Source organism: Jaculus jaculus, chromosome 21, assembly GCF_020740685.1.
Source record: "Jaculus jaculus isolate mJacJac1 chromosome 21, mJacJac1.mat.Y.cur, whole genome shotgun sequence".
NCBI classification, from domain to species: domain Eukaryota; kingdom Metazoa; phylum Chordata; class Mammalia; order Rodentia; family Dipodidae; genus Jaculus; species Jaculus jaculus.
The window spans coordinates 10622396-10744291 of NC_059122.1; the positions used below are offsets into that span (position 1 = coordinate 10622396).

Consider the following 121896-nt stretch of genomic DNA (forward strand, 5'->3'; position numbering starts at 1 on the left):
TTCTGAGCGGGGGTTTCTTTGTTTTGTTTTTGGCTTTTCGAGGTAGGGTCTCACTCTAGCCCAGGCTGACCTGGAATTCACTAAGCAGTCTCAGGCTGGCCTCGAACTCATGGTGATCCTCTTACCTTGACCTCTGGGGTGCTGGGATTAATTATAATTATTTTATTTATTTGCGGGGGGGGTAATGAACTCCAGATTCCTGGGCCATCTTAGACATCTGACTTTCATGGGTCCAGGGAATTGAACTTGGATCCTTTGGCTTCTCAGGCAAATGCCTTAACTGCTAAGCCACCGATGATAGCAGGGTGGAGGTCCGCCGAGCCCTGCAGCTAATGCCACCGGAGGACCGTGGCCGTTTGTCTGGAAGGGAGGGCGGGCTGGGCGGAGCGCTGCCCTGGCACGTTGTCCAGGGTCCCGTCGTGGCAACCCCTCAAGTGCGCCTTCCCTTCCTGGCGCTGTGCGTGGCAGACCGTCCATCGCCACAGGGAGACCGCTGCCAGGCTCCCGTCTCTGCACGCTTGGATGGGCACCAGGCAGTTCGCTCTGTGACCGTTCACAGGCTCTTAGCCTTGCTGTGCTGTGACCATATTGAAAACAAGGGCTGCGTGATGAGCCGCTGATGGAGAGGGGGGCAGGCTGGTTCGGCAAGCCGCCTTTGCGCTTTCTAACTCTTCTAACGGTGAGCTTGCACCTCACATATTGCGCCACGTTCCGTTCTGCAATACAATAAATAGTTGCAAAGCGGCAAAGCAGCAGAACAATCCACCCAGAAAATCCCAAAGGAGAGATGTTAATGACAGGGCCCCTCGTGCAGATATGGGGACGGTCGAAGTCACTGGCAAGGGAGGGTGAGGGCATCAAGACGGGCAGGAGCCATGTGCAGAAGGCTGAAGGCATCAAGAGGGAGAAATGCCTCCCCCAGAGCCGGGGAGGGCAGAGGGAGAGGGCTGGCAGCCCCGGGCGCTGCCTGAGACCCACACGACAGCAGGTGACAGGGCCGGCCAGGCGCGCTGGTCTTTCCTCCCTCCCCTCGGGGCCTCTTGCTGGAGTGTGCCGTCCTGCGCGGTGCCCGGCCTCCCTGGGAGTGGCCGTGAGCGGACAGGGCTGAGAGCTCAAGCCCGTCCTGAGAATGGCCGCCGCCTTCCCGCGCGGCTTCCTGGCAAACCCTGGCCGCATGCAGGGCTTTCCTCCTTGGATCTCAGCTTTTCCTTGAGTCCCACCTGACCGCCCCGGCCCTGGAAGTTTGCAATATGCCTGAAGCCCATCCTCCTTCGATGCCCCAGGGTCTTCACTTCCTAGTCCGCAGGGAGAACCTGGGTGCGTCCGTTTGGGCTTCTGTAACCCCAGGACCCACACAGACTGGATGACCTAAACAGTAAGCATGTCTTTCTCAGAGTGCCAGGGTCCAAAGTCAAGGAAGTGGCAGATGGGTGTTGGATGAGGGATCACTTTCTTTTTTTTTCTTTTTTTTTTTAATTTTTATTAACATTTTCCATGATTATAAAATATATCCCATGGTAATTCCCTCCCTTCCCACCCCCACACTTTCCCATTTGAAATTCCATTCTCCATCATATTACCTCCCCACACTTTCTTTTTAATATTTATTTACTTATTTATTTATTTATTTATTTATTTATTTATTTATTTATTTTTATTTGAGAGAGAGGGGAGAAAGAGAGAAGCAGGATAGAGAGAAAGAATGGGCACACCAGGGCCTCCAGCTGCTGCACAGGAACTCCAGAAACGTGTGCCACCTTGTGCATCTGGCTTACGTGGGTCCTGGGGAATCAAACCTAGGTCCTTTGGCTTTGCAGGCCAGGGCCTTAACCACTGAGCCATCTCCCCAGCCCAAGGACTCACAGGTGGCTGTCTTCTCATCGTTCCCACGGACAGGGAGGGGAGTGAGTCGTGCGGGGCTTGCTTCCCAAGCGTGCTGACCGCGTCGCCAGGCTTCCCCGCCTCGTGACCCAGCACCTCTCCGAGCCCATCGCACTGCGCTGTGCGCCTTCACGCACGGAGGTACAGCGGCTGCTCATCCCGTCTGCTACCTGGAGGACGTGGCCAGCTTCACCAGCTCGCGTTGCCCGCTTCCTGCGCCCAGAAGGATCTCGTGGCTGGGCGTGGGCTGGAGTGGGCGTGGAGCCTCATCCCCACGGGGAGCTGGTTCCCTGTCCTCCGGGGCAGCCGTGGCTCGGTCAGCTCAGTGTCCAGGCTCTCTGGAGAACACGGCTCACACCACGGCCTTCTCTTGGAGCCAGGGATTTAGGAAGAGAGCAGCCACGGCCAGTCACTCGTGCCATGGGTCCAACACCAATCCTATCCACCCTGGACTGACAGACTCTGGATTTGTGAAAATACAGAGTCCAGCTCAGTTCAAATGCCTTTATTTATTTACTTTTACTATATTGAAGGAAATGCAAGACTTTGCCAAGAAAGCTGGTGTTGGGCTTGAGAATGCTTAGTGGTTAAGGTGCTTGCCTATGAAGCGTAAGGACCCATGCTCCACTCTCCAGATCCAGTGTAAACCAGACGCACCAAGGTGAGGCACGTGCAAGGTTGCACATGCCCACTAGGTGGCGCCAGTGTCTGGAGTTTGATTGCAGTGGCTGAGGCCCTGGTGCGCCAATTCTCTCTCTCACTCTCTCTATCTCTATCTCTCAGTCTTTCTCTCTGTCTCTCACTCTCTCTAAAATAAGAAAAGTTTATAAAAGGAGAAAGCTGGTGTTTATTGAACTTGGAGGAGAAGCTAGGAACTCACATGCACTGTCTCATCTCACATTGACGTTCATTCTGTGCAGTGGGCCTTACAGATACTGAAGATTTCGGAGGACAATTTACCCAAAGTCTCACTTTAACTGCCTCACCAGGGCCAGGCCCAAGCGATTTTCCTGAAGGCGAGGGCCATGCTTGCCCCGTCACACCACGCGGCTGGCTGCTCAGCACAAGGGCTCTGCTCCCGTCAGTGACTGCAAGGGCAGGAGGGCGTCTTTGAAGACAGTGATTTCATATATTCCAGCAGGGCCTCTTCTGGGCCTCATTATATCACATTCCTATAGCGATGGAAATCATACAAGTGTACTGCCTAAAATTATCCTACACAATGCTCAAGATCCAGTTGTTTGGGCAAGATTATTCTGAGCTGCCTCCCTTGTGCTGTGTGGAAAATAAAGGCTGGTTAGACACCACACGCGTGCACACACACACACACACACACACACACACACACACACCCTCCAGTCTCTGCCTCCCTGCCCCATCTCCAGGCTCATCAAATCCAATGCCTCGGGGCAAGTATCCCACGTCCACCAGGGCCAGAATTCACGTCTTCTGATTTGGGGGGTTAAAGGCAGATTTATACAGGATAACAATTTTTTTTTTTTTTTAGTTGCCTCCAATTTTCCATTGTCTGAATCATAGCCCAGGAACAAACTGAATCTTTTTCTAACATGGAATATATTACTCTTGAAATAGTAGGAAATGTTGATAATTGCCTTTTTATTGGACTCACAAATAATTTATAAGTTGGTCCGTTTTATTTTAGTTATTTATTTATTTTTATTTTTTAGGTCTCATAGTCATTTCTTTGACTTCTTCCTTGAGGCAAAGTGGTCTCTTGGCCGGGCTGCCCAGGCGGAGATGGGCTTAGCTCTCCCCCTGGTGGCGGCCGCGCGTGATTGCAGGACCAGTGAATGCTGAAGCCGGGAGCCGGCCTGAGTCACTTTCTCCCCTAAGCACGCAGAGCAATTTGATTTATTCTCTCTGGTCATATCTGCGTCACAGAGCACTTCTCCTCAGAAAGTCCACGGCGCTTGCAGGATAAGTAAATGACCTATTCCTCATGCATCTTGTCATGTGGTGAACATTTCTCTACCATTGCGATAGGCTCCATTGGTTCACCGGCAGGGAAACCGGGGGTTTCTCCTTGGCATTAAAGAATTCCAAGGAAGGGCTGGAGGGATGGCTTAGCTGTTAAGCGCCTGCAAAGCCAAAGGATCCAGGTTCGATTTCCCAGGACCCATGTAAGCCAGATGCACAAGGGGGTGCATGCATCTGGAGTTGATTTGCAGTGGCTGGAGGCCCTGGCGCTCTGTGTTTCTCTCTCTCTCTCTCTGAAATAAAGACAGAAAGAAAAATAACACCAAGGAAGCCGGGCGTGGTGGCACACAACTATTATCCCAGCACTCTGGAGGCAGAGGTAGGAGGATCGTCATGAGTTCGAGGCCATTCTGAGACTACATAGTGAATTCCAGGACAGCCTGGGCTAGAGTAAGACCCTACCTCAAAAAACGAAACAAACAAAAAGAAAGAAAGAATACCAAGGAAAGGAGCACAAATGCGCTCTCAGTAGGGCCACAGTGGAGATAGGAAGGTGGGTGGCAGGAGGAGTTAGAAGTGGGGAGGGGGTTGTGGAGAAATAAAGGCTGGGGAATGAGGGACTGGGCGTCTTGCATCCAGTACAAGCAGCGGGAGGCAGGACCCGGTGCCCTGGGCCGCGCTGGCAGACACACGCTCGTCACCCCCAGTGCACAGCAGGCCATGTTCCAACTCGTCCCTGCAGCCGGATTGGGACTGTGAGCCTCCCACCAAGAGGAGAGGGCGTTTCGGGGCTCGCCCCTCCAGGGTCCCCTGGCACCCCTCCACGCCCTCCCTCCTTCCGCCCCCGGGGAAGTGAGTGCACAGTGCCAGGATCCCTGTAGGAGTGAGTCACCCAGGGGAGCAAGCAGGCAGGCGCGGGTGCAGACGTTCTGAGGTGTGCAAGCAGCCAGGGCCGGTTCCCCGGACCTTTGAAACAAACGTAGTCGTTCCCTCGCCCTGACCCACAGTGTTCTCATAGACAGCCAGCATCACCATAGGAAAACGCAGTGAAGTGACCATGTGTGGGAGATGTTGCAGGCAGGTTCGCGTTGCTGGTAGAAATCACCCAAACAAGAGCAGCTTGTGGGAGAAAGAGGTTTATTTTGGCTTACAGGCTCCAGGGGAAGCTCCATGGTGGCAGGGGAAGATGATGGCATGAACAGAGGGTGGACATCACCCTCTGGCCAACATAAGGTGGACCATAGCAACAGGAGAGTGTGCCAAACACTGGCAAGGGGACACTGGCTATGACACCCATAAGCCCGCCCCCTGCAATACACTCCCTCCAGGAGGCATTAATTCCCAAATCTCCATCAGCTGGGAACCTAGCATTCAGAACACCTATGTTTATGGGGGACACCTGAATCAAACCACCACAAATAATTTCAAAAAGTTTCACTGTTAGTCTTTTTAGATATGCACAAGTTACAAGTCTGGAAGACAACAAGATATGCACTCTGATGGAGAGCTTAACAGTGTTATGTAACATAAGTCTGCAATTTCACTATGCAACAAATCTAATTTACATTCATGCTAATGAAAGGACCAGAGTTTAGCTTCTCATTCAAAAAGTGGGAAGGCACTATTATACATCAGTTTATATCTACAATGCCTAATTTAAGTATTCATTACGTTGTTTTTAAGACATTTTTTTCAGGTATATTATTCAGCATGTATTTCTTTGATGGGCTTTCCTTTAGTATAGGTTTACTGTGACTATTCTCTTAGATATTAAGCTGCCTTAATTACTTGTTTAAAATTATGTTTCAGAGTAAAGTTTTTCCTCCATCAAAAAGAGATTTTCTTATTGGTTCTTAAAGTCAGAAACTCCATGTACTGGTTAATCCATCCAACTTTCTTTTACCTAGTAAACTTCTTTCTAATTCTGCCCCCTTGATAGAGATCAGCAACTCCTGCTGCTACAAGGTCCTAGCTGTTTTAAGGGCAAAAGAACCGCCCCCCCCCCCCCCCCGCCGCCCACACACACACACACTCCAACGAATTCTATGATCACTCCCTCCCAATGGATGGCTCCGGTGACAAGGTGACCAGGTGATGCGATGGAGAGTATGTGCTGATGAGATGTCAATCAGAACTCACACAGGAAGCCAGCGGTGGGGCCAAATATCCTTAAATCACACAGACTTGGGAAAAAGAATGACGTGTTTCAAACAGAGGAACTTTTTTTTAAAATTTATTTATTTATTTGAGAGCGACAGACACAGAGAGAAAGGCAGATAGAGGGAGAGAAAGAGAATGGGCGCGCCAGGGCTTCCAGCCACTGCAAACGAACTCCAGACGCGTGCGCCCCCTTGTGCATCTGGCTAACGTGGGACCTGGGGAACCGAGCCTCGAACCGGGGTCCTTAGGCTTCACAGGCAAGCGCTTAACCGCTAAGCCATCTCTCCAGCCCCAAACAGAGGAACTTTTTAAAATTGTTTTGTTCTGTTTGGGGTTTGTTTGTTTCTGTTTTCCCTCCCTTCTCTTCTCTTCTTTATTTTTGTAACATTTTATTTATTTATTTGCATTTTATTTATTTATTTATTTATTTGCAAGCAGAGAGATAAGAGGCGAGAGGCAGACAGCGAGGATGTGCGTGCCAGGGCCTCCAGCCGCCGTAAAGGAGCCCCAGACGCATGTGCCACTTTGTGCATCTGGCTGACGTGGGTCCTGGGGAGACAAATCCAGGTCATCAGGCCTTGCAGCCAAGTGCCTTAACCACTGAGCCATCTCTCCAGACCAGGGAAATGTCTGGAAGGGATGATTTTTGAGATGGATGACAGGATGAGAGAGAGAAAGGGGATAGTAAATAAGCTACAAAAATGTCCCCCACAATTGGCATGTGAGCTTGCCTTAAAGCAAGGAACAAGCTGCCCAGGGTGGGGGGCGGGGTGCCAAATGGCCAACATTAGTTTGCAATCACTCAAAATAGCCTTTCAGAAGTCTTTTAGTTGCCAGGATATTGTGGTTGACAACTTCCTATTCTCTGACCACGAGTTGCCTAAAATACCCTCAGGTATCGACTTCCTGAAATATACCCAGATATTGACTTCCTGTCTCTCTTGACAGTGCAGGGTTGTTTTTATTTTTTTGTAAATGTTGCATAAGAATAAATTCTTCCCTCCCACCCCCTTGCCCTCCATTGCTCTGAGATGCCTCTCCCTCTGTGTGCGTTGTCAAAAGCGTAAGGTGCGGTGTATAACAGGATCCTGTTCTTCGTGGCCAGAGTAAATCAAAGGATAATTAGCCAAAGGCAGTTAGAGTGATTCTACCAACGAACTGTTCTAAGCTGCCTCCTAGACAGACAGATACCACCAGAGAATATTTGAGCCCCAGATCAGTTTCTTCTTCTTCTTTTTTTTAACCAATTACACCTTAATTTCAGCCAAAAGAATATAGCAGTTTGATAGAAGACACTATGTTTCTGATCTGCTTTTTTCAAAAATTTAATCTACCTCCCCAAACAAACATTTATCTTTTTAAAAATGTTTATTGATTTAATTTATTTGAGAAAGAGGGATAGAAAGAGACAGAGACTGGAGAGAGAGAATGGACACGCCAGGGCCTCCAGCCACTGCAAACTCCAGATGCATGCGCCACCTTGTGCATCTGGCTTACGTGGGTCCTGGGGAATCGAACCTGGGTCCTTTGGCTTTGCAGGTAAGTGCCTTAACTGCTGAGCCATCTCTCCAGCCCCCATTTGTCTTTTTCATAACATGTCTTAGGATGTGAAGGCCACCGCCTGTAGAGAGTTATATTTGAGGCTGGGCATGGTGGCGCACACCTTTAATCCCAGGACTCGGGAAGCAGAGGTAGGAGGATCGCCGTGAGTTCAAGGCCAGCCTGAGACTACAGAGTGAATTCCAGGTCAGCCTGGGCTAGAGTGAGACCATACTTCGGAAAAACAAAATAAAAAACAAATATTTTGGTCCTGACATGCAGAGTAAATGGTAGCGTGAACACCCAAGAAAGTGCATGGATTTTTTCAGTCCGCTATGGAGTCTTCTTTTGCACACACACACACACACACACAGAGAGAGAGACTGAAGGTCTCTCTGCCCCTGGGGAGGCCAGGCCCTTTCCAGAAGGTGGGATCGGCTCATGATACGGCCACTTTGCAGACCCCTTCCCGGCCGTCGTTGCAGCCTGGGTCACCTGGCGGCTCTCCCCTCCCGGGCTTTCCCGAGCCTTCTACCCCGCAGCAAGGGCGCCGCGCTGCCTCACCCTGCGGGGTTGAAGGTCAGCCCGTGTCCTCTCGCAGGGCCCCTTGTCGCCCGGGCCTGGTCACTCTCACAACCCTCAGTTCTGCTGCCCTCTGTCCCGCAGGACGCCTGACTCCTGCACAGGTCACAGGCTCCTGGGTCCAGGGGGAGGCACTGCCAAGGGACTGGGGGAGGGGAGAAGGGGGAAGGTGGGGTGCTTCTTTTCTCTGTCACCCTCAGACGGGGCACATGCAGCAGCCACGGGGGTCCACCTTCCTCACTGACACCCCTGGGTGCTTCCCTCCCGGCGGTACCGCTGACCTGAGTCTTCTCGCGGCCCCGTGGCGTGACCAGTTCTCCGGATGGAATTCCCTCTGCCCAGTGCAGAGGCACTTTCAGTTCTCCTACGTGGACCCAGATGGACAGAGCAGCTTGCCTCTCCATCCAGCAGGACCTAAGAAAGACTGATTCCATAATAAACCAGTGACTGAGCAAATGACACGTGCGGCGGTTAATTTCTCTCTGATCAACTTGATCAGATCAGGAATCAAGTAAGAGACGTGCCTCTTGGGTGGTTTCTGGGCAGACCCTTCCAGAAAGGACTCAGGAGGGAGGAAGAGCTTCCCCCGCGATGGGCAGCCCTTCTGGTGGCTTAGATGCATGTAGGTTCCAGGAAAGACAGGAGTTCCTTCTGCCTGGCCGTCCTTGCTATTTGCTGGCCGGTGCATCCAGTGATGGACATCAGGACCCGGGGCATCAGCTTCCCGACATGGACGGACCCTCCGGGCCCTCGCTGCCAGATCAGGACTGCGGAGGCATCCGGCCTCGCGGGTTCTCCGGCTCTCCAGCCGGCCACCACTGTTTGACTGTCCAGCCTGTGTCCTCTGAGCCTTTCTCGGTCACCTTTCTTGGTGACGTCCCACTGGAAAATCCCTGATCAACACAACAGTCATGTTTATGCACAGATCAATTTTATATGCCCCACTTTCCAAGACCCTTTATGGCAATTCTAAAAGTAGCTTTTTTTTCTAGAACTCCACCCCTCGTCCAGAGCCTGATGTCCTAGCCTCAGAGCCTCAAGTGAACCCCTGCTGCGTGGCAAGTGCCCCCCTGACAGATGGCGCAGACCCCGGGCAGAGTGGGGTCGCAGGCATGACTGTGCCCAGTGCCCGGGGTGGCGGCGTCTGGCTGGGCCTTAGCGCGGCGGTGAAGGGCTCTGTACCCTTCTGCGCTTGGGGCCTGATATGTGACTTCAGCCAGAATGGGGCCAATTTACAATTGCTCCAGAGCCCAGTGTAATTTGCAGATGAAGAGAAGCTGCAAGTTTGCGGCCAACGTGGCAGATCTGGGCACTGGACCGGCTGCTGAAATGCTCCCTGGTGCATGAGGCGGGCACACGGCCGCATGGTTACCTTGAAGCTGCCCAGAGCGTTATGACAGTTCCACGGTCTTCAGGCCAAGTGAGTCGTAGCCAGCCAGGCCTTGGGAATGGATCTGGGGACGGCTGGCAGGTAGCACTTGGGCCACGTGGAAGGAAGGCAGCAGCCCACCTTGGTGGCCCCCGCGTGGCTCAAATCACGTTGCTCATCCCAAGCCTGGCTGTCAGGGAGGCTGGGCCACGTGTCCAGAGGGAGCGGAGCAAGGACATGCTACTCTCACTTTTGGTAGAGAATCTTCTCTTTTCAGATGGCAGTGACCTTGGGTCACTCAGAGGCATCATGGTGCTGGAAAGAAGTGACTGGAGTGCTCAGCACTGAGACATCTCAATTGCACCTTCCAAGCCTCAGGGTCCATTGCAGAAGAGGTGGCGGAAAGAATGTAAGAGCCAAAGGAAGGGTAGGACCCCTTACAATGCAATCTTCCAGACACAAAATGGCCTGGATATCCATTACCTCACAGTTCCTGGCACTACCTACACAAGACCATCACAATAGGAGGATACAAATGATGACATCAAAATAGGGGAGACAAAAGCTGGGCGTGGTGATGCACGCTTTTAATCCCAGACCTAGGGAGGCAGAGGTAGGGGGATTGCTGTGAGTTTGACGCCACCCTGAGACTACATAGTGAATTCCAGGTCGGCCTGGGCTAGAGCGAGACCCTATCTCAAAACCCCATCCCTTCAAAAAAGGAAAGAAAGAAAGAAAGAAAGAAAGAAAGAAAGAAAGAAAGAAAGAAAGAAAGAAAGAAAGAAAGAAAGAAAGAAGGAAGGAAAAAAGGAAAGGAAAGGAAAGGAAAGGAAAGGAAAGGAAAGGAAAGGAAAGGAAAGGAAAGGAAAGGAAAGGAAAGGAAAGGAAAGGAAAGGAAATCTCATTTCTGAGATGTTGCCAGTATTTCCGAGTCACCGACACTCTGCCTCCCTGAAATCACAATGATGCCACCCGTGTGGGACCAGCACGGTCAACTGTGAGCCACACCGCTGTGGCTGACAACTTGAAGTGACCGTAAACAGATCTGAATTTGATTACACGTCTCGTGGGCCAAGTGTCCCGGGGAGCTCTTCCTGCCTGAACTTTGCTTGTAGAGTGGGATGGAGAGAGCCTGCCCCCCAAAACTGAGACAGCGGCCTGGCAGGTGTGGAGGGGTGGCTCGGCGGTCAAGGTGCTTGCCGGAGAAAGTGACTGGGGTGTGATGGCCACAGATAAATGGTCATTAGACCAGTGCTATTCTCAGGAGTGCAGCTCAATGATTCACTCCACAAGGAGCTGGCTCAACCCATATCAGGAGAATTTTCCTTATCTCCCCACCCAAACCCCCCTCATTCCAAAGTTTTACAATATTTCAGTAATGCAGTCTAAGAAAGCTGGGTCGGTCAGAGAAAGATAAACTCTACCACAGTAATAAATGACTCCCAAATTCTTAGAAACTAAACACAAAAGTTAATTTTCATCACTGTCTGGTGACTTGTGCACAGATGTGTTACCGGCTGTCTTAGAAGTAAGGCCCAAGGATGCAGGCCCGTTGCGTCTGTGACCCTTCTGTCTTAAGCAGATGGTTTATGTAAAATAAAAATAAAAATAAAAAGTAAACGAGAGGAAAGTGGATACTTTCACAGTCACATTTCTTATATATATATATTTTTTTACCACATTTTATTGACAAGAACTTAGTCACATCCTCAGTTCTAATTGCAAGGAAGGTTGGGATTAGTCTTTTCACATACCCAGGACAAGAAAATGAAAACTGGATTTGATGAACACAATGTACATTACCTTCCCTCCACACTTTCCTCCATAGATCAGTCTCCACAGCCCCGACATGGGGGAGGCTGGTGGCGTCTGGGCTCTAACCCTGCCTCCAGAGCCATCGGCACTGGGGACTCACTCCCGGACCAGTCACTGTGGCCACTGAGCCTCAGAGGACACCGACCTCGACGTCCCTTCGTGTCACGCTCCATCCCAAAGACGGACCAAAGGAACTTTCTTTTTTCTCTACGGCAGAGTCGAGGTTGAGATGAAAAAGCTGGGCTGAGGAGATGGCTCAGCGGTTAAAGGCGCTTGCCTGCAAAGCCTCGTGGCCCGGGTTCGATTCCCCAGGACCCACATAAAGCCAGATGCGCAGAGTGGTGCATGCATCTGGAGTTTGTTTGCGGCTAGCAGAAAGTCCCAAGCCAAAAAGAGCTTCTCCAGCCAGGGTGGGAAGGGGAAGAGCTTACCAAAGCAAGGATCAAGAGAGACTGGAGGGATGGAAAGATGGCTCAGCGGTTAAGGCACTTGCCTGCAAAGCCTAAGGACTTGTGTTCGACTCTCCAGATCCCACCTAAGCAAGCTGCACAAAGGTGAGGCAGGCGCAAGGTCACACATGCCCACTAGGTGGCGCAAGCATCTGGAGTTCGATTGTAGTGGCTGAGGCCCTGGCGTTCCAATTCTCTCTCTAAGAAATAAAATAAGGGCTGGAGAGATGGCTTAGCGGTTAAGCGCTTGCCTGTGAAGCCTAAGGACCCCGGCTCGAGGCTCGGTTCCCCAGGTCCCACGTTAGCCAGATGCACAAGGGGGCGCACGCGTCTGGAGTTCGTTTGCAGTGGCTGGAGGCCCTGGTGCGCCCATTCTCTCTCTCTCCCTCTATCTGTCTTTCTCTCTGTCTGTCACTCTCAAATAAATAAATAAAAAATGAACAAAAAATATTTAAAAAAAAAGAAATAAAATAAGATTCTTAAGTCACATACCACTTGAATATTTGTGTTGTCCCCAAATCCCTGTTGACATTCCATCTCCAGTACAAGAGTGCACGGTACGGTTTCAGGAGCACCCGGAACATCGGGCAGGAAGTGTGGCTGGGCCTTTCCGTCCGTCTGTCTCCCGCTGTGTGAGGACCCAGCTGCACCCAGTGCCCTGCGGAGGTGGGGTACACGCTGCTTGAAGGAAAAAGACGTCCGAGACCCCTGCATGTGTCTTCACCTTGGATTTCCCCTCCTCCACTGCTCTGAGCAGTAACGTTACCCCGTTTGCAAATTAGCCAATCTAAGACATTTTGTTATAGCAACACACGTGTGGCTGGAGCTGCGCATCCCCTCCACCAGGAAGAGCGTGTGGGTTTCTACAGAACAAGACCCACCATGCATGCTGTGGGCCTTTTAAATTACAGTCACACGGTGTGGCTAGACCTTGAAGTCTACATGCAAGTAAGCAAGCCCCAAAGGGATATGGGAATTCCCTGCTTGAGGTTTTTTTTTTTTTTTTTTTTTTAAACGAAGGACCCACTTTTCTGGGTGATGGAACGTGGCAGTGATTGATGTTTGTAATGACTTCCCACTCCTAGGCAAGCACCATCTCCTAGCCACAGGGGAATGCTCCTCCTTTGATCTCCACAAGACAAGCATATCAGAAAACATCTCAGTAATTCATCTCAGTGATGCATGCATAATGTAACTGGCATTAGTGGAGGAAGGCTCCTTCTCTGCAAGCACCCAAAGGGACTCATTCCTAGCTCCAAGCAGATCAACTGGTGTAAAGTAGGTCTTAAATGTGCATTAAAAACGCTGGGTGTGATGGCGTACTGCACACCTTTAATCCCAGCGCTTGGGAGACAGAGGTAGGAGGACTGGCGTGAGTTCGAGACCACCCTGAGACTACATAGTAAATTCCAGGTCAGCCTGAGCTAGAGTGAAATCCTACCTTGAAAAAACAAAAAGCAACAACAACAACAAAATGCATTAAAAGGAAAGCAACTTGCCTTGGTCTTGTTTGCTTAGTATTCTTTAAAAAAAAAGCTCTTGGCACTGGAGAGATGGCTTAGTGGTTAAGGCGCTTGCCTGCAAAGCCAAAGGACCCAGGTTTGATTCACCAGGACCCACATAAGCCAAATACACAAGGTGGCACACGTGTCTGGAGTTCATTTGCAGTGGCTGGAGGCCCTGGTGTGCCCCATTCTCTCTCCCTCTATCTGCCCGCCCCCCTCTCTCTCAAATAAATAAAGTTCCTTAAATTTTTTATACTTAAAAAAACTTCTGGGCTGGAGAGATGACTTAGCGGTTAAGCGCTTGCCTGTGAAGCCTAAGGACCCCGGTTCGAGGCTCGGTTCCCCAGGTCCCATGTTAGGCAGATGCACAAGGGGGCGCACGCGTCTGGAGTTCGTTTGCAGAGGCTGGTAGCCCTGGAGTGCCCATTCTCTCTCTCTCCCTCTATCTGTCTTTCTCTCTGTGTCTGTCGCTCTCAAATAAATAAATAAAAAATTAAAAAAAAAAAAACTTCTTGCCAAATTATAAACATTAAAATGTTGACTTAGATGAGAAGAAAACAGAGCTATGTGTGTCCTTCAAAACAAAAGAGAACCATCTGGCTGATACCACTTTCCCAAACGGACAAAAAGCAAGCAAGATGCTTTTTTTGGACCCATGGGTCTCCAGGATAATTATGGGCGTGTGATCTTTAAATGTATTGTATTTAAATGGCCTCATACCTCACCGTAATACATCGTCTGTTTCTATGTTGATTATTTTCCCCTGTCTACTTGCTTTTCATGGTTAGCCATACTATTTTATTTGACTCAAACCCTTCTGGGGCCAACATGGGGTAGAAGGAAAGAGCAGAGAGCGTGGCCCGCCAGGGCGCAACGGGAGAGTCAAGCCAGCGGTACCTGTTCACGCTGGCACCTCCTCTGCCTCGGTGGGACAAACGTGCCTTGCTCACGGCGTGTCCTGAGCAAGAGAATAAAGTAGCCGTGGTGTCACTTGTTACACAATGGACTTTCAATAAACTTATCTTCCTTCCCTCTGCTTCTCTCTCTCTCTGAAAGCAGTCGGGATATAAATTATACATGAGCCGAAGGACGCGTTATGCTGCAAGTCCTCAGAGGTGATTAATGTAACCAATAATGACGCTGATATTAATCGCTGGTTGCTCGGGCAGCAGTCTCCCGACTCCGACAATCAATCTGCGCTTGAGTTTTGTCATCGCGTGACAGACAGTGCTCAAAGTCCACCCCAGGAAGCGGTGACTGCTCACGAGCTCCCGTTCCGCAGTTTTTAAATGCTCCCTTTTTAATCTTCTTCTTCTTTTTTGCATTAGGGTGTTCTGCCATCGACCACTACTTACAGCAGAAGGTGTAAGCCATACATCTGTCAAGAAAGGAAAGGCGATGACATGATCAAAAACACCAAGAAGCTTTAAGCAATTTCTGAGGCTGAAAGTAAGGCTCGTAAACATCAAGACTGTGTTGGAAATACTGACACCTTCTGGGTTAACTTTTTTATTTTATTTTTTTAGTTTTACTTTTAGAAAGACAGAGAGAGAGAGAGAGAGAATTGGCGCACCAGGGCCTCAGCCACTGCAGTTGAACTCCAGACGCTTGCGCCACCTAGTGGTCACTTGAGACCTTGCGTCTTCCTCACCTTTGTGCGTCTGGCTTACGTGGGATCTGGAGAGTGGAACATGGGTCCTTAGGCTTCTCAGGCAAGCGCCTTAACAGCTGAGCCATCTCTCCAGCCCTGAGTTAATTTTGGGGGGAATACACTAGTAGATATTTGTCTACCCCAGATAGGGCACCAAGCACAGAGCACAGAAATGATCTCACCCAAGTCTAGCTTGGTGAGCCAGGGCTTGGGGGCCCTACATATAGGAGCCCCGCTGAAGGGTCCCTGGAGGGAGCATGGCTGATGCCAAGACAACCTCATCACTGGCAAGTCTCAGCCGGCCTGAGTGATGCTGGCGTCTGGCGCGACACGGGTGGAGGGCTGCCTTCCGGCCACCTCTGCCTTAGAGGGCTTCACAGCCCAAGACACCTCGCAGCGGAGATGGAGTTTCATGGCGATGGAAGGAGGCGCTGGCTGGGATCTTAGGTGAGCGTCTGAGCTCTCCTCGCCACCTCCTTCGGTGACGGGACCTCCACAGCTCAATCTTGTGACCACGGGTCACTTGTGAGTCGTCACAGCTGCTCTGATTAAAATGGCGACGGCTGTTTTCTTCAGAGGCCCACAACACTTCCCCTGGGGAATGGACGGCACTTCTGTGGGGTGGCACGTCACCCCCTCTACCAGGAAAACCACCAGAAATAGCCAGACGATTTCAAGCCTAACTTTGCCCTAAGTGCCTGCCAAACTTTCTAACAGCCTATACTTTCAGAAATTAATTGGTGGGGCTGGAGGGATGGCTTAGCGGTTAAGGCGCTTGCCTGCAAAGCCAAAGGGCCCAGGTTCGATTCCCCAAGACCCACATGAGCCAGGTGCACAAGGTGGCACATGCGTCTGGAGTTCATTTGCAGTGGCTGGAGGCCCTGATGCACCCATTCTCTCTCTCAAATAAATAAATACTAAAATTTTTTAAAGAAATTAATTGGTGGGGGGAAGGAGTGCCTCAAAGAAACTTCAAGATCTCAGACCCTGTGAGTTTATTCTTTGGTATTTCTTGGAGATTTAAAGAGAAGCAAACAGACTGGATATGAGGATGGGCTTTGGAGCCAGGCTATCTGGATTAGAAATTCTCCTCCACTTGCTGGTATCCCGAGGAGGTAAGTTAACCTGTACGGGCCTCAGTCTGCTCAGCTAAAAAGAAAGGCTCAATTCCCCAGTGCCCATGGAAAGCCAGATACACAAAGTGGCACATGCATCTGGAATTCACTTACACTGGCAAGAGGCCGTGGTACTCCCATACACTCTCTCTCTCTCTGACTCTTTCTCAAATAAAAGAACAAAAATAAAAAAGAGGGCTAGAGAGGTGGCTTAGTGGTTAAGGTACTTTCATTTGAAGCCTACAGGTTCGATACCCTAGTACCCACGTAAAGTCAGATGCACAAGATGGCACGTATGTCTGGAGTTTGCAGTGCCTGGAGGGCCTGGTACACCATTCTCTCTCTCTCTCTTTCTCTCTCTCTCTCCCTCTCAATCTCAAATAAATAAATAGGGCTGGAGGGATGGCTTAGTGGCTAAGGCATTTGCCTACAAAGCCAAAAGACCCAGGTTCGATTCCCCAGGACCCACATTAGCCAGATGCACAAGGAGGTGCATGTGTCTGGAATTCATTTGCAGTGGCTGGAGGAGCTGGTGCACCATTCTCTCTCTCTCTCCTCCCTGTCAAATAAATAAAATATAAAGGGTTGTCATATGGCCGATAGTCTGTCAGCCGACACTGTCAGCCTTTGGATCTGGCTTCAAATACAAACAAAAGTATCTCAGAAGGACTTGTCGACCCCCAAGGCCAGCAGCTAGGGGTCACCTGAGTTCAGCACCTTCGCGGGGAGATTGCTAACAGGACAGTACGCGCTTCCAAGCCTAATTCTGACGCCTGTTGGAAACGCTGCCCCCACCCTCAGTAGCTGCCGGCCCTGGTGCCTGCTACACGCTGGCACCTCTCGCCTAACTTGTCAACGTCACACCCAGGCCGACCTCCAGGCGCCTGGATCTGCGTCCTTGGGGGCCTTGCAGCCCTGGGTCTCCTCCTCAGCCATTGCTGGGGGGCCCAAGGCCGCTATGGGGAGCCCTGTGTCTGAGCAAGGAGGAGTGGATGGCCCAGCGGCCCCTGGGGTTGGGGCGTAGAGCTTCCTCCCCTCACTTGATTTCAGCCGCTGCAAACAAACTCCAGACGCGTGTGCCGCCTTGTGCGTCTGGCTTACATAGGATCTGGAGAATTGAACCTGGGGTTCTTAGGCTTTACAGGCAAGCACCTTAACTGCTAAGCCATCTCTCCAGCCTTAATAGGTTTTTTTTTTTTCTTAATTAAAACAGGCAGGCTTGGTGGCACATGTCTTTAATCCCAGCACTTGAGAGGCAGAGGTAGGTGGATCACCGTGAGTTCAAGGCCACCCTGAAACTACATAGTGAATTGTAGGTCAGCCTTGTTGTGCCAAGACCTCTGACCAGGAGCCAAGACCCCTGGTCACCCAGGAGTCACCCAGAGAACCGCCACAGAAGCCGAGACACTCGAATGTAAAAGCAGCAGGTTTCTTTATTGCAAGCCTAGGCCTGGGCTCCGTCCCCACAGCCCGGCACAGCAGTAGTGAGGGAGAGAGCCCTGACCCTCAGAGGAAAGGGGTTTGTAAAGGAAAGCTTACATCATATTGTGACTTCTAAAATGATTGGTTCTAAGAGGGTGTGCACGGGAATTTCAGAAGGGTGCATGTGGGAACTCCAGCCTACTTATCTTAGGTAGTAACTTGTTTGCAGAACCTATTGCAAGAGCTGTTTGCAGAACTTATCTTTTGCAAGAGGCTGGAGCCTCCGTGGCTAGGTATCTCTGGAATGTCCTTGAAGTGGAGGCTTCCCAGGAATCGGGGGGTGGGGGGTGGGCTATAGCTAAGCAAGCACGGATACAGAAGCAAAAATAGCACATTAGTCAGCTCGTTCCTCATCTGAGTCACAATGGCTGTCTGATTTTAAATGGCGGCACCACTGTCCAGCACTAAGCGAGGTCACAGAAGCCAGATGCAGCACGTTACTTCTTGGTCTCTCAAGCCTAAGCTAGGCAGAGACCTTACCACAAAAAACTAATACTAAGCCAGGCGTGTTGGCGCACGCCTTTAATCCCAGCACTCAGGAGGCAGAGGTAGGAGGATCGCCATGAGTTCGAGGCCACCCTGAGACTCCTTAGTGAATTCCAGGTCAGCCTGGGCCAGAGTGAGACCCTACCTCAAAAAAAAATAAAACCTAAAAATAAATAAAGTGGAGGAGGGTTTAGACTAAAGAAGAAAGGGATTTTGAACAACTTTGAACACTTGAACAACTTTGAAGTCTACCGAAGGGAGAAGCCAGAAGAGAGTTAGAAAAGCACCAAACGGCCGGGTGTGGTGGCGCACGCTTTTAATCACAGCACTTGGGAGGCAGAGGTAGGAGGATCGCCGTGAGTTCGAGGCCACCCTGAGACTCCCTAGTCAATTCCAGATCAGCCTGGGCTACAGTGAGACCCTACCTCAAAAAACCAAAAACAAAACAACAACAAAGAAAAACAACACACTTGTGTTTTAAAATGGTTAATGCTCTGAGAAAGATATGCTAAGTCAATGAACTGACTCCCATAGGAAAAAACTTTTTTCTTTTTTAATTTATTTTCAGAGAGAGAGAGAGAGAGAATGGGCACACCAGGGCCTTCAGCCGCTATGAAAGAACTCCAGACACGTGCGCCTCCCCCCCCCCGGGCATATGTGTAACATATGTGTAACATTGCCCTCTCACACACTCTGTGTCTGGCTTACATGGGACCTGGAGATTCCTCAGGAAGCACCTTTAACCTCTAAGCCATCTCTTCAGCCCCCCCCCTTTTTTTTTTTTTGTTTGTTTGTTTGTTTGTCAAGGTGGGGTCTCACTATAGCCCAGGCTGACCTGGAATTCACTATGGAGTCTCAGGCTGGCCTCGAACTCACGGTGATCCTCCTACCTCAGCCTCCTGAGTGCTGGGATTAAAGGCCTGCGCCACCACGTCCGGCGAAACTTTTTTTTTTTTTAATCAATCAACCAATCATCTAAATAGAATTTGGCCCGTACAAAGCAAGAGAAGTGAAACGGGATGAGTTCGGAGCAAGTCAGAGAGAGTCCACTGTAGCAAGTGTGAGGCCCAGAAAGTGGAAACGGAAGCTTTGAGGTGGGGTCTCACTCTAGCCCAGGCTGGCCTTGAACTCACAGTAGCCTTTCACCACCATTGCCTCTGCCACCCCTTCTTTTATGCAAACTCCGTGTTTCATTCGAGTGGCCATTCTTAGCCACTGGTTTGGTGTCTTCATGGTGATAACCCTGGGTGGTGTAGGGGACACAGGGCTACATATTAAGATAGAAAACCTAATGGATGGACCTGGAAAGGATTATACTAAGTCAGGTAACCCAGGCCCAGAAAGCCAAGCGCCGCATGTTCTCCCTCCTATGTGGATCCTAGCTACAGATGATTGGGCTTCTGCGTGAGAAGGAAAATACTTAGTAGCAGAGGCCAGTAAGGTAAAAAGGAGATATAAAGGGAAGAGAAAGGAAGGGAGGAGGATACTTAATAAGTTGATATTGTATATATGTAAGTACAATGATTGAGATGGGGAGGTAATATGATGAAGAATGGAATTTCAAAGGGGAAAGTGGGGGGGGGAGGGAATTACCATGGGATATTTTTTTATAATCATGGAAAATGCTAATAAAAATTAAAAAAAAATAAGTAAATAAATAAAATCAAAAGAAAACCTGCACGTGAGGTGGCATCTGTCACTGGCTTGCTACTGCTGTTGGCCCTGAACAAGTCGCTTATCTTCTCTGACTGGGATTTTTCTTTATCTCTGGACATGTGCAATAATGCCTTTGGATTCTGTCTGTAAGGATTACATTGGGTAAAATATCTTATTACGCTACCGAAAGCAAAGGACGGCACTAACACTCATAGGTGCTGACATTGTCAAAACTCCCTGTTCAAGCCGGGCGTGGTGGCGCACGCCTTTAATCCCAGCACTCGGGAGGCAGAGGTAGGAGGATCGCTGTGAGTTCGAGGCCAGCCTGAGACTACAAAGTGAATTCCAGGTCAGCCTGGGCTAGAGTGAGACCCTACCTAACCTCCCCCGCCAAAAAAAGATAGCAAATGAACCTGGGAAACATAAATAATGAGATGAGGTGTCTAAAGCCACCTGGAAGCAGAAATACGTGTGCTTTCTTGGACTGACGAGGGGTAGATGTGGTGGACACTTGGAATAATTGAGTGAGGTTGGAATGTGCTCAGTTCTGAAGCTTTCTCAGAGCATCGACCGGACCCCAGTGGAGAATTCCACACCAGCGCATTTTATTTCATGCACAAAACTATTTAGAATATCAATAAAATTGCTTCCAGGCTATGTGTCTTAAGTAGATATGAGACAAAAGAATATGATATTCAGACATGACTCAGCCCCATTCCCCAACGCAGCACCTTGCATAGATGCAGGTATTCCCAAATCCAAAGAAACCGGAGATCCAAACACATCTGGTGTCATGCATTTTGAACAATGGATGCACAACGTGTGGTTCTTTTCTGATCATAGACCAGGGACCATAAGGCGCTGCTCGGCACAGCTTATACACAGATTCTCAGCAGATATGGTAACCAGCTCTGTGCCCTTACTTCTCCTCCCCCCCACCGCACCCACCATAGTTCTTGGCTGAGTGAGTATTTTATGGAATTAATGTTCTTGCAGGGAAGGAAGGAGGGAGGAAAGGCAGACAGGAAGTTAACATTGGCAGGCCACTTTTAAGTCCTTTCAGGAAGATGCGCCATCTCACCAGAAACCCTTGGGGTTGTTCAATCCTGTTCAGGGTCTCACGGCTTGAGAGCCAGGGAGTCATCAATTGAAGCAGATGATCCAGTTGAGGCTCTGAAATGGTCCCGTTGACCACCACACTGATGTCCGTGTCCATCATCTGGAGAAACAGACTCAGGGGCATTCCCTCGAAAGCTGTGGCTTGAAATTTCGTTTAGAGTGAAACAGTGCGTTAACTCAGATGTAAAGTAGTCATCACTAATTTTCTTGATTCCTCCTTGAGTCCTAACTTCTTTTAAAAATGTCCTTTTCATTTATTTACAAGCAGGAGGATGGGAAGAAATTGGTACGACAGGGCCACTGAAAATGAGCTGCCGATGAATGGACTTTGCGCATCTGGCTTTACGTGGGCACTGGGGAATCAAACCCACGCTATTAGACTTTGCAAGCAAGTGTCTTTCAACACTGGGCCACCTCTCCAGCCCCATGACTTCTCTGTGAGCTGGGATGAAGTCTTGGAAGGTCGGCATTCCAAGTGGCCACTGAAGACTCTGGTTCAGTACATCCTTTAACAAATGAAAATTCTGAAAACTTTGCCAGGATCAGAACTATTTCTTTTGTATTTATTTATTTATTTTTATTTTAGAGAAGACAAGATGGGGGAGAGATAGAGAGAGAGCTGAGCTGGCTTTCTAGGGCCGTAGCCACTGAAATCGAATTCCAGACGCTTGTGCCACCTAGTGGGCATGTGTGACCTTGCACTTGCCTCCCCTTTGAGTGTCTGGCTCACGCGGGATCTGGAGAGTTGAACATGGGTCCTTGGGCTTCACAGGCAAACGCCTTAACCGCTGAGCCAGCTCTCCAGCCCCCAAACTATTTCTTAAAGCTTTTCCTACCTATCTGGATTGGAGTACTTGCCCTAGGGAAGGCATTTCATGTAAATCATTAAAACATTTCTGTAATGAACCCTTCCCTGCCCCGGTGCAGACGGTGCCCATCCTTGGCCGCCTAGGTGGGCACCCGGAGGACCCTTGGGATGATGAGTGCTCGGGGAGTTAGCTGTTGCCGCTGCCGGTGAAGACACTCGCGGTCCCTTAGCACAATCCATGACGCAGTGCGGTAACTCACAGACATACACAGGGTATTGCGCATCATGGAAAAGGAGAACGTGTTCCAAACAGGGCCAGGACATGGAGAGGAGAAGCTGGAGGACAGCATGACAGATCCTAGCGGACACACTGCTCAGAACACTGAAGCGTGGGCTGCAGGCATGGCTTAGCGGTCACAGCGCCTGCCTGCAATGCCAAAGGACCCAGGTCTGATTCCCCAGGCCCCACGTAAGCCAGACGCACAAGGCAGCGCCTGGGTTGCTGCAGTTGGAAGTCCTGGCATGCCCATTTTTTTTCTCTCTCTCTCTCCAATAAATAAATAAAATATTTTTTAAAAAAGAATACTTCAGTGTGGGATGGGGATGGGGGAACAGAGGCAAAACGCTTGCTTAACATATGCAAGGCCCTGGGCTCAGTTCCCAGTACCATGAAAGAGAAGGAGAAAGGGAGGGGGAAGAGTCACTTTTAAGAACATAGACTCAGAGCTGGAGAGATGGCTTAGGGGTTAAGGTGCTTGCCTATGAAGCCTGAGGACCCAAGTTCGATTCCCCAGGACCCACATAAGACAGACACACAAGGTGACGCATGTGTCTGCAATTTGTTTGCAATGGCTGGAGGCCCTGGCGTGCCCATTCTCCCTCTCTCTCTGTTTCTGTCTCTCTCTCTCTAATAAATAAATAAAAATACAAAGAAAAGAAAATGTTTATAAGAACACAGACTCTAAGGCTTAACTAGCTGGGTACAAATCCCATCCTGACTGTGTATTGGAAACATTGCTTCTCTCTCTCTCTCTCTCTCTCTCTCTCTCTCTCTCCTCTCTCTCTCTCTCTCCCCTTCTGTCTGTCTCTCTCTGCTTCAGTTGCTCCATCTGCAAAGTGAAAATAACAATGAGGTTTGTCTCATAGTTTGGTTTCTGTAAGGGATAAATGAGTTTTAGATAAAAAAGAATCTCTTAGCATATTATCTGGCATGTGGCTTCCCTTCGGTGCCAGCTGCTATGATAAAACGCATGTACTCTCTAAATTTTCTGAATCGTGACATAATGGAATCTGTGCGCGTGAAGGGTCTCGGAGGAATGGCTGGAAATGGCATCCTGGCTGTGGGAGGAGGAAGTGGAAATGGGAAGGGAACTTTGTGATGGAAAAGGCCAGAGTGAAGCGGGAAGTCTGGCCCAGTCCCCCCGGCGCGATCAGGCTGCGGGGTGTAGAGGCTGAGCTGCCCGTCTGTCAGACGGAGCTGATAACAGATCGCTTGCCCGCTCGTAGACGGTCGTGAAGAGCGGGAGTTGTCGCGGTGGAAGGACACGGGCGTGAGGAGACGATGGCGTGATAACAGGCACACACATACCTGGGGTGAGACCCAGCTGCCCCTCGGCCCCCTCTGTCACCTGCAGCCTTTGAATCACTGTTTAAGTTGTCATCTGCTGTGGCATTGGCCACATGCTTAAGGACTCGGAGAGATTCGTTTCAAGTCAGTACACCAAGTATATGTCAATTAGAAACACCGAGGGTCATGGGTTTCCACTGGTGAAATCTCTATGCCCCAAATATTACCATCCAATCTGACCACGGGTTGGGAAGACTTTTAAAGGGGGGAGGGCCAATTTAAAAATGTTAGTCCCCCAACTGCTCTTTAATTGGACTGAAGACCCACTCTACGGGAGGGAATACGTGCCTGGGTACTGAAAACCTAATCAAAAGCCTATGGCAGGAGAGGTCATGAGATTTAGGGGTGTAAAGCCTGCTCTTGTCAGGATAAATGCATATGTTACTCTCACCAAATCGCCCTGAAAGCACGACACTTAATGTTCATACTCATATATTAATGCTACTCTCACTTCTGGTTAGAGGAGCTTCCCTTTCCAGATGGCGATGACCACTGGGATGACCCAAAAGGCAACACAGTGCTGAGAAGAAGGGACGGAGGAGTGTCCAGCACTGAAACATGTCACACCCTCCAAGACTCAGGGTCCACTGAGCCATCCCTCCAGCTCGAGTCTACATTACTTTTGTCATCCACAGTAGGCACGGCACAAAAAGCCACGGGTGGGTCTGGGAAAAGAGGGGAGAAGCTGTGTCATTGAGGAGAAGGTGTGGGCGGTGGAGAGCTCCTTCAGAACATCACAGGCCTCCGTGCTGCCGCCCGGGGCAGAGTGGCACGCTTTGGTTTCATGACCCAAGCAAACTTCAGGAAACTCTGCTCCTAGGTTTTGTTTTGGGCTTCTTTTTAATATACGTTTTTTTTTTAATTATTTTGCCAATTTTTTTTAATTTTTTTTTTTTTATTTGAGAGCGGCAGACACAGAGAGAAAGACAGATAGAGGGAGAGAGAGGGAATGGGCGCGCCAGGGCTTCCAGCCTCTGCAAATGAACTCCAGACGCGTGCGCCCCCTTGTGCATCTGGCTAACGTGGGACCTGGGGAACCGAGCCTCGAACCGGGGTCCTTAGGCTTCACAGGCAAGCGCCTAACTACTAAGCCATCTCTCCAGCCCTATTTTGCCAATTTTTAAAAAATTTATTTATTTGTTGGAGACAGAGAAAGGAGGGAGAGAGAGAAAGAGAGTGAGAATGGGCGCACCAGGGCCTCCAGCCACTACAAACGAACTCCAGACACACGCACTGCTATGTGCCTCTGGCTTACGTGGAAACGGGAATTGAACCTGGGTCCTTTTTTTTAGAATGGTTATATTTTTTAATGCCTAATTATAAGAAACTTTTAATAGTTTTTGACAATTTTTTTCTCAATTTTTATTAACATTTTCCATGATTATAAAAAATATCCCATGATAATACCCTCCCTCCCCTCACTTTCCCCTTTGAAATTCCATTCTCCATCATATCCCCTCCCCATCTCAATCAGTCTCTCTTTTATTTTGATGTCATGATCTTTTCCTCCGCTTATGATGATGGTCTTGTGTAGGGAGTGTCAGGCACTATGTGGTCATGGAGATCCAGGCCATTTGATGTCTGGAGGGAGCACATTGTAAGGAGTTGTAACCTTCCTTTGGCTCTTACATTCTTTCTACCACCTCTTCCACATTAGACCCTGAGCCTTGGAAGGTGTGATCAAGATGTTACTCAGTACTCCAGTCACTTCTTTCCAGCACTATGATACCTTCTGAGTCGTCCCAAGGTCACTGCCATCTGAAAAGAGAAGATTCTCTACCCAAAGTGAGAGTAGCATTAATATAAGGGTGTGAATATTAAGAGAAGTGCTTACAGGGCAGTTTGATAAGCATAGTATATACATTTAGCCAGACAGCAGCAGACGTTACACCCCTAGGGCTCATGACTACCCGTATTTAAGTTTTCGGTATCAGGGATGTATTCCCTCCCATGGAGCAGGCCTCCAGTCCAATTGGAGGGCAGTTGGTTTCCACCATGACAGACGTGCCACTATTGCCCCCGTTGGCTCATTTGGGCTGGCTGGCCAATTATAAGGCTTGCAGTGTCCACTGTTGAGTATCTTCACTGGTGGTATCTCTTTCTCCCATTGAACTGCATGTAGAATGGCTTCTTCTAGCTTTCTGTCAGCTGGTCTACATGGGGGAGGTTATCAGCTCAGTTCCAGCAGGATTTCTCAGTGGCTTTGCAGCCCAAGTATATGGAGTCTTCAGCAATAGGGTCTTACATTTTGTTCTTTGGGTTTGCATTTTCAAGTATTTTATTTTATTATTTAATTATTATTTTATTTTGATTTTTCAAGATAAAGTCTTGCTCTAACCCGGGCTGACCTGGAATTCACTATGTATTCTCAGGGTGGCCTCGAACTCATGGCGATCCTCCTACCTCTGCCACCCGAGTGGTGGGATCAAAGGCGTGTGCCACCACACCCGGCTCATTCTCACATATTTTAAATGACATCACATCGGACCCACCCTGCAAATCCAAGCATGGTCACAGTGGCTATGTCATTTATAACCAACTTGACAAATACGCCAGTTGTCTTAGGAACAATGTTTTGCTCGTGTCACGGTAAATAACCCAAACAAAATGCATACCGGTTTTTCTATCATTTTAAATTGTTTCCATAAAGTAGTTATTATATAAATGCTAATGGAAATGTGACATGTACAAAATTGGTTACGAAATTTCTATGTGATAGCAAAAGAATATAAATTGCAGTTTAATTTACAAGGAGGTGTTGAGGCCCGAGCGTCCCACACGCGGGTTTTCAGGCTCACCCAGTCCAGATCACGAGTGCCCAGCTGCTTTCCAAGGTGAGGTTCAGGGCTGTCTTCTGACATGACCGGGGATGATTGCTCTCTGCGGACAGTCTCTGCCTCCAGACAAGTTGGCAGCTCTGCGCAGAGACTGTTCACGCACCATACAAACCCGTCAACTTCTCTAAACATCCATCAAGACTCACTTCTGTGAGGCTCCTGTGGGCCACCCAACCGGAGCTGGGTTCATGGGCAACATGGATACAATGCTGTCCTTGTCACCAATGGGTGCTGGCTGACTTGCACCTTGCCAGAGAGGAATCACTTCTTCCTGAGCCCCTGCAGAGCAGCATGCAGACCCCCAGGCCTTGGCACTGCGGCAGACCACGCTGGACACACACTCGGGCCTGGCCACGTGGAGCCTGCGATCTGACTACAGGGTGGGGCTGTGCCAGGGGCTCAGAGCGGAGGTGGGGATCAATAAACCGGGGTGCGGTGGCCAGCGCTTGCCTCTGCAGCTGACCAGAGGTGTGTCGCTGGCCTGTACACAAGGCGACTGGCCGTGGAGTATTTGGGGAATCTCTGAGGTGGACCACACGAGCCACACGCGGGATGGCTCACGAAACAGTGGCTGTTGTCACCGCGGCATGGAGGACAAGTTCAGCCGGGCCTTGCTCCCCTGGGGCCGGTTCTCGGGCTCCTCTCTCTCCCGGGGGCTCAGGAAGATGTGATGGAGAGAAGCTCTGGCTTCACCCACTTCTGCAGGCGGGCAGGCTCACGGCCGGGGCTGGCGAAGGCTGGCAGAGAGTGAGGCTGGCGTGCCTTTTCCTTGCGTGATGACGGCACCCGGCCACGCAGTGGCGAAGTCGCAGGTGCCTCGCCACCGTCCCCACCGTCAGGCCATCCGCGTTTGGAAGACGTGGCCTCTGGCTTCCGCAGCCGAGCGCTCTGACCCGGGCGGCAGTGCTCGGGACCATCTGTTCACCCATCGGGACTCTCGCCGCTGCCCGCCTCACGCTGCCATCACCCTGGGCCACCTTCCCCCGGTTCTTTCATGGTGGCATTGTCGCCGAGGAGTCACCTCCAGGAAACCACCTTTGTGCCTCTGCCTACAACACGCTCCTTGGTCTCGGTTCCTTGTAGCAGATCCAGCGTCACGTGCGCAGTGATTTCCTACGTTACGCTGCAGAGATCCACAGGTGTCTACCCGCCCCCTCCCCATTTCACAAGCCCTGAAAGGAAGTGCCTTGCTACTTCAGTGCCCAGCAGCCTAGTGGGCAACCATGAGATATTTTAAAGTGATGTGAGTTGACATTTGCCAGTCCAAGAAATTGGGAGACAGATGGCCACTCCAGGCCAAGGGAAAAGCGCATTTGAACATATGCCAAAAAAAGAACATAGGATTGGGGAAATGTAAGCAATGCCATGAGGTGGGAAGAGAGCTGGGCTGGAGAGATGGCCTAGTGGTTAAGGTGCTTGCCTGCGAAGCCTCAGGACCCATATTCAACTCTCCAGGTCCCACGTAAGCCAGACACACAAGGTGACGCAAGCACGCAAGGTCGCACGTGCCCACTAGGTGGCGCCAGCGTCTGGAGTTCGATTGCAGTGGCTGAGCCCTGGTGTGCCGATTCTCTCTCTCCCTTCCTCCCTCCCTCCCTCTCTCTCTCCCTCATAAAACAAGAACAGAGAGAGCCTGATGTGGAGGGTCACAGTAATGTCAGAAAACAAGCAGGGTGGAGATTAAAATGGGTCTTAGGGGGCTGGAGAGATGGCTTAGCGGTTAAGCGCTTGCCTGTGAAACCTAAGGACCCCGGTTCGAGGCTCGGTTCCCCAGGTCCCACGTTAGCCACATGCACAAGGGGGCGCACGCGTCTGGAGTTCGTTTGCAGAGGCTGGAAGCCCTGGCGCGCCCATTCTCTCTCTCTCCCTCTACCTGTCTTTCTCTCTGTGTCTGTCGCTCTCAAATAAATAGTAAAAAAAAAAGTTTTAAAAAAATGGGTCTTAGGTGCTGAGCAAAAGCCTTTGAGCTGATTGGAAAGCTTTGGGCAGCTGAATTGCCGGATTTTAAGCATGTAAGGGATTTAGGAGATGAGATTTGTGTTTTTAACCAGCTTTGTCTAACGGCTCGGTAAGCATAGGATCAGAGGGCTCAGAGTTACAGCGAAGAGGCCATAAAGAAGTCGTTCCAAGCAAAAGCCGAGGCAGGCTTGGAGCCACAGGCGTGAAGAAGGGCCGCTCTCGGGCCTGGGAGCCTGGCTCTCCCACTGCAGGAGCCACACAGCCTGGAGAAGGGTCTTAGCCAGGGGCCCCGCGACCGCCTCCCAGCCCACCGCCGCGCACCTGACCTCGTGCCCTCAACTCTCAGCAGTAAGGAAACCAAAACACATCGCACCTAGTTCCCACATGTGCTGGTTTGAGTCACGTGTCCCCCATACGCTCAGGTGCTCTGAATGCCGGGTTCCCAGCTGATGGAGATTTGGGAAGTAACACCCCCTGGAGGCGGTGTATTGTTGGGGGCGGGCTTATGGGTGTCATAGCCAGTGTCCGCTTGCCAGTGTTTGGCACACTCTCCTGTTGCTGTTGTCCACCTGATGTGGGCCAGGGGGTGATGTCCACCCTCTGCACAGGCCATCACTTTCCCCTGCCATCACGGAGCTTCCCATTGAGTCTGTAAGCCGAAATAAACCCCTTTTTCCAATGTGAACCTGACCGCAACACCACACATACATAGCAAGAAGGAAATGCAGACATTAGTGTTGTAAGGCTTGGAGGAACACCCAGACCCATGACGGAGGACGGAGGATGATTCTAGCACAATCCCTCAGAAAATCAGGGCAACACCAGTCAGCATTGCCCATATACTTAATACTCCTGCATATTCTAAAAAATATTTTTAATTTATATGTATCTATATTTATAAATATCTAAGTAATATATTTATATGTCATATAAATATACAAATATATATATGTATGTGTACATATATATACATATATATATTTGTTTTGTTTTGTTTTGTTTTGTTTTGTTTTTCAAGGTAGGGTCTCAGTCTATCCCAAGCTGACCTGGAATTCACTATGTTGGGTCAGGGTGGCCTCGAACTCATGACAATCCTCCTACCTGTGCCTCCCGAGTGCTGGGATTAAAGGCATGCACCACCATGCCCAGCTCTCAAAATGCTTTTAATTTAAGAATATTTTTTAAAGTATTCTATTCATTTCCAAGCAGAGAGAAAGAGAGAGAAGAGAGTGTATGTGCCAGGGCCTCCAGCATCTGCAAACGAACTCCAGATGAATGCACCACTTTGTGCATCTGGCTTTATGTGTGTACTGGGGAATCGAACCCAGGTCATTAGACTTTACAGGCGAGCACCTTAACCGCTGGGCCATCTCTCCAGCCCTTAAATGGCTATTTTATGTGAAGAGAAGCTTTAGCACTGAGATGTGTATGTGTTATTTTATTTGATCATGAATTGTTACTCCCTCCTGCTTTTCGAGACTAGGTTTCACTATGCAGCCCAGGCTGGCCTTGAACTCTACCCTTTTTGCCTTGGCCACCCAAATAAGTGAGGAAAATAAGGTTCAGAGGGGAGCAGGAGAGAGGTTCCTGAGGAGGCTGACTGGCAAAGGGCTGAGCTGAGGGTCCCACACAGGACCCCTGACTCCATGCCCAGTGCAGGCGTCTGACGTCAGAGGACAGCTGCTGGAACCTGGGCTGCTGACTGAAGGCTGAGAAATGAACTCTTGACAGTAGTGGGTGGAACTACGAATGTGCACCGGGGTGGGAGAGGGAGAAACTCGCCACGGAGAGGATGCCGCCATCCCCCAGACACCTGCCCGGTGCTCCAGTTTCCCTCCCGTCCCAAATCTGCAGAGCACAGGTGTGAGTCAACCACAAACACAGTGATACAAGGTCGCCCCGCAGTCCCTCGGCCGGCAAAATCAAGTCACCGCTAAGGCAGGGGTGTGCGCACGTGAAATAAAAAGTGCAACGTGATCAGGAGAGGGTCGTGGCTCTTACTTTGAAAGGCTCCGCTGGCATTGCCCTAAGCCTGAGAAGGCCCAAGATGGGCTTACAAAGACAAATGGGGGCAGAGGGGCTGGAGAGATGGCTTAGTGGTTAAGGTGTCTGCCTGCAAAGCCGAAGGACTGCAGTTCGATTCCACATTAGCCAGATGCACATGGTGGCGCATGCATCTGGAGTTCGTTTGCAGTGGCTGGAGGCCCTTGTGTGCCTGTTCTCTCTTTCTCTTTTTCTCTCTGTCAAATAAATATTTTTTTAAAACACCAGGCTGTATCCTGGTGTAGTCATGACTTTCTGTGGGTGGAGATAATGTTCCTTCCACTTTCTTTTTCACAAACTGGGACCACATTATGACAAACCTTGTTGCATGCCAAAGTAGTTTATAACTGATGATTTTTAAATTTTTATTTATAAGAGAGCGAGAGGAAGAATTGGCATGCCAGGGCCTCCAGCCACTGCAACGGAACTCTAGATGCGTGTGTCCTCGACCGTGTGTGCACGCGACACCAGTGCGTCTGGCTTATGTGGGTCCTGGGGGAGCCGAACCGGGGTCCTTAGGCTTCACAGGCAAGAGCCTTCCCCGCTCAGCCATCATCTCCCCAGCCCCGGCACTGATTCCTGGAGACAAGCCACCAAGCTTGTATGAGGAGGCTTATGGGCAATCGTTCTGTCTCTGAGTGTCACGCATGGGCGGGAGAACACTGGGCACAGCCAGCGTTTAAAACCGGAGATGCTGGTCTCCTAGCCTCTCAGCCACACCGAGTACCATCCTTGGCTGGCACTGCCCAGCTGGTAGGTGACTGGTCACCACGGCCATCACAGCAGGTCAGCTCATCACGTGGGCTACTTTCTTCGCGTAATAAGGATCCTTTTTCTCCTATCTGCTTTAGGAAGGGGTCAGGAACTTCGAGCCAAGTTTCAAAAGTTCGAGGCACCGCCTCTTCCAGGACCTACTAAGTTCCCAGCTGGTATTTCTCAACAGGGGAGCAGAGAGAGCACACAGTCAGACCACACCCAGCAGGGGAGAGGGGCGAGCACGCAGTCAGCCCGCACCCAGCAGGGGAGAGGGGCGAGCACGCAGTCAGCCCGCACCCAGCAGGGGAGAGGGGCGAGCACGCAGTCAGCCCGCACCCAGCAGGTTAGAGGGGCGAGCACGCAGTCAGCCCGCACCCAGCAGGGGAGCAGGGCGAGCACACAGTCAGCTCACACTCCGGCCAGCAGGAAGCCGCTTCCATCCCACCACCGTAGGCCCCTGTCCTATTGCTTGGGTGGGCAAACCCACCCTCCTGAGCCAGAGAAAGCGAAGTTGGCACACGGCAATGACACGCAGACGGGGTTCAGCCACTCCAGCGCTCAGAGACCCCGTTTGGAGGAAGGAATGGGGGCTCACAGCCTCAGGGACGCGCTCTGGACCCGGGAGGAGGTTTCATCGCAGAGAAGCCCGGGGTGCCCAGCCGCACCCCTGTGGGACTAAAGCCTTCTACGTGCAAGAGCAGAAGAGCGAGGGGTTTGCAGAGGGGGAGCCAGGGAAAGTTCTGGAAGCAGAGGGAGCGCAGGCCCTTCCTCTCCAGAGGCCGTCGATGGCCCAGATCGACACCCAGGACGAACGTCTGCTCCAGTGTCAACCTCTGACCCCCACACGCAGACATAGGCACATGCCCACACGTATGCGAACATGCGTACACACATGCACACGCATCCATACAAAAACATAGACCCACAGGGGTTCCAGTCCTCAAAGAGGTCAAAGTCTGATGCAAGAGCTTGCACCCATGATAACACCAGAAAGTACGGGGGCTTCAGTGCAGGGACAGGCGGTCCCCTGGATGCCAGGGTGACCGAGGGGGGAGTCTGGGGCACAGGTGGGGGGTGCCTTTGCACTTGGTCTCCGGGGGCCGGGTCAAGTCATATACAGCCTCCTCTGTACGTGGGCATCTCCCAGCTCCGCCTTTTCACTCTGTCTCTTCCTCTTACAGCTGCAGTGACGGAAGGCCACCTTCCTCCAGACAGGTGAGTGCACATCCTTTTCCTGTGCAGAAACGGAGAGCTCTTTGTGTCTGGATTTTGCAGAAGGGCTGCGGGAAGAGCAGACTTACACAGCCCAGGGCAGCGGCCTTGTCTGAAAGGAAAGATTAAGTTCACTGCGCTTATCTGCTCCTCTGCCCTCGTCCTCTAGGTCTGTGGAACTGTTTTGAGTTTAAGCTCCTGGGTTGAAACCTCGGCCTCCACATACAAAACCCAAACGCGTGGTTAAAGAATGCCCCTTGGCAGCGTGGTGTTAAGGGGTAGAAATGGGGTGAAGGATGCTCTATGTCCAGTGCCCCCTTTGCAGAGGGACTACCAGCTCATCAGTTCACTCAACCAAATACCCCGGAAGCCCTTGTGACATGTATTGAGCTGGCTAGTTTTTCACAGGGTTTCTGCAAAAATGACTACTGCTGCTCGCTTGTGACGGCTCCAGGTGCTTGGACAATCAAATACTGCATGTGCTGAGCCATGACTCCAACCCAGATACGCAACCAACAATTTTGACTATGCCTCGCTTCCGTCTTGGTAAGGAAAGTTGGGCTGGAGAGATGGCTTAGCTGTTAAGCGCTTTCCTGTGAAGCCTACCGACCCTGGTTCAAGGCTCAACTCCCCAGGACCCACATTAGCCAGATGTACAAGGGGGTGCACGCGTCTGGGGGTCCTTTGCAGTGGCTAGAGGGCCTGGCGTACCCATTCTCTATCTATCTATCGGCCTCTTTCTCTGTCTGTTGCTCTCAAAGAAAGAAAGAAATAAAGAAGAAAGAAAGAAAAGAAAGAAAGTCTAAGTAGACGAATCAAGCTCAAAAACAAAAACAGTATCAAATTGGTCATCAAATGTTCATAGTAGATGAGTGTGTTAAATCTGCAAAGAAAGGGGCTAGGGAGATGGCTCAGTGGTTAAAGGCACTGCTTGAAAAGCCTGCCAGTCCCAGGTTCGATTCCTCAGCACTCACATAAAGCCAGATGCAAAATGTGGTGCTACAAAGTGGCGCATGCATCTGGAGTTGGTTTGCGGTGGCTAGAGGCCCTGACATGTCCATACTCTCTCTCTTTCTCTTTCTCTCTCTCTCTCTCCTTGCAAATAAGCAAATAATTTTTTTTAAGTCTGCAATGAAGAACTGGAGAGATGCCTTAGCAGTTAAGGCGCTTGCCTGCAAAGCCAAAGGACCTAGGTTCGATTCCCCAAGACCCACGTAAATCAGATGCACAAGATGGTGCATGTGTCTGGAGTTTGTTTGCAGTGGCCCTGGTGTGCCCATTCTCCCTCTCTCTCTCTCTCCTTCTCTCTCCTTCTAACTGACTCTCTCAAATAAATAAATACAAATGAAATACTTTTTAAAAACCTGCCGGGAAGGGGGTAACGAGTCAGAGGTTTTGCCAGTGCAGTGGTGGTCCCCGCTCTGAGAGGAACAGGACGTGGGGAGAGAAGCAAGTGGCTGTCCCCCGCTACGCTGACGGAGCAGTCTCGCTGACGTTGGCTGGGCTTGATCACGTGGCTGAGCGTCAGCCTGAGGTTGGCTGACCGGGCACTGGCTCGGGGCTGGGCCATCGGACTCTCTGGCTTCTCACCATTTGCCCCTCATCTTCCAGCAATGAGCATAGGGATGCTGGGAACCTAGCATTCGGAACTCCTGAGTTTATGGGGGACGCCTGAATCAAACCACCACAAGCACCTTAGGCAATTGCAGCTTCGGGTCTTGAAGGGACATGTATCCACTTGAACACTCAACTGCCTTCCTGCCCAAAAGCCTTAGATACAATTTCCATGGAAACTGATGCTTGCTGGGGAAGAACATTCCTGCCGTGTAGGGTCTGAACTTTCAATGCAAATGTTAGACTCAGATATGGAATATGTCCTATCTTGACTGGGGCACAGACCTGGAAGTTATCTTATATAGCCTTGGGTCATGGAGCCTAAAATTGATGAAAAGCCCAGGTTTTGAATCAAGCACAACTGTCTTAAGCTCAAAAACAGAAACATGAGCTGGAGAGATGGCTTAGCGGTTAAGGCGCATGCCAGTGAAGCCTAAGGACCCAGGTTCAATTCTCTAGGTCCCACATAAGCCAGATGCACAATGGGGAGCATGCATCTGAAGTTTACTTGCAGTGGCTAGAGACTCTGGTGTGCCCATTCTCTCTCTCTCTCTAACAAATAATTAAATAAAATCTTAAAAGTAGAAACCGATTTCTAGCTTGGTAAAACAGTAAAATGAAATGGTGATTGTAAAGTGTTCATTGGCATCTAAAGAGTGGCATACTTACCTATTGTATAAATTCCTACCAAGAATACAGAACCCTAGTTTTTGAGTATCTACTGATGGAGAACTCAGTACCTTCAGTCACGTGTTTGTCTTTGTTGAAACAGATTTAGTTCCACACATATCTATTGCATATGCACCATATGCCAAGCACCCTTGTATACAGCAATAATTGATCAAATAGAGAGTATACAAAATTTCTTCCATGCTGGGATGGAGAGATGACTCAGAGATTAATGGCACGCACTTGTGAGGCCTGATGGCCCGGGTTCAATTCCCCAACACCCACATAAAGCCAGATGCACAAAGTGGCGTATGCTTCTGGGTTTTGTTTGCAGTGGCAAGAGACCCTGGCATGCCTAAACCCATTCCCTTTATGCCTCTCTTTCCTGTCTCTCTCAATATGTAAATATTTTAAAATTTTTACATACATCTATATACACACATTTGCTTGCTTATGTCGAAGTTATTCAAGTCGAGCTGTGTGATAATATTGACCTTCCTCCCCCAAAGCCCCCTCCTTTGTCCTGCTCTATGGCACAGCAAACATCATTACCTTTACCCTCCCGCCCCCCACTTTTGCATGACAGTTCTTACAGCATCCAGGGACATGCCCTTCTCTAAGTGAAGTATTTCTGTTCAACCATTAGATACGCAGCCTGTGTTCCAGCTGCACTTGTGGACACGCATCTTTTTAAAATTGATTTTCTTTAATAATGTACCGTAGCTTGCTTTCTTAGCAAAAGCATTTATTTGGGTATAGCATAGTTATTCTTTCTTTTTACGGTAAATGTATCTGGCTTTATTTTTTGCTTTTTTAAATCTTTTATTATTAACAACATATTTCATATGGACACATCATGGGTGGGTACCCTCTTTTCCCTCGTTCCTGTCCCCATTCAGTTGGGGACGCTCCTCGGTGGGGTGTCAGGGATTTCCCCATTGGATTGTGGGTTATGCGTTGTGGGAGCAGCAGTTATTTTTTTTTGGGGGGGGGAGGCAGGGAATGCCTCTGGGCATGATGTCTCCAGCTGTGGCTCTTACAATCTTTCTGCCCCCTCTTCTGCGAAATTCTCTGAGCCGTGGTGGGTGAGTTTTAAGTCTCCTTCAGTGATGAGCTCTTAGGAGCCTCTGGATCTCTGCTTTGGTGGGTGTTGAGTGTCCTCAGGGTCTGTCTCCTTCACCCTGGTGCTGATTGTCAGGCTCAGCACCAGTTCCTATAGTTTCTGCTGTGCCTTGGCTGAAGTGTAGACACACATTTTAATCACGCTCAGGGTGCCCACAGTGGCCATCCTTCACTGGTGGGCTGATTATGCATCAAGACAGAGAGGACGCATTGTGGAATGAAACAAGGATCATTCTGCAGTCAAGATGAGATAAAAGCCCTCCAGCGCCTCTCAGCTGAGTCACTCAACAGTTCACAGCTCTGATGTACGCATCTGGGAAATGGGTACACAGTGATAGCATTCCCTTTGCCGTGCCGTGATGAGGACTCACAACTGTGCTAAGCAGATACAGAGGGCACAGTCCGTGAGAGACGCTCCAGCTTCCTCAGCCCCTGGCCTCTCCGCCCTTGTTGTCTCTGAAATATTACCACCTCATCAGCTTCCCACAGTGACCCCATCCCTCCAGAGGTGACTTCAAGCCATTACTCTTCCACGCGAACCGAGCCGGCTGGCACCCCGCCCTGGGCGCGCAGTGGGTTTGTGTGAACAGAGCAGGCTGGCCCCAGGGCAGCAGCCAATTCCAGGTTCCCTGTCAGTAACTGCGCAGAGTTAGCTCGTTTTTATTCATTCCTATTAAAAAGCCACAGAGTAGTCCTGACTCAGGGAATTTCTGACTGGACTGTAGAGGGAAGGTTGGGGGGCGGGCAGGGTCTGTTTATTTCAGATGTAGAGCAGATGTGGGTACATGGTGCCTCCGAGGAGGTATGCAGGTAGATTTTGTTATTTTTATTTATTTATTAGAGACAGAGAGAGGGAGATGGGTAGAAAGAAGGAGAACGGGCACACCAGGGCCTCCAGCCACTGCAAACCAACTCCAGATGCATGCACCACCATGTGCTTCTGGCTTACGTGGGACCTGGAGAATTGAACCTGGGTCCTTAGGCCTTGCAGGCAAGCGCCTTAACTGCTAAGCCATCTCTCTAGCCCAGAAGTCTACCATTTTCTTACTTATTTAATTTGTTGTTTATGTATCTGCTTGCTTGCTTACTTATTTTGGGAGACAGGGTCTTGCCATGCAGTTCTGGCTGGACTTAAGCTCACACTGACAATGCCTCCACTTCCCAAGAACCAAGACCTTTGCTAACTTTTATTTTTACTTTTATTTTTTAGAGAAAGAGAGAGAATGGGCACTCCAGGGCCTCCAGCCACTGCAAACAAACTCCAGACACACACGTGCAACCTTGTACGTCTGGCTTACGTGAGACCTGGAGACTCAAACCTGGGTAAACCCCATTGGCACATTTTGAAATCCAGACCAGAGGAGATGATGGTAAAGTCCAGTGAGCTAAGGGATGGGGTGGACAATCTTCAGAGTCATGGGATGGATTTGTCGTGTATGCTAAGTACTCTGGGAAGCCAGGAGACTTTGAAGCCAAGGAGCGATGTCAGCTGACATGGACTTTGCAAAGATGACTCACGATGTTGTGTAAATAATACATTTAGTTAGGAAACAAGAGGCTGGCATAGGAAACTCTTGCAGTGATGAAAACGGTAGCATTCCTAGTGTCTTCTAAAGGCTTTAGATTTGTGATCCCACTGGTGACGCTCCCATGAGACATCTGTTATCCCATCTCATACAGGAGGAAACTGAGTCACAGAGGGTTTAAGTAACTTGACCTGCTAGTCGAAACGAGGCAAAAGAAATGAGGTGATGGCTGGAGAAACAGCTTAGCGGTTAAGGCGCTTGCCTGCAAAGCCAAAGGACTCAGGTTCGATTCCCCAGGACCCGCGTAAGCCAGATGTACAACATGGCGCACGTATCTGGAGGTCGTTTGCAGTGGCTGGAAGCCCTGGCAGTGGACGACTGTTTCCTACTTCCCAGTGGAGGAGCTGGCCCGTGGGCCTCTGCACATGTCCAGCCCATTTCTAAGGTCCGCAGGGCCTGCGCCTGAATGTGGCACTCTGGGTAATTACGGTGACTCGTGCTCCGTGGAGAGCAGAGCTGAAGCGAGCTCCCCTCGCCCACCTGTGCAGGGCAGAGGAGGCAGCCCGCCCGCCCGCTGCAGCGTCTGAAGGGAATGGAGGGAGGGAGGTTTTGAAGCCTGCATCCTACAGAGTTTTAGTTCCAGAACATTCAGGCGGCTTCTGCTTAAGCCACTTCAAGAAAAAGTCCTCTTGTCCCTTTTTTTTTTTTTTAATTTTTTATTTATTTATTTGAGAGCAACAGACACAGAGAGAAAGACAGATAGAGGGAGAGAGAGAGAATGGGCGCGCCAGGGCTTCCAGCCTCTGCAAACGAACTCCAGACGCGTGCGCCCCCTTGTGCATCTGGCTAACGTGGGACCTGGGGAACTGAGCCTCGAACCGGGGTCCTTAGGCTTCACAGGCAAGCGCTTAACTGCTAAGCCATCTCTCCAGCCCTCTTGTCCCTTTTTTTAAAAAAATTTTTTGTTCATTTTTATTTATTTATTTGAGAGTGACAGAGAGAAAGAGGCAGATACATATAGAGACAGAGAGAGAGAGAGAGAGAGAGAATGGGCGCGCCAGGGCCTCCAGCCACTGCAAACAAACTTCAGACGCATGTACCCCCTTGGGCATCTGGCCTATGTGGGTCCTGGGGAATTGAACCTGGGTCCTTCGGCTTTGCAGGCAAGTGCCTTAACCACTAAGCCATCTCTCCAGCCTCAGTTGCAGACTTTCAACCTATTGTAGAACATAGGTCTGTTCAGTAAGGTTGACTGGATGCTAATTTTTTTTTCATGAAACTTTTTTCATAGAAGTTGCACTGTTTTATTTTTCCGTTACAAATGTGTAAGGATTTCAGTTTTGCCACATCTAGTCAATACCTTTTATTTTTTTTTTTTGAGGTAGGGTCTCACTGTGGTCCAGGCTGACCTGGAATTAACTATGCAGTCTCAGGGAGGCCTTAAACTCTCAGCGACTGGATGCTAATTTTTAAGGATGGCCACACGCTGGGTGTAGCTATTAGACTCATTTTAGCCCCACGATCGTCTTAGGAAGGTGACACGAATGGTCCCATTTCAGGTGAAAAATGGAAGTCAAGGAAAGAAAACTTAGGTTTCTCTCCCTCTCTTTGCTTACAAAGACCTTACAAAAAAGAGAGGCACACCCAGAACAGAGAAGAGCACATGTCGATGGGATGGGAGGGAAGCCCGGCTGAGAGACAGCGAGGCTCTTACTCAGCCAGCCTTCACTGAGCCTCCGCCGTGCGCAGCGCCCGGCCCCCCATCCGCTCACGTCACGTGGTCTCCGGCTCCCACACACCAGGCGGCTCCCGCCGCTGTGCTTTTGGACCTATGACCCCTCCGGGATGCGTCATCACCAAGGTCCCACCCTCCAGCTCCTGTCTGCTTTATTTTTTCCTCCCAAACATGGATCGTGTGCCATTATCTCTGAGCCTCCCGTAAGCCACTCTCCACACAAAAGCATGGATGGTCTAGAAGGCAATTTATTTTATTTTATTTTATTCTCAATTTTTATTAACATCTTCCATGATTATAAAATGTACCCCATGGTAATACCCTCCTTGCCCCCACTTTCCCCTTTGAAACTCCATTCTCCATCACATCCCCTCCCCATCTCAATCAGTCTCTCTTTTATTTTGATGTCATGATCTTTTCGTCCTCTTATGATGGTCTTGAGTAGGTAGTGTCAGGAGCTGTGAGGTCATGGACATCCAGGTCATTTTATGTCTGAAGGTAGAAGGTAATTTAGACAGTGCCATGGTCCCAAGACCTCCTGTGGTTTCTAAAGAAAAGAGTCATAACAAGACAGCCTTAACCCGCTCAGCCCGTGACTCCATTCCCGCGCACAGCTCCCGCATGCGGCCAGGCCAGTGCCCCCTCACCCTCCAAGCCCCTTGGCAAGGATGCCATGTTCATTCCCGCCAGACACTTAGCACCACTCCTGGGCCTGGAATGCTTTCTATACAGCTGTATCTTCCTTCACGCCAGGTCTCGTATTTGCATGTTCTTTTTCCCCCACGCATGTGCACATGTATGTGCCCTCGCTGTGCCCATACGAACACCTGCTATGAGGTCCCACGCGTGCAGTGGCCTGAATGGAACATTGAACGTCTTGCTCCGTTTCTCTTCAGCCTGGTCTTGTTTTGAGCCAAAGTCTCCCTAGTGCCAAAGACTCTGCTTCCCCACAGCGCTGGGGTTACAGGCACGTGCGGCCAGGCCCGGCTGTTTACTGGAGATCTAGAGATTCGTCCACTGGCAGCCCCGGGCCCTTGTGCTTGGGCAAGAAGCACCCCTCACCTCTGGGTCACCTCTCCAGCCCCCGTCTCCTTTTCTCTTTCTTTCTTCCTTTTTGAGACCGTCTTGTGACATTTTAGGGCCAGGCGGCTTTGAGCTCGGGATCTTACTGCCCCGACCTCCTCAGTGCTGGGACCACAGGCGTGTTCCACCGCCCCCCAGTCACACGTTCTCTCCCAGTAGCTGTCATTAGAGTTCGTTTAGGTGCGATTAGAATGATTCTTGAAATTTGAAGATATAAGGTGCACGTTGTAAAAGAATTAAAAAGCATAGGTTTTGGGAGACAGATAACAGTGCTGAAAAAAAATTGTGTGTCCCTGCGCCTTGCATTTGCTCACATGGAAAATGGGGAGATCACACCCCACTTTGTAGAGTTGTGGGGAGCGGTACGCTAAACATCTATAACCCGAGACGCGGAGTCGCCGGGCCGCGAGCTCGTGGTAGACGGCCGCCGTCTGGCTGCTCTGTAACAGGGTTCGGGTCCCGTCGTGCCACGTGCTCCTCGTGGTGGCCTGTCACAGTGCAGGGGGGACCTCGCCTCCCTCTCCGCCCCCCGTGGGGTTGGATGTCGTGGCAAAGCACAGGGCAGAGGCGCCGACATAGGAAACGCAGCGTTTTCAGGTCTGCTCTGAGGGATCCACACGGGGCTTTGGGCCTTAGTTATAAACGTTTCTCTCTTTGCTGCTCAAGTTGCCATTGGTTTATTAGGAATCGGCCTTGGGGGGCTGGAGAGATGGCTCAGCAGTGAAAGGGGCTTGCAAAGCCTCACAGCCCAGGTTTGTTCCCCCGGTTCCCACATAAGGGTAAATGCACAAAGTGGCGCATGTGTCTGGAGTTCATTTGCAATGGCAGGAGGTCCTGGTGTGCCCATTCTCTCTCTCTTTCTCTCTCTTTGAAATAAAGATTTTTCTTTTTAAATTTTTATTTATTTATTTGAGAGAGACAGACACAGAGAGAAAGACAGATAGAGGGAGGGAGAGAGAATGGGCGCGCCAGGGCTTCCAGCCTCTGCAAATGAACTCCAGACGCGTGCGTCCCCTTGAGCATCTGGCTAATGTGGGACCTGGGGAACCGAGCCTCGAACCGGGGTCCTTAGGCTTCATAGGCAAGCGCTTAACCGCTAAGCCATCTCTCCAGCCCCTTTTTTTTTAAATCTGCTTTGGTGCTGTACTGCCCAGGCAGAAGACAAGAGTGCTTTAAGAAAGTCACTACTGGGCTGGAGAGATGGCTTAGTGGTTAAGCATAAATAAAAATTAAAACAAAAAAGAAAGAGAAAGAAAGAAAGTCACCACTGGTCCCATCTTACTCCAGATGACAGCTTAAATCACTTCATTTTAGAGGTAATAATGTTAGGCGTAGAGGAGAATAATTCCAGCCATCAAACATTCCCTTTACAAATGGCCAATAAAGATTCCGTCTGCCAGGCTGCTGGGTCAGCCGCGGAACGCGTTGAAAATTATCGTCTGAAAACCACTCATCAGCTCCTTGCCCGTCGTCCTCATCCAGTGGTTCGCCGTTTTTGTTTTTCCAACTTTTCTTCCTCTGCCACGAATTGTAGTCCAGAGGACAGATGGATGGGCTGGCACTCAGAAAATCCGGTTTCCCGATCCATACCTGCTGCCTAGTGGCAGAGCTATCTTGGCAAACCCTGACCATCTTCCAGCCTCAGTTCCTTGGTCTGCAGGATGCCTCACAGGGCTACAGACAGGCCCAACTTTAAACAGCACTCAGAGAACCAGCGCTAACGTAGGTGACCCAATACTGACTAAGATCCAGGGGCGGTGGCTGGTGCCTGTGGTCTCAGCTACGCTGGACGCTGAAGTTGGGGGAGGTGACTAAGCTCAGAAAGTCGCGACCAGACTGGGCAACATCTTGTGTTAAAATAGAAAGCGAGGCCGGGTGTGGTGGTGCACGCCTTTAATCCCAGCGCTCGGGAGGCAGAGGTAGGAGGATCGCCATGAGTTCGAGGCCACCCTGAGAATACAGAGTGAATTCCAGGTCAGCTTGTGCTAGAGTGAGACCTTACCTTAAAAAAATTTTTTAAAATCCCTTATCATTGTCTGAAGTCAGACGTGTATTCATTTCTAACACAAGTTGTGCAAGAAATCAATGAGACATCCCCTTTCAATTCCTCCCCAACCTGCTTCTTATTAATAAAGTTAATTTACCCATGGGTCTGATGAAGCCTTTACACCACGGAGCATGAGCTACATGGCTAGACTGTCGTTTAAGAATTCTGACCTTGAACTTCCAATCCTCCTGCCTCTAGTTCCAATGCAGGGGGAGAACAGGCATTCACCACCATGCCTGGCTTATCACTCAATGTTTTAGACCCATCTTTTCTCCAAAATAATTTCTGTACTATTTATTTCTATGTACACCTTTTGGATTTGGCTTGTTCTTGGTTTTCTGAGACCTTAAGACACAGCACTAGGTTATTTGCGCTATTTCTGATATCTCCATTTATGTATTCATAGCTATAAACCTTCCTCTTCAAACTGCCTTAACTGTATCCTGAAAGTTCTCATAAGTTTTGTGGGGTTTTTTTTATTATTTTTTACACATTTATTTATTTGAGAGAGAGAGAGAAAGAGGCAGGGGGGAGGGTAGAGAATGGGTGCACCAGGGTCTCCAGCCACTGCAAGCAAATTCCAGATGCATGCGCCCCCCCCACCTTGTGCATCTGGCTTACATGGGTCCTGGAGAATTGAACTGGGATCCTTTGGCTTTGCAGGCAAATGCCTTAACCACTAAGCCATCTCTCAAGCCCAATTTTTTTTTATTATTTTAATTTGATTTTATGATTTTTTTAAAACTTTCCTCACTCATTTCTTCAGTGAATCCCTGGTTATGTAAGAGTATGTTGTTCACTTCCAAATATTTTTGTAGTTTCTCCTGTTATTGATTTCTAGTTTTTTCCTGCTTTCATGCTTATAAAATGTAAATTATTTTATATTTTTAAGATTTATTTTATGGCCTAAATGTGATTTGTTATTGAGAAGATCACATAGACTGCTGATAAGAATATGTATTCTGCATATATTGAATAGAAAATTCCATATACATTTAAGTTTGTTTGCTCTATGGTGTAGTTTAACTCTGTGGTTTCTTTGCTGAATTTTTTTTGGGGTGATCTATCTAAAGATGAAAATGGGATAATAATGTCACCCAACATTACTGTATTAGGAACTCTCTCACCTTTCATGCCTATTGTGCTTGTTTGATGGAACTGAAATCCTCAACATTCAGTGGAAGTATGCTTTTTATTTTTTTATTTTTATTTTTATTTTTTTTTAATTTTTTTTTTAAGTTATTTACTTGAGAGCGACAGACACAGAGAGAAAGACAGATAGAGGGAGAGAGAGAGAATGGGCGCGCCAGGGCTTCCAGCCTCTGCAAACGAACTCCAGACGCGTGCGCCCCCTTGTGCATCTGGCTAACGTGGGACCTGGGGAACCGAGCCTCGAACCGGGGTCCTTAGGCTTCACAGGCAAGCGCTTAACCGCTAAGCCATCTCTCCAGCCCATATTTTTTGTTTTTTTATTTATTTTTATTTATTTTTTATTTTTTATTTATTTATTTGAGAGTGACAGACACAGAGAGAAAGACAGATAGAGGGAGAGAGAGAGAGAGAGAATGGGCGCGCCAGGGCTTCCAGCCTCTGCAAACGAACTCCAGATGCGTGCGCCCCCTTGTGCATCTGGCTAACGTGGGACCTGGGGAACTGAGCCTCGAACCGGGGTCCTTAGGCTTCACAGGCAGGCGCTTAACCGCTAAGCCATCTCTCCAGCCCCTATTTTTTGTTTTTTTGAGGTAGGGTCTTGCTCTAGCCCAGGCTGACCTGGAATTCACTGTGTCATCTCAGGGTGGCCTCGAACTCACAGCAATCCTCCTACCTCTGCCTCCCAAGTACTGGGATTAACAGCATGTGCCAGCATGCCCAACAGGGAATAATTTATCAAGAAGAGATAAACCAGCCAGGCATGGTGGCGCACACCTTTAATCCCAGCATTTGGGAGGCAGAGGTAGGAGGATCACCGTGAGTTCAAGGCCACCCTGAGAATACACAGTGAATTCCAGGTCAGCCTGGGCTAGAGTGAGACACTACCTTGAAAAACAAAAACTTATGCCCTTATTAACATGTAGTAGCCAATTTTATCTCTTTTGACTAATTTTTCCTCCATTTGCTTGATAAATTGACTTCCATTCTTTTGACTCTTGTCCCGTTGGCATCTTTGCTAGTGAAATGTGTTTCTTGATGACCACAAATAGTTGGGCTGTGTTTTTTAATCCAGTCAACTAGTCATTATTGATTAGTTGCATTTAAAGGTACTATTAATAGCTGTTTACTAATTCCTTTAATATAGTTGGTGGCTTTTCTGGTTGGTTGGCATGTTACTGGTTCTCTCTCCTCTGTTAGACATTTCTCCCCGACATCTGTGATTTGCTGGCTGACTGGGGTGCCGTCTCTCCTGGCTCAGCTTTGTTCTTTACTCTTCTCATGAACTTGTTCTCCCCTGGGTTCTCGTGACCCTCTTCCTTCCTCCTCTGCGTAGGGCACTCTATCAGGCATCTTCTGCAGTGCTGGCTTGGTGATCACAAACTGTCTTGGTTTGGGCTGGTCTTAAAAGGCCCTTGTTTCTCCATAAATTCTGGATACAGTAGTTTTGTTAGCAACTGTTTACTTTCAAGGCTTGAAATCTGTCATCCCGTTCCCCTGTACCCCCACACACGACCCTCAGACCCCATATATTCTTTCCCTCTAGTAGCTTGTCTGGTCTCCCCTCCTCTCCTCCCTCCCTATTTCTGTGTTTTTCCTGGTCTCGTTCTAATTATGCACCTATAATCCTAATGCTCACTCCCATTTTCACTCAATCCTAGCCGATCGAGTTTAGGAGCCACGTATGAGAGAAAACACAGGGTCTGTGTCTTTCTTAGCCTGTGTGCTCTCTCTTAGAATGATTTCTTCCCCCTAAGTCCATCCATTTTCCTGCAAATGTCATTGTTTGTTTTCCTTGCTGCTGAGTGGCATTCCATTGTGCATGCGTGCCACATCTTCACCGGCCATTCATCGGTTGATGGGCATCGGGGCTGAGTCTTAGCTATCGTGAGTGGAGGGGTGATGAACAGCAGGTGTCTCTGAAGTAAAGAGTGGAGTCTTTAGGGTCAACACCAGGAATGGAGTAGCTGGGCAGAGGGAAAGATCTGTTTTCATCGTTTCCAGGGGCATCGACGCTTCCTTCCACAGTGGCTGCTCCCGTTGGCCGTCCCACCAGCAGGGAACACACGTCCCTCTCTCCCCACTTGCTCACCAACACTTGTTTGATTTGTTTGATGATTGGAGTGAGATGGAATCTCAGAGTCATTCTCATTTGCATTGTCCTCATGACTACGGATGGTGAACATCTCTTTAAGCGATTATTGGCCATTTTTATTTCTTCCTTTGAAAAGTCTCTGTTCAGGAAGCCGGGCGTGGTGGCGCACGCCTTTAATCCCAGCACTCGGGAGGCAGAGGTAGGAGGATTGCCATGAGTTTGAGGCCATCCTGAGACTCCATAGTGAATTCCAGGTCAGCCTGGGCTAGAGTGAGACCTTACCTTGAAAAAAAAAAAAAAAAGTCTCTGTTCGGGTCTATGCCGCATTTATTTTGAGACAGCACGCCGACTTCCAACCCACTTTCACATTATTCTTTTTAGTTCCCTGCTAGTTATATCTTCTGGCTATCCTGTGATTGTGCACACCTTTATGTGGTTTTCCACTTTGGACAGTAAGTTTTAAAATATTTTATTTTATTTATTCCTTTATTTATTTGACAGGGAGAGAGAGAGAGAGGGAGGGAGAGAGAGAATGGGTGTGCCAGGGCCTCCAACCACTGCAAATGAACTCCAGACACATGCGCCTCCTTATGCATCAGGATAACATGGGTCCTGGGGAATTGAACCAGGGTCCTTTGGCTTTGCAGTCAAGTGCCTTAACTGCTAAGCCATCCCTCCAGCCCTGGACAGCAAGTTTTAAACAAAAACTGTTTCCTATGGAAACATATATGCTGTGGGATATGGAAGTATTTCTACAGAATTATATCAGATTTACCTTATAAGTGTGTGTGTGTGTGTGTGTGTGTGTGTGTGTGTGTGTGTATTGGTTTGATTCAGGTGTCCCCCATAAACTTAAATGTTCTGAATGCTAGGTCCCCAGCTGACAAAGATTTGGGAACTAACACCTCCAGGGGCAGTGTATTGTTGGCTCCTTCTTGCTAGTGTTTGGCACACTCTCCTGTTCCTGTTGTCCACCTGATAGTGGCCAGGGGATGATGTCTAACCTGGGCTCATGCCATCATTTTCCCCTGATATCATGGCGCTTCCCCTCAAGTCTGTAAGCCAAAATAAACCTTTTTCCCCCACAAGCTGCTCTTGGTTGGGTGATTTCTTCCAGCAATGTGATCCTGACTGCAACAATATGCAATTAAAAATTTATTCATTTATTGGGAAGAGAGAGAGAAAGAGATAGAGAATGAATGAGTGAATGGGTGTGCCAGGGCCTATGGCCCCTGCAAATGAACTCCAGATGTACGTATCACCCTGTGCATCTGGCTTACATGGGTTCTGGGGAATAGAACCTGGGTCCTTTGGCTTTACAGGTAAGCGCCTTAACCACTAAGCCATCTCTCCAAGCCGTCAAATTCCCGTTCTGACGCAGACGTTGACTCCCAGCTGCCCGTTCCCCTCCGTCTGCCTGTCAAGGTCCCGAGAGTGCCTGCAGCCCTCCCCCCGTCTGTCACTGCGGGCTCCTGTCCGTGTGGCACCCGAGGCCTCTGCTTATTGATTACGGGGTGAACCCTGCGGTCTTCAGGCAGCACTGCACTGTGTCGATCCTTCCAGACGCCTGCGGTGTTCAAAGAAAGGGCGCCTGCCCTCCGCATCTGCTTAGGTCACCGGACCGAGCAGATATTATTTCTCTAACGAGGAAAAAAGTACAAAGAGCTTCACAGTGTGTCTAAAGCAATGCGTTGCCGTAAGTGACCTTTCTCTTCTGTGCTCCTCAGTGCTGAATTTGAAGAACCACATAATTATGAGGCGACGATTTCATATCTGAGGCATTCTGGCAGCTCCATTAACCTGTGTGCCACGGAGGAAACTGCTGATGGTAAGTCTGCTAAGTCAATTAATATGTAACCCCGTGAGGAACTTATAAAAAAATGCGTCAAGATGTGATTTTCCCTCCAGCTCACTATAAGTTAAAATCGTCACAGCCGTTCTGCTCAGCCATACCACTTCTTTGTTTCTTTCCTGTGTCGAGTCCAGTTGAGTATGAGTACTCTTTTTTAACTTTTTTTTTTTAATTTATTTGAGAGCGACAGACACAGAGAGAAAGACAGATAGAGGGAGAGAGAGAGAGAGAGAACGGGCGCGCCAGGGCTTCCAGCCTCTGCAAACGAACTCCAGACGCGTGCGCCCCCTTGTGCATCTGGCTAACGTGGGACCTGGGGAGCCGAGCCTCGAACCGGGGTCCTTAGGCTTCACAGGCAAGCGGTTAACTGCTAAGCCATCTCTCCAGCCCTCTTTTTTAACTTTAAAAAAATATTTTAGTTATTTATTTATTTGCAAGCAGAGAGAGAGAGAGAAGATAGACAGGGAGAACGGGCACACAAAGGCCTCCATCCACTGCAAATGAACTCCAATTGCCTGGGCCGCTTTGTGCATCTGGCTTCACATGGGTCCTGGGGAATTGAACAGGGACTGTTAGGCTTTGCAGGTGAGCGTCTTAACCGCCAACCCATCTCTCCAGCCCCGAGTACGACTACTCTTGATGACGCCTGCTGCTTCTTCCTGTCTGTTTCTTTTCTCTTCTCCACACAGCTTAGCTGCTTTGGCTTTTGGAGGTATGTGGGAGGGGAAGCCAGGTATGGCAAGTCCTTTTTCTTCCCTCTCCTCTCACAGACACAAGGTCTCTCTTCCCAGTGTATCTTCTTGCAGTCCCCTGGCTACTCAGTGTGGAAAGGGAGCTAACAGACCATTAGAGTTAGGCCCCACAGCCAATCCAAAATGATGGGAATTCGGGCTGGAGAGATGGCTTAGTGGTTAAGGCACTTGCTTGTGAAGCCTAAGGACCCAGGTTCAATTCTCCAGGTCCCACATAAGCCAGATGCACAAAGTGGCACGTGCATCTGGAGTTCATTTGCAGTGGCTGGAGTGCCCATTCTCTCTCTCCCTCTCTTTGTCTCTAATAAATAAATTTAAAAAAAAATGATGGGAATTCATCTGGTGTCTCTGACCACTGATCCAGATCTAAGTCGTCCAGCCTGTGGTACTAAGGGCCATGCTCAGAATAATTTGTGGAAAAGGAAACCAGGTGAAGTAGAGAGATGGAAGATAGGAAGACCATGTGAGGTGGAAAGATGTAGAGACAGCGAGACCATGTGAGATGGGGAGATGGAGAGACAGGGAGGTGATATGAGATGGGGAGATGGAGTGACAGGGAGATCATGAGAGATGGAGAGACAGGGAGACCATGAGAGAGAGAGAGATGGAGAGACAGGGAGACCATGTGAGATGGAGAGATGGAGAGACAGGGAGAGCATGTGAGATGGAGAGGTGGAGAAGAGGAGAGCATGTGAGATGGAGAACAGAACCTTATCACTTACCTGAAGGTTCTGCCACCCTTGTTCTGTCTGCAGATTGGCCCAGTGAACTGCAGATGCCACCACTAGCTTCCTGTAGTAAGTACTGGCATATCTCAAGCCTGTAGAATGACGACAATTCTGTGTCAGGTCCCGTGTACTGCACCTGCTGACTGAACGGTTATCGCCATCTGAGCGACAGCAGACTAAGATGGAGACGTTGAGCTGGCCAAGTCCTACATGTGAGAAAGGGCACAGCAGTGACGTGAAACAGGCTCAGCCTGTCTCAACCCTCCACGCTCTTCCCGACTTCTATGTTGCTTCTCAGGGAAATTTAGCTTCCCTGCAAGAAGTTTCCGAGGGAGGGAGATCCACTGGCCAATCTGTTTGTCAAGAAGTTCAAAGTTCTAGTCAAGAAAGTCATTTTCCTGGGAATGTGTACTTAGCAAGGTTTTTTGTTCATTTATTTGTTTGTTTGTTGTTGTTTTTCCCAAGGTAGGGTCTCACTCTAGCTCAGGCTGACCTGGAATTCACTATGTAGTCTCAGGGTGGCCTCGAACTCACGGCGATCCTCCTACCTCTGCCTCCCAAGTGCTGGGATTAAAGGCGTGTGCCACCACGCCCAGCCTTAGCAAGTTTTGTAAGAATGAGGATCCATTGATATGTTGTTCCCCTGTCCCAGAAAATAAAAGAACTGCTAGAAAACGCATCCTTTTTTGTTTTTAAAGAACTGAGCTAGTTTTTTGTAGTTTATTTATTCATTTTATTTATTTGAGAGAGGAGATAAAGAGTCAAATAGAGAGATGCGTTGAGAAAGGCAGAGACAGAGACAGACAGAATGGGTGCACCAGGTCCTCCAGCTGCTGCAAACAAACTCCAGACACATGTGCTACCTTGTGCATCTGGCTTGTGTGGTTCCTGGGGAATCGAACCTGGGTCCTTCAGGTTTGCAGGCAAATGCCTTAACTGCTAAACCGTCTCTCCAGCCTAGAATACTCACCTTTCTATTGGAAAAAGGTCTTGATGGGACTGGAGCGATGGCTTAGCAGTTAAGGTGTTTGCCTGTGAAGCCAAAGGACCCAGGTTCAATTCCCGAGGACCCATGTAAGCCCAATGCACAAGGGGGCGCACGCATCTGAAGTTCGTTTGCAGTGGCTGGAGGCCACGGCGCACCCATTCTCTCTCTCTTGCTCTGCCTCTTTCTCTCTTTGTCTGTTACTCTCAAATAAATAAAAATAAACAAAAGAATTTTTTAAAACATGGGAAACAAGGAAATAAAAGTATGTGAGATTGAAAAGGAAGACATAGCTGCCTTTATTTGCAAGTGTGATTGTCTGGGTCAAAATTCCTCAGAATTTTCAAACTCAATCTCTCTCTCTCTCTCTTTCTCCCCCCCCCCCCACACACACACCCTTCCAGATAAATAGGTTAGGCGAGGTCACAAGACACAATTGTATTTTTGCACATTAGCACTGATCACACTGATGCTAAAATTAAAAAGCACAACATCTTTTAAAAATTTCCCCCCAAAAGATAAATATGTAGACTTAAATCTATCACAGCATGTGTAAGACTTAAATTCTTAAAAGTATAAAATTAAGATTAAATAAATTGAAGAAAATCAAAATGAATGAGGAGCCATACTGTGTTTATGGATTAAAGATAAGATACAGTAAAATTGACAGGAAAAAAATCTCAATTCTCCCCAAGTGGGCTACAGGCTTAAGGCAGCTTCTATAAAAATCCTAGCAAGATGCTTCATAGCTAAAGTCAGATTATTCTAAAATGCGTGTGGAAAAGCACAGGAACTTAAAATAGCTATGAACAACTTTGAGAAAGGGGGAGTGGGAAAGATCAGCCACCCAGATCCAAGATCTGCAGCTCCAGTAATCAAGACTTGAAGAATAAGTATCTTCATTTAAAAAACAATCAGTGAAAGCTGGAGAGGTGGCTCAGTGGTTTGAGGCACTTGCTTGCAAAGCATAACATCTAGGTTCAATTCCCCAGTACCCACATAAAACCAGATGTACAAAGTGGCGCATGCATCTGGAGTTTGTTTGCAGTGGCTAGAGACCTAGGTGTACCCATTCTTTTCTCTCTTTCTCTCTCTCCCTCTCTGCTTAAAAATAAGTAAAATATAAAAAGTTAATAAAAATCAGGCTGGAGAGATGGCTTAGCAATTAAGATGCTTGCCTGCAAAGCCAAAAGGATCCCAGTTCAATTCTCCAGGATCCACATGAGCCAGATGCACAAGTGGGTGCATGCATCTGGAGTTTGTTTGTAGTAGCTGGATGCCCTGGTGCACCCATTCTCTCTCTCTCTCTCTCTCTCTCTCTCTCTCTCTCCCTCTCTCTCTCTTTCTCCCTCCCTCTCTCTCTCTCTCTCTAATAGATAAATAAAAAATATTTTAAAAAAAGAAAAGAAAAAAATTAATACAAAAAAACAGTGAAAATGCCAGAGAAATGAATGGTTCATAGGTTACGGTGCTTGCTTGCAAAGCCTGATGACCTGGGTTCAACTCCCCAGGATCCACATAAAGCCAGATGCACAAAGTGATGCATGTGTGTGGAGCTCATGTGCAGTGACAGGAGGCCCAGAAAGGCCATACTCTCTCATTTTCCTTGCAAATAAATAAAAATATATTTTTTAATTAGTGAAAATAAAAGGATAGTTATTCAAGTTGAAAGAGGCATTATTAATTGTGTACAAAGAATCTTAGCTCCAGAAAACCTAAATTTTAGGAAAACCTAGGAATTTCATTTATTTTATCAATGCAGTATATGTTTACAATAGTAAAAGTAGAGAAATTTAAAATATGGTTTGGGGCTGCAGAGATGGCTTAGCCTGCAAAGCCAAAGGACCCAGGTTTAATTCCCCAGGACCCATGTAAAACCAGATCCACAAGGTAGCACATGTGTCTGGAGTTCATTTGCAATGACTAGAGGCCCTGGCGTGCCCATTTTTTTTCTATCTGCCCCCCTCTGTCTCAAAATATGGTTTGATCAGTTTTCTAAACAGAATCTTCAGGACTCTGACAGAGAAAGGAAAGAGAAGACTTCTGCTTGTTACACATATTCATTAGCAGTAGAAAACTTTTTTAGATATCTGCTAAGCAAAAAAAAAAAAAAAACCCAAGCTGGGTGTGGTGGCGCCTTGAATCCCATAATTTGGGAGGCAGAGGTAGGAGGATCACCATGGGTTCAAGGCCACCCTGAAACTATACAGTTAATTTCATGTCAGCCTGGACCAGAGTGAGACCCTGCCTCAAAAAACAAAACAAAACAATCCAATAAGCAATTATATATAGTATCACTTTTTATACAATGGCCAGTGCTTCGTAAATGACATTTTTAACATCTACCAGGCAGGTGCCAGTGGGGACCCATTTCCCAGATAAATAGACGAAGGCTCACAGAAATGATAGAATTTGACCGAATCCCCCAGGGGAAAAGCGGCAGGACTGGCATTTAAACTCAGATTCTTGCCACTACCAGAATTTGTTAATGACTAAGGAAGTGATGATGTCATTGGATACAGTCCACAGCACAGCAGCAGATGTTGACCTCTGATTTCCTCCTTCAGCCCGTGTTTAGGAAACAAACCCCTTGGGGCAGAATCCAGGGTTGCTGTTTGCCAGGTGCATTGAGGCTTTCCTTTGAAAGCACGCGTCACCAAGTTGTTTGCTGTTGAGGGGCCAGTGTGTCTCTATCCACTAAACCAGGAAACTTCCAGATAGTTCCAAATGCTCCCGTTGACTGTTAACTCTACCCTGGAAATCCCCACAGAAGCAGACAGAGCCCTGGGTGGCCAGCGCCCTTGGGTGCTCGGATGCGCACGTGGCCCGCCCCCTTTGGCAAAGTCAGTCAGGAAAGGCTAGCAGGTCCAGGTCCTTCATGTCGCCATCACTAGCTTTGTTCCTCACCTTCTTTCTTCGACCTACAGAAATGAGACCCCTCCTGGTCTCATTTGTTTACCCTTCTCTATTGAATTTGTCCCCCCGACCCCCAGCACAGCAATGGAAGGGGAGTGTTCTGCTGAAATGGTCTCTGTGCATCTGTCTTGGACCTAGCAGGGACCCCGCCCGCAAATATAACCACCTCTAACGTGCCAGTCTTTGGGACACAAGGGACAGGACCCTGGGCGCTCTTCGGTTTGCCCCCCACGGCCACGTCTCTTCCGTGGACACTCAGCAGTCTGCGGTTTCCTACTGCAAGCAACGTGCGTCTCTGGAGACAGTTCTTTCACTAATACACCCACAAAGTCTCGCAGGCATAGAGCCGTGGTTTGTATAAGGGTCCTGTAAAATAATTTGCCAAGCTCACTGCCGACACTGAGGTGGAGTTATAGTATTCTCTAAAGTTCTTTCCGGGTATAGAGTGTCGGGATTTTGTTTGTTGGGGCCAGATCTTCCACAAGATCCAACAGATCATGGGGTTTGGATACTGTACCCCTGCCTACAGCAGGAGAGACATGCTTATCTTGGTCTCTTTTGCTAAGCCACTTCAGGACAGAAACTGTCCCCAGTCATTTTTTTTTTAATATTTTTTGTTCAATTTTTATTTATTTATTTGAGAGTGACAGACAGAGAGAAAGACAGATAGAGGGAGAGAGAGAGAGAATGGGCGCGCCAGGGCCTCCAGCCTCTGCAAACGAACTCCAGACGCGTGCGCCCCCTTGTGCATCTGGCTAACGTGGGACCTGGGGAACCGAGCCTAGAACCGGGGTCCTTAGGCTTCACAGGCAAGCGCTTAACCGCTAAGCCATCTCTCCAGCCCAACACCTAGGTTTTTATTTTTCTTTTTCCCATCACATCCACACTTCTTTCCACGTAATCCCCCTAGCGGTGAGAAGTGAAGGCCACCAATCTTTCCAGACCACATGTCGTCTCTCACCTAGCAAGTTGCCATCTTACATTTCCGCCTGGTCCTACCTCTCTCTGTATGTCCTCCGTTGGCAAAACACAAACAGGGGTCAGTGTCTGCAGAGTGTCCCCGTGACTCCGTCTGAACACTATTCCATCTCACCAACACTTATGCACATGCAATACGTCTGACCAGTTTCTTTAACCATTAGCAGACAAGGGCCGGAGAGATGGCTTAGCGGTTAAGGTGTTTTCCTGTGAAGCCAAAGGACCCTGGTTTGATTCCCCAGGACCCACGTAAGCCAGATGCACAAGGGGGATGCATGCATCTGGAGTTCATTTGCAGTTGCTGGAGGCCCTAGCACGCCCATTCTCTGTCTGTCTCCTCTCTCTCTCTCTCCCTCTCTCCCTCCCTCTCTCTCCTTACAAATAAATAAATAAGTCTTTGGGGGGAAAACGTTAGCAGAGAAGGTAGGGTTCTGTGTGTATGCAGAGGGCGGGCAGCCCGCGGTTGTCTGTTAGGAGGTAAGCAGGCATTCATCAATTGTCTTGAGTAGGCAGTGAGATTCAGAAGAGAGCTGTGGGAGGTTTGCGTCGTGCCCTGACTGGGTGGCACCCTCCTGCTTAGAACAGCCCTCATCGGTGTGTACTTGGGAAGCGTCTGGTGATCTCTGCACAGGGCTCTGTCCTTGACTGTGTTGTCTCTTCTCTCAATCAGCAATGGATTTTCCACGTCTCTGCCTGACTTAGGTAAGCGCCATTCGTTTATTGCGGACCAAAGCTACTGGTACATTCAGGACTGGTATGTCCAGGACGGGGCTATGGGGGGGGTGGCGGGGAGAAGGGGCGACAGGAGAAGGAAGTGCTGGGATAATCCCCTCCCCCCCGGCTTTTCCACATTCCATGAAAAAATGGGCCCATCTGAATCAAGGCATTTTACACGAAGGCAGTTCTTGCTTTGAGAAAGCTGAGGGGCATTTTCCTGACACTACCCACACCACAGCCTTGGGTCAATGCTTTGCTCTTAAAGTTCCAGTGTGCCAGACATCACACACACACACACACACACACACGGAGGCTCTCATACCCACTTTTATACTTTGGTGAGCTGGGATTTTGTACCCAAGACCTCAGATGATGAAGTTGGGGCATGTTGCATCATACCACACACGTGTGATGGATTTGACGGCATGTGGTTTGATGTGCGCACAGTGAGTTGAGTATGACGGTGTCACAGGATGGGTCACTGGAATATTGTCTGTGTCGCTGAGGAAGCAGCAGGGCACGAGTCATCAGCAGTGCCAGCCATGTAGAACACACAGAACGTGCCCCGTACTCTGGTCATGTCACTAAAAGGGCTGGCGCCGTGTTATTCTTTGGATTTCTTGTTTAGCGGCTGTAGACCTGTGGCTACTTTAAGTCTGACACAGAAATTCAAATGCATGATACACTTCAGAAATTTAAGTTTGCTAAAGGATAAAGATTATGTATACCCAATAAAATTATAGCTCCCTCAACCTGTCCTCATTTTAAAAAGGAAGAGCCCTTAGAGTAAGAATGCATTCTAGGGAGCTGGAGGGATGGCTTAGCAGTTAAGGCGTTTGCCTACAAAGCCAAAGGACCCAGGTTCGATTTGTCAGGACCCACATAAGCCAAATGCACAAGGGGGTACACGCATCTGGAGTTTGTTTGCAGTGGCTGGAGCCCTAGTGTGCCCATTCTCTCTCTCTCTCTCTCTCTCTCTCTCTCTCTCTCTCTCTCTCTCTCTCTCTCTCTCCGTCTTTCTCTCTGTCAAACAAATAAATGAAAATAAAATATTTTTTTTAAAAAAGAATGCCCTCTGAGATTGAGCATTCCCTAATCCAGATACCTACAATTGACCATGTTCCGTTATCTGAGTGGAATAAGTGGGAAATTCCACTCCTAATCTAGAATGATGGGCTGTAGTCAAAACACAGGAACACAGGCTGGAGAGATGCCTTAGCAGTTAAGGCACTTGCCTGCCAAGCCCAAGGACCCATGTTGGACTCTCCAGATCCCACATAAGCCAGATACACAAAGGTGCAGCAAGTGCAATGTTGCACATGACCACTAGGTGGCAGGAATTCAATTTCAGTGGCTCAGGCCCTGTTATGCCAATTCTCTCTCTATCTCTCAATTTCTCTTGCTCTCTCTCTCTCTTTCTAAAAAATAAAAAAATGCAGGAACACTGGAAGTATTGTATAAAATTGCCTTTAGAACATGTGTATGAAGTGTACATTAAACCTAAATTTCAAGTTTTGAGTTCCTTCTCCAAGATAACTAATCTCCAATATATCTCATTATGTATATCCAAATATTCTAAACTTTAAAAAGCTTTGATACCTAAAATTTCTGTTCTAAGGCATTTAAAATAAGGGAGATGAAACCCATATCCCCACCCAACTTCAAATGAATTGAATAAAACTATTAAAGTAATGAATAATTTTGAATCGTGGGACCTGGATTATGAATAATTATCAAAGAGGGTCTCAAACTTCTTCAACTAATGACTTGCCTGAAAACCATGGAATTCTATGAAATGTGCCAGAGAATGTAAATTCTATGCACTGAAAGTGTCTAATTCTAATAATGTGCTAAGTCAGATTCAATTCAATGCAAGGTATTTATATAGGAACATTTGCCAACAGTGAAACAAAGGGAGGGATTTTTTATGGTAAAAAAGTCAATATGAATAATCTAAATTTGTTTCTTTTTCTTCCATTGGGTGTTAAGAAATGCTCTCTCAGAATTCTAGCACTATATAAATCTTTTCCAGTGCCAGAAAATGGGAATATAGTTAATAAATGATGCTTCTAAGCAATTCATATTTTATGAATTCTGCAGGAAATCAAATTGATAACCGTGCATATATTTTTGAGATACCAGAATATTTAGAATTTTTTAATCTCTCAGCTGGATTTCCTTCTGAAAGAGAAGCTTTTTGTTCTAACAATCAGGTTGGGATACACAGGCTTGAGGGTGTGTCTGGATAACTGTGTGTAAGTGGAAAGGTCAGGGGCTGTAGATTGCAAACCTAATTTTGCCTTTTTTGACAGGGCTAGGACTGAGGTCTCGGGAACTTACAGTCTATGACGATGTTGGCCTCAGTGGAAAAGAGTGGAAGTATAAGTGAGTAACTTTACTGGTGACCCCTCCTGACATGTGACCCACTGCCCAGTGCTTTGCTCGATATGGCCCGAGAGCCCTCTCTCCAGATTCTGCACGCGTGGACAGGAGTCCCCTTTGTTTCGAAAGGGAGATGGTCAACACATTCGTACACGACCCCACAGGGTAGCGATGCAAAGGCCAGGGAGCTTGGGACCTGGTTTTCTTTCCCATCGTCAAATGTGGGTACTGAGACTCGGTTTCAATACGTTGCTTGGTGAACCCTCGCACGCATGGCAGAGTGGCTGGCGGCGTCTGTCTAGGCTCGGGACGTCCGTACTTGTGCAAGGCGGCGATCCTTCCCAGCCAGCCCACCTTCTTGTCTTCTGCCTCTCCATTAGCGATGGCTTCAGTCCACACAGCTGCGTTTCTCTTCTTCTCACGCCCAGTCCTCCCCCAGTTGTCCCCCAGTGTCCTTCAAACCATCTTATCCTCCTTCCCACCAACCCCCGCCAGCCCCAAGTCAGCCGCTTCCTGCTTCTCGGCCGTTCCCGCAGCCAGTCCCCGCGGACGCTTTCCCTCCCTGGTCACCCACCCTGCAGAGTGGCTAAGGGGCAGTGTGGTCGTGCCAAGACACCCACCGCCTTCCTGCTTCCAGTGGCCACCCACCCTCAGAAAGAAGCCCACACTGGTCGGCAAGAGATAAGTGTATCAGGATGCGCTCCTGGCAACTCTGAGGCTCACTTGCACACCCCACCCGTGCCCACCACCCCAATGCTCCATCCACACCACACTCCTGGAATTCCCGAAGTCCAAAGCCACCCATCCTTGCCAGACCTTCACATGGGGTCCAATACTACAGTGAATCACCCAGCCAACACTACTGAGCACGTGCTCTGTGCCGGATACAGGATACGAATCAGCACACACACACACACACACACGCACACACACACTTCTTTTTTTAATATATTTTACTTATTTATTTGAGAGAGATAGAGACAGAGAGAGAGAATGGGCGCACCAGGGCCTCCAGCCACTGCAAACGAACTCCAGGCGCATGTGTCCCCTTGTGCATCTGGCTTATGTGGGTCCTGGGGAATCGAACTGGTATTCTTTGGCTTTGCAGGCAAACGCCTTAACCACTAAGCCATCTTCTCCAGCCATCCACACACTTCTTGTGTCTGATAGAGGAACAGGTGAAAAAGAAATCTACACTACCCATTGGGATTTGGTTGTCTGAAGCAGAACATGTGAAAGTAGGCAGTTTGTGTTGGGAAGTGCACAGATTTATAGTGACCTCATCGACTTGGGTTGGGTGCCCCCTTTTATTAGAATTCCCCATTGTAAGAGCCTGGTTTCTTGACTGTCTTGTCTCCTAGACTCAGAAGTCCATGGCATAAGCACTGTGGCTTTCAAGTGGCCTGATCCCAAAGGTGGTTTATTAATTAATAAAGAAGGACTTGATATAAAAACGTGCACAATAAGCCTGGAGAGATGGCTTAGCGGTTAAGGCACTTGCCTGCAAAGCCAAAGGACCCACGTAAACCAGAGGCCCAGGGGGGCAACATGCAGTCAGGGCTCATTTGCAGTGGATGAGGGCCCTGGTGTGCCCATTCTCTCCTCTCTCAAATAAATAAATTTTTTTTTCTTCGGTTTTTCGAGGTAGGGTCTCACTGTAGTCCAAGCTGACCTGGAATTCACTATGTGGTCTCAGCATGGCCTCAAACTCACAGCGATCCTCCCATATCTGCCTCCCTAGTGCTGGGATTAAAGGTATGCACCACCATGCCCAGCAATAAAATACTTTTTTTTTAAATTTTTTATTTATTTATTTGAGAGTGACAGACACAGAGAGAAAGACAGAGGGAGAGAGAGAGAATGGGCATGCCAGGGCTTCCAGCCTGTGCAAACGAACTCCAGACGCGTGCGCCCCCTTGTGCATCTGGCTAACGTGGGACCCGGGGAACTGAGCCTCGAACCGGGGTCCTTAGGCTTCACAGGCAAGCGGTTAACCGCTAAGCCATCTCTCCAGCCCAATAAAATACTTTTTTAAGTGTGCAAAATAATCTAGAATATCACAATCGGTAGCCATTACATTTGACATTAAGTGTGTCAGAATGTCTCTGCACTAAGCTGATGTAGGAAAAGTAAGTGACATTTGACAGGCGGATCCTGGGAGCGAGGGGAGAGGTGAGGGGCAGCGACGGTGAAGATACCCGTATAAATAGAAAACGGGGCTTAAGAGGTGTCTGTGAGGACTGGGAAGGTGGCTCAGCCAATCAAGCGCTTGTCATGCAAGAAAGAGGACCTGAGTTTGGACCCCCAGCACCCATGTAAAAGCTGGGTATGGGGATGTGCACCTATGATCCCAGAGCTGGGGAGGCAGAGGCAGGTGGATCCCCAGGGCTGGCTGACTCCAGGCTCAGTGAGAGACCCTAAGTCAAACAACTTAAAGGAAAAAAAAAGCAATTTTAAGAAAGGCACTTGACTTTGACCTCGGGTCTCTAGACACATGTATACACATGTGCACACCCTATGTGAAGTCATACATGTATGCCATACACATTCTAGCACACAGACACACAATGACCTTTCTTTTGTTTTCCTCTTCTCAATTTTTATTAACATCTGCCATGATTATAGAAAATATCCCATGGTAATGCCCTCCCTCCCCCCGCCACTTTCCCCTTTGAAACTCCACTCTCCATCATATCCTCTCCCCCTCTCAATCAGTCTCTCTTTTATTTTGATGTCATCATCTTTTCCTCCTCTTATGATGGTCTTGTGTAGGTAGTGTCAGGCATTGCAGGGTCATGGGTATCCAGGCCATTTTGTGTCTGGAGGGAGCACATTGTAAGGAGTCCTACCCTTCCTTTGGCTCTTACATTCTTTCCTCCACCTCTTCCGCAATGGACCCGGAGCCTTGGAAGGTGTGATAGAGATACTGCAGTGCTGAGCACTCCTCTGTCACTTCTTCCCAGCAGTATGATACCTTCTGAGGCATCCCAAGGTCATTGCCATCTTAAAAGAGAAGATTCTCTACCCAAAGTGAGAGTAGCATTAATATAAGGGAATGAATATTAAGAGAAGTGATTACTGGGTAGTTTGATAAGCATAATAAATACATTTTTCCAGACATCAGCAGATACTGCACCCCTAGGGCTCATGACTACCCCTGTTTTAAGTTTTCTGTATCAGGGATGTATTCCCCTTCCATGGAGTGGGCCTCCAGTCCAATTGGAGGGCAGTTGGTTTCCACCATGACAGACGTGCCACTATTGGACCTGTTGGCTCATTTGGGCTGGCTGGCCAATTATAAGGCTTGCAGTGTCCACTGTTGAGTATCTTCACTGGTGGTATCTCTTTCTCCCATTGAACTACATGTTGAATGGCTTCTTCCAGCTTTCTGTCAGCCAATGACCTTTCTTAAATCATGAGGCATATAGTCAGGAAAGAGAGTGCTAAAGCAGGAGATGTAATTTGACATGTTGATGGGAGATGTCCCTGGACTTTTAAGTTGGAGGACAAGGGCTGTAGAGATGGCTTAGTTGTTAAGGCATTTGCCTGCAAAGCCAAAGGATCCTGGTTCAACTTTCCAGGACCCATGTAAGCCAGATGCACAAAGGGGTGCATGCCTCTGGAGTTCATGTGCAGTGGCCAGAGCCGTGGCGTACCCATATTCCCTCTCTCTCTCTCTCTCTCTCTCTCTCTCTCTCTCTCTCTCTCTCTCTCGCCATCTTTCTCTCTCAAGTAAATAAATTAATTAATTAAGTTGGAGGACAGCCCTCGAATATAAAGAATGGATGCATTTCCTTGAAAACAAATTAAATTTGTAAAAGTAAAAGAAATTAAAAATTAAGCACATGTAAGCTGTCAAGCCCAGTAAAATGGACTGGACCACACCTGTCACTCAGGGACCAGAACTGGCCAGTTCTTTGTCTCCTGGACACAGACTCATCCCCTACCTAACTCCCTGTCTTTCCCTGAAGTAATTACTCCCTGAGGTTTTGCATCTTCCATTTTCTTATTCAAAACCAAAAATAGATTTATTACATATAGATGACAAAAATATTCTTTTTGGGGGGGGGGTTAAGGATTTTAACATGATATTGTACTGAAAAATAGAAGTCTGCAACTTTTTAAAATTTTTTTCTTTATTTATTAGAGAAGGAGAGAAAGGAAGATACACACAGAGGGAATGGGCATGCCAGAGCCTCTAGCTACTACTGCAGACAAAATGCAGACACGTGTGCCACCTTGTGCACCTGACTAACATAGGTACCGCAGAATCGAACCTGGGTCCTTAGACTGCAGGCAAGTGCCTTAACTGCTGAGTCATCTCTCCAGCCCAAAAGAAGTCTGTAACTTTAAAAAGTGCCTTAACTGCTGAGTCATCTCTCCAGCCCAAAAGAAGTCTGTAACTTTAAAAAATATATATTTTATTTATTTGAGAGAGAGAGACTAAGAGAGGGAGGGAGGGAAGGAGAAAGAGGAAAACGAGGCAGATAGAGAATGGGTGTACCAGGGCCTTCAGCCCCTGTAAATGAACTCCAGACGCAAGCACCACCTTGTGCATCTGGCTTATGTAGAGACTGGAGAATCGAACCTTGGTACTTCGGCTTCACATGCAAGTGCCTTAACTGCTAAACCATCTCTCAAGCCCTGTAACTTTTTTTTTTCCTACACTCTCAGCATTGTCATCTGCTAGGATAAGTCATGGCCATGCTGACCAGGTGGCCCTCCCTCTTTTAGGAAGCCTGGAGGACTGATTTTCCTCCAGTGTGATTCTCCTGTTGCAGATACATTGACTTGGAACTCATTTCTGGGTCTCCACATCCTCTCTGATCAAGAAGACAGGTAACTTACCAGAGGCTCTAATTTCAAGTGTCCCATCATCTCCTGTGGCCTTTTGACCCAGGAGCAGGAACCAAAGTATTGCTTATCCTTTTAATTCCAATGTTTCCAATTGATTTTGGCTTCTCCATATGATTATTAATTATTCAGGGAGACTGTACATATCTGATTAGCAAAGCAGATTAGTTAAAAGGACACAGAACATATCTGGTTAGCAAAGCAGATCTGGTTAGAGAATAACACAATAATTTAAAATCGTTCTGATTAATATTTAAGCTTAGTTGTCAGGTGATAGTGTAAGCTATGTCTGGGACATAGAAAGCATACACATTCTATCTTTTAAGTATCTGTAAGTTATAAGTATAGGCAGACCATTTTAGTAGCCTGGAAAACAATATTTTTTATCAATTATTTTATCAATAACTTTAAAGCAATTAATTTAATGTAGAAATTGTGTGCCAGGAAAAAGACTAGACAGTGTAAAAACTTGGATTTGTGTTTGAAAACATCTTTGGCTAGTCTGCATATCAATGCAAGTACCAATTACCCCCCAAACTGGAAGCAAGACAGCAGTTTAAGATTATTGTTTTAGGGCAGGAAACATGCCTAAAGTATCAATATTTCTATAAGCAATGAACTTAAGATACCAGAAAGGAGACAATTAAGTAAGTGAAACCTTGGCTGAAACTGATTATACATAGTTCAAGAATTAAATAAAACTTGGTCATTGTTGAGTTACATCAGAGACACTATGACAGACACAAAGTCATTTCTTTCTTTTTTAAAATTTTTTTATTTGTTCATTTTTTATTTATCTATTTGAGAGAGACAGAGAGAGAGAGAGAATGGGCGCGCCAGGTCCTCCAGCCACTGCAAACAAACTCCAGACACGTGCGCCCCCTTGTGCATCTGGCTAATGTGGGTCCTGGGGAATCGAGCCTTGAACCGGGGTCCTTAGGCTTCACAGGCAACTGCTTAACCACTAAGCCATCTCTCCAGCCCACAAAGTCATTTCTTAAATAAATGCTTTTTACCATTGAACAATTTAAGGCTTAACTAAATAAAAAATAAAAGGCTTAACTAAAGAAACATTTATTGCTGTTACATGAAGCTTAGACAAACTATATTAGCATTGTTTGTATACAGTGGATTTTCTTAAGACATGGGGAGTTTTTTGAGTTTTACTAAGAACAAAAATCATCATAAGTCATTTTTATAAGACTTAGATTATAACCTCATTGATAATCATCTAACAAAACCAGCTTGAACAAGACAAGAACCATATTAAAATCACAGAGTTTTAGCCAGGCATGACGCTCCATGCTCATTGATAGCTAAACATCATGGACTTTGTATAAACCCAATTACAATATTCTAATATTCTGACATCTGGAAAAGTTTGATATTAACAAAGGTAGAGTTCACATGTTTAAGGCACATGAGGCTACAGAGAGTAAACTATGAACAAAAGATCTGCTGACAGAATTTAAAATAAATAAGAAATCTATATTATGTAGTAACACTTGTAGCTTAAATATGAAGACATGAAAATTTTTCTAAGCTTATTAGAATTGAGGTACCTTTATATATTTTTTGAGAAGATTTAGCACTTTTAAAAGCTAAATATCCATCCAATCAATTAGTCAGTTTTTGAAATTAATTTAGCTATGTTTAACATACCCAAAGAATAGAGGAACTGCATTAAACTGCCATGATCTAATAAAAAAAAAAAAAAAAGGAGACAAGTCTCATGGAAAAGAGAGGGAATGGGTATGCCAGACCTGTTTGTTGTTGCAAACAAACAATTTCCAAATGTATGTTCCACTATGTGCATCTGCTTTTGTAAATAAGCACCTTTAACTGCTGAGCCAAAAGGAAATTGTTTTGTTTTATTGTTTTTTCAAGGTAGGGTTTCACTCTAGCTCAGGCTGGCCTGGAATTCACTATATAGTCACAGGGTGGCCTTGAACTCATGGTGATCTTCCTACCTCTCCCTCCTGAGTGCTGGGATTAAAGGCGTGCACCACCACGCCCAGCAGGAAATATTTTTTTTATTTTTATTTATTTATTTGAGAGCGACAGACACAGGGAGAAAGACAGATAGAGGGAGAGAGATAGAATGGGCGCACCAGGGCTTCCAGCCTCTGCAAACGAACTCCAGACGCGTGCGTCCCCTTGTGCATCTGGCTAACGTGGGACCTGGGGAACCGAGCCTTGAACCGGGGTCCTTAGGCTTCACAGGCAAGCGCTTAACCGCTAAGCCATCTCTCCAGCCCAGGAAATATTTTAAATCTCTTAACATACACAAAATTTTACAGCACAATATTTAACTATTCAAACATTAACCAACTCTATAATTCTGTCAGTGATACTTTGGTAAACTTCTTAAGCAATGACATAGGTTAAATTTAAAGTATTAAGATTGATTGTTGGAGGAATTGAGGAATTATATCTTAAAATCACGACATAACTTTGTTTAGAATTTTCTTTTACTGTTCACCATGAAGTAAATAGTTTTCAAGTGTGTGACAGATAAATACTGTTTAATGTTTCAAATGTGGCCTATTTCCCTCATACAATAGGGGGAAAAAAAAAGAGTAAATAATTCTTCTGTGAGATTTAGTTTTTGCAGGGGCGGGGTTTGAGATATAATAACCTTAGGAGAGAATTGAATATTAATGTGTCAATTTTAACCTTAAGATTTAGTTAAAAGGTTGACAAATAGAGAAACCTAGTTGTTGGTTGAGTATTCTGAATTCAGTCTTTCATAACCATTATTATGACAATATTGACGTTTATGAGTTAAAGTTAAGTTTACAACTTGAATACCATACATCCTGGTACCATCCAGGGCCGTGCTTTGTTAGTATGACGTCAGCCCTAGGCTATGTCATTTCATATCTCAAGAAGTCTGTAATCTGATCAAGTACTTTGTCTTTAATCTTCTGTGTAAGCTTACTCCTGTCTTATTCTGCATATTTTACTCATACCTCCATCTACATACTTTTGCTCTGCAATCCATGTAACCGCACAGTAACAGTCTTTTACATTAAGTATTGAGCACCCAACATATAAAGTTTCCTCCCTAGTTTATCTTCTTTAGTGGTATTCATCTCATAACTACCAACAAAAACTTTTATTGTCCTTACCATAAGACTTTTAATATGACCATTTTTTTTTCTCAAAAGGCCTTTTGAAATAACTTTTTTAAAAATTTCTTTGTTTTTTTATCTTTAATTTATTTATTTGAGAGTGACACACAGAGAGAAGGAGGCGGGGGGTGGGGAGAGGGAGAGAATGGGCGCGCCAGGGCTTCCAGCCACTGCAAACGAACTCCAGATGCGTGCGCCCCTTATGCATCTGGCTAAAGTGGGTCCTGGGGAATCGAGCCTCGAACCGGGGTCCTTAGGCTTCACAGGCAAGCGCATAACCACTAAGCCAGCTCTCCAGCCCTTGAAATAACTTTTTAAAAGAAAGAGTACATCAGATTTGACTTAGGATATTTACACAGAATAGACATAGATGTTGGAACGTTGTTACTTATAACTTTCCTGAAACACATTTTTAAAACTATGCAAGCAGATTTAAACATTATTAAAAGTTTTTTACAAATTCAGTACCGAGTACTTCTAAATTTAAACACAAACCTTGAGGCATTGTCTGTCAGTAGTTCCATAACAGCAAGGACATTCAGAGTAAGCATGACACATTTCTTATAAGAAGTCCCCATCTGTTTATAGCGACTTGGCTTTCGCCCATCATCATGCTGGGGCCAGGATCCTGAGATCTCCTGTGCTTTGCAGACCCCTGGTTCTGCAAGGCAGGGAAGCTAAGGTAGAGCCTGTTCCCCCCCGCCCCCTAAATTCCTGGGAGAGTTTGGGACTTTCCTCACGTCTATAGGCTGCTTTCTGATCCTTCTATTTTACAACTCTTTAAGAGTAGGAGAATCTTGTAATTTTTTTTGTCTATGATCTTATTACTTTTAGTGTTCCTTCTGGGGAACACTCAACAGTAAAAATTGGCTATGCCATCAATATGTGCAGTGGGCTTGGTGGAAACCATCCCCCACGATGAAATGGCACTGCTCAGAACAGAAATCATTCTGCAGCCTTAGGGCTCTGAGCCACATACACACTCACACACACACACACATTCATTTCAAGTGTACTTTTCATATAGACTCTAGACAGTCATTTCCTCTTCACACATTCATTCATTCATTTAGAAGTTACACATTCCCATTTTAAATTTCCATTCTATTTACAACTCCAGAGACTAAAATCAAACCTTGTTACCAGGCAGGGAGTCAGGAGAGGCTGAGGGAGCTGGAGGAGCTGTTGGGGCGAGGTCCTCTATGGAGTCAGGGTCAAAAGCAGAGGGTGAGGATGAGTATGGGGGAGGGGCTAGGAGGACCTGGTAAGAAAAGCAGGTAGGGCAGAGAGAAGGCTGTGCACGCGGACTGAAAAATAGGAGGTTTCAGATCATTTGCCTGTACATTGGCAGGTTTTTTTGTTTGTTTGTTTGTTTGTTTTTGGTTTTTCGGTTGTTTGGTTTTTCAAGGTAGGGTCTCACTCTGGTCCAGGCTGACCTGGAATTAACTCTGTCATCTCAGGGTGGCCTTGAACTCATGGCAATCCTCCTACCTCTGCCTCCCTAGTGCTGGGATTAAAGGCGTGTGCCACCACGCCCAGCTCGGCAGAAGTTTTTTTAAATCAGTGAGATTTTGGAAGTCAAAAGTAGTCTCAGGCTGGAGTGATGGCTTAACCATTAAGGCACTTGCCTGTGAAGTCTAAGGACCCAGGTTTGATTCTCCAGGTCCCATGTAAACCAGATGCAAAAGGTGGTGCATGCACCTAGAGTTCATTTGCAGTGGCTAGAGACCGTGGCGTGCCCATTCTTTCTCTTTCTCTCTTTGTCCCTCTCTCTGTGTCTCAAATTAAAAAATAAAATAAAATCATTTTTTTAAAAGGTATCATTCTCAGGGATACCTTCCAGTGAGTTGTTGGCCAGGGAGGTCCCTGATGCCCCCAAAACACTATATGCCATTGCCGAGGCCCTTGGTGTCCCACCAGGAATAGATGGTAAGACCCTATTGCTGAAGATTCCACATACTTGGGCTGCAAGGCCACTGAGAACTCCTGCTGGAACTGAGCTGATAACCTCCTCCATGTAGAACACCTGACAGAAAGCTGGAAGAAGCTATTTTGCATGCAGTTCAATAGGAGAGACAGAAATCACCAGTGAAGATACTCAACAGTGGACACTGCAAGCCTTATATTTGGCCAGCCAGGCCAAATGAGCCAATGGGTGCAATAGTGGCACATCTGTCATGGTGGAAACCAACTGCCCTCTAGTTGGACTGGAGGCCCGCTCCATGGTAGAGAATACATCCCTGGCACTGAACACTTAAAACAGGGGTAGTTATGAGCCCTAGGGGTGTAATGTCTGTGACTATCTAGCTAAATGTATATACTGTGCTCTCCAAACTGACCAGTAAGCACTTCTGTTAATGTTCATACCCTTATATTAATGCTACTCTCACTTTTGGTAGAGAATCTTCTCTTTTCAGATGGCAGTGACCTTGGGATGACTCAGAAGGCACCATGGTGCTGGAAAGAAGTGACCAGAGTGCTCAGCACTGCAATATCTCTATCACATCTTCCAAAGCTCAGGGTCTAATGTGGAAGAAGTGGAGGAAAGAATGTAAAAGCCAAAGGAAGGGTAGGACTCCTTACAATGTGCTCCTCCAGACAAAAAATGGCCTGGATATCCATGACCTCACAGCTCCTGACACTACCTACACAAGACCCTCATAAGAGGAGGAAAAGATGATGACATCAAAATAAAAGAGAGACTGATTGAGAGGGGGAGGGGACATGATGGAGAGTGGAGTTTCAAAGGGGAAAGTGGGAGGGGGGTATTACCGTCAGATATTTTTTATAATCATGGAAGTTGTTAATAAAAATTTGAAGAAAAAAAAAAAGGTATCATTCTCAGACCACTTGGACCCATTGTCCAGCTTACATTGTGGCCCGGCAGATTTGCAGAGAAAGATAAGATGTCGTCCAAGAGTCGTAGAGGCTTTAAGTTCTTAAGGAGACAGGGAAAGAGCAAAACAAGGGTGAGAGAAAAATAAACAAGAGCTTAAGCTGGGTTTACCCAGAACACCAATATGTCCTCCTGGCCTGTGAGGGTGAACAGTGCTGCACCTCCCACGTGGGCAGAGGCCACAGAGGTTGCGGCTGCCAGCTCTTTAGCCTGTTAGTGGGTAAGGAGGGCACCTGTGCTCCTGATGGAAAAAGCTGCTGTCTGTGGAAGATGAGAGAGAGGGAGGGAGAGAGGGTGTCCTGAGATGGTGAAACCGAACCAAAAGGCGCCCCTTAGGGTGCGGTAGACCAGAGCAAGAGACCCGAGGTGTCGAGAGTGCATCTTTCTCAGACCTGGGGTTGGGCCTAGTGGCCAAGGGGTGTAGCCTGGCATGCCGGCATGACTTCCTCAAGGAGGGGGAACCCCGAATGCAGGACACCTGAGAGGGAAACTTACCGAGAAGGAGGGAGGAAATGGGAAGAACAGTGAGGCCAAATCATGGTGGGTGTGAGAACCAGTGTCAGACAGAGATGGCCCGAGGCCTTCAGAGGCCCAAATGGCAGCTCAGTGGTCTGGTCAGGGGAAAGGAGGTCTGGCCACCCAAGAGGGCAACAAGAAGCCTTCTTTGGTGGTTTGATGCAGGCGTCCCCCATAAACTCAGGTGTTCTGAATGCCAGGTCCCCAGCTGATGGAGATTAGGGAATTAGCGCCCCCTGGAGGCGGTGTAGTGTTGGGCGCTGGCTTATGGGTGTTACAGCCAGTGTCTCCTCCTTGCCAGTGTTTGGCACACTCTCCTGTTGCTATGGTACACTTCATGTTGGCCAGGGGGTGGTGTTCACCCTCTGCTCATGTCATTATTTTCCCTGCCATCCTGGAGCTTCCCCTCGAGCCTGTAAGCCAAAATAAACTTTTTTCCCACAAGCTGCTCTTGATTGGGTGATTTCTACCAGCAATGCAGACCTGACTGCAACACCTTCCTATCCGAGTCAGGGCACCAGATGTGAGGTTCTTTCTCTGTCACTCTCAAATAAATAAAAAATAAACAAAAAAAAATTTAAAAAAGAAAAGAAAAGAAATGGAAGCCCTCTGCCCTTTGGTTTGGGCTTTGAAAGTGCACGCCTTCTGCTGGAAGGAACACTCGATGCCCCCTCACCACACTGCTTTCCTTTCCAGCTCTGACTGGTCTCAAACATTATAACTGACATTATAAGTCAATAATGTATCTTGTGGTGTATTTCTTATTTTTTTCCTTTACCGGTTTCAGGTCTTGCATTGCTGCCTTTCATCATTTGGAGTTTATTTTTGTGCATCATGGGAGAAACGGATCTAATTTTATTCTCATAATTTAGAAATCCAGTTTTCTCAGCACCATTTGTTGATGATAAAGTCTTTTTTTTTTAATGAATATTTTTTGGCATTTTTGTCAAAAATTGAATGTTTATAGTTGCATGGGTTTCTATCTGGACCTCTATTCTGTTTCATTGATCTGCATGTCTTATATTTTATTTTGTTTTATTTCATTTCATTTCATTTCATTTCATTTCATTTCATTTCATTTCATTTTATTGGTTTTCTGAGGTAGGGTCTCACTCTAGCCCAAGCTGACCTGGAATTCACTATGGAGTCTCAGGGTGGCCTTGAACTCATGGCGATCCTCCTACCTCTGCCTCCTGAGTGCTGGGATTAAAAGCGTGCACCACCACACCCAGAGAGAGAGAGAGATTGAGAGGGAAAGAAAGAGAGAGAGAATGGGCACACCAGGGCCTCCAGCCACTGTAAACAAACTCCAGACACACATGTGCCACCTGGTGCTTCTGACTTATGTGGGTCCTGGGGAACTGAACCTGGGTCCTTTGGCTTTGCAGACAAGCGTCGTAACCACTAAGCCATCTCTCCAGCCCCCTACAATCCATTTTTCAGGTAGTTTGGATTTGAAAAGTCTTCACTAAGGAACACTGACTTTAATGGGATTTGTAACTAGAATGTGGCTGGCAGTTGTGATTTACTGCACACTGACGCAGGTAAAGGCATTTTCTTGGAAACTGCAGTGGATTGTGGGCTGGGGAGAGGTGGCTCAACAGATAAAAGTGATTCCTGTGCAAACACAAGGGTCCCAGGACGCCTGAGAGACAGCTGGTTTTTGAATCTCAATACTCACGTGAATAGCCGGATGCGGCCACATGGATCTGTAACCCAGGTCCCTGGACCTCGTGAAAGATCTGGAAGGTCCAGGATGAGTAAGAGAGTCTGGCTCAAATAGGAACAGGCAGAAAAGCGCGAGAAGTGAGACACCCGACGCTGGGAACGGCCGCAGGGGAATGTACCACACCTCAGATGAGCGCGTGGAGATGCCACGTGGGCAAACGCTTGCGCATAACCCTCCCCCTACACACACACACTGAAGGGTCAGTGGCCTTCCCTGAAAACCAGAGGGGGGCTAAAGAGTTAATGGCTATCCCCAAGGCTCAGGGCAGTAAAAGAAACAACAGAGGCACTGGGCCCCATTAGGTTTGACACCTTCCCTGATTGATGCGCTCCCCGTAGCCTAGATGGCCTTGAAGGACCAGGGACCCTCTGAGCGTCCTCCCTTAGGCATTCCTGGCTGAAGAGCCCATTATGAACAAGGACACACACAGCTACAAGCTCCTCATCTGCTGCACCTGGTCCAGTCTGTTTTTCTTAGGATCCTCCTTGTAAACTTGCACCCCAGCCTGGCCCAGTGCTTCAGCCTTCATCCCGTGGGAAAGCCGAGGCCCCTCGCTGTTTTCTCTAATAAACGTTCTGTCTGTAGAGATCAAGTCCAGTGTTCTCTTTTGCTTTTCTCTTACACTCTCCTTACACACACACACCACACTTCTCATGCCCAAAACCACGAATTGAGATGTAATAGGCAGGGAAATGACAGAATTTGCCACAGGACTCAAAACAAACAAGTAAGAGAGAGAAAGAGAGAGAGAGAGAGAGAGAGAGAGAGAGAGAGAGAGAGAGAGAGAGTTTCCATCTTCAGTAGACTCAAACACAGTTTTAGAGATATATAATTTCAAAAAACACAATGCAGGGCTGGAGAGATGGCTTAGCGGTTAAGAGCTTGCCTGTGAAGCCTAAGGACCCTGGTTCGAGGCTCAGTTCCCCAGGTCCCACGTTAGCCAGATGCACAAGGGGGCGCACGCGTCTGGAGTTCGTTTGCAGAGGCTGGAAGCCCTGGTGTGCCCGTTCTCTCTCTCTCCCTCTATCTGTCTTTCTCTCTGTGTCTGTCGCTCTCAAATAAATAAATTAATTAATTTTAAAAAAAAAAAACACAATGCAGCTGGGCACGGTGGCGCACACCTTCAATCCCAGCACTCCCCAGATCCAGGAGGCAGAGGTAGGAGGATCGCCGTGAGTTCAAGGCCACCCTGAGACTACATAGTGAATTCCAGGTGAGCCTAAGCTTGATCGAGAGTGAGGCCCTAACCTTGAAAACAACAAAAACAAAACAAAACAAAAATCCCCACAATGCAGAAAAAAAAAAAAAAAGGCGATGTACCATCTGTAATGTATTTCACCACTTGGTGGCAGTATACAAAAGTTGAGATGGCTGACAATTTAAAAGTACTAATAATGACTTAACACCAACATCCCCCCCCCAAAAAAAAGCTGCAACACAAGCTGCCCGGAGTGTACGTGTCTCTGGTGGAAAGCTGGGCTGCTGCTCGGGTCACCGCAGGTCTGCAGACACTCTGTGCCATGCGGGAGGCTGCCATAGGGTGCAGCGTGGCCGGCCTGGGCACCTCTCCCCTGACGGCGAGCCTCTGTCCTTCCCACACCAACATCTCACTTCCTCACTACCTTTTCTCCTGTTAGGAAGTCCTGAAATATTTTCACATGCCAATGCAAATGTTTAGGTCAGTACGCAAGCCGCTGTCTGTCTTTGTACATCTCCGCTTTTTCCTGTGGCCAGCTGAGGCCTGATTTCACCCTTTCTGTTGACATTCCGCATAAAACAGGAAAACATCAACTCCCCCTCCTCTCAGCAGGGTCTCACTGTGTAGCCCTGGATATCCTCAACTTTTGATTCTCCTGCCTCAGGCTCTGGAGGGCTGGGGTTACGGGCACGCACCACCGTGGCCAGCAAGCAGCAACGTGAATTAACAATTCTGACAGCTCTATCCACTCTGCTGAAACCACACTGCGCTCTATTCAGCCTTGTTTTCACAGTGCCGGGAGTGCCTGGTTTTAAAATTATTTGTTTGCAATGGGGGTGGGGGGAGCAAGAATGAGCATGGCAAGGCCTCCAGCTGTTGCAAAAGGACTCCGGATGTGTGTGCATCTAGCTTCACATGGGTATGGGGGGGGGGGGGAGAATCGAACTTGGGTCATTAGGCTCTTCGGGCAAGTGCTTTAAACCACGGAGCCATCTCTCCGGCCCAGTAGCTGAGTTTTACCATTCCTCTTCACGGGCCCCTGAACAGAGAGGTTGTCCTGCAAAGCACCCCCCGATGTTGCTCCTCCAGCCCCGTGCTCCGCGTCCCACCTGGGCTCCCAGGTCCTGTCTCCGCGGAGGCACAATGTGGAGACCGGAGTCTGCATTCCTGGAGGCTCTCTCCCGTTTCCAATTCCTCTGGAAATCTCCTTCATGGTTCCAGCCTTTCCCTGCATACTCGTTTTCTTAAATGAACTTTCTTAAATAAAGCTCCCTGCTCCCCGGAATTCCATAGCCACGGCAGAACCTCTCCCCTAAAGTGTGGCGAGTGAAGACGGTCCCGCTTCATGGTGACATGACACCAAGACAGTGTCTCAACTGTGACATCGGGTTAGCAGGAAGCAACTGCAGGAGGCGTATGAAAGATGCTGTTTGCCGGGCGTGGTGGCGCACACCTTTAGTCCCAGCACTTGGGAGGCAGACATAGGAGGATCCCCGTGAGTTCGAGGCCACTCTGAGATGATGTAGTGAATTCCAGGTCAGCCTGGACCAGACTAGAGTGAAACCCTACCTTGACCAAAACAAACAAACAAACAAACAAACAAAACTGTTTGATGTCCGGTAAGCACTTCTCTTAATGTTCATACCCATATATTCATGGGTGGGCCATTGAGGACAAGCGGGGGACAGCTGTCACCCTCTGGGCTGCACCCCACACGATGCTGTGTGACTGGGCATGCAGGGCCACTGGGCCACGAGCATGGATCCTGGCGACATCGGGGTATGCAGCGGCCAGCACGGGTGTCTTAGTCCTGGCTGAGCTAAAGGGACTTTTGTCAGCCACGTGGACGATGGTTCCCACAGTCTAGACCACTCCTGGGTGGGTCACTTCTGGATCTGTGCATTGTCCTCCGGGATTCCGTGCCAAAGCTTGCCGCGCCTCCGCACCTCAGAGCCCCTCTGCTTCTGTCTGCTGTCTCTCAATCTCCCTTTCCCCTCTCTCTGCATCTCTGTGATGGTCTGTCTTAGGGTGCAGCTCCAGGCATGTGAGCCGCACCCGGGTGTCTCTGTAGTCATTGGTTCATATTCCACTGGCGCATGGGTCTCTCACCACGCTCTCTTCCCCAGGACCTAGACATGGATTGAAATCTAGATACCATGCGCTTCCTTACTGGGTGACTTTTTTTTTTTTTTTTCTTCTTTTTTTCGAGGTAGGGTCTCACTCTAGCCCAGGTTGACCTGGAATTCACTGTGTAGTCTCAGGGTGGGCTTGAACTCATGGAGATCCTCCTACCTCTGCCTCCCGAGTGCTGGGATTAAAGGTGTGCGCCACCACGCCCAGGCTTTATTTATTTATTTTGGTTTTTTGAGATAGGATCTCACTCTAGCCCAGGCTGACCTGGAATTCACTCTGTAGTCTCAAGGGTGGCCTCGAACTCATGGAGATCCTCCTACCTCCGTCTCCCGAGTGCTGGGATTAAAGGCACGCCCCACCACGGCCGGTTCTGGGTGACCTTACTTAGGCGCACCCCCTGTCAGTGAAGCCCCTATCTGTCTGTTTACGGTTCTTGGGACTCACTCGGATCTGGCCAGGCATTGGTGGGTGTCTAATATGTGTCTCCCAAGGCGGGTCCTGTGAAATCAGAAGTTCGCAGAGGGAAAGAGCCTTGGAGACGTGTGCGGAGATGGTGAGAGGCGTGCAGACTCGCTCAGCAGAGCACAGTCAGGCGGTGGAGTTTGGGGCCAGAGGGACGCGCTCGGCTCCTGTCCTGCCCCAGCCCTGGGGGAGCCTGGCTGGTGAGGAACAGGTTCAGCTGGCTTAGGACCAGATCCAGATGCGCAGGAGCTGCTGGGGCTGGGCAGAGGCAGGGTTTCCAGTTTTCTTCTTGATGCACAGGTCTAAAACTTGGGGCTTTTCTGGTTTTGTTTTGTTTTCTTTTGTTCCCCCCCCCCCCGCCCCGGGGACAGGGATGTTGCTGGGGTTGAATCATTTTGGTTGAGTAATGGGTGAGAGGGGAAGGGTTTGGATATTCAGAGGGCAGAGGAATGGGACATGCACCCTAATCCTTCCAAGGGGGACACATGAGCTCTCCTGGTTTTCTGGCTCTCTGTAGATTTGCCTCTCCTTTCCTTTCCTTTCTCTGCTTTTACTTTTTTTTCTATCTTTTTTTTTTGGCTTTTCAAGGTAGGGTCTCACTCTAGCCCAGGCTGATCTGAAATTCACTATGTAGTCTCAGGATGGCCTCAAACTCATAGCGATCCTCCTACCTCTGCCTCCCGAGTGCTGGGATTCAAGGTGTGCGCCACCAGGCCCAGCTTGCTTGCTTTATTTATTTATTTATTTTAGCATAGAGCAGTGTTGCTCCCTGTTGGTCAGTGTGGTGGAACCGCAGCATACCAAGGGTAAGAAAATTGGGGGCTGGGGGGGGGTCTGGGCTGCTTTAAAGTCCACCAGCCTTCCTCTGGGAACGTGAATCCTAGGAAAACAGTGGGATGTGGATCTTAGCTTGCTGTTCAGTAAGCATAGCTGATGCCAGGGGAGGGAATTTGGTGGGTAAGTCCCTCATGGACTGCCACCATGGGACACATAGGCCAGTGGCTCAATTACCATGGGTTCCAGAAGGCTAGATCGATCACCAAGCACACAGGGTTCTAAAAAGAATGGGAGAGGCATGAGTCTGTGGTGGTCCTCAGGCTCTGAGGATGAGCAAGGGACTCAAAAGTCTGTGGAAAGAGGATCTGTGTGGCTGTGTGAGAAAGACAGACCTGGGCTGGAGGGATGGCTTAGTGGTTAAGTAGTTTGCCTGCAAAGCCAAAGGACCCAGGTTCGATTCCCCGGGACCCATGTTAACCAGATGCACAAGGGGGCGCATGCGTCTGGAGTTGGTCTGCAGTGGCTGGAGGCCCTGGCACAACCATTCTCTCCCCCTCTCTTGCTTTCTCTGTCAAATAAATAAATAAATAAATAAATAAATAAAATTTAAAAGACAGACAGACCTTACAGGTGGTGAAGGAAGAAGTCATGGTGTGAGGGAGGAAGTGAGAGGCCGATCTTGGAGGGAACAAGGGTTGAATGCCAGTGTCTAAGGGAGGTGATGGCCTTAGAGAGGGGTTGACTCACTGAGATATAACGCAAGGGTCTCAGGGATGGGGTGTGGGCTGAGGGAGGAGACTTCCGGGAAAGGGTTCTGAGGCAAGATGAGATTTGGAGGGAATTTCAGTCAGAAGGTCAGTTCTCAGGAAGATCTGAGGGATAAAGTCATGGCCTATTGAAAGACTGAGGAGAACAGAAATGGGGTAAATGAAGGGGACATAGGAAAGGCAAGGAGCCCCTCACTCTGGAGTCTGCCTAAAGTCTCTTGTGTGCTGAAAGTCAAGAATTCCAGTCAGCAACATTTGCTGTAATGATTACCTGCGTACAGAGAACATTCCTTCTGTGTCTAACGTCCTAATTATAATGATTTAGGCTTTTTTGTTTGTTGTTTGGTTGGTTTGTTGGTTGGTTGTTCGAGGTAGCGTCTCACTCTGGTCCAGGCTGACCTGGAATTCACTATGCAGTCTCAGGGTGGCCTCGAACTCTTGGTGATCCTCCCACCTCTGCCTCCCGAGTGCTGGGATTAAAGGCGTGCGCCACCACGCCCAATTTAGGCTTTTAAAGCATAAGCATGTATGGCCTTCAGGTGTCACCTTGTTAATTTTCCAGATAGAAACTTGGAACTTTATGGACCTCCCTGTGAAAAGGTGCTGCAGTGGGATCAGGAAGGTACGCTTTATACTCCAGCATCCAGAAATGGTGAGTTTGCGCCTGGATTCCTACTCCAGGGGAGGGAAATGGGAATGTCATATAGCATGTCCACTGGCTCCCCATTGTCTGGGTCACTTGGCCCCTGTGTTCTGTTCCCTGGACTCCCTGACCTCTCACCTCCTGGAATCCTTAAATCACATATGATTTCCAGGCTATTTCAGATTCCTTATATGTGTGCTTTTCTTTCTCTTCAACATAGAGGATTCTTTCAAGTACTTTCTGTAGAGCTGGTTTGGTCTTCAAATACCCCTTTAGCCTGCTTTTGTCGTGAAATGTCCTTATTTCTCTGTCTATTTGAATGGATAGCTTTGCAGGATAAAGTAACCTTGGCTGACAGTTGCTATCTTTCAGAATTTGGAATACATCACTCCAAGCCCTTCTGGCTTTTAAAATTTGTGTTGAATAATCTGCTGTGATCCTGATGGGCTTGCCTTTGTAGGTAACTTGATTTTTCTCTCTAACTGCTTTCAATACTTTTTCTTTGGTTTGTGTGTTTGGTAGTTTGATTATAATATGGTAAGGAGAGGTTCTTTCCAGGTTTTGTCTGGTTGGTATTCTAAAGGCTTCCTGTATCTACATTGGCACCTCTTTCCCAATTTGAAGGACGTTTTCTTCTATGATTTTTTTGAAGATGCGGCTTCGCTAAGATGTCGGAGAAAAAGGAGTGACATTCTTCTCCTTCTACTAGGCCCTGAGTTCTTATGTTTTATCTTTTCATAGTGTCCCGAATATCTTGAAATTCCCACACATACTTTTCTATAAGTTTGTCTTTCTCTTTGTTGGACTGTATTTGATCTGCTACCTGGTGTTCTAGCTTAGATGTTCTGTCCTCTCCTTTATCCATCCTACTGGTGAGATTTTTCTACAGAGAATTTTATTTCCTTGACTGTGTTCTTCATTGCATAAATAGTAATTCTGACTGGTTTTTCTTTATTATTTCTATTTCCTTATTTATGTCTTGTATTGACCTCTTTATTTCATTAAATTGGTTTCCTGTGTCTTCTTTGATTCCTTTGATATCCTCTTTGACTTCTTTGAGCATATTTATAATCATTCTTTTGAAATCTTTCTCAGGCATTTCCTCTAACTCGTTCTCACTGGAAGTCATTTCTTATGCATTAATACTTTTTGGTGAATTTATATTGTCTTGATTTTTCATGTTTCTTGTGTTATAATGTATAAATTTTTGCATCTTGGATTAATTTAATGCTTGGGTTTTCCAGTTAGCTGCAGTATTATTAGATGTATAAATTAATCTAATATCATATATCTTCAGGGTAGGAGCTTAAGGTGCTAGGTCTGGCTCTCAAGACTCTTAGAGTATGTACAAAAGTGACTCTAGGTATTGGGTTTGCCTGCTATGACAGTATTCAAGTAGGCTGAGTAGAAAAAATACAGGCAGATTCTAAAATTTAACTAAACAATGTACATATTCGATGAAAAACAGCACAGAGTATTTATGCAAGAGTAGGTATTATGACAACCAGATCCTCTAACAAAGTCACTGTCCCTTAGGGTGTGTGTTGCCCCACACCCTTAATCCTGTCAACAAGGAGGTTAAGATTTCTGGTCTGTTGAGGGTCCTAAGTCAGCTTGTGGCCAAGTGAGACCCTTCCCTAATGTACAACAGAAGAGGAAACAAAGCCACTATAAATCAAGAAGCAACCAATAACAAGCCCAAAATATAGCTTATTTAAGAATGGCAAATCCGACCATCCATCAGATTTAACCTATAATTTATCCTGATATAGAAGGTGCAATTGGCACTTCCAGTTCAGGCCTATATACCAGGCTTATTTGCCGGGTACTGACCTGGTGTAATCCCAGTTACCTTTTGGGGTGATTTTGATCTCAGTTATGCTGCGCTCCTGCTTGGGTCCCTCTCTGGTGCACTGTGGGTTCAAGTAGGCTGGCTGGGCCATTGGATCACTGCTTTGGTCGCCAGTGCTGGGTGCTGTGATCTGCCTTCCCCAGGTCTTTGGTGCTTGCTGGCGCTTGAGCTGGCAGTTAGGGAAGGGAGGTTGTGGATGGTGGTTCTAGTTCTCCTGCTGGTCCACGTGATCCTCTACCTCGTGATGTGCTCCTCAGCTGTTCACTGCCATTCTCACTTCACATTTCTTGAGTTTGCAAGGAGCTCCGGTATAAGTGGAAAAATCCCCTCACCTGGCTTCTCCTGCAGCTCAAGCCGAGCCTGGGAGCTGTGGCCCGCGGACCTGGTGCCGCCGCTGCTGGAGCGGCTTCTGCCCGCCTGTGTGGGCTCTGGGTCTCTCCTACTTCTCCGCTGCCATTGGTAATTTCTTATACACCTCACTTTTTAGTAGAAGAGTGTATTTTGCTGTTTGGTTTTTTTTTTGTTTGTTTGTTTTTTTGGCTTTTACTTCCCTAGGCTGCTTTGGCGTGGCTCCTGCGCTGCCATCTTCACTGGAAGTCCCACGAGTTGACTTTTTAATGGAAACTTTTCCTTTCACCATCTGTTATTATGAGGGATACTTTTGCCGGGTAGAGTAGCTTGGATTGGAAGCCATAGGTCTTTAGACTCTGAAATGTTCTGTGCCAGGTCCTTCTGGCTTTCAGGGTTTCCATTGAGAAATCTGGTGTAATGGCTTTTGCATGTAGTGAGTTGTTTCTCTCTTGCTGCTTTTAACATTCTCTCTTTGTTTTCATTGTTAAGAGTTTTGGGCCGGAGAGATGGCTTAGCAGTTAAGGCGTTTGCCTACAAAGCCAATGGACCCTAGTTCAATTCCCCAGGTCCCACATTAGCCAGATGCACAAAGGGGCACATGCATCTGGAGTTCGTTTGCAGTGGCTAGAGGCCTTGGTGTGCCCATTCTCTCCCTGTCCCTCTCTTTCTCTCTCTCTCTCTCCCTCTTTCTCTATCAAATAAATAAATAGTTTTAACTAGAATGTACCTTAGAGAGTTTCTTCTTTGGTTGTGTCTGGTGTTCTGTGAGCTTCTTGTATCTGGATGGGCCTCTCTTTATAGAGATTGGGAAAATTTTTCTTCAGTAATTTTGTTGAGGATGTTCTCTATGCCAATTCTCTTCCCCCCCCCCGCCCACCTTTAAAATAAAAAAATAAAAATAAAAAAGCTCCAGGAAAACACAGGGCCTTTGGCCGTGCAGCTTTTCTTACTGCTGGTTTATGCACCTACCCTATTGCTGCATGGACATCTGACCCCAGCTTCCTCAGCCTTCCAACATGGACTGAATCAGCAGCTCCCCAAGAATCCTCGACGCCTTCAACACGGAGCGGGACTGCTGAGGCCTTTGCCCTCAAGGACTGAGCCTCCACGGAGCTCTCAGACTTCCCAGTGCATACCCCACCCTCCAATCTAATAAATCCCCCTGATATATTCATTCTATCACTTCTCTCTCCTGTTCCGAACACTGACTGACACAGACTGTGGTCTCTTTTAAAGACGGATTTCCCCGGTGGGCTCAATGTTAGCTGTAGCTGGCTTTGCAGTTTTAGCACCAGGATAGAATACTGTTTGTAACAGGAAGGGCACCCGTGAATGCATGCTGTGAGACTTAAGGAAGTGTGAATTTGAAGATCCTGACTCACTGCTTGTGAGGAGCGAGGGATTTACTCAGTCTGTGGAAATTCAAGAAACGTAGATGCAGGCAGCTTGCTTCTAGCATCTCTGAATAAAGTATTTAGGGGAAAACATGTGCCCATAGATAAAACTGCAAGCTCCGCGCATGAAGGATCTGAAGATGTCTCAGTGTGTTCTCTATGCAAGCCTTCTCTACAGGAGACAACGGGGTGCAGATTGCTGTGAAGTAAACCAAAGCCTTCATCATACAGTGGTGAATTTAGCCCCTAAGTTCAAGACGCTGCCCGGTGGGATCTCAGAAGTCAAAGTGAGGGCACTGATTGAAAAAGAGTGGGATCCTGTAACTCAGGGTGGAGATGTATGGCAAGATGCTGGTAATGCTGAGGTCACAGAACTATTGGGTTGTGATGGGTTCATTTTGCCTGAGGATGTATCATTCCCTATTCCTAGAAGCACATAGATTCCCCCCCATCTCCAACGCCAGCTGGATTTCTCTGTCTGACTTTGCCTGAGGGAATAAACGCTGCATGACCCGTGGAACTGGAAGCAACCTTCCGTGAAAGTGATGCCAAGCTGCCCAGTGCTAATGCCCTTCAGTATCCCTTAGGCAATATTTTGCCTCTGGGCTGATAATGAAATGCCAGAGAAAGGAAGGTTCTAGAGGCAAGGTGGAAAGTGTGACCCATAAGGACGTATGATACATTCCCCCAAACAATATGGTGAGTTTGGTAACTCATTCAAGCAGAGCTGTGTGGTGTATGTGTGGGTATATATTTTCAGTGAGTGGGGTGATGGGAGTAGGAACGTGAAAGTAGATCAGACAGAATTTGCCGGTGAGGCTAATTGTTCAGTGATTCTAAGTTTAATAATGCAGCTCCCACAGGTAAACTATTTGACAAGAGTTGATTGAAACAGTTGGCTGAAGTATACGTCAAAAGATGGTCTACTTAGAGATGGCTTAGCGGTTAAGCACTTGCCTATGAAGCCTAAGGACCCCGGTTCGAGGCTCGGTTCCCCAGGTCCCACGTTAGCCAGATGCACAAGGGGGCGCACGCGTCTGGAGTTCGTTTGCAGAGGCTGGAAGCCCTGGCGCACCCATTTTCTCTCTCTCCCTCTATCTGTCTTTCTTTCTGTCTGTCACTCTCAAATAAATAAATAAAAAATGAACAAAAAATATTAAAAAAAAAAAAGATGGTCTACTTAGAGATGGCTTAGCGGTTAAGCACTTGCCTGTGAAGCCTAGGAACCCCGGTTCTCTCCCTCTCCCTCTCTCTCTCTCTCTCTTTCTCTCTCTCACTCTGCCTCTTTCTCTGTCTATCACTTTCAAATATAAATAAATAAATTAAAACATAAAAAAATTTTAAAAACTGCTTAGTTCCTTATAATGATAAGATATAGTTACGAGAGCTACAGGACAAAATATTGTTATACAATGAAGTAAAATAAAAATGAATGTAGTAAAATTTTATTGCTGCTTTCTGCATAGGTGCCAAAAGAGGGAAAGATGTGGAACTGTTTGACTTGGGAATATATTGATTTATTTCACATCAAAAAACCAAAATTACAGAATTGATAAGGATCACTGCTTATAACTTGATATCTCTAAAGTGACGTCATGTGAGAAGCAGTTCTTTGTGAAAATAGGCAGAAGAAAATGTGACATACAGTCAAAAAAACCAATTGCAATTGTAAAACATTACTGTATATTTTATTATTTATTTAACAAAATCAAGTTTGTTCAGAGAATTGGATTGGATTGCAGAGTAACTGCAACAAATCCATATGTATGAAATGAGCACATTCAAGAGGTGCTGATGAGTTCTGCTATATTGTGAAACACTCAATAAATGTATACAAACTATACTCAAATTGGCAATTTTCTCACAAAAACATGAGTTAGTAATCCTAGAAAAACTCTTTAAGTTTATAAAGAAAACAATGTAGATATCTGTATTCTAGACCCCAACTGTAGTAGGAAGCGTCATAAACTGACAAGGCGGGAACGAATCTTGAATGTCAAGTGTACCGTTGTGGCCGTCACTTATGGCAACGCATCTCCCTGAAAAGACTTTTTTTAAAAAAAGAAATCAGAATTTCATTGAATCATTATAAAATTATGAGACTAGAAATTATAGCATGTTCCTAGGCTATCTTCCCGAGCCAGAAATGCAAATAAGAAAAAGGAAAATACAAAAGTTATAAAACATACGTGGGAGAATGGTGGCCAAAAAAAAAAAAAAAAAAGGGGAAGGGGGAGTGGAGAGATGGCTTAGCGGTTAAGGCGTTTGTCTGCAAAGCCAAAGGACCTGGGTTCAATTCCCCAGGACCCACGTAAGCCAGATGTGCAAGATGGCGCATGCATCTGGAGGTCGTTTGCAGTGGCTGGAGGCCCTGGCACGCCCATTCTCCCACTCTCTGTCTCTCTCACATAAATAAATAAAATATTTTTTAAAAATTTAGCCAGGCTCTACTCCCCAGGACCCATGTAAGCTAGATGCACAAGGGGGCACATGCGCCTGGAGTTCATTTGCAGTGGCTGGAGGCCCTGGCGCGCCCATTCTCTATCTGCCTCTTTCTCTCTCCTCCTTTCTCTCTCTCTCTCAAATAAGTAATTAAAAGATAAAATAAAATAAAAGTTTTTAAATTAGTTAACAAAGAAGCATGTTGCCAAGGACCCCAGGTCACCTTCCCTCTATGCACAACCCCATCCCTGTAGAAGGTCCAGCAAGTCCAGTGGAGCCAAGCAGTTCTCAGGAATCTCTCAGCCTGAAATGCGGCTGCTGCTGGTTTCCAGACGTCACTGATGCACCCGGGAGCTCGGCATTGTGAACAGCTCACTTCCAGGGGCAACAGCCTCAGGCCAAGGGGTTCAGTGCTGTCCTCAAGCCCAGCGCCCCGTATGAGCGCTTCCTCCCATCCCTGCACCCAGTCGAGCGCAGAGCGGGCCGCTGCCGCTGCTGCTGCGGTACCGGCAGAAGGGGAAAACCCCTGATGCCCGCCTGAAAGTGGGTGGAGGAAGATGCCATTCACAAAGAAGCCCACTGGCAGCGCCAGCAAGGAAAGCCCCTTCCTCTTGGGACTGGCTCTCCTCCGCCATCTGGTGGCAGAACTGCGCATCGCGCCTGGACTTTTTATTTATCAATGATGCAGAGAGTTCTCTCCACTAAAGCAGACGCGGGCTTGACACACAACGTGAAAAACTGTTCACTGTGGGCAGGCTGGGAACTGCCTTCTTACAGCTCCCTTGAGCTTGTGACATTCCGACAGGAGTCATAGGTGAATTAGGGCCGGGATGCAGTCGAAGGTGACAGAAGTGAGATTTCTGGGGCTGGAGAGATGGCTTAGTGGTTAAACGCTTGCCTTGTGAAGCCTAGGGACCCCGGTTCGAGGCTTGATTCCCCACAAAACCCAGAATGGCACAGGATAAACACTCACACTGCAAAAGATGGCATTGGGCATAGCCAAAAAATATTCAGCCAATATAAGATTTGAGACAACCAGGGCAAACATCAAACTTTGTAGTTTCAAGTCCAACAACTCCAGTCAATGACAAGTCTCCAAGTGCAATAATTCTAACCAGCAACAAGTCTCTGGCATTTCAATTCCACCCCTCCAGCTAGGCTACTCACAGTCCTGGAAAACTTCTTCAGGGTGGCAGCTCTTCTTAGCTGCCATCTCGTGCTATTACCCTAGGTTACAGAATCTGCTTTTTCCAGAGATTGAGCTACTGAAAGACTGCTGAATCAGCGACCACGTGCTAAACAGAATCTTTATTTTTATTTTAATTTAGTTATTTGAGAGTGACAGACAGAGAGAAAGAGGCAGATAGAGAGAGAATGGGCATGCCAGGGCCTCCAGCCACTGCAAACGAACTCCAGACGCGTGCGCCCCCTTGTGCATCTGACTAACGTAGGTTCTGGGGAATCGAGCCTCGAACTGGGGCTCTTAGGCTTCACAGGCAAGCGTTTAACCACTAAGCCATCTCTCCAGCCCAAGAATCTTTTTTTTTTTTTAAATTGAGCAATATCTTAGGCTTCACTCCATCACTTAGAAGTTTGAAGCCTACTTTACTGGGGATGTCTGAAATATGACTGGACAAGACACGAAGGGTGTATTTCCCTAGGAATAACACAGCCCATCTAAGAGGATGTGCTAAGGGTGAGGGAGCAGGATCGCCACGAGTCCAAAGCCAGCTGGGAGACAGTGAGACCCTGCCACAAATATGAAGATTTCGGAGATTTAAAAGTCTTAGAGGAAATTTAGGTTCAGTTACCTGGACTACTTGCTTATCATTGTTGTTGATGATGAGAGTGACTCAGCTTTTCTGAAGTGCACGCCGATGTCGGTGGAGGATTCTCGAACGAGAGGCAGGACTCCAGGACGTACAAGGAGCAGCATTTTATTTCTACCTGCTGATACAGGCTGATAGGACTCTTATATGTAGGTTGAGCCCCAATCACAGTGGTGTTTTCAATTTCTTATTCATTTGTTTGTTTATATTTAATTTTCTTTCATTTGTTTATTATATTACAGATGAAACTTTGTAAGTACCCACCACATGTTGGTACCGTCATGTCCCTCTTCCTTTGGACCATTCAGTGGAGGGCCCATAATTGTGGGACGTGGCCATTCACCCGGTCATTATGGCTTCTAAGTTTTATGGGCACAGCAGTCAGTCAGCCGAGGGAGCCAGTGCACAGGGATATTGCCTCACACCCTCTGGCTCTTCCGCCTTCTCTTCAGCACGTTTCACCGAGCGCTGATGGCTGTGTTTTAAGTCTATCCTAACACTGAGTGCTTAGCAGCTTCTAGACATCTGCTTCAGTAAGCTGTGTGTATCTCCCCGTGACACTGGCGTAGGTTTTCAAACTTTCCCTACAAGCAGCATTATTGCTTATCTCTCAATTCCTCTGGGCTGTCCTTTGGGTTGTGTGTATAATGCATAATGTGGGCATCTTGATTCATCTTTTGATAGGGGGTTTAGGTGTCTTTTCTGGAATTGTTGGGTCAGTGTGTGTTGTTGTTGGTTCTCGTTGCCCCTGTGCAAGAGAAACCAGGCACTCAACCACTGTTGAAGGCAGTTGGGATTTGACACTTAGAGCCACTGTCCTGGTTTCTGTACATTTCAGCCCCCCCTTGTTCTCACCTACATGGCAGCATACTATTGAGGCGCTAAATAAAAACCCAAAGTTGCCAGGCCCAATCCAGGCCAAGGTCACCACACATATAGGTGACATTCTTTGGTTCTCGTAGGTAATTATTCATAATGTGTTTTCAGGAAAAGTAGCCACAACTTCTGAAAAGTATCCATCTCAGAATTAATTCCTTCGAGGGTCCTACCATAGTAAGTAGCACCCAGCACCCCATTATCTCTGTTGTAGGCAGTCTTCACTATGATGTCTTCTTTCCAACTGGTGAAACCACCTGGTTTTTTAACCTTTTGTGTTGTTTTGGTTTTGTTTTTGATGTTTTGAGGTAGGGTCTCACTCTAGCCCAGGCTGACCTGGGACTCACTATGTAGGCTCAGGGTGGCCTCGAACTCATGGCAATCCTCCTACCTCTGCCTCCCGAGTGCTGGGATTAAAGGCGTGCGCCACCACGCCCGGCTTAACCTTTATTATTATTTTTTTTAATTTTATTTATTTATTTATTTGAGAGAGACAGACACAGAGAGAAAGACAGATAGAGGGAGAGAGAGAGAATGGGTGCACCAGGGCTTCCAGCCTCTGCAAACGATCTCCAGATGCGTGCGCCCCCTTGTGCATCTGGCTAACGTGGGACCTGGGGAACCGAGCCTTGAACCAGGGTCCTTAGGCTTCACAGGCAAGCGCTTAACCGCTAAGCCATCTCTCCAGCCCAACCTTTATTTTATATATAAGATTTTCCTTCTGAAAACTTCCTGTGGAAAAGTTTTGGAACCAATTCTGAATTTTTCTTATGATAAAGAGCTGGGAGGCAGTATGTCTCTCCTTAAGAGATAGGGTTCATATAAGTTCTCAATACATTTTAAAGAATATTCAGTACTTTCCTTAGAAGGACATAATAGATGTCTTCCAAAAGTGATCTTTTCAATTGATGAAACCACCTGATTTTAGCCTTTTTAAAATAGGATTTTCGTTCTCAAAATCTCCCGTAGAAAGGTTTTGGAACCAATTCTGGACTTTTCTTACAATGATAAAGAGATGGGTGACAGTATTTGTTTCTCCTTAAGAGATATACCATAGTTCTCGCAGCATTTAGGCTATTTAAGATGAAAGCTTCAGTCAGTTTCGACCATACTTTCATGTATTGATTTTTGGATTTTCCAGGTATGGTTCCACTCTAGCCCATGATGATCTTGACCTCAGGATGACATCTCAGGCTGGCTTGGATCTCATAGGTAAGCAGCTACATGTGCCTGATAGGTAATGGAAATAAAGGCACATGCCACATCCAGCTCAATGTGTTTATTATAATCATCCCTCCTGATGACTGAAAATCACAGACAGAATGGAAAGGTTGCATAATAGGTCGGATTTCAGAAATAGTTTTAAATTTTTGTAATAAACAGGGATGCCCCAGAAGAGAACATGTATTTGCCATAGATTTCTCCTTAACACTAATGCTATCATTTCCTGGCAAGTAAAGGGGCCATTCCGATGAAAAACACACTAAAGTGTTTCTAATAATGAAAACACTGTGTGCATTGATACCTTTACTGTCAGTGTAAAGCGTAACGACGCTTGCTCTTTTTCTTCAATGTCAGATTGGGATTTTTAATTATTTTGTCAACAAAATAACGCCACACCAAATGCTAACTTTGTTAAGGGTGGTCCTTGTGTTGTGTGCTTACCGTGTTTTCATTACTGATTGTCAGTGTTGCTGAATACGTATGGCACATTGATGATTTCCAGTAGCTTCACTTCCTGTGGCCCTTCACCACGCCTGCAAGCAATGTGGGGTCACGAAGGTTCTCAAAGCTTCCCTGTGGGAACACCATGCTTCAGGATGCACATCTCGACCCTGAGACTCCTTCTTCTTCTTCTTTTTTTTTAAATTATTTATTTATTTGAGAGCATCTGGCTAACGTGGGTCCTGGGGAATCGAGCCTCGAACGGGGGTCCTTAGGCTTCACAGGCAAGTGCTTAACCGCTAACCCATCTCTCCAGCCCGACTCCTTCTTCTTTCTGTCAAGTCCCGAGCATTTTTCCCTGGGCTTATAAGGCAAAAGGAATGTCGGCATTTGTTGCTCCTAGTTTCCCCTCTTACAAGTCAGGAGACTTCTCAATGTCTACTTCATGTCCAGGACAGTGGTCACGAGGCAGGATTGGAGCTCCGCACTCATCTACGATGTCTCAAGTCCTCTGTAAGATATGCAGGTCCCAGGCAGACGTGACCAGATGACTCACATGCCCGTCGGGTGCCTCATTTTTCTATCACAGATTGAGTCCCTGGCCCATCCTGGCATTTGCTTTCACCTGGCAGTTACTGATTCTCTAACCTAGGGTGAGAGCGTTAAGCCAGGTTAGAGGATCTGCTCTGTTCTGAGAAGCTGTCAGATTGATCAGCTGAGAATAGCCTGCTGACTCAGGAAGCAGGTGCTAGATGGAATCTTTTTGTTTGTTTGTTTGTTTAAATGGAGCAATATCGTAGACTTCATCCCATCACTTAGAAGTTTCAAGCCTGCTCTAATGGGGATGTCTGAAATACGAGTGACCAGGACACGAAGGGTATATTTTCTTAGGAATAACAAGCCCAACTAAGAAGATGGTACAAGGCTCACATGTCTGTCAGGTGCCTCGTTTTGCTATCACACATTGATTTCCTGGCTCTTCCTGGCATTCACTTTCACGTGGAAGTTACCGATTCTCTAACCTAGGGTGAGAGGTTCCACGTTCACCGCAGTCTCTCACACACACAAAAGATGGTACCTATTTAATGAGTGACGAAGGTGGGACTTGGGACTCTATACTTATATTTATTTATTTATTTTTATTATTTGGTTTATCGAGGTAGGGTCTCTGTGTAGCCCAGGCTGACCTGGAATTCACTATGGAGTCTCAGGGTGGCCTCAAACTCACCGCGATCCTCCTACCTCTGCCTCCCGAGTGCTGGGATGAAAGGCGTGCGCCACCACACCTGGCGTAAACCCCGGATTCTTTTAAAGTACATCTAAGCAATTGAGTTTAGTATCTCCTCTCTTAGTATTGATTGTGCCCCATTTCTACCCTGGTTTGTTTGCAACATAAAGTCACTGCTTGTGTTACTCACAGTCCTAATTCTACTGAGAACCAAGGATGCCCTTTGAGTCTGGCCTGCAGCTTTCCTGTGTCTTCACTGTCCTGGGCTTGTAGCACTCCCTCCCTTTAGTTCCCTGTTCATAGGGTTCAAGTTCTTAAAGGGGACAGTGACTCATAGACAACAAAACAAAACAAACAAACAAACAAAAAACCCTCACAACACTCAATTAAACGTACCTCAGGGATGGAGAGATGGCTTAGCGGTTAAGCGCTTGCCTGTGAAGCCTAAGGACCCCGGCTCGAGGCTTGGCTCCCCAGGTCCCACGTTAGCCAGATGCACAAGGGGGCGCACGCGTCTGAAGTTCGTTTGCAGAGGCTGGAAGCCCTGGCGTGCCCATTCTCTCTCTCTCCCTCTATCTGTCTTTCTCTCTGTCTGTCACTCTCAAATAAATAAATAAAAAATGAACCAAAAAAAAAAAAAATACCTCAGTGGAGTAACCAGAGAGCCTTTGTCCCAACTGGGATCAGAGGCATTGAATCTTGGCCCACCGTGTTTTTATTCTTAGGATTACACAGGTATGCATCACAAATAATGACTCTGACATAGTACAGACTGTCTTTAGAGAAGATTTTTATGGCCTGTGATTTCAAGATAACAGGTTTGTGCTGGAGAGGTGGATTAGCCGTTCAGATGCTTGCCTACAAAGGCTAATGACCTGATTTCGATTCCCCTGAACCCTCATAAAGCCAGATGCACAAAGTGTCACATGCATCTGGAGTTCATTTGCAGCTGCTGGAGGCCCTGGCATACCCATTTTCTCTGTACCTCTCTCTTTCTGCTTGCAAATAAAAAAGGTATCTTCTAGCCAGGCATGGTGGTACACACCTTTAATCCCAGCACCAGGAGGCTGAGGTAGGAGGATGGCTGTGAGTTCAAGGCTACCCTGAGACTGCATAGTGAATTCCAGGTCAGCTTGAGCTAGAGTGAACCCCTACCTCAAAAAAAAAAAAAAAAAAAAAAAAAGTGGCAGAGGGGGAGTGCTGGAGAGATGGTTTAGTAGTTAAGGCACTTGCCTGCAAAGCCAAAGCGCCCAGGTTCAATATCCCAGTACCCATGTAAAGCCAGATGCACAAGGTGACACATGCATCTGGAGTTCTTCTGCAGAGCCTAGAGGCCCTAGCATGCCCATTCTCTCTATCTGTCTCTCTCTCTTCAAACAAACAAATAACAAATACATATAGATATCAGGTTTGTTTGTTAGGAAGAAATCAGGCTAAACTAAATAGAATCAGGACCTGTGGTTAGGACTTAGCCTATTTTACCTAATTTGAGGTAGAAGCAGCTGCATTCCTCAACTTATATTAACATACATGTTTACTTTTGTATGGTTATGCTATCAGCAACGTTGAGATATGATAGTTGTCTCCAATAAAAAATAAAAATTCCCATCCCCCCCCAAAGCCAGGAGGGTGTGCATTTGCAGCAGCAAGAGACCCTGACATATCCTTGCCATACGTGCACATGTGTACACACACTCACTCATAGACACACGATAGGTGAAAATATTTAGAATATAGAAATAATAATCATGAAGAGGCATGGTAATATACACATATATATTCTCAGCTCTCAAGAAGCTAAGGCAGCAGGATCAGGAATTCCTGGCAGAATGGGACTGTACAGCAATACCATGTTTTCAAAAGGAGAGCCAGAACAGGTGTGGTGATGGGCACCTTTAACCTCAGCGCTCGGGAGGCAGGCGTAGGAGCATCAGTGTAGTTGCATTGTTAGGCTTTGCAGACAAACACTTTAACTGCTGAGCCACCTCTCTAGTCCTTACATATTTTTATTTATTTATTTGGAAGCAGAGGGACACAGAGAGAAGAGGGAGAGGGGAGTGAAGGACTCAGGAACCAGAGGGACGCCATGACAGGCTTCAGAGTCACCAGTAGGTCTGAGTTTCTGTTTCCTGGCAAGGTTTAAGTAAGAGTCTAACAGTTACTGAAAAAACCATAAACTGCTTATGCCATACATTTCTATGATCATAAGTTGCTTAAAGTGTCACTTAAGTTCCTCAAACCCACAAAGCCAATCACAATAAAGGTTACCTAGTCTACCTGGCATTCCCATAGCCCCTGCCCGCCAATTTTGCCCGCCAGTATCCTAAGCCAATCAGAGGAGTGCGGTAAGTGCAGTTACTGTTTAAAACCACCAATCATGTACCCATCCCCTACTTCTATGTTCAAATCCCTATAAAAACCCTGCTCTCCTGCTACTTGGGGCTCTTGCACGGATCCAATGCTTTGATGAAGTCAAGAGACTGAGCTGAAGCCCAAAATAAAGCTCTTTGACCTTGCATATGTGTCTGGTTCTTCTTGGTGGTCACTGGGGGTGCTGAGAACTGGGTGTAAAGGGAGAAGGGCACACTAGGCTTTCTAGCCACTGCAAACAAACTCCAGGTGCATGTGCCGCTTTGTAAATATGGCTTTACATGGGTACTGGGGAATTGATCTTAGGTCGTTAGGCTTTGCAGGCAAACAACTCAACTGCTGAGCCAACTCTCAAGCAAAGGGAGACAGAGAAAAGAGAGAAGGATAGAGAGAGAACAGGTGCCCCCAAGCCTTTAAGAGTCACTGCAAATGAACTCCAGACACATACACCACATTGTGCATGCATGTGGCTTTAAATAAGTACTGGGGAGTTGAACCAGGTCATTAGGCTTTTGCAGGCAAGCAACTGAACTACTGAGTCATCTCCCCAGCCCCTATGGGTTTTATTTTTGTTTTGTTTTGTTTTATGTTTTGGTAGCCAGGGTCTCTCATGGTCCAGATTCCTTTTGAAGTGCGGCCAGTCCTGCCTCAGCCTGTCTCCAGTGCTAAACTCAGTAGTGGAGAGGCAGATTATGTTAATTCAGTTGCCACACTTTATTCACTCTTCACACATGCTAATTAAGCCAGGTGGCCTTCTCCTCTCAACTAGCCTAAGCCCCTGGGGCTTATTTATTTATTTGATATATATAGAGAGAGAGGGAGGGAGAGCAAGAGACAGAAAGTGAGAATGGGTGCACCAGAGCCTCCAGCCATTGCAAACGAACTCCAGATGCTTGCGCCCCCTTGTGCATCTGGCTTACGTGGGACCTGGAGAATCAAACCCGGATCCTTAGGCTTTGCAGGCATGCGTCTTAACAGCTAAGCCATCTCTCCAGCCCCCTAAAATATTTTTTTATTTATTTGAGATAGAGGCAGAAAGAGAGAGAGAAGACAGAGAGAGAATGGGCATGCCAGGACCTCCAGCCACAGCAAACGAACTCTAGACTCATGTGCCACCTTGTGCACCTGGCTTACTTGGATCCTGGGGAATTGAACCTGGATCCTTTGGCTTTTCGGGCAAGCACCTTAACAGCTAAGCCATCTCTCCCTCCCCCTAAAATATTTTATTTTTATTTATTTGCGATAGAGGCAGAAAGAGAGAGAGAAGAGAGAGAGAGAGAATGGGCATGCCAGGACCTCCAGACTCATGTGACACCTTGTGCACCTGGCTTACTTGGATCCTGGGGATTCGAACCTGGATCCTTTGGCTTTTCGGGCAAGCACCTTAACAGCTAAGCCATCCCCCCCCCCTTTTTTTTTTAGGTAGGGCCTTACTGTAGGCCAGGCAGACATGGAGTTCACTATGTAGTCTCAGGGTGGCCTTGAACTCATGGCGACCCTCCTACCTCTGCCTCCCTAGTGCTGGGATTAAAGGCGTGTGCCACCTCCATCACCACTCCTGCCCATCCATTTTTTCCCCTCAGTCATCATGGCTGCTGACAGCCACTTTAGGGTTAGCTCATTGCACATCAGTTCTCAAGCCTCTCTGGTCCTGATCCCTGGTTGCCATGCTGATGTGTCAACTGCTGAGTGGGGGTCCCATTTTTACTTCTAAATCTGGCTCCTAACGGTCCCCATTTCTACTTCTCACTCTTGCTTCCAACACCCCCACACGCTGCAAGCACAGCCCGTAGGCGGCCCTGCGGCTTGCAAAAGCTCCCGGCGTCCGGGGCCCGGGCGCTCCGCAGACGAGCTGTCCGTCAGCGCCCCAGGGGGCGGGGCTTGCCGCGCTCGTCCAATGAGCGCGCAGAGCGCGGACTTCCGCACCGGAGCCTTCGTCGCCGCCCTGCGGGGACTCGGGGGCGGGACGCCGCCGGGACGCGGCACCGAGACGGCGGCCACGGTGAGGGCGCGGGCGCGGGCGCCTTCCTCCCTGCTTTCCTTCCTTCCTTCCCTTCCACCTTTCCTTTTCCTTCCTCCTTTCTTTTCCTCCTTTCCTTTCTTTCCTTTTTCCTTTACTTTCCTTCCCCCCTCCTTACCTTCCTTCTTTTCCTTTTCTCCTTTCTTCTCTTCTCCTTTCCTTCCGCCCTTCCTTTCCCTTCTGTTCCTTTCCTTTCCTCCTCCCTCTGCCTCTCTCCCTCCTTCCTTCCACTTTCCTTCCCTCCCTCCCTCCCTCCCTCCTTCCTTCCTTCCCTCCCTTTACGTAAAGAGATTCCAGTGACCACAGTGCTTATGTCCCTCAGTACCCAGTACTCAGTACTGTACCTAGAGGCTCCAGTGACCACAGTGCTTATGTCCCTCAGTACTCAGTACTGTACCTAGAGACTCCAGTGACCACAGTGCTTATGTCCCTCAGTACTCAGTACTGTACCTAGAGACTCCAGTGACCACAGTGCTTATGTCCCTCAGTACTCAGTACTCAGTACTGTACCTAGAGACTCCAGTGACCACAGTGCCTATCTCCCTCAGTACTCAGTACTCAGTACTCAGTACTGTACCCAAAGAGACTCCAGTGACCACAGTACCTATCTCCCTCAGTACCCAGTATGCAGTACTGTACCTAGAGAGGCTCCAGTGACCACAGTGCCTATCTCCCTCAGTACCCAGTATGCAGTACTGTACCTAGAGAGGCTCCAGTGACCACAGTGCTTATGTCCCTCAGTACCCAGTACTCAGTACTTTACCTAAAGAGACTCCAGTGACCACAGTGCTTAAGTCCCTCAGTACCCAGTACTCAGTACTGTACCTAGAGAGGCTCCAGTGACCACAGTGCCTATGTCCCTCAGTACCCAGTACTCAGTACTTTACCTCTTGGCCTCGAATTAGACTTGAGTCAGCTGGTGAGGTAGAAAGCGTGACCCATGAGGGCTTATGACTCCCTCTCCTAAAGAACATCATGAACTTGGTAAATTCTTAGAGCAGAAACATGTGGTATATAGGGGGGAGTGTATTTTCAGGGCATGGGATGATGGGGCATGGAACATACATGTAGATGAGGCTGCATTTATCGGTATGAGCTACTTGTTCAGAGATTCCGCTTTTAATAATGCATTTGACACAAACTGTTGGCAAGAGTTTCGTGGAAATGCTACGTACACCAGTGTACCACAGTGGTAGGCCGCCAGCCTCACCCAGCACATGCTTTTTCATTCTATTGTAATTCTAACCATCGTGTCGTCCCTACTGTAAGACACACAGGTGCGATGTCTGTCTCAGTTCTTTTCTGCTGTGATATTTTGTATAAGTCCCTGCTGAAATGAACGCACATAGGTGAGTGAACCTCTCCAGTGTCATCCCGCCCTCGTCTGGGGTTCATGTGAAGTATCTCCTTATAGGCGATGGTATCATTTGGCGGTGTGGCTGTGGAATTCTCCCGAAAAGAGTGGCGGTACTTATGTACTGTATAGGGCGGTGACGCTGGAGAACTATAGCAGCCTCGTGTGCTTGGGCGAGTTTAACTTCCTGGAGACATGACTAGATACTATTTTCCTTTTGTTTGATAAGTATTGATTTCATTGGTAAGCTTTAATATTTTGGCATTATACTTTTTCTTTTATTTTAGAGAGAGACAGAGACACGCACAGAGAGAATTGGAACACCAGGGTCTTAGCCCAGCCACTGCACTTGAACTCCAGACGCTTGCGCCCCCTGGTGGGCGTGTGCGACCTTGCACTTGCCCCACCTTTGTGCGTCTGGCTAACGTGGGATCTGGAGAGTTGAACGTGGAGCCTTAGGCTTCGCAGGCAAGCGCCTTAACTGCTGAAAGGCTAGTTCTACTCTGTAAAGGGTAAAAGGGTATCTTGTATCTGACTTAGTTTTGGCCTCTATCGACTTTTGCTGGACACTGAAATATCAGACACTTGTGGGTAGGCGAGGCACCCAGGATGTCAGCCAGTGATGCACGCAAGCTAGCTCAGTGCTCTCCATCGAGCTCCACACTCCCGCTCACTCCATCGCACCGCCAGCTTTTGGCCATTTAATCTTCACTTCATAGAGTGATTCTACTTTTACGCTTCTCTCCTCACTCGGCAACCTTCTTGTAGCCTTGCTACCTTCGTCATACGTGTAAAAGGGAGAAAATGTGCTGACCCAAGAACATATATGCAAGACATACCTGTTCATTCAAATGGCTGTAGTTACCTCCGAAATTACTACATCACGTTGTGAGTCATAAGTGGTTAAGGCCATGACGCCTAATGTTCCCATAGGTCTCTCTGCAACTGCTAACTGGGTCCGGCAGTGCCCAGAGGTCACACAGAGGACCCTCCTTCCTTGCCTGGGGATGACTCAGAGTATGGTTCCCTAAGAAGCACCTGACATGCTGCTATAGGGGGTGATGTCCTAGGTATGGGTATTAAGTCACTGTTCTGTGGGCTTTTGGATGCGTTCCTAGCCCTTCTGTGGTAAGCCAAGCAGTGCCTGATGAGGGTAAATGTGTACAAGCATGTAAAACGGAAACTCGGTGGTCATTAATGAACTTCAGTGTTATTATGAGACAAGTGAGAATGTTATGTCTGTCGGCCTGGGCTTTACCAGTGACCAAGAGACTTGGCCTGAGGAAGTGTTACGAAAGGTGCATCAGGGCTTCTGTTGCATATGCATTAGTAAGCTGCACCCCCCGTTTGCTGGAGGCCCCAGTGAGTGAAATCCAATATTCGCCTCCTTCCTGTGGGCTGGATCTGAGTCTGCGGCATGTCAGTAGAGCTCCGCATGCTCTTGTATTCATGTAAGATGCAAGGAGACATAAAAGAGGAACATTTGGGCTGGAGAGCGATGGCTCAGCAGTTAAGCCACTTGCCTGTGAGCCTAAGGACCCAGGTTCAATTCTCCAGGTCCCATGTAAGCCAGATGCACAAGATGGTGCATGCTTCTGGAATTTGAAGTGGCTAGAGGCCCAGGTGCACCCATTCTTGGTCTCTCCCTTTCTCTCTGTCTTACGTAAAAAATAAATCTAAATAAAAAAGAAAGCCAGGTGTGGTGAAGCACACCTTTAATCTCAGCATGCAGGAGGCAATGGTAGGAGGATTGCTATGAGTTTGAGGCCATCCTGAGACTAAATAGTGAATTCCAGGTCATCCTGGGCTAGAATGAAACTCTATGTTGCAAAAACCGAAAGAAAAAAGAAAATGAATACTCAGTGACATGAAATATACAGGGGACCATTCATGATGGTATCAGAGTAGAATATTGTAACGTCTCATTCGGGCATTGTGATGTCACAGTGGGACATGGTACTAATGGTGTTTTGATGGGGCAGGGGAATGTGACAGTGAATTGCGATGTCAGTTGCGCATTCTAGCTTCACCTGGATATTATTATGTCACATTGGGGCATAGTGCAGACTAGAAAGGTGCTACAATGGCCCAGTGAATATGGAAATAGATGTTCCAGGGACGCCTGCCATTGCATATGAACTCCAAGTGCATTTGCCACTTGGTGTGTCTGGCATTACGATTTTTTTTTTGGAGGGGGGATGGAACCTGAATTACAAGGCTTTGTGACAAAGCCCCTTTAACCACTGAACCATCTCTTCAGGCCACTTTTTGTTGTTGTTGTTGTTGTTGTTTTTTGTTTGAGATAGGGTCTCACTCAAGTCCAGACTAACCTGTAATTCACATCACGTAGCCTCAGGGTGGCCTCAAACTCATAGCGTTCCTCTTTCCTCTGCCTTCCAAGTGTTGGGATTAAAGGCGTGTGCCACCATATCCTGCTTTAAATGCATGCTCTGTAATTACATAAAATGCAAGGAGACATGAGAAAGGAATACTTGGCGACATGAACTACGCAGGGAATCCTTCTTGACTGTCATCCTCTTGCTGTCCAGGCTGATTCTTCCTGTCTGAAATACTCTTCCCTGTCAGCTTCCCTTCCAGTATCTGATGACCAACCATCATCCATCATCCACCCTCCCCCCAGAACCACTGCCTGCTCCTGCTCGGCCTCTGGTCAGTAAACACCCTTCCATTTCCTACCTCTCCTTTAACCCTTAAATTTTTTTTTTTTTTTTTTTTTTTTGGTTTTTTGAGATAGTGTTTCACTGTAGCCCAGGCTGACCTTGGAATTCATTATGTAGTCCCAGGATGGCCTCAAATGCACTGTGATCCTCCTACCTCTGCCTCCCAAGTGCTGGGATTAAAGGCGTGCACCACAACTGGATAGTTCTAAATTTTTGGATTCCCCATAATCAGGATGCAGAGTGATCCATCTTTAAAAATGTTAGCTGTTGCAAGGTCACTGAGGAATCCTGCTGGAGCTGAGCTGAAAACCTCCTCCATGTAGACCAGCTGACAGAAAGCTGGAAATACCATGCTTCATGCAGTTAAATGGGAGAGATTGAAATCACCAGTGAAGGTACTCAACAGTGGACACTGCAACCCTTACATATGGCCAGCCAGGCCAAAAGAGCCAACGGTTGCAACAGTGGCCATCTGTTATGGGGGAAACCAATTGCCCTCTAACTGGACTGGAGGCCTGCTGCATGAGAGGGAATACATCCCTGATACTGAAAACCTACAACAGGGTAGTCATGAGCCCTACGGGTGTAATGTCTGCTGGTGTTTGGCTAAATGTATATACTGTGCTCGTCAAACTGCCTAGTAAGCACTTCTCTTAATGTTCATACCAATATATTAATACTATTCTCAGTTTTGATAGGAGAAGCTTCTCTTTTCAAAAGGCAATATGTTGCTGAGAAGTGACAGGAGTGCTCAGCACTGCAATATCTCTATCACACCCTCCAAGGCTCAGGGTCTAATGCGGAAGAGGTGGCAGAAAGAATGTAAGAGCCAAAGGAAGGGCAGGACTCCATACAACATGCTCCCTCCAGACACAAAATGGCCTGGATATCCATGGCCTCACGGTGCCTGACACTACCTACACAAGACCATCATAAGAGGAGAAAAAGCCCATGACATCAAAATAAGAGAGACTGATTGAGAGGGGGACGGGATATGATGGAGAGTGGAGTTTCAAAAAGGGAAAAGTGGGGGGAGGAAGGGAATTACCATGGGATATTTATAATTGTGAAAGTTGTCAATACAAAAACATTAAAAATTTTTAGCTGTTGTAACAGACAGCTTCAGGTTTACTGAGATGAACTTCCAGACCAGGAAGAGTTATAGAGGAAGGGATATGTTGAAGCTTACATTCCAGGGAAGTTCTATAATGGCAGAAGCAGCTGGCCTGCCTTCACAGATCCAAGCAGAGAGAGAAGCACATGCCAAAAAGCCAAAAGCCACACAGCACAGCACAGCACACTTCAAGGACTCCCACTAGGCACACTTTGCATATCTTTAGATTGAAATCTGGAAGCCACCACCGCACCTCAAGATCTGCCCAGTGACACCACCTCCAGCCAGGTGGCTGCAGATGCAAACTACAAACTCATAAAACACTGAATATATTGGGGGAACATCTATTTAAACTATCACAGCTGAGTTGATAAGTATATTTAACTGTCCCTGACTGTCCATCAGTAGCTACGTGTCCCACTGCATCTCATAAATGTGCATAACTGTGAGCCGTTTATTGAGAGGTCATCAGTGAAAGCACAGACAGACAGACAGACAGTCCTCATTTGCTGGTGACAGCACTGTGAAACCGAAGGAGTTACTTCTTTTGTGCATTTTTCAGCAGTTTTTTTTTTTAATTTTTAAAATACTTTTATTGCTTTTAGCAATTAAAAAGGCATTATGTGGATATTCTTATAAACATTTGAACAGTTTGAAATTTACACAATAGGAAAATTAAAAGCTCTGTAACCCAATTTTCATAGAGTCAATTAAAAAGGATATGGAAAGATTTAGTCACAAACACAAAGCAATACATGATATGGGAAATATTTACATCATAAAAATAATATAAAAATGCAATAAATAAGCCGGGTGTGGTGGCGCACGCCTTTAATCATGCAATAAATACGTATTTAACAACAGAAATTAACAAAACCAAAACAGGATGGAGGAGGAGGGGTGTAACAGATTGAAAAAAAAATCTATCTTACCCTTTTTTGCTTTGTGTATACATGTGTGTGAGATAATATGTGTGGGTGTGTGGAGGCCAGAGGTTGATGTTGGGTATGTTCTTCAAACACCGTTCTCAACATGCACATTCATATGAAAATAGCTAGAGTAGTTTTATTTAAGTAGTTGCTTTAGGGAGCAAAGCTGGATGCTACAGGCAGGGCAGACAACCACGGCACTTGGTTGTAAGCCTTTTAGAACTAATGTATTGTTTTGATTTGTTTTGTGAAGAATCTCGCTACATACACAAGTGTGGCCACTTATGCTCCTCTCCCAGTCTCCCAAGTACTAGGGTGATAGGATGATGTGCCCCCGTGCATGGCTTTTACTTCATAATGTATGAGTATTTACACCTCATCTAGGGACAAAGCCGAAAAGAGTAAGAAAACGAAACATCCATAAAGACAAAATTACCTTGAAAAGTTTACATTACCATTAACAATATATCACTCAACTTTTCAGCCTAAAGTCTTCAAAATGTTCTCTTTTAAATTTTATTTGTGTGTGCATGTATGTGTGTGGGGATGTGTACGTATGTACACACGCACACACATGCATGGGGGCATGTCGGGATCTCTTGCTGCTGCCAGTGAATACCAGATGCATGCACTACTTTGCATCCAGCTTTACACCTGGGCTGGCAGGCTTTGCGGACAAGCACCTTAAGCTACCTCCTCAGCACAATGTGTGTGTTAGTTTCCTGGCGTTCGTTTGCAGTGGCTGGAGGCCCTGGTGCGTCCATACTCACACGTTCTCAGTCTGATTCTTTCTCCCTGTTTCTCTCTCTCAAATAAATAAAAGAATATTAAAACATCCCATGTAAGCCAACCAGGCACAAATAAAGTTGTTTCAATGAAGTTATCAAACTGATTTCATATCTACACTTTTTTTCATGGGATAACAATAACATTGCTATGATAATTGATAGCATTAATTTGTATTTTGGGGGTAGACCCACATCTAAACATAAAACTCATTTATATTTCATATACTCCTCATACATATAACCTGAAGGCTTATATAGTGTTCTTGTTGTTTTGTTTTTCTGAGGTAGGGTCTTGCTCTAGTCCACGCTCATCTGGAATTTACTATGTTGTCTCAGGCTGGCTTTGAACTCATGTAGTCCTCCTACCTCTGCCTTCTAAGTGCTGTGATTAAATGTGAGTGCTACCATGCCTGGCTTTATTTTATTTTTATTTGGGAGAGAGGGAGAGAGAAAAGGAAAGAGGCAGATAGAGAATGGGCATGCAAGGGCCTCTAGCCACTGCAAATAAACTCCAGATACATGCACCATTTTGTGGATCTGGCTTACGTGGGTCCTGGAGAATCGAACCTGGGTCCTTTGGCTTTGCAGGCAAGCACCTTAACCACTAAGCCGTCTCTCCAGCCCTTACCCAGTGTTCTGAACAGTGTTGTGCATGAAACAGTTTTGTGGGCCTTGAGGTTTAGAGCATTTCAGATTTTGGATTTTACATTCCAAACCTGTGCTGTGCTAAGGCTAAGGCAAGCTAAGAACATGCTTCAAAGTTAGTTTTACATTTTCTATTTGACCTTCAGTACTCATATCCTCGAATGCTAAACTTAAACAAGCTCACACCTGAACTTTGTATCCTAAGATTTTATTTTGATGGTATGTACATAAAATATACTTTCAACCACCAAGTTCTTCCTCATCACTGAAGTACGTGCTCTTCCTTATCCTTAGGCATCTGGAATCATCGGAGGCTCTTCAATTTTGGCTTGCTGGAAGGCTAGGGCCTGAGACTGTCCAGAGCCGGGTCTTCGCCTCTTCTACTTCAATTTATTCTTCTGGTTCAGGAACTTTTTTCCTTCTCCTTTGGAGGCTCCCATTCTCCAAGCATATTTTTGGACCAGGCATAACTTAAGTGTCCACGTTCCCCACATTCATAGCATTTATCTATCAGAGTCGTTTCTCCTGCAGATGAATTCGGCAGCTCTTCCGTTGTCAATAGCAACACTCGCTTTTATCACCCTACCAAGAAACTGCTTGTTGGTTATTGCTCTTGTGCGGTTTTGTGCAGCGTCTTTATCCAAGAATAAAGTAACTGCAACCCCTTTACTCTGCATGTGACCTTTGCCTTTCATTACAGTAACCTTCACAACTTTGCCAAACTTGGAAAATACCTGGTATAAGTCATTTGTGAGGGAGAAGGGCAAGTGGGATGCATCAACTGTGCTCTTTCTGGGAGCCAAGCCACCACTCATTTCTTCAGTGGGGCCGAGTAGCGCGAACGAGGCCGGCTAGTGATGCCGGCATCCAGGACACAGGCAGGCAGGCACCCAGTCAGGAGACATCCTCAGCAGCTTTCTTTTTACCAAAACTGGAGCAGACATGAAAATGTACAAGTATCAAGAATCGAGGGAGGGAATTACCATAGGATTTTTTTTTTATAATCATGGAAAACTCTAATAAAAATTAAAAAAAAAAAAAAAAGAATGCACCACACCGTCTAAAGCTTTCAGCATGACGGGAATTAAAATGAACCTTCCTGTCATAACATTTAAACAGAATGGTCTCAACTTCCAAATCATTCCACGGGTTCTATTTCTCTCCAGAACTGTGACTAGTACTGACTGTGGTACCAGGAGTGGTTCTACATAAACAGAATTGAAAGGGTGAATTTTCCCCATAGGTTCAGTGTTAAGTGGGATTGGTTGTCCAAGCCTAACACTTTTTTTTTTTAATATTTATTCGAGAGTGACAGAGAAAGAGGCAGATAGAGAATGGGCACACCAGGGCCTCCACCACTGCAAACCAACTTGACGTGTGCGCCCCCTTGTGCATCTGGCTAACGTGGGTCTTGGGGAGTCGAACCTCCAACTGGGGTCCTTAGTCTTCAAAGGCAAGTTCTTAACCGCCAAACCATCTCTCCAGCCCAAGCCTAACATTCTTAATGGACTTTCCTGAAAACATGAAAAGCACGAATAATACATGCTGTGAAATGTTCCAAGAGCTAGGTATCTGGTGATCCAGATTGGCGTCTCTGTGTGGCAAGTGGAGGATGGAGAACGGGAGGATGAATGCAGTCAACGGAAGGGGTAAGGAGGTTAGGGCAGGAGTTTGAGTAGAATATGCTAGTGACGGAGATGAAAATGAACTAATATATTCTATAGATACATTTGTTCACACTTAAGTGAAAGGTTAGATGTACATCCTAAGGAAGCAACTAGAGGACCTCAAGCTGACTGCATGGATCTGAGCTGGTGATGCAGCGTTTTTGCCAAAATCACAGGTCCATACTGAGACTGCCTGGGCGTGGCCATTTTGGATGAGTGGGCACCCCTAGCTAAAAGGACCTGGGATCAAATGGCAGAGCCTGTAATATTGACACAGTTGTGAGTCCCTGGCCAGTAATCACAGGTATAGGCAAGGGCCAGCTGCATCATCCTCAATCTGTGACCACGGCTCAGATCCAGGCAGTTCCCCGCTACCCAGGGTAACCACCAAGTGAAGGCTAGGGCTCAGGATCACAGAAGTGGACAGGCAATTCTAGGCCTGAGCCCAGAAATGAGGTTTATAGACCCAGGGCCTCAGACGTGGACTGGTGCTTGCTCAGCAATGGAACACAAGTTGTCACTCTGTCCAAGGTCAGGGGACCATGCCATGCCTGGGAACAACTGCAACAATGTAGTGTGCAGCTCTCACTGCAGCCACAGCTGGGAGGTAGGACACGGACAGCTTGCCAGAAAGCCAACGTTACAATCCTGGGCTGGTCCTCTGCATGGAACTGGGCTGGCAGGATTACCTCAGGGGGCAGCTTTCAGGATATAGGTGGGTGCTCATGTATTACAGTCAGTTTCTTTTCCCTGGAACAAATGTACAACCAGAGGCAGTTTATGGGAGGAAAGGGTTTATTTCAGGGTTAAAAATTCCAGATCATCAGTGTTGGGAGAAGCAAAAATCCAAGAAGAGAGACACCATCAACAGCTGGCACCACACACGGCCAGAGCTCACTGCTCTCCTTACAACTTGGGGCGGCACTCAGACCCCCACCCCCGTTGTGCCATGTCTCTTGTAACAGGTATCTGCCTGCTGTGGGCTCAAGTTGCAAACTGAATTTAATAAAACACCCAAGTCTATGTCACCATACTTTCAAACCAACCCATTCTACTTCTGCCCCTCCTCCCATAGAGTCACAATGCAAATGGCATTTAGTACAATGTCAAAGGTCCCCATAACATTTATCAACACTAATGTTATTCCAAACTCCTGAGAGTTAAGAATGTCTCCATTACATACAATCAAAACAAGTAACATAGTTCCAACAGAAAATGACAGAATAAACATTTCACTTGCAATAAGGCTATCATGGGGGAACCAATACAAAATTAATAACTACGAAGAAACAAAGTAACAGCAGTTTAAATCTGACATCTATAACTGATAAGGTATACAGGTTTCCAATTCTGCCCCCACACCTGGGCAGGTCACAACCTGGGCAGGCACCCCATCCTGAACCACCACTTCTTCATGGTACCTGTTACACAGTCCTGATATATCCAAAACTTATGATCTCCACAGCACCATACAATTGGCTTATTTCGCTGACAAGTATATATGCCTGCTTCTCAATGTTACATCTCATCAGTGACTCAAACAGGCTCATGTTCATACAGTGATGGGACTGGGCTCCTAATGGGGTGCTTCACGTTGATTCCCACTTGCATTTGTGCAGCTACCAGGTCGGTATGCATTTCATGCCCTACCCTCCTTTAACACCATCCACAGGAGTGCTACACCACCTGAGGCGAAGCTGCCATGCATGCAAAGTAGCACACCATGGACACAGGTACCACGTTACAGACCCAGGATAGAGCTCAAGCTAGATCTGGGGCCACAAAAGTGCACCCGGGTGTGTGATCCCAGCCAGATTTTGGCTACATCACATAAAGGTCCCTTGGGTCCAGCAACAAGCGCCCTGAAGACTTCGAGAAGCATCCCTGGGAGTAAGGATAGTGAACCTGGATCCGGCACTAATGACTTGGGCTCAGATTCGACAGTACCTGGACTCCTCACTTACATGCATTTTATCTTGATACCTGACCTTTGGGTGAGTAACACCACTCAGTTTCTTAGTAACTTATACTAGAGATAAGATTGTAAATCTTTATGATAACTGCACATATGTGAGTTACAAGACAAAGTCTGCATTTTTAATGTTCCTCAATCATCCCTGTAGGCATTCTATGTTGCAGACTTAGCAGTGGGTCACCCATTTTTTCTCCTGTGAGTGCAAAGATGCTGAGTTTATGTTGCAGGAGAAAAGCTTCTTTCATTTGTGCAGCTTCTAACCATGAGTTACCTCATGTAGAGTGATGTACGAACTGAAGTATAAAGGACCCTGCGCTCTTTATACTTATATGCTTCTAAATTCTGTGGCTATTACTTTTGGGAGCTTTCCTACGTTCCCACACGTTTTCATCGGCACAATCTGTCTGACAAATATGAGCTGTGACTTGGGAAACAACTTTGCCAGATCCATGGCCATTATATAGCTTTTTGCCATTTAGTCATTGGACACAGAGACTTAACTTATGTGAAAAACATTTACCATATGCACGTGGCATCTCACCTCTATAAATTCTGATGCACAGTGAATTCTGAATTCATACAGAAAGATTTTCAGCATTCATTATAGCTGTATCATCTTACCTGGTCAAGTTATGTCACGCATAGTGGGTACTAATGGATGGGGAAAAGTTCCACATTTGTAATATTCGTATGGATTGCCATCTGTAGTTCTTTTGATGCACAGTAAGCTATGGATTCCAGCAACCTTTATTATATTAATAACTTTCAGCATATATGGGTATTCCAATGCACAGTGACCATGTGTATGGTTTTGCAACTGTATAGGATCAATGATGAAAAGCAAGTTATGACTTGTTGGAACAATTTACCAATCCAATACATTCCAACTGGTTTTGAATGTATGAGTTTCCTGATGCTGAATAAGAACGTCCTTTCTGAAAAAAGCTTGCCCACATTCGTTGCATTCATATGGCCTTTGACCTGTATGCATTCTCTGATGCCTAGTGAGTCGTGTCTTTATAGAAAAAGCTTTTCCACAGTCATTGCATTTGTACGGCCTATCACCAGTGTGAATTTTCTCATGCACAGCAAGTCGTGGCTTTGTAGCAAAAGCTTTCCCACACAGATTGCATTTATGTGGCTTTTCACCAGTATGAATTAACAGATGCTGAGTGAGATGTGACTTTCTGAGGAAAGCTTTCCCACACTGACTGCACACACATGGCTTCTCGCCTGTATGAATTTTCTGATGCTCAGTGAGATAGGACTTGAAGTAAAAAGCTTTCCCACATTGACTACATTTATGACACTTGTCACCTGTATGGATTTTCTGGTGCTCAGTGAGGTGGGACTTGAAGTAGAAAGCTTTCCCACATTCACTACATTTATGGGGCTTGAAACCTGTATGTATTCTCTTATGATCATTAAGATGGTATTTGCTGGAAAAAGCTTTTCCACATTCATTACATTTATACGGCCTCTCCCCTGAATGTATTACCTGATGCACAGTGAGTTGTGACTTGCTGGTCCAAGCTTTTCCACACTGATCACACTTATATGGCTTCTCTCCTGTATGAACTCTCTTATGCACAGTGAATGGTGACATGGTGGTAAAAGCTTTCCCACATTCATTGCACTGATAGAGCTTCAAGCCTGTGTGGGTTCTCTGATGCACTGTGAGTTGTGACTTGCTGGCAAAAGCTTTCCCACACTCATTGCACTCATATGGCTTTTTACCTCTATGTATCCTCTGGTGGATAGTGAAATATGACTTATAAGCAAAAGCTTTCCCACATTCATGACATTCATATGGCTTCAAACCTGTATGGGTTTTCTGATGCTGTCCGAGTTGTGATTTGTTGGCGAAAGCTTTCCCACACTCACTGCATTTCCATGTCTTCTCACTTGTATGAGTTCTCTGATGCTGTCTGAGTTGTGATTTGTTGGCAAAACCTTTCCCACACTCACTGCATTTTGAAGCCTTCTCGCTCCTATGAGTTCTCTGGTGCTCAGTGAGTTGTGACTTGCTTCTGAAAGCTTTCCCGCATTCATGACACCCATATGGCCTCTCACCAGTATGGATCCTGTGATGCACAGTGAGCTGTGACTTTGTGGAATAAGCTTTCCCACACTGACTGCATTCATACGGCTTGTCTCCAGTGTGGGATCTCTGATGCACAGTGAGCGATGACCGGCTGGGAAAAGCTTTTGCACATTCATTACATCTGTAAGGTTTTTCACCCGTATGTGTTCTCAGATGTGCAGCAAACTGTTTTTTGGAGCGAAAAAGATTCCCACAATAGATGCATTCATATGGCTTCTCAGTGTGAGTTTTCTCATGCTGAGTGAGATTTGACTTTCTCGAAAAAGTTTTACCACATTCAGCACATTCAAATGGCTTCTCACCTCCGTGGGTTCCTTGATGCGGAATCAGATGAGACTTTCTGGAAAAAGCTTTCCCACATTCCCTACATTCATGAACCTCCTCACCTGTATGAATTCTATGATGCACACTGAGTTCTGACTTTCTGAGAAAAGCTTTCCCACATTCCCTACATTCGTACTGGTTTTTAACTGTATGAGTTTGCTGATGCTGACTTAGTTGTGACTTGCTGGGAAACTCTTTCCCACAGTCATAAGGCTTATTATCTGTTTGGGCTCTCTGACACACAGTGAGCTGTGACGTGGGGACATGTTCCCCACATTTATAAAGCTGGTGTTTCTTCTTACTGGTATGGTCCATAGTCACACATGTATTACTCTGGGGCTGAGTGAGGAGTGACTGTTGACAGAAGGATTTCTGGCAGTGGTTATGTTCATAATGCTTATTCCAGTGGATTTGCTGTTCCTCTTTTAATTCTGCTGTGAAACAAAAAAGTATTATATTGTTTACACAAAACCAGGACTTGCCTCAAAATTGCTTCCCAATACTCAGTCTAGCATTATACCACATGCTGATCATACTCAACAGTATGTCTTGACATGACCTGTTTTACACAATTGAGTACAATCTGAGGAGTTTGTACATTCATCGAATTTACTGGCAGTTTCATCAATATGCAATGCCTCTATGTGACAACCATATTGACCTTTCTTAGGGTTCCCCTTTTTCAGCCTCAAGAATAGCTTCTTTCTAGTTTTCCTGAACATAGACATTCTACCTTGGATAAGAATTTAAGTAATCTAAATTTCATTCTCAGTTTTATGACTAAGTATGCAAGTGGAAGTTTTTAAATGTGCCTGTTTACATTTTCCCTGATGTGGGTTTTCATTTCCTTCCTGCATATATTCACAGGACTGTTTGTTCTACTCTTGTTTGATTTCAGTTCTATCATTAGTGAAATATTCTTCTACAGTAGCAGAGGGTATGTCTCTTGTAGTCTCCATATTTGTACCATGTTCTACAGAAAAGTCTTGTTAATTTTCTGTGGAGATGAGATGAAAAGTTCAAGTGTGTGCCCTTGTACCTCATCATGTTTGATAATGTCTGCCTGATCACCACTGTTCCTGTACATATGGCGACTTGTGACCTCTTGCTACCATACTGGATTACTCTTGGAGTCTGGGGCACTGAACTCAGGGGTTCATGCTTATGAAGCCACACAGTTCATCATAGAGTACTACTCAGTCAACCCTGGGTTTCTTTTTTTTTCCTTTCTCTGCCATGGGGCGGTTTGAGATAGGGTCTTATTCTAACTCAGGCTGACCTGAAATTCACTATGTATTCTCAGGATGGCCTTGAACTCACAGTGATCCTTCTACCTCTGCCCCCAAGTGCTGGGATTAAAAGCATGTGCCAACACACCTGCCAACATTGGGTTTCTTAATGGCTTTGGACATAAATCTCCATTTCTACACCCATGTTATCAAAATAGATATTTGTCTTTATTCACTGTTATCATGAGGGAAGAAGAGGAAAAAGGAGAAACAATAGAGAAAGGACAAACACAACTGTTAGATGAAAACACAGTAAGAAAAAAATGGAGAACTGCAAATACAGGAAGTAAAGTAAAAACAAACTGAACAAAGTAAGAAAACTACTGGAGCCATAAAGGAAACACACAGGGGGACATAACCTGCACCATGAGCAGTGACGATGAAATCTTGCAGTGTTTATAGGAATGTCGGGTCTGTAGCTGGACTCTAACACACGTCCTCTGCTCTCACCATAAACTTGGTGCATGCTGGCTGATACAGGCCCAAAACTGTGACAGTTACAGGGTTGCAGTTATATAAGAAATCTGTTTGTGCACAAGCTGCCACTGGGGACCTCTGAAGTGCATGGACCAGGTACAATCTACTCAGTGTAAAAGGGCACACTCCTTACAGACACAAGGAAAAGGACACGGGATCTGCTTGTGTTTCAGACAGTCAATTACAAGTGGCAAGCAGGACTCTGTTAGAGAAAAGTAGGTCCTTATGGACATACCCAAGGATCAACCACGCATGGTAAGGGGAAGGATCCAGCTATCAGAACCTGCAATCGTCATTTTCAGATACACGCTGCCGCTAAACACTGCAAGCTATAGTGAATCTCTCCAGGTACAGCGAACGAGTCATTAACCATCCATGTAAGTGACTTTGCCATGAAGCGTGAGACCACAAACCCTCCTCACCTGGGATCGCTCATGCGAAACCTGCTCAGTCGTGCTAAACCTGACCCTGAATGATCCGAACTGCTGATGCTGTATGTGTATGTAACAGACACACTCCATGTGCCTACGACTTCCCTGGAACATGTGTGTGTGCGCACACGCACGCACACGCACTGTCAGGTTTGAAGAGCAGTTGCAGCCTTCTAGCACGCTGATAAACACAATCAGTTTCTCTATGGTAGCTGGCTGTCACAGATTAACTCACACGCAAACAATTCAAACAACTACCTCCTGACTAAAGCTAACACTGGCCAGAGATACTGATTTCTTTCTTTCTTTTCTTTTTTTGATTTTTCGAGGTAGGGTCTCAGTGTAGCCCAGGCTGACCTGGAATTCACTATGTAGCTCAGGGTGGCCTCGAACTCATGGTGATTCTCCTACCTCTGCCTCCCGAGTGCTGGGATTAAAGGCGTGTGCCACCAGGCCTGGCTTCTTTCTTTTTTTTTGATGTAGGGAATCCTTCTAGTCAAGGCTGATCTGGAATTGCTATGTAGTCTTGGGGTGGTCTCAAACTCAGTGATTCACCTACTTCTGCCCCCAGAGTGCTGGGAGTACAGGTGTGTGTGCCACCACATCTGGCTCAGAGATACAAATTCCTAATTCCAGTGATAATATGATTTTGGCATGAATTTCTACTACTTATGTCTTTGGATTTTTTCAGTTTTAGTCTTTCAAATATCTAGATCTTATGAACTTCATTCTGCTCATGGGCATTGTGGGATGCAGAACACTTCTCACCACGTACGTGAAAATTTCTCATGCACACATTTGTAATTTTCCTATAAATTCCAGGAGACTACAAATGTTAACTATGTTATACACTCATTAGTGTACTGACTTCTAAAGTTTTATCACCATTGTACAATGAAAATATTACTTGCTTAAGATGTGATAAAATACTTGAGAAGAAACAATAGTGACATTTGAATTAATAGCACTACTATATTAAAAAACATACAAGTGGGGCTGGAGAGATGGCTTATTGGTTAAGCGCTTGCTTGTGAAGCGTAACAACCCTGGTTTGAGGCTCGAATCCCCAGGACCCACATTAGCCAGATGCACAAGGGGGCGCACACATCTGGAATACATTTGCAGTGCCTGAAGGTCCCGGCAAGCCCATATTCTCTCTCTCCCCCTCTCTGCCGCTCTCAAATAAGTAAAATTTTTTAAAAAAATTAAAAGCATACAAGTGAAGACTTAAGTGCAATATCTAAATCAATATATTTTCTAAGAGGACTAGAGATAGCTTAGTGATTAAACGTGCTTCCTTTCAATGTCTGGTGGCCCGGGTTTAATTACCCAGAATCCAGAAAAACCAGGTGCCCAGCATGGCACACAAGGCTAGAGTTTGTTTGCAGAGGCAGGAGGCCCAGATTCTGCAGTAGTCATGTTCTTTTGCTCTGTTTTTTCTCAAGTAAACAAAGAAGACTATTTCAAACAGTATTTACAAGGAAAACACACAGAATGAATGAAATTTCTGAAAGTGTAAAAGAAGTCCTTCAATTGTAGAATCAGGGCCATGGGTTGATGGGGTGAACGTTCCTTGTAAACTGCATGAAACCAGTGTCGGTTTCACAGCAAAGGCCGTCTTTAGACTGAAATAAAATCGGTGAATGGGGCTTAACATGATATTCCCGATCAGGTCTCATCCAACTGTCCTCCTGTCCCAAGCATGTGTTCACTTACCTGGAAGCCTCTGAACTGATCCTTCTGTTACACTCCATGGTGATAATCCCTGCTCCAACTTGAAGATCAGCTCTGGTTTGGTCATACACTGTCCTGTAAATGGGAAATGATACACAAATAGCACAACTTGCTAGATCAGGTACGCTCAATAAAGATCACCGCTCCAGTTCAAGACATGGGCTCCACTGGAAGCGCAGACTCTTCTCAGAGAGGTATTAAGCTCATGGTGTTCACTGACTGCAACGCTGGGCTCAAGGGACATTATGCTGCATGATATATATGGAACAGCGAGCCGAGCACGGTGGTGCACACCTTTAATCTCAGCGTTTGGGAGGCAGAGGTAGGAGGATCGCTGTGAGTTCGAGGCCACCCTGGGCTAGAGTGAGACCCTACCTTGAAAAACAAACAAGAGATTAAAAAAAAAAAAATTACTGAACACAGTATATTCAGAGGGCCAAAATGAAATCAGAAAGACTGAATGATATTTCTCTCAAGTGGATATAGTCACAACAAGAATGTCAGATAAAAAAACACTTGACAGAATAAAATTTTTTAAAAATTTCAGCAGCACGGAGGATTCATATTTAAATTAATAAGGCAAAGAAAAATTTGCATGCCAATTATTTAAACATAACTAAGGAAAATTAATAAATTGGAAAGAAGGGCAAGGAATAATGGGCCTTTAGGCTTATAAAAAGTTGAAAATGGCCAGGCACGGTGGCACACGCCTTCAATCCCAGCACTCGGGATGCAGAGGTAGAAGGATCACTGTGAGTTCAAGGTCACCCTGAGACTACAGAGTTAATTCCAGGTCAGCCTGGACCAGAGTGAGATCCTACCTCAAAAAACCAAAAAAAAAAAAAAGTTGAAAATGTTAATATGCACAATCATAATCACCATGCACTGTGTAAAATCAGTATGACAGAAAGTTTCCTATACAGGGCTGGAGAGATGGCTTAGTGGTTAAGGCAGTTGCCTACAAAGCCAAAGGACCTAGGTTTGATTTCCCAGGACCCATGTAAGCCAGATGCATAAGAGGACGCATGCATCTGGAGTTCTTTTGCAGTGGTTGGAGGCCCTGGTACACACATTTTTTTTCTCACATAGTTGGCTTTTATGATGCTAAACTATTCTTCTGCCTTCAATTGCGAGGGGTAATTTGGCTGGGAATACTATTTTCCATTAGTAGCCATGCTCTTGAAGGATGTGAAATATTCCAATCTCTTTGCATTCTTAGAAGTTCAGTTGAAACACAGAGGTGATTTTCATGGCCTTATCATTAGATGTAGTAAGCAGTTTTTCTCTTGTGGCTTTCAAACCAACCCTTTTGTTGCTTTCGGTGTTGAAAATTTTGACTTCAATATGATGTGGGGAATTTCTTTTCTGATGCTTACTGTTTGGTTGAGTGCCTCTTGTACTTTGATGGGTCTTTCTTGTGAGATTAGCAAATTTTCCTTTGATAATTTCATTGAAGATATTCTATATGACTTTGGCTGGTCATCTTTCCCTTGTTTTATGCCAACAACCCAAATATTTGGGTATTTTAAGGTTTTCCATCATATTTGGTTCCCATGTTTTTGGGAGTTTATCAGTTTCTGGAAAGCATGAATATTTCCTCTGCCTTGTCCTTAAGTTCAGATATATCATCTACTTTGTAGGTAGGACTTTTGGCAAGAAGCCTTTTAAAGGTTATTTTACTGTTGTCTATTATATTTTATTTTAGGGTATACAATGCTTTGCGAAATTCCTATTTCTGTTTTTAATAGCAACGGGGGAACGGGGGACAATGAATAGGGACCCGAGGACTGCCACCCCGGCAAAAGCCTCCTTGTGTAGGCATCCCTTTCAGCCTCTGACTAGGAGTCGTGTGGAACTGAGCCAAGGTTGTTAGGCTTTGCAGGCAAGTGCCTTACCACTAAGCCATTTCTCCAGCTTCCAACTTCATTTCATGATAAGACTGGCTTGTTGTTTGCTGGAGTTCATTCCGGCATTTTTTTATCTCCCCACTGAATTCATTCCACTGCTCACTGACACTTTGTGGTTCGTCCTCCTCCATTTCTTTTATCCTTCTACCTAGATCTTTGATTCACATGAAATTTTTTCAGATGCATATTATTTTGCTGATTTCTTGGTGCTTCCTGCAGCCAAGATTTGAGTACATTCTTGATTTTTTTTTTTCATTCAACTATGCTTTACTTTACAGTCCTTTTGTTGTTCTCAATAAACTCCTCTATCCTTCTTCAAGGCCTCATTAAGCTCACTGGACATACTTGTCATAGCTTCAGTTTGGAGCTCTATGGATGCAGAACAGACCCAAAGCTGGTATCATACAAAATGGGGGAAAACGCAAGGCATTCTCATTAAGAACTGAAGCTAGGCAGGTGTGCCCAGTCTCACTACCAAGCTAAGACATAGCACCTCTAGTCTTAGCTCCAAGCAATAAGATAGAAAGAAAGAAAAGGGATGGAAATGGAAGAGGAAGAACTCAAACTAGTCCCATTCACAGATGACATGATTCTCTAAATGAGAGAACAAAAAAATGCTGGAAGACAACATAGTCACTTTAAATAAGGTAGCAGGATAGAAAATGAATACAAAAAATCATAAGCCTTTATATATATAAATCAGAGAAACTATCCCATTTCCAATAGGCAAAACAATAATAATCATTAATCTTGTAAAATCTCTAACAAAGGAACTAAAAGACCTAAACACAGGAAACATGAAAATAATGAAGGAACTAGAGGACAACAAGACAGTATGACTGTCCATGCACATTGGCTGGATGAATTAATATTCTTAAAAATGGCCATGCTACCAACAGCAATATACAGAATGAATGTAGTTCCAACCAAAATCACAATACCCTTCAGACTTATAAAAATAGTCTGTAAATTAATAGGGAAGAACAAAGGACAACACATAGTCAAATGTAACAACTATAACCCCAACAAAGATTTACTATGTAGAATCTACAAAGAATGCAAAAACCTAAACCATTAAAAAATAAAAATGCAAGCAACCCACTCAAAAACTCAGGCAGGGGAGCCGGGCGTGGTGATGCACACCTTTAATCCCAGCACTCAGGAGGCAGAGGTAGGAGGACTGCTGTGAGTTCAAGGCCACCCTAAGACCACATAGTGAATTCCTGGTCAGCCTGGGCTACAGTGAGACCCTACCTCAAACCAACACCCATTACAACCTAAAGAGATGTTCCCCATGTCTATTCATCAGGGAATTGGAAATTACAGTGCCTGTGAAGTTCCATCTCACTCCAGAATGGGAACCACTGAAAAACTGCAGTGGGGAGATGGATAAATGGTTAAGGTGTTTGCCTGCCAAAACCTAACCCTAACTTCCCAAATTCAACTTCCCAGCACTCACATAAAGCCAGGTGCCCAGAGTGTGGCACATATCTGGAGTTCACTTTTAGTAGCTAGAGGCAGTGGCACACTTATAGTCTATTTCTCCTGTGCCCCCCCCCAAAATAACTTAAAAGATAAATAACCAAATAACAACTGGGCTTGGCAGTACACACTTAAACCCAGCTCTCGGGAGGCATAGGTAGGAGGATCAGTGTGGGCTTGGGGCCGTTGTGAGAGTACATAATAAATTCTACATCAGTCTGGGCTAGAATGAGACTCATCCTTAATAAAGCAAAACAGGCCCAAAACAATCAAGTGATAATCCATGTTGCCAGTGGTGTGGAGGGAGTGTAAAAGTGCACCACTGTCATAGTCAGTAAGGAGACTCCTCAAGAGGGTGAGCACAGAAGGTCCGTTAGACGCAGCTATGCAGCTTTTGGACATATGCCCTAAAGACTCTACTATCTGAGTTATCTCATAGAAGCATGTGCCCATCACTGCTGCATTCACAATAGCCTGGAACTGGAATTGGTCAAAATGCCCATCAACAAATGCATGCTTGGTACAAAAACAGAATGGAATTTTACTCAGCAGAAAGGAAAAAAAAAATCAAATAATCAAATTTGCAGGGAAATGGAAGGACTTGTAAAAATCATGGTAGCAAGGCACACATGCTCAGAAAGACACACATCACATGGATGCTCTCATCTGTGGGTTCTCACTGGGATCAACTGGAGATGAGCACAAATAGTAGAAAGCACCGGTAACATGGGCACAGAACTAAACTGAGACCAACAGAAGAAATAGAGAGAGAGGGATGAGGAGTTAGCTGATCGCTTAGAAAAGGGAGGACAGAAGTCAGGGGTGGTAGGGAGCCGGAGGGTAGGTGCAGAGAGTGGGAAGGGAGCTGCACAAAAGACACGCAGACCCAGCCCAACAGAAACTCTCTCTAACCAGCATTCTACAAGATATAACCACCATCAAAGGGGGAAAGAGGACCGTTTAGACAGAAGGTGGAAAAAGCTTAACCTTAAAACCATGGACTTGGCTGGTACCCAGCCCCAGAACTGAGTTACCCCTCAAAGTGAACTGCTGACCTGGGAGACCCATGGTGCCAAAATACCTGATTACCTGCAAGAGCTAAGTGGTAAGACCCTGTTGCTGGTGAGGCCATGGGCTGTCATCACAGCACGTTGGAACACGATGCTGGGACTGAAGGAAAAGCCAGCTCCTTACTGGAGAGCCCTGGGAGAGCCACTGGAGAACAAGGAACACCAACAGTATCAACAATCAGGAAAGTCTGCAGACTTAAAGTCCACCAGCCAGACAAGAAGTACGCATGTGTGCAGCAGTGGCACACACTCTGGTGACTAACTTTTCTCTGATTGGTCTTGAGGCCCACTCAGTGGGAAAGCAGTCTTATCTAGTAGTGGAAACCAAGAAGGAACCCCATGGCCAGGAAACTCGCAAACTTCATAGAGAAGCCCCCCTGCTCCATGTAAGAGAGGGCTTGCACACCAACACAAAACAACAACAACAACAATAAAAAAACACGCTCCAAAAACTCTGCATATGCATCTACACTAAAGCAAGTCTCATTGTTGGGTGGAGCATCAATTTTATTTTACAAACTGAAGAGAAAAGAGGAGAGCGAAGATCCTTCAATAAGACAAGAAGAGAGCCGGGCGTGGTGGCACACGCCTTTAATCCCAGCACTTGGGAGGCAGAGGTAGGAGGATCTCTGAGTTCAAGGACAACCTGAGACTCCATAGTAAATTCCAGGTCAGCCTGAGCTAGAATGAAACCCTACCTCAGAAAACCCCAAACAAACAAACAAACAAACAAAACAACACCACTAAGAGGATAAAACCTCAGCTGAAGATACAGGAGAAGGGCAATGAACAAAGAAAATCCAAATCATAAGTGTAATGAGAAAAGTGGTCTTATTTTTAGGCGAAATATCCACATAGAGAAAATGACTAAAAAAGAAGAAATGGAGCCAGGTGTGGTGACACTCAGTTATTCCCAACACTTTGGAGTCCGATGCAGGTGAATCACTGTGGGTTTGAAGCCATCCTGGGCTACATACAGCGTGAGCTCCAGGATAACTTGGGCTACGTTAAGAACACATCACAACAAACAAACAAAAAAAAATAAACACCTTAAAATGGGTGATATGAACAGAACTGAAGGTCCTTATGTGAAACAGCAGAGGGTAGGTGCAGAGAGTGGGAAAGGAGCTGCACAAAAGACACGCAGACCCAGCCCAACAGAAACTCTCTCTCACCAGCATTCTACAAGATATAACCACCATCAAAGGGGGAAAGAGGACAGTTTAGACAGAAGGTGGAAAAAGCTTAACCTTAAAACCATGGACTTGGCTGGTACCCAAGCCTTCTTCAGGTTTTGAAATGGGGAGGTCTTTTGGGTAAGACAGCAGAATAGTAACCACACCACAGCAGTCTAGGGAGGGAAGTAACAGAAGAAAACCAAAATATACTCTGCTACCAAAACTCGAAGGTAGGTAAGTTATTATCAGAAACAGGAGAGAATAAGATCTTTCAGAAAGCAGCAAACTGGTGAGAATCCCACCAGGGTGCCAGGGTCCCTGGTACGTGCCCACCCACTTGACTGCCTGCCCAGCACAGAGCTGCAGGAGCAGAAACCAGGTGGCAGGATTTTCCACTCACACCAGCCTCCTGGCGACATCAAGAAACCTGAAGGAGGCGATAGCAGGCCCAGCTGAGCAGCTGCTCACGGAGAACACCAGCAGACCCAGCTGAGCAGCTCTGGTACAAGTCTAGGCCCCAAGTGTCAGCGACGGGAACCTCTGTAGGAGTCATTCATCTCTGGCTGCACGCCACCCAGCCATCTGGTCAGAACACCAGATCCAGAGCTCCCGAAAGGGACCGAGGTGGGCCCTCAGCACTGGTGAGACCGAAAGCCATCTCACAGGTAACCGGGCCTGCTCACACACAGGCAGGTACACAGGCCTGCCCTGGAAGTGCTAATGTCGTTCCAAGTCAGTGCAGGTTATGTGTTACACGTTCTTGACTGGCTTTGCCATTCCCAAATATGCTGTGTTTTATGGTTGACGATTGTTTCCTTTCGTGTTTCCAGATTCATAGGGACCTTGTCTTTTTCTTCTGTCATTATTGGAAGAAGTGTCTCAATCATCCCATGCTGACCTGGTACCCAGTTCAGACCACAAACCTCAACCTCCCCGTTGAAAGGACCCTTATGGACTTCGGCTTTGTTAGGTTATCTGTTTGTTTCACTCCACTACTGCTTAAATACTCTGTGCTGGTTTGGACTGAATTTGTCTACTGCTCAGTTGAATTTTAGAATGTGGCAGTAGGTTGCTCCACCCACTACGCAGGAATACTTCAACCGTAGGCACACTCAACACAGAGAGTCACTCCTGGTGTTTTCTCAGAGTGTAAGAGCTACACTGGCCCCTTAAACTCCCACCTTGAGTACATATAAAGTTGGATTTACGTGGCAGAAAACACTGAGGATAATTAGAAAACCAAAGCATCAAATAAACTCAAGATGCAAAAATCTCTACAAGAAACAAAAAACCAAGACACAGTACAATCCCACCAGAAATTATAAATCCGAAAGAAATTAAGAAATGACTCACCAGTGAGAGGGTTTTAGATGAAATGCCTGTTAAAGATTAAAAAAAAAAAAAAAGATTATATCTTTACTTAAAGAAATCAAAGAGATCAAAGAAGAAAAAAGTGATCAAAGAAGAAAGCAAACTTCTAAGGAGAACACAGGAAACCACCTTAATGAGGTAAGGAAGGCAATAGAGACATGACTAAGGAAATATAAATACTGAACAAATACCAACAAGAAATACTAGAAATGAAAAAGAGTAAGTCAAATAGAAAACTCTGTAGAAAGTTCACCAGTAGAATGGATGCAGGAGAGGACAAAATATCTAAACTAGAAGACCAGGCGGCAGATCTAATACAGTCCAACAAAGAGAAAGACAAACTAACAGGAAGGTATGAATAGGAATTTCAATACATTTGGGACTCTATGAAGACATCAAACATAAGAATTCAGAGCATAGTAGAAGAAGAATTTCACTCCAAAGGTATAGCAAGTACTTTCAACAAAAGTTGTAGGAGAAATCTTCCCCCAAATAGGGAAAGTGATGCCAATGCAGATAAAGGAAGCCTTTAGAATGCCAAACAGACAAAATCAGGAAAGAATCTCTCACCATCAGATTATTATTAAACTACAAAAAACAGAACCAAAGAAAATATATTGAAAACAGTTAGATAAAACAAGTCACATAAAAAGACAAGCTCATCAGGATCATAGCAGATTACTCAACACAAACTTTAAAAGGCAGAAGGGCTTGGAACAATGTATTCCAAGTTCTGAAAAATAACTGTCAATCAAGGTTACTTTATCCTGTAAAGTTATCCATTCAAACACACAGAGAAATAAGGACATTCCACAACAAAAGCAGGCTAAAGGAACATATGACCACTAAACCAGCTCTACAGAAAATATTTGAAGCTGGGCGTGGTGGCGCATGGCTTTAATTCCAACACTTGGGAGACAGAGGTAGGAGGATCAATGTGAGTTTGAGGTCACCCTGAGACTACATAGTGAATTCCAGGTCAGCCTGGACTAGAGTGAAATGCTACCTCAGAAAACAACAACAAAAAATTACACACACACACACACACATATACGTACATATATATACATACATATATATACACATACATATATACACACACATATATATGTACATATATATACATACATATATACACACACATATATGTACATATATACATACATATACATATATACACACACACACACACATACATATGTATGTGTGTATGTATATATGAATGAATGAGAAAGAATGAACCAGGAAAATAAAGCATACTCAAATGATAGTGTAACACAGTAAAGGAAAAACCAGAACAACTACAAAACAAGAATGAAAGAATAAATATACACCTTGCCATAGTAACTCTTAGTATCAACAGCCTTAATGCCCCAACCAAAAGACACAGGTCTGCAGACTGGGTTAAAAAGCAAGATCCTTCTATTTGCTGCCTCCAAGAAACCCACCTTCCATAAAAGATGGACACCATCTTAGGGTAAAAGTTTGGAAAATGGAATTTCAAGCAAATGGGCCTAGAAAACAAGCAGGTGTTGCTATGATATCTTACAGGGTAGATTTCAAAACATTAGTTAGAAAAGATAACAGTTTATATTAATTAAAAGAATACTCCAACAGAAGGACATTACAGTCCTAAACATATATGCACCTAATATGCAGGCTGCCCTGAAATTAAAAATATATATATTTATTTTGTTTATTTGGGAGAGAGAGAAAAAGGCAGATAGGGAGAACGGGTGCACCAAGGCCTTCAGCCACTGAAAATGAACTCCAGACACATGCGCCACCTTGTGCATCTGGCTTATGTAGGTCCTGGGGAATCGAACCAGGGTCCTTTGGCTTCACAGGCAAGTGACTTAACCGCTAAGCCATCTCTCCAGCCCTGCCCTCAATGTTAATTATAATCAGAAACATTATAGATAAAAAAAAAAAACTCCAGTTTTGATTATATGGTAGCATGAATTTTTAAGTTCTTAGCTTTATTCTCTAAGGAACCCCAATAAACTCATAAACCAAGCTGGAATTCATTTTTCCTGTGAGCCATAATGTTTCTCATAATGGCAGTGAACTTGTATTTCTTCAGGTTCCCTTGAGAGTCACAGGGCACAAATGACAGACGCAGAAAAAAAAACTGTGTGGCCCTCAGATCACACAAGTTAAAGTTGACTTCAGGAAGAGACAGAAACACGAACACAGGAAATCAGAACATGCAAAAGGAGTATGAATGGAAGGGATGGAGAAAGACAGAATAAACTGAGTGCATTTGGAAAGAAGGAATGCTCATGTTCTATAGTACAGAAGCAAGCATGCATCTGACAAAAATTAAGTTAGCATTTCAAAACAGACACAAGAATGTTTTAGTGTCCCACATATAAGAAACACCTGAAGCGAATGCTCTGGTCATTACGTATAGGTGTACTGCAAAGCCACACTGGTCCTTATATAATGCACCCCAATACAGTGAGTCAATTTAAAAATAGAGTAACAAAAGGCAAATAATTACTACTCATGTCTCCAGGAAGTTAAACTCACCCAAGCACACGAGGCTGCTATAGTTCTCCAGCATCACATCCCTGTACAGGGCTCGCTGAGCCGCACCCAAGTACAGCCACTCCTGGCAAGAGAATTCCACAGCCACGTCTTCAAACGATATGAGCTCCTGTAACGAGAGGTGTCATATGAACCCAGGAGCGCAGACTGGGGCTACAAGAGAGCAGCAGACACATCCATAGGTATTCCTTTCAACAGGGACGGACGCAAAGTACAGGTCATCGACAGAGTATAACACGGTAGCAAAGAGTCAAGACGAACGTCTTGCCTATGTCTTACTGTAGTGAGTAGTGATTCGGGAAAATATGGTGTATTTTTCAAGGTAAGATCTCAGTGTAGCCCAGTCTGACATGGAATTCACTATGTAGTCTCAGGGTGGCCTTGAACTCTTGTCAATTCTCCAACCTCCTACTTCTGCCTCATGAGTGCAGGGATTAAAGGCATGGGCCAACACACCCGGCCCTATGATTAGTTTTTTTACAGAATTACAAAAGAATGAGCTGGGTGCACGTTGGTGGGAATGCAACACGGTCCAGCCATTGTGGAAATCAGTGTGGAGGTTTCTAAGACAGCTAAAAACAGATTTACCATATGACCCAACTATACCACTCCTAGGCATATATCCTAAGGACTCATCTCACTCTCTTAGAGATTCTTGCTCAACCATGTTTATTGCCACTCCATTCACAAGAGCTAGGAAATGGAACCAACCTCGACGTCCCTCAACTGATGAGTGGATAATGAAGACATGACATGTTTATAAAATAGGAGTTCTACTCAGTGGCAAAGAAAAATGAAATTAGGACATATGTAGTAAAATGGATGGATCTGTAAAGGATTAAACTTGGTTAGGTAACCCAAGCCCACAAAGCCAAATGTCTCATGTTCTCTTCCATATGTGGATCCCAGCTACAGATGACTGGACTAGTATGTGAATAGGAATAAAACTCAGTAACAGAGGCCAGTAAGATAGAAAAGGGACATAAAGGGAAGAGAAGGGAGGGGGGACTTAATAGGATGGTATTGTACATATGTAAGTAGAAGAACAGATTAATGGGGGTGAAAAGGCCTAAGTGAGGTCAGGGGAAGAGATTGAGTAAAGGAAAGGCAGAGGGAAGGCTAATCAAAAACTAAGAGGATAGAAATAATTCACATGGAAACCTACTTTTTTGGACAATGGAACACTCAGAAGTCATAGATTGTTACTAGAAAATTTTCAGTGCCAGGGATGGGATACCTTGCAATGAGCTGTTGGCCAGGGAGGTCCCCGATGCCCCCAAAACATTACAGGCCATTGCCGAGGCCCTTCAGTTTCCACCAGGACTAGATGGTAAGACCCTATCGCTGAAGATTCCACATGCCTGGGCATCAAGGTCAATGAGAACTCCTCCTAGAGCTGAGCTGTAAACCTCCTCCATGTAGACCAGCTGAGAGAAAGCTGGAAAATAGCACACTGCAGGCATATTCAATAGGACAGAGAGAAATCACCAGTGAAGATATTCACCAGTGGACACTGTCATATGAGCCAACGGGCGCAATACTGACATGTCCGTTATGGTGGAAACCAACCGCCCTCTAAATTGGACTGGAGGCCCGCTCCATGGGAGGGAATACATCCCTGGTACTGAAAACTTTAGGAGTAGTCATGAGCCCTAGGGGTGTAACATCTGCTAGTGTTTGAATAAGCATATATATTATGTTCACCAAAATACCAGGTGAGCACTTCTCTCAACTTCATATCCATATACTAATGCTTTCACTTTTGGTTACAGAACCTTCTCTTTTCAGAGGGCAGTGACCTTAGGATGACTCAGAAGGCACCATGGTGCTGGGAAGAAGTGACAGAGGAGTGTTCAGCACTGCAATATCTCTATCTCACCTTCCAATGCTCTGGGTCCATAGCGGAAGAGGTGGTGGAAAGAATGTAGAGCCAAAGGAAGGGTAGGACTCCTTACAAGGTGCTTCTCCAGACACAAAATGGCCTGGATATCCATGACCTCACAGTGCCTGACACTACCTACACAAGACCCTCATAAGAGGAGGAAAAGATGATGACATCAAAATAAAAGAGACTGATTGAGAGGGGGGAGGGGATATGATGGAGAGTGGAGTTTCAAAGGAGAAAGTGGGGGAGGGAGGGAATTACCATGGGATAATGTTTACAATCATGGAAGTTGTCAATAAAAAAATAATAAATTAAGTGAACTTCAGGTCAGCCTGGGCTAAAGTGAGACCCTACCTCGAAAAGCCAAAAAATAATAATGAATTTAAAAATACAATAGTTTGTTTTTTTTTTTTAAAAAAAAATCCCTTCAATTCAGCCAGGAATTAAAAAAATATGCATACAAGTGTCAGGAGCATTTGCAGCAGCAACTTGAGCCCCTGACATGCCCACGCATTTCATGAAACATTTAGTAAACTTAAAGGGAACATCCACACAGGTTTTCACAAGTTAAAAGCACTGAAGTTTATGAGTATCTCCTCATAAGACATTAGCTTTCCCATTCACATATACATGCATACTTTAAAGCAAAATAATAATAATATGGAAAATACAGTATTGAACTTGCAGCCTGGCTTTGAGTCCCCGGTACCCGCGGAAAGCCAGATGCACAAAGTGGTCCATGCGTCTGGAGTTCTGCCTCCCTCTGTTTGCAAACGGGTACACTGCAGAAGCAGCCGGTCCGCCCGCCCCGGGCCGGGCACAGGGCCCCGGACATCCGGGTACCTGCACCGGCGCCAGCGTCGCCCGCGGGCCCGCGCCAGGCTCCCGGCCCGGGGCTCCGGCGTGGCAGCGCCGCCCGCCGCCCGCCCGCCGTCCGCAGCCGGGCCTCCCGGGGGCCCAGGTCCTCGTCGCCCAGCCCGCGGCCCAGCCGGGAGGGACGGAAGGACGGGAAGGAGGAAGCAAGCAGGGACGGAGGCGCCCGCCCGCCCGCCCGCCCGCGGCCACCTGCTGCTCCCGCCCGCCGGGACGCGCCCTCACCATGGCCGCCGCCTCGGTGCCGCGTCCCGGGAGGCTCGGCTCGGCTCGGACAGGCCCGGCGGCGTCCCTGGAGCCCGAGTCCCCGAAGCGCAGTGACGCCACCACCGTCGCCGCCGCCGCCGCCGCCGGACGCGGCCGGGCTCGAGCAGCGCTGGGCCGCCGCCGCCGCCCGGACAAAGGCTCCGGGTGCGGAAGTCCGCGCTCTGCGCGCTCATTGGGCGAGCGCGGCCAAGCCCCGCCCCCCGGGCGCTGACGGACAGCTCGCCCGGGCCGGGGCGTCACGTGCGCCTGCTGTCAACTGCATCCAGGTGAGGTCTGCAGGAGACCGGAGGAGCATCCTTAGGAGGCTGCGGACAGCTGCAACAAAT

General features: G+C 46.7%; 1 protein-coding gene and 1 pseudogene across 1 annotated transcript; both read right to left on the reverse strand.

Annotated features, from left to right (window-relative positions):
* Positions 1-39078: 39078 nt before the first annotated feature.
* Positions 39079-121627, reverse strand: LOC123456351 (zinc finger protein 302-like). The gene is made up of 4 exons (XM_045139140.1): positions 121529-121627; positions 118528-118654; positions 48356-48453; positions 39079-39202 (listed from the first exon to the last, which is right to left on the reverse strand). The coding sequence occupies exons 1-4, from the start codon at positions 121529-121531 to the stop codon at positions 39137-39139; spliced, it is 294 nt and encodes a 97-aa protein (XP_044995075.1). The 5' UTR covers positions 121532-121627; the 3' UTR covers positions 39079-39136.
* On the reverse strand, positions 99141-99966 carry LOC101602971 (annotated as a pseudogene).
* Positions 121628-121896: the final 269 nt, after the last annotated feature.

What these genes read in the sequence shown, in the direction of transcription:
- LOC123456351 (XM_045139140.1), bottom strand. An exon ending in TAGCAGCCTCGTGTGCTTGG is followed by an intron (nt 48,454 to 118,527) that starts GTGAGTTTAACT and finishes GTCATTCTACAG; the next exon opens with GCTTGAGATATGCCAGTACT. An exon ending in AAGGGTGGCAGAACCTTCAG is followed by an intron (nt 39,203 to 48,355) that starts GTAAGTGATAAG and finishes TCTTTTCTTTAG; the next exon opens with AAACCACAGGAGGTCTTGGG.